The sequence below is a fragment of the Asterias amurensis genome, chromosome 20 (genome assembly GCF_032118995.1).
Source record: "Asterias amurensis chromosome 20, ASM3211899v1".
NCBI classification, from domain to species: Eukaryota; Metazoa; Echinodermata; class Asteroidea; order Forcipulatida; family Asteriidae; genus Asterias; species Asterias amurensis.
In genome coordinates, this window is record NC_092667.1 from 10,012,305 (window position 1) to 10,147,212 (window position 134,908).

A 134,908-nucleotide genomic window follows, 5' to 3' on the forward strand; every position below is an offset into this window, starting at 1 on the left:
TAGTAAGTTTTTATGCTAACAATTATTCCGAGTAATTACCAATAGTGTTTAAATCCTGTAAGGAATTCCTGAGATTCCGAAGAACACAATGGAGACACAGTAAGAGGTGCACCAAATTATGAGCTTTTGACCCCCCCCTCTCTCCCTCTCTCAGCTGTTCATTACCAATGCTATAAATTACTGCAAACACACAAAGATCACAAACACAAAGACTCTAGGGTCGGAGGTTGCTATTTCAACTCTCACTTTTCCCTCAGTCCGCAATTTTTTTGTCCACAAACGTGCACGTTTCAGTCAGGCTCTGCAAAGGCATGCGTTGTAGTATACGACTTGACTCCGTGCTCTACTCTGTACACACACACTGCACACAGTAGAGAGAGTTCGCGGTTGTTTGGGGTCGGGTGCAGTACTGTGTGCTTCCTCATCCCTTCTTGCTCTATGGTCATTCTATGTCCTCTCTTCTGTCTCCATACAAAGAAGATGAAAACAGGATGCAGCATCAGCTATCCATCGCTGCACATAAGGATAAGCAATACTTACTACTACTAGACAACAAGGGATAAACCAGGGAACTTGAATTGTCCACACAACACACGTCTACATGTCGTCCCTGTGCTGTTTAATTTTATCATCGCTACTACTACTACTACTAGCTCGGCCGTGACAATAAATATCGTACAGCGGGGGAGAGTGATTTCGTCTGGTCGGGAATAATTATCAACGTGACAGAAACGTCACCCGTTGCAAATACCTCGGTGGATTGTTTTAGGACTATGTGAGGCCCGACTCATTGCTTAACATGTAGGCAATCTATTATCTGGAGGCATCGGGGAGAGAAGCTCATGTTTTCCTTTCGCTGATCGTGACTGAAAAACAAAAACAAAATACATGGAGGATTCTTCGTGTGACTACGAGTACGAGACGCAGTGATATCCCTTTATTCGTTTTGTTAGACTCCCACCCGTTCGAGACATCGTGTGGAGTGAGTTGAATTATAATTTTTCTTTGCCAAGATCCTGGGATTTTTATCTAGCGCGAAACCATTTTCTTAAGTGGAGCGTGTACGGACTTTGCAGGCTGACTCGTCTTCAATCACAAGGGGGTAAGTTCCCACCACTAATCTATCAATTATAGCATTTTGCTTGTTATGATTTCGTGATAATAGAAAACATGATTAAAAACACGTGTATGGTTGAGCAAGTGGTGTACCCGGCCGTGCTAAAATCAACATATTTGTTTTACAATGTAGGATAGTCGTAGATATTCATACATATTTAACTACATGCATGTACAATGTTCAGAAATGATGTCACATCAATTATTATTGCTGCTACACGCAGAGAGAGAGTGCCACGTAGAACAGCTGTTAACTAATGTATTAATACAATTTGAAAAATGTCAGTATCCTGTCACAACTTTTTCATTCATAACGGCCTGTAATGACTAAAAATATTTCTCTAGTGAGATATTCCTTTTTGGTAAACAACTGGAGTGAAAAGTGGTGGCAGGATACGGAAATCGTTCACATTTTTTTTTTAATTATGGAATCATCCGGTTATATAAGTTGCATCCCTTCTTTGATCAAACGAAGTGGATCTGCAAAAATATTCGTTATAGGCCATGGGCCCAAGCCATTTATTCTGTCAAAATGCTGCAGGGTCAGGGGTGAAGAAGGTTTGAGGTCATAATAACATAGAGAAGGTATTCATAATGAATAATTTACAATGTTCAAGTTCAAAGTTTGGTTTGGCTCCTCAAAAAAAGCGATTTTCTAAGCCCCTTTTTTAGGCAAATTATTGGAGTTACAACCTTGTTCCCAAATATCACGAAAATGGTGCTATGGGACTTTAGTACACATAAACTCACTACCCATGGGAACGAGTGTGAGATTGTTTGTTTGTTTGTGGAACAACACAGATGTCAGACAGTGCATGCACTGGAGGGGTTACAGTGGGTGTTTATCGTGTAACAAAAGACGAATTTGAACCTGTTATTGCATTTAAAGAGTCTTCTTGGGATAAAGTTATTGAATGTGTAAGTACATGGAAAGAGTTAGATGGTTTAGAGAAGAAAGCTGCCATGGAATTTGACCTAGAAAAGAAACATTTGTACGGGTATGATACAACATCATGTATGTATTAGTTACATAGTACTACATGTACCAACGTTTTACTGGAGGCGTATTGGATATGGGTTTCAGTTGAAGGAAGATGTTATATCTATCCTCTCCAGAAACATTTATATCCAAAACCAATGAGAGAATGGAGAGGTTATATCTTCTTGGATATTCTTAAGCAAAAAGCAAAACAAATCAGCAATTTGTAAAAAAAATCTGTCAGACACACATTTTACAGATATTGAGCTAATCGTATTTTTGCGTAGTTTGAACTTCATCCCCAAATGGTCTATACCATCCTACGCCATTTGAAACTGCTTTTCAGAAAAATGAGACTAAGCGTTTTAATGGCGGGGAAACAAAGGCGGAGCCTATATAAACCCCTTCCGAATGCCATCAATACGGAATCATCAAATCACCTTTAACACATACCTAGAATCGTACATTGAAGGGAAAAGTTTCCGTATGGCGCCACCACTTTTTCATTCGAAATAAAACAATATAGTACCAAATTTACCTGATTTGATATATCCCTTTTTGTAAAAATGAGTGAAAAAGTGGTGGCGCCATACGGAAAGTTATCCCATTGAAGGTACACTGGAGGAGTTGTCCAAAACAAAAATTAAAAATGTGCGACAAATTGACTAAAGCAGACGTCAAAGTCTAACAAAACAAAAATTGCCATAAAATCATTTGACAAAGCCAGGGGTGTTTGCGTTCTCAATAAATCAGACTATATACACGAGGGGACTAGGCAACTGTCTGGGCCGCACTATAAGTTGGTTGACGAGGATTTAACAAGTGAAATCACAGCTGCGGTCTACCAGGCCGTAACTAATCTGTTCAAAGAATGGATAATATCCAAGGAAATATTCAAGTTTCTCGACCCCGGCCCCACAACCACCAGATGATTAAAACACCTCGCCTATACCTACTGCTGAAGATCCATCAGGGGTTGCGGGGCCCCAACTCAACAAATTTCAAAATACATGGATTTTTCCTTGCTTCCAATTGTCAAGCAACAAAGCACATACACACGAGACTCTTCACAGGTTCTCCAAAAACTTGACACTTTGACATTGGACAAAGACTATCTCCTAATCAACTTGGATATTGTTTCAATGTTTACAAACTGTCCACAAAAAGAGGCTACTCAGTTTGTGATGCTTTAGACGAGGAAACCCAGGGCTATACGCTATACAAAAAAAAACAAAAAAAACAAAAACAGGCACGTTGTCTTTTGGAACTAATCAATGGCGCAAATGTCTTTGAGTTTAATAACAGATTCTATAAACAAACAATAGGTGTGGTAATGGGTAGCGAATGCAGTCCAGAAATGTGTGATATCACTCTGTTCAAATACGAAAAAGAAACAATTCTCCCGAACAACCCCGAAATAGTGTCCTACATGAGATATAGAGATGATGTTCTAATCATTACAATGGCAACTGAAGCAGGGCGGAGGATTTCATTTGGACGCTAAACAACTTGCATCCAACATCTATTCATCTCAGAGATATCTGAAAAACAAGTTACCTTTTTAGACCTCGTCCTTTACAAAGGAGAACGTTTTCAAAAAGAAGGGAAACTGGATACTCGAGTAGCTACACAAGAAGCAGACACATTCCAATATCTTGCTCGAGATTCAGCACACCCTAAATCAGTATTTGGCAGCGTTATTAAGGGTGAAACAACAAGATACAAACGTTATATGTACACACTCAAAAGACTTTGAGGAGAAGGTTAATTTCTTCAAGACTAAACTGTCAGAACTGGCTACAACACGGAGAATTAACCCGCTTCACACTTAAAGTAAACGAAGACCACCGGAACTCAATGTTGGCTGCCTCACCTAATTTAAAACAACAGAATATATCTAATTCCCACCCGTCTTCATCCTGCCATACTTTGCACAGATCCATCATTCCACCCCATGGGCTCTCCTTAAACACTGGCACCTCTTGGAAGGGAATGCTTATAAATCTCAAAAAACTCTTCCCAGCCCCACCACTGCTGGCCTACCATTTACATAAAACAAAAATACGATCTAGATTGCCAGACCCTACAGAAAAAGACTGGCTCAAGAAGTTAGCAATACTTGGCTGAATAAACACATAGAGAAACAAGACTCAAGTGAAAGGGGTTTCCCCCCCCCCAACCCCTACCCCCTCCTTTAAACTCAACCATCTGACCTCCCAAGTCATATAAATGAAGCGTTGTGTAAGAACTAATGCCTTGCACTCATCAAACATATAACGTGCCGGCATTAAATTTTACGTAATAATAATTATTATTTAATACAGATATGACATTTCACACGTTATGAGAAACTACAACATCTTACTTGGAATGCTTCTAGGCAAACCATACATATGGGAAACTTCATGGAAGATGCATGCTGTTCCTCACCACACCTTTCTCCCCCCCCCCCCCACATTTTATCCAATGTCCTTCCCTCTCTCCAGTCCAAATGTTTGTTTAGAACAAAAACAAGCCTCCAATAGTTTCAGAATAGCCTGTCCCATAAAAGTGCTCATCATTTTACAATGATTGCGCCTTAACTATTACAGATATCTGAAAGTATGCGAGTATGTACCGGTTTTACTTTTTATGTTTGTCCTAAGGCTTTTACATACACTAACAAAGTTGTTTGACGCACCTGTGTCTTGTGAAAATTACAAATAGAACTGTCTATGTGGCTTCACTGTCTTCCCTATAATTCACAGTATGATTTCACTCTTCTTTTCCAAACATAGTAGGTGGCTTAGAGAAAAAACTTGCCCTTTAAAATTGTGCTGGGCTAGTCAGGGCGCTAGTTCAGGTTTTCTTTCTTGTCAGCCATGACTTCTATGTGACCTTCCCTTTAATAGCTAAATCATTAAAGTGAGAAACGTCACTTTATTCCAATATTCCATATTGATGCCAGCGGTTCCTTCTAAAAAGTCTCCGTCAGGGAGGGGGGGGGGGACACAGACACTGGAGCCACTTCCATGATCTACATTTACCTGTACATACTGTAAAAATTATGCAATTCACAAAATATTTACCCCCTCATAATATTGCAGGACACTTGTACTTTTGTAATTGTGATGTTTGAAATTTTGGAGATTTTTTGTGGGCGTGGCTAACCAGGGCTAAATGGGGGCACATTATCCCCCCCCAGTTTCTGGTTTTCTGGCTTTTCAAAGCATATAAAACTAGTTCATGTATGCCAGTTAGGGAAAACTAACGACTTTATACTCGGTCAACAAAATTTCATCACTGCATGCAAAAGTTGTGCATGTAATGACTGTATTTATAGTAAATTGTTGACTTTTTGCTAAAAATGAGCTATTTAACTAAGAAATGGCAGCCATTTTGTAAACGGGCACTTTCCATGTTTTGTGAAATCCTTCCAGATCATTATTTTTATGCAACAGGACAAATTTTTTGTATAATAGCTGTTCATTTTGGGTGTTTCTTAGACATTTCTACAAATAAATAGCCGCCATCTTGAATTTTAGCCGCCATCTTGGATTTCTCGCTTGCGAACCAATATTTTTATGAGAACATTGTTTTTTCTTGGAGAGGGCACCATTCCCTACATTTTGATGTATAGATCTCCCCTTCACCCCTGGGGCTGCAGCATTCTTCTATTTCTAGAGGACTTTTTGCCCTTCGGCCCATGGCCTATTATTATTATTCTTTTGAAACGTGATGTGTCTGAGGAAAGAAGATCAGTAATTAATTGTTCTAAAATCTCACGTGTTTGGTATTTTCTGTGTAAATGTTGTTAATAAACTTGCAAAATCAAATTTGACCGCAAGTTTTCTGTATACGTTTGGATGACTCTGACGATTTGTGGCAACACAAACTTACTTGGTAAGAAGTACAGCAGCTTTGGACAGTATAATGCGAAGTTTCTGTTAAAGGTAGTGGACACTTTCGGAACAGAAAAAAAAAGTTCACAGATTTACAAATAACTTACAGGGTTTACAGAAGGTAATGGTGAAAGAGTTCTCTTGAAATATTATTCCATGAAATGCTTTACTTTTTGAGAAAACATTAAAACAATTATCAATTCTCGACATCGAGAATTACGGATTTATTTTAAACACATGTCATGACACGGCGAAACGTGCGGAAACAAGGGTGGGTTTCACCCGTTATTTTCTCCCGACTTCGATGACCGATTGAGCCTAAATTTCCACAGGTTTGTTATTACACGAAGTGTGGGCCGTTGGAAAATACTGTTTACCGAAAGTGTCCAATGACTTTAAAGGCAGTGGACACTATTGGTAATTACCTTTCTAAAAAACCTTTCTTGATTAAGAGTAATGGGGAGAGGTTGATAGTATAAAATATTATGAGAAACGGCTCCCTCTGAAGTAATGTAGTTCTTGAGAAATTTTTTTCCACGGATTTGATTTCGAGACCTCAGATTTAGACTTTGAATGAGACCTCAAAATCTATTTCTGAGGTCTTGAAATCAAATTCGTGGAAAATTACTTCTTTCTCGAGAACTACGTTACTTTAGAGGGGGCCGTTTCTCACAATGTTTTATACTATCAACCCCCTTACTTGTTACCACAAGTAAGGTTTTATGCTATTAGTTATTTTGAGTAATTACCAAGTGTCGTATGCCTTTAAAAGGTTCCGCATTGTAACAGTCGAGGTGTTTTTAGTGACCTGCTTGATTACCATGGGTACTGCTTATGCATGTACATGTACAATGGCAGCATCGCTCTATAGTGTATGCCTGCGTTACCATAGTAACCCGTTCATATTCTTCTCATATTATTCAACTCTGAGATCAAATCTTTACGAAACACAAAAAGGGGAATTGTTTGTTATTGTCTGTAATTATTTTCTTCCCCTTTTGATTTTGAATCAGTGACCGCTTATAAGGTCACAAAGTCCCCGTGAATGATTGTTATCAATTATTTATAAACGGTTGGGGTGTTCTGTGAGCGGTCGTTTAATTATTCATAGCTTCCCGCCTCATTCCTTTATGACCGTGACCCTGCCTGTTTCTCCCCATCCATGAAAACCATCAAGCCGTGTAAATTTTGCTCTCTGCATCAGCTAAATCTTTGATAAATTTATGGTCCTTTCATTTTCTTTTACATTAAAGGCACTATTGGTAATGGTTAGCAAACTTACTTGGTAACAAGCAATAGAGAGCTGTTGATAGTATAACACATTGCACAAAATAGCCATTTGCCTGACGTTTCGACCCTAGCAGAGTCGTTCTCGAAGGCAAAATGATAACACAACAAACATGAACAGGTAAATAAGTGTAACATAAAACTATAGTATTTTACATTGTGAGAAGCGGTTCCAACTGAAGTAACGTAGTTTTTTAGAAAGAGGTAATTTTATCACTCAAATAATTAAAAAATACTTCAGCTGAAGTAATGCAACTAAGGTGTTTGTTCTTTCATTATTTTCGTCGAAATTGAGCCCAAATTTTCACAGATTTGTTGTTTTATGCATATGTCTGGATACACCAAATGATAATACTGGTCATTGAACTACCAAAGGGGTCCAGTGCTTTTAATCGAATCATCAGTGGTGTCTGGGGGCCTTCATTATTTTTATTTTTTTATTTTGTTCACCTACCCAATCGACATTGAACATGACTTTCATTGTGCGTGGACTGTCTCCAAGGTTTTACAACCTGAAACACAGAGACTTCCGCAACTTAATTTGCATATCACTGTTTAATTGCGTAAAATCAGCTGCAGATGAAATTGTAAGACAATACTCAACTTAAAGGTGTATCGTTGTTTGTAAAAGTCTGAGTAAAATTACAAAGATTTCGACCAAACAGACAAACAGAGAGAAGACATTATGGACAATCAAAACAATAGCATGAAATGTACACGTGACTGGTACCATAACAAATTCCATGTACCAAAATATACTGCTGAGCCTAAGTGGTTTACCAGCCAAAAAAATGCAATGTAATGGTTTTACATCGGGGCCTACAAATATTACAGGGGTGGATTTCACAAAGATAGTCCTATTTTATGACTGGTTCTAGGCAATGCTAAGAGATAGGACTGGTCCTAAGTTAGGACCAGTAACTCATCCTAACTTAGGACTGGTCCTATCTCTTAGCATTGCCTAGGACTAGTCCTAAATTAGGACTACCTTTGTGAAATCCACCCCATGTAACATAACTAACATAATATTTCAATAAATGCTTTCTTGCTTGGTAGCTTTAACCCCCCCCCCCCGGTTGCACAATGAGACATGTTTATGGGGGGGGGGGGGCAAAAGATATTATGATTTGGGACTAGCCATAATGTACGGTATACGGTCATTCATTTGTGCACTTTCTTCAGTCTCATCTGGAGTGGAGAGGAAAAGGGGAGGTTCAAGTGGTTAACTGGAGATCCCGCCCTCGCCCCGCACCCCCTAGTTACCCTGCTCCAACCTCACCCAAACCTGGTGCTTTAACCCGGGTTCGCGCCCATAAGCTTGTTGCCAATGCATCATAAGGTTCACAACTGACATTGTTTTTTTTTGAGAGCTTTAAAGGCAGTGGACACTTTTGGTAATTACTAAAAATAATGATTATCATAAAACCATACTTGATAACGAGTAATGTGGAGAGGTTGATACTATAAAACATTGTGAGAAACGGCTCCCTCTGAAGTGACGTAGTTTTCGAGAAAGAAGTAATTTTCCACGAATTTGATTTCGAGACCTCAGATTAATAGAATTTGAGGTCTCGAAATTAACCATCTAAACGCACACAACTTCGTGCGACATGGGCGTTTTTCTTTCATTATTATCTCACAACTTCGACGATCGATTGAGCTCAAATTTTCACATATTTGTTATTGTATGCATATGTTGAGATACACCAAGTGAGAAGACTAGTCTTTGACAATTACCAATAGTGTCCAGTGTCTTTAAGTACGTTATTTCCACAGTGGAGTTTGCTGAGAAATGAAATCTCATTATGTTTATTAATTATTGATCTCACGCGATTTGCATTCTTCTTCCTCTTTTCTCGTTCAGGTTTGCAATATTGTAAGTGGGCAAATTTGCACGAAGACCAAAATGAAGTCTATTTAGTGATATATAATGAAACTCATCTCGTCACATTTAAATTATTACGATTGATAGCTTTACATATAAAGGGAATGTATACCTTTAGTTTTTGCGGTTTTTTTTTCAGTTCGATTGTTTTAATTCTAAGATAAATGCAGATATATTCTGTGAAACTATACCTGTGGAATTTTCTTTTCAAAAGGATGTAGCATTTTTGATATATAATGCAGAAAAACTGGAGTGGTTATGTGATGTCCATGCAGGAAGAATAATCCACAATCAATTGGAAGACACTTTCTGTAAAACGTTACTGACAGAAACACTTCTCAGATTCAGTTATTTTATTTTGATCAAAACTAAGACCTTTCCGTAACTACATTACTCCGAAGTGAAATGCTTTATACATTAATTTGAAAATCACTGTGTTCGAAAATTTCCTTTTGAATACAAAATAACCAGTTGGCATAATATAATTGTAACAGAATAATTTGTTTAAGAAGTGAAATCCATTTCGGTTTATTAATTTCCCACGGTTCATTTTTGCTGCCTAAACAGAAAAATAAAAATAAAAATAGAATCCTGCTTTCGGTATACTGGTGATCAAATATTCGAGCAGATGTCTTTCTCGATGAAACAGAGCTCGGCAAACTATTTCTATAACATGTTGAGCAGATGGGCCTCTATAAACAGCAACCATCCTTAAAGACGCTGAATTGATTGTAGATCAAAATAATTAGGGGAGCACGACATCTTACTTGGTAACGAGAAATGGAGAGCTGTTGATAGTATAAAACTTTGTGAGAAACGGCTCCCCCTGAAGTAACGTAGTTTTGGGGAAAGAGGTAATTTCCCACTTAAATAATAACATACTTGAGGCATGAGACCTTTTTAGGCATATAAAAGCACACAATGTGTGCAACAATTATTTTTCTTTTCTAGCGGAGTCTTTCTCGAAGGCTTAACTCTACATGTAATGCAGACATGTTGACACTATTGCCAACATTATGTTATGCAAACATGCGGTTGTATGTTGTCAGTTGTCCAAATAATGTAAATGATTTGGATCCGAATGGCTTTGCTTAAACTTCGATGAACGAACTTTATGGATGATAATTAGAGCATAATGCGAAGCTTCGAGTTGTTAAACCATCAGCTCTTGTTACAAACAACAAACAACAAACAACACATTTCCATAGATTATTTACATGTAAATGTTACCGTACACTTCAGTGTCGAGTTTGTTATCTACCATGGAAGTATCAAATTATACTCAATAATTAGCATGGGGCATTTCTTTATGATATGTTATGCATACTACTGTAACCAAAGAACTTGAGATGACAGACGCCTGGTTGATAGACCTTCATGTAAGATTCGATTACAGTTTTTCTTGTTCACTTTTGAGAAGTCTTTTTGCCTTAGAAAACTTAGAGTTTTTGCAAGGCTCACCGAGCAGTTGACACAAATTTGCATAACGAAGATTCACTTAGAAAAGACAGGTAACAGCCCAAAAATACCTTGAAGTGAGCACTCCCTGTGAATGATTCCCTGCCCAATTCATGGTGCTGAGCATTAAAACACAAGTTGTTCAGCAATGTTTCATCATGTTTCAAATGCTTCGTGCCGGGCCTGAAACTCTTATACGATGACAATAGGAGACTTTCCAACGCTAGGTGGCAGCAGACTTACCGGGTAAATTTCCATTGTTTACTTAGTTCTGAACATGCGCCTTATTTAGAGAACAATGGATTTACCCGGTAAGTCTGCTGACCTCTATCGTCCCAGAAAGTCTACCATTGTTTCATTATGGAGAAATTAGTCCATGCACTCTCAACAAAACCTGGGTAAACATTGACCCGGTTCCAGATCCAATGATGTCTGACCCATTAATGGGCAAGGCTTCCGAAGAACACGGAATCCGGGTCAATTCTGACCCCGACGTTCCGGGTCAGGGAGCTTTTAGAGTGTGTTTTCATGCAGCCAATTCTGATCCGGAAGTTCCTGACGTTAGGATATCGATCAGTGTTTCTGAATTTGTGACGAGATTTGACTCTTAAAGACCCTGGACACTTTTGGTAATTGTCAAAGACCAGTCTTCTCATTTGGTGTATCTCAACTCAACATATGCATAAAATAACCAACCTGTGAAAATTTGAGCTCAATTGGTCGTCGAAGTTGCGAGATAATAATGAAAGGAAAAAAAACACCTTGCACACGAAGTTGTGTGATTTCAGATGCTTGATTTCGAGACCTTAAATTCTAAATCTGAGGTCTCCAAGTCAAACTCGTGGAAAATTACTTCTTTCTCGAAAACTACGTCACTTCAGAGGGAGCCGTTTCTCACAATGTTTTATACTATCCACCTTTCCCCATTACTCGTTACCAAGAAAGTTTGTATGCTAATAATTATTTTGAGTAATTACCAAAAGTGTCCACTGCCATTAAAGAGGTTTTATTTACGTTTGGAAATTGGAACCCACTGTTTGTTTCAACCTTATAATAGTAATTTGTAGATATACACCATGCAACTGATCTTGTACTTCAACAAGGATGCAACCTACACAAAAATAATTATTCCAATTCCTGTACTAGCTGTTTTGTTGTAAGTTGTAATTAGGAAAGGGCTTGATGAGATTGTACGAAAAACAGGTGATTGTATAGAGGAAAGCCGACACCATCAAACAATGGGGACATGAAAGATAAATTAAATTAGTAGTGAAGACAAAGCGTCTATATTCATTACCACAGGCTGGACTGAAGTGATTATTTCACTGTTTAGTCCAGCTGCGTCCCTGTAATAACATTCATTTCATTGTGTACGTCTTAAGATTCACTGACAAGTTATTGCTATTGACGATCCAAATATGAAATTTAGTACACAGTCGGGATATTTATGTCCTTTGGGATAATGGTAAAATATCAAGCAATTTTCCAATTTGTCAAAATGGAAACCATTGTATTTTACTCTACATATTAATCTATACCTGTAAGTTAATCTGATACTGCGAGGACCTTTAATTAACGCAATATCCTTTGACTAATTTGACATACTTTGACTAAAATGTCCCAAATTCCCATGATTGTATTATCGAAAGTACATACCCACCATCTTATACATTCTGTTGTACTAAATAATATATCCAGAGTGTGAAATAAGAATGCTCAGAAACTTATAAACTTATAGACTGGGGGGGTATATATCTTTGCCCATCCCAAGCTTCATTCGAGAATCTCAATGTTTTTTGACATCAAATATTCATCCTTGATATTTACCTGGATATTCCCGTTGGAGGGTAAAGATAAAAATGAAGGAATTACACATCTGCGTCATGAAAAAAAAAAAAAAAAAAAAAAAACATCAGACAGGGTCCGCACACCCTCGTAGATAGATAGAGTGATTTTAGGATGAAGGATAAAGCTGCAGTGGGGAAGATGAAATAAGGTGAGATAAATGATGAACGTCAAGGTCGCGGATTGTTTGAGGTGTTCCAATCTGCACCGGGGTTGTTTGTGTTATCTTGCTCGATGTATAGACAGCCGGCTATGGCACATAATGCAAATTATAGCCAGTGAATGGCTACCGTGCGGATTCCTTAGAGGGACACTTAAAAATATTGAAAAGGTGTAACACAATATTTGAAATTACTTCGTTCCCTCGAAGTAATATTTTGTTATATCGAATGGTTTATTATATAGTTCTCGTTGAAATACACTTTCGTTTCCTCGCAATACTTTTTGGGGCCCTCAAAATTGTTTTTTTTCCCCTCGAAATACCCCTCGAAATATTATTTCGTTCACTCGAAATAATTTCTTATCTCGAAATATTATTTCGTTACATCAAAATATAAGTTGTTACCTCAAAAATAGTATTTCGTTCCCTCAAGTTATGTTTTTTCGAACGAAATAAGTTAGTTCGTGGGAACGAAATATTTATTTGAGGAAATGAAGTTACACTTCGAATAATAATAATTTCAGTATTGTTTTTGTTGTCCTTTCAATATTTTGTTGACATGTACATGTACTGCCGTACTACACAAACAAAAACATCTCTGGAATCGGTTTATCCTGCTAGCTGCCAAATGAAGCAGGTTTGTTTTTCTCTCCACCCGGATCCTTAATCTTATCGGCTCATTTAGTTAAGCCGACCTGATAGACAACAGTTTTCTAGTTCTCTTACAATTCGCCCCCTCAGTTCTTCACCTTGACATTTTGGAAAAAATATAAAAATAAGAGGTAAAAAAAATTAGAAAACCCAACCAAACAAAAATAATTTGAGCGGAAGCAGAGCTGTTGAGTGTGTTCGATCTGCAGTAATTGACAGTGCAGATGGATGGAGTTGTTTTTATACAATTATTACGCCATATTTCCTGTGCGTAAGTTGATTCATCTAATTATACCCAGTAATTCATATCACCTTTCCCCCTTTCTTTACGCTCAGTGTGAATTCATGGCTAAGACAAAAATTGACAAGGAGTTGAATAATATAAAGGAATACGTTGCCTTGGATCGGTCGAGTTGGTCTTTGAAAAGCGTTTGAAACCGTTTGTTTAAAAATGCATATGATTAGAAAGATATTTTTAAAAATAGAATATAATGATCGAAGTATCACTCGAAATTGCGTGGTTTTCCTTTTACCTCGTCGACTGACACGGTCGGCCATTTATGGGAGTCAAATTTTTGACTCGTGAAAGGACAATTGCGCAATTTCGAGGAAAATTGTTATGGATCATTGTATTCTACTTTTAAATCATCTTTCAAACCATATGCATTTGATAACAAACGGTTACAAACGCTTTTCAAAGATCAACTCGACCGATCCAAGGCAACGTCAGAAGGGTCTTAATTGTTCTCTCTCTCTAAAGGCCGAATTGGCGGCCAAGCCTATGGCTCCGGCTGTTGCTAAGGGTGTTAGTAAGGACGCGGATACTGGCACTTGACCATGTGAGCAAGATGTAAATTTCAAGTAAATCCAGGCTCGAGTCCCAGCCAGGGCCCGATAAGCCATTAGCGAGTTAGATTTGCATAATGTCTGGTATAATGACTTGCTTAGGTACAAGTTACCGCTTACATTTGAATTCCTCAGACTACAGAGCCAGTTGCTATGTCACATGATTCGGGGCAAGCGTTTGTATAGCAACCTCCAGATGAGCAGACCCTGGTGCCATTGTGGCATATACCTCCATTAGGAACTGTGTATGGGTGTTCAACGTCTCTTACGTAACTACACAAAAGCTTGCCCCGAATCCTGTGACATATAGGGTGCGTTCGTTTAGCTTCCCTGGGTCGACTCCGGTGTGTGGCGTTTTCTTTTTCCAGGACGAACGTGTGCAGATAATTACCCACCATAGTCCTGGAAAAAAAAACCGCCACACACCGGGGTCGACCCAGGGAAGCTAAACGAACGCACCCATAAAAATTGTCTAAATAGTCTGAGGAATTCAAATTCAAGTGGTGACTCGTGATCAAGCACGTCATTGTACCTGAAAACATTTAAATCTAACACGCAAATGGCTTATTCTATAAAGCTGTTTAGCGATACTTTTTATTGCTTACAGCAAGTTTTTGTGCTTACAGGCTTTGTACAATTGGGCCCTGGCAAGTAGTGAGTTATGTATATACTGCTGAGAGCAGTCAGTCGCTTGACACTACATTCCACACCATCTACTGATTAACAGTCCAAATCATTAGAATGCCTCGTTAAAGCTACATCTGTGTGTGATTGCTCATTCTTCCTTCATCGCAACAATTCCCGTTACCATGGTTTTTGGCGGGAAAGAATTGATCGTATTTGTATAGGGAGAAAGAGAGGTCGTCTAGCAGACGAGATTATACTTTTATAATTCCTTTGTGCAAATATTGTTGTGCAAGCCTCAAGACGTACTTTCTGATAAACCTATGATCATGGTTATGTTTGGGTGTTGTGTGTAAGGGAGGGGGGACACTTATCAAACCCCGCCCCACCCCTCATCTAACCGAGTGCCCTCCAAGTGTATGTAGTTTCGTCTTGCTTTAATGCTAAAAATTATATCAACCCAACGCAGTTGACTTTACGTACGAAAAGAACCTAAATTAGTCACGAAACAGGTTGCTCTGTGTAGACATATCCAAACAGGCGATTATATTTAACGTTGATTAAAGCCATGGACACTTTCGGTACAGAAACAAAAATTAAAAGTTCACAGATTTACAAATAACTTACAGGGTTTACAGAAGGTAATGGTGAAAGACTTCTCTTGAAATATTGTTCCATGAAATGCTTTACTTTTTGAGAAAACATTAAACAATATCAATTCTCGATATCGAAAATTACGGATTTCTTTTAAACATATGTCATGACATGGCGAAACATGCGGAAACAAGGGTGGGTTTTCCCGTTATTTTCTCCCGACTCCGATGACCGATTGAGCCTAAATTTTCACAGGTTTGTTATTTTATATAGAAGTTGTGATACACGAAGTGTGGGCCTTGTACAATACTGTTTACCAAAAGTGTCCAACGGCTTTAAGTGTTATAACATCATCAACGACGTCATCATCCCGATCTACTTGTTTAGTTTGTTTGTTATGATATATATATGAAGTTTTTAATTATGAAAATTCAAATTAATGATTCCAGCGGAAGTGAAGGGCCACATAGAGCATCACATGCTTTATTTATTGTACAACAATTCATGAGTTAGGCCCTACATTAACAAAAGGTTTTTCGGCTGTTGGCCGAACACCTTTATTTGGCACCTTGTGAAAAAGACGCCATCTCACGGATTACAAGTCACTCGATATCACTATATATACCGATCCTTCAGAAAGACTTTCCGGCTTGGCAAAGGTTTGGACAATTGCATTTTCAGAACCCCCGGTGATCGGAATAAATCTTTACTTGAAATAAAATGACTGTTTTTTCCTTCAAATTGTTATGAATCAAGCTTTGCAAAGACTCATCGGAAATAATGACGGTTGTTCCCGACTTAAAAGCAACAACGACAGAACCGTCTCCCGTTGATATTGTCGCTGATTAAATAAGCCATCAGAATAATGTAGCTACACACTCTCAGCTGGACACGCTTCGAAAGCAATTTCGCTCTTCACGCTGACATTTTCAAATTACAATTTTAAAGCATAAGAATTTCTGCTGAAAGATAGAGTTTTCCACTTGCGCTACCTTGAAGATAAAATACTCCCTAATGTGCCAACAGTGGCCGATCATAAAACACACTCAAAAAGCCCATTTAGATAGACGCATAATAAAACTCATACAGAATTATGACGACGCGTCTGGTGCCTGCCTCTTTACTTGATGAGCTCTTGTAGAAAAAGAGGAAACCAGATTACAGTTAACTTGACATCTTCAGATTTATCTTCAAGTGTGGTTCCATAAATTTCTGGCCCAGAGTTCAAGCGAACTGGAGTGGTTTACTGTGACGTTAGTCTTTCATAGAGTCATCAGATCAGAATTTTAAAAGCGGTCGTGATGAGGTCAACCTAGAGAGTGGTGATAAAAAAAACGAATTGAGTGGAGTCTAGTTTATTGATTAGTTGAGGGATGGAGGGAGGAAATATCCCTCCTGTATATGGCGGATGCTAGATCAAGAAAAGCAAATTATATTAATTAATAATCAAATCCACAATGCTCCTTGGCCATTTTTGTCTCCTGGAGAGAGCTTCATTCTTTGTAACTTTTTTGTTATATTCTTTAATTTGCTTCTAGCATTAATTTAATATTGTTGGCCTTGACAGCAAGAGGTTCCGTGTTTCCGATGATAAATTAACAAAACGTGTTCTTACAAAGCGCTTTGTCAAGCCCAAACGGGCGTCGTTTGTAAGTGACACATAGGACCTGGGCTCGATTTCACAAAGCAATAAAATCCATCGTGATACAACTTTGTCAGAATCACCATAGTGATTTTCATTGTGACATCACACTTTACTAAAGCAACGAAGAACATTGGGAAAACATTCTAAGTTTAGTTCCAAGTACAGGTTATAATATCTGCATCAAACCTCCGTTGAAATAGCCCTGCCCAAAATGCTGTTAAAATGGCAAGAAATTAGCATTTGAAAACCCCTCAAAACCGCAGTTGTTTATTTCGAAAACGGCAATCGAATTAAAGCAAGTGAACATGCAAAATTCACCAACAAACACATAGACTTAGTTTAGTTATCTCTCATTACAAAATGAGCAACGAAATTATGATGATTTCCACAGAGGTTACAAGCGCGCATGCTCCATTCTAAATTATTGTGTGTTTGAGGAAGCAAGTAACGGAATTATTTTTACCTTTTCAGACACACTCCCCCATTATCATATTATATTAATCTATAATCTTACAGGATCTGAAATCTTATTCAGGTAGTTTTAAATATATATATATATATATATATATAACTGCTGATTCACTGCACATGTGACTTTCGTTTGATTGTCTAGTAAACACACAAACTGCACACCCAGCAATAGCAGTGTCATCGAACTTATATTATTAGCGTTCGTCGTCGCCCCAACATGTAAACGTCCTTCGTACGTTCATGACATGCAGCTGCGATCATGTGCTTTTGTTTTACTGTGGAGATTTAGTTTTAATTGAATCAAAAGCTATCAATGCGAATACGTTCAGAAAGTCTTAATGTATTTCGGATGCAGAGCTAACCTTTATTTTAGAATACTCCACATCCCAAATATGATAAAATAAGGCTATGTATCTTGTATATAAAGGAGAAGTTCATTACAGGCTGTGGACACTATTGGTTATTACTCAAAATAACTCGTAAAAACTGTAAGCATAAAAACTTACTTGGTAACAAGCAATGATAAAACATTGTGAAAACAATGTAACGTATTTTTCGAGAAAGAAGTAGTTTTCCACCAATTTTATTTCGAGACCTCAGAATTAGATTTTGAGGTCCCGAAATCAAGCATCTGAAAGCACACAAATTCGTGTGACAAGAATGTTTTTTTCTTCCATTATAATCTCACAACTTCGACGACCAATTGAGTTCAATATTTCACAAGTTTGTTATTTTGTGCATATGTTCAGAGGTGTCCAGTGTCTTATAATATTAATTATAGTTTCCAAAACAAGCCAATTCGGACAGGGCCTGAGCACATGTCGTGCGCATCGAATACCAGACAAAACAGGCATAGGCCACATTGATTCCCATTTGGTCAGGATACCCAGTTGGTCAAACCTTATTTGTTTAGCATTGGAGTACTTTCTGGTTAATACTATATCACATGGTCGTCCGACCGAATTAAAGGAACACGTTGCCTTGGATCGGACGAGTTGGTCTATAAAAAGCGTTTGAAACCGTTTGTTATGAAATGTATATGGTTAGAAAGATGTTTTAAAAGTAGAATATAATGATCCACACAAGTATCACTCAAAATTGCACGGTTTTCTTTTTACGTCGCGAACTATCACGGCCGGCCCTTTATGGGAGTCAACATTTTGACTCCCATAAATGGCTGACCGTGTTAGTGGACGAGAAAAAAAGAAAACCGTGCAATTTTCGAGGCATATTTGTGTAGATTATTGTATTCTACTTTTACAACATCTTTCTAACCATATGCATTTGATAACAAACGGTCACAAAACGCTTTTCAAAGACCAACTCGACCGATCCAAGGCAACGTGTTCCTTAAGTACATAGTGAGAAACGCCTATCATATCCACTTGAACGGTTTTAATCAAACATGCTCTCGGTCAAAAATTAAAATAAATAAATTATATTAACTGGATTTATTAAAGCGTCAAATCGCTGGAGGATAGGCTACACGGTGAAGATACAGCTATTAAATTAAACTGGACAGCATTTAAATTACTTCATTTACCGGTAGTTAAAGGCATGGACACTTTCGATTATTACTCAGCATAATTGTACAAGCAAAAAACGTACTTGGTAAAAACCAATGGAGAGCTGTTAATAGTATAAAACATTGTGGGAAACGGCTCCCTCTGAAGAAGCATTGTTTTTGAGAAAGAAAAAAAAAATCATTCAAATATTTGAATTTAATTCGAGACCTCAGCTGAGGTCTCCAATTCAAGCATCTGAAAGCACAAAACTTGTGCGACAAAGGTGTGTTTTTCCCACTATTCTCTCGCAACTTCGACGGCAATTTGAGTTCAACTTTTCGCAGGTTTGTTATTCATGCATATATTGAGAAACACAAAGTGAGAAGACTGGTCTTTGACAATTACCAAAGATGTCCAGGGGGTGCCTTTAAAAACAAGCCACAACTTTAAGTTTGCACACTTCTCGAGAAGTTTTTTTTTCATGCCAATTTCAAAATTTTCCTGTTTTGTGTCCGAACATAAATTCTTAATCATACATGATCTAAAACCTTTGACGTAAACATTGTGATCAAGCAATGATTTAATTTAAAGCATTCCTTAATAATAGTTTTGGTTTTACACTAACCCTTCATTTGTTGTTACTGTTATAATTTGATAACATCAATTCCTTTAAAAACACAATTGAATTTACTTGATTACAAGATCCTCAGGCGTTATCCCAAAATGTATTTAATTGAATCAATAAATTAAACAATGTGAAGCAATTAACTAAAATCCAGTATTTAATTTATTGTTTTTGTTAGTGTTAATGATAACAACAATCCCTTTAAAAAATGCAAATTGAATATTTACTTGCCGGCATCTGTTACAGCGTTCCTGTTTGTTCACAGTAAACCCAACCTTATACACTTTGGCACATCTTCCATGAGTAGACCGACGGAATTAAAAGCTCTCCATCAAATTAGCGAAGCCACGCTGAGATACAGATGACTTCTGTGCCAGAAAAGCCATGATAAAAATGCAATAATAGAAGTGCAGTGAGGACTACCCAGTCATACCTAAACGTGGCTGGACTGATGATTAGATGGTCATTAAACTGAAGAAATATAACCTCGACTGTAAATGAAGACAACAGACTGAAGAAGTCGTTTAGGTTGTAAGAAGCAGAGTTTGTTAATATCAGTAAGTAGAAGAAATGTCTTGAATTGAAACAAAAGGCAAACATTGATAATCAGACCGAAGGAACAACATGAAGACGCCAACAAACAAAATGAACAGAAGGATGAAAAACCAAACAGAATGAACTAAGATAATAGATTGATAAAGCAGACCGAAAGAACAGTAAGAAGATTTGGATTAAAACACGAACAGAACTGTGATGAGATTAAAATGTAATTACAGAATGAATTCAAATTTGGATTGATAATCAGACTGAACGAACAAAATGGAAAAGCCAAAAACAAAATGAAGAAGTGAAAAAGCAGACAGAATGAACTAAGATTTAGATTGATAAAGCAGACTGGAATAACAGTTATGAACACAATTTTTTTTATAGATTACCCTACGAACAGAATGGTGATGAGATTAAAAGGTAAAAGAATTAATTCAAATTAAGATTGAAAAGCAGACTGAAGGAACAAAATGAAGAAGCAAAAAAAACAAAATGAAGAAGTGAAAAAGCAGACAGAATTAATTCAAATCTAGCTTGATAAAGCAGACCGAAAGAACAGATAAGAAGAAAGGACTTAGATTAACACACGAACATAATGGTAATGAGATTAAAAGGACAACATAATGAATTCAAATTTAGATTGATAATCAGAATGAAGGAACAAAATGAAGAAGCAAAAAAAAAAAAAATTAAGAGATGAAAAAGCAGACAGAATGAACTAAGATTTAGATTGATAAAGCAGACCGAAAGAACAGTTATGAACACAATAAAGATTTAGATTAACACACGAACAGAATGGTGATGAGATTAAAATGTAACTACAGAATGAATTCAAATTTGGATTGATAATCAGACTGAACGAACAAAATGGAGAAGCCAAAAACAAAATGAAGAAGTGAAAAAGCAGACAGAATGAACTCAGATTTAGATGGATAAAGCAGACTGAAATAACAGTTATGGACACAATTTTTTTTTTATAGATTAACCTACGAACAGAATGGTGATGAGATTAAAAGGTAACATAATTAATTCAAATTAAGATTGAAAAGCAGACTGAAGGAACAAAATAAAGAAGCAAAAAAAAAAAACGAATGAAGAAGTGAAAAAGCAGACAGAATTAATTCAAATTTAGCTTGATATAGCAGACCGAAAGAACAGATATGAAGAAAGGACTTAGATTAACACACGAACAGAATAGTAATGAGATTAAAAGGACAACATAATGAATTCAAATTTAGATTGATAATCAGAATGAAGGAACAAAATAAAGAAGCAAAAAAAAAAAAAAAACAGACAGAATGAATTCAGATTTAGACTGATAAACAGACTGAAGGAACATAATTAAGGAAGGGATAAGATTAACAAGCAAGCAGAATGGCGTTGATATTAGAGGCAAAACCAAAACAGAATGAATTCAGATCTTGATTGATAAACAGCCGACTGAGGGAAGAGAATGAAGAAAGTGTTTAGATTAAAAAAGGAACATAATGGCGATGGGATTAGAGGCAAAACAGTATGAATTCAGATTTAGATTGATAAAAAGCCGACTGAGGGAAGAGGATGAAGAAAGTGTTTAGATTAACAAAGGAACAGAATGGCGATGGGATTAGAGGCAAAACAGAATGAATTCAGATTTAGATTGATAAAAAGCCGACTGAGGGAAGAGAATGAAAAAAGTGTTTATATTAAAAAGGAACAGAATGGCGATGGGATTAGACGCAAAACAGAATGAATTCAGATCTTGATTGATAAACAGCCGACTGAGGGAAGAGAATGAAGAAAGAGTTTATATTAACAAAGGAACAGAATGGCGATGGCATTAGAGGCAAAACAGGATTAATTCAGATCTTGATTGATAAAAAGCCGACTGAGGGAAGAGAATAAAGAAAGTGTTTAGATGAACAAAGGAACAGAGTGGGATGAGATAAAAGGGCAGACAGAATAATAAGCGAAGATTGGGAAGCAACAATACTGAGATTTTGAAGCGAAGAGCTGACACACGACTTAGATTTAAAAAAAAAAAAAAAGAATAAATATTTATTTTTTTATGATTTGTAATAGGCGAACTGATAAGAAATTATCAAACCTAAAAAGCAAAACAGAATCAGAGCTGTAGAATGGTGAATCAGGTCAGAGAGAATCAATACCATGACATTTTACATTCTGGGGTTGAGTAAAGTTCAATGATTCAATTTAAAGTGTACACACGCAGTTGAGAGATTCCCAGATACTTAATCTCCTTATTAAAATGTACGTTTCCTGTAAAATAAGTGCTTGACATCTGAGAATGTTCGGAATGCACTTCGTTCGGTTGGTTGTGTATGAGTCACAAGAATATCTTCCAAACGTTTTCTAAGGTTCACTTTCACAGAGTCAAGCAGAGATGCAGTATTGGTGGTTAGACTTGTTCTTCCAGGTTAAACAGCCAATAAAGAATGATCTCAAATATACAGATATTACAGTTTTCTAATAGCTGCAGTTCAAACATACAAAAACATAACGAGTCTCTTACCTCACATTAAAACATGGTAAAATAGTGTTTTTCTCCAGAACGCTCTAAGCCAAATTTCTGGGTCAAACAAACCCGCGCGACAATGGAATCGTGATGTCAGTGGCGGCTATTTGATGTGGAAAATAGCGCCCTCAGATTGCCAAAGCTGGAGAACTGTGTTCAAACCCAATTAGGGGAAAATCGTCACTGGCGTCAAGGGGTCATTATAATAGATAAGCCGTTTTGACTCTCAGTTAAAAAAGCCGCGCGGCTGGGTGCATTTTTGACTCGAGTTATTTATTATTAAATGCAATTTTTGAGAGTAAAATGGTTATTAACCGGTATCTACGATGTCTATTTGGCCATAAAAATGTAATAGTTGAATTATTGAGATCATCCTTTATTGGCTGTTTAATGTCTCAATTTTCTTCACAGCTTTAGTGACATATTGTATTTACTTGTGCTCGCATTCACAATGGTACTCGTTCGAGTACAATATTCCTTTACCCGTACTCGTTTACTCGTATCCGTACTTGCCACCGTTTCTCGCACCCTTTCACGCTCATGCCAGCGTCCCTAATACATGTACCCGTATATTTGGCCTACTCGTACTCAGAAACGTACTCGAACCCATGCTACTGCTAGTACTCGTACTGTACTCGTATACTCATACCAGTGTTATATATGCACCTTACCCCTAGGCCTACTCATACCCATACTCCTATTGGTACTCGCACTAGTCCTCGTATCCATACTCTTGCCAGTATCCCCATACCTTTGCCAGTGCACTTACTCATACTCGTACTCGTATCCATACACGTACTCGTACCCGTAGTCGTACAGTACTCGTACCACCATATTATGTACCAGTACCATATACTCACAATCGTATCCATACTCGTTCGTGTACTTCAATCTTTCTCGTACTCGTAGTCAGACCCGTTCTTATACCATACTCGTTATCGCCGAGTAAAAAAAAAACGTGTTTCACGTCCGGGTTTTTCAAAAAAAGGAGGAAGAGGGGCTTTTTATTTTATTTTTTTTTTCAAGATGGCCGCCATTCTTTGTTAAAATGTCAAATATCTATTGTTTTTCTTCTACTGCTGAAATACACAAAACATAAATGAAACAATTTAGTCGAGGCATTCAGACAAGACATTCAGATTGTTTTTGCTGAGATCATTTAAAATAACCCTATTTGAAAAAAAAGGAGGCGGCCTGTGAAAAGGAAGCGGGCGGGGACGCTAAACATGTTTCTTTTTTTTACTTGGCCTAACTTGTTATTGTGCCCATTCTCGGCCTTGTACCCGTACCCGTACTCGTTCTCAAACCCGCTCTCATATTACCAATACTCGTTCTCTAAATCATTATGTTACGTAGGCCTACGTCGTCCTCGTACCATGTACCAGTCCTCGTCTACTCAGACCCGTTCTCATATATAGTCGTTCTCTATACCTGTACTCTTACTTGTACGTGTGTCTTTTTCGAGACCGTCCCCGTACTAAAACTCGTACTCAAACCGGTTTTCACATTACCACACTCGTTGCCTGACTCGTTCTCCATTCGTATTTATTATGTCATGTACTCGTATTCATACCCATGGAAAGGTACTCGACTACAATTCTAAAACCAATCCTATCTTGACTCCAATTTATAGATGATCTGATGAACAAGCCTGCCTTCTAAACAAATTTACCAGCAAAACAAAACAACAAGTCTATCATTGCCTCGTCATAAGCCAGGCGTGTGTCGGGGAGCAAGCGACGCCGTGCTGGGTTATATGATGTACGTCATGCGGTTGCAACCCCACTGATCTATTTTTATCGCACTTTGGTCAAACGTCCTGGCCAATATTTGAAGTCCTCTATTTTACTCCCTGCCACCGTATCATGGTTCATCCATCAGTGAGCCATGCTTATAGAAACGACCACAAACCACATAGAATACAGAATTCGTGGAATGGCTACCTTTTCTCCGACCGCTCCATCTTCTCCACTTCTGAGTTGGCCATTTCCTTTTTCCACTTATAGTTCTACCATTTTATATCTTGGGGCATTTTCATTTATTTGAACATTTAAATTTAATATTCCAATCTAAAGTAAGTAGTTGTCATTTTATATTGTGGGCCATTTTGCTTCATTTGGGCATTTTCTTTCTCCAATTATACAGTCTGGCATTTTTTTATTTGGGCCATTTTCCTTGAATGCGAACGTTTTCGATTGACACAGATTACGGAAGTCGTGGAAAGACTTTCTCATTTCCTCTGACCGCTCCTCCTCCATTTTTATATCTTTGGGCATTTTCTTTGAATACGAAGGTTTTCGATCGACACTAGAATGTGATAGCATGCGATGATGATATCTCTCATGGCCGGTGGTGATTCTGAAAGGATACCATGATGGAATAGTCCGATGTTTCGTTCAGTATGCTCTGATCGATCTTCAGAAGAAAGGCTGGAAAAGTTTTGTAAAAGCATGCACTATCAGGAGTGAAACCTCCTGGTATAGTTGGCCTAGCCGTTATTTAATTACCAACTTACTCGTCTATGTTTTCTAATTTGTATTATTGGATAATTGATGTCCCTTTGTTTACTTCGCATACATGCTCTGCTTCAGAGTTATACATATCTTGTCTAACCATGGTTAGACCTTTATGTAGTTATCTACCGCGGCAGTTAGTATTTATTTATTCGTCTTTTTAGTGCTGTTTTTCTTTTTTGGTCTGTAATCTTGTAACGGGCACATCCGCCACAAGCACCAGCTTTTAGGAAGATGCATCCATGTGATGTGAATGTGGAAATAAATGTTATATTGATTAATTGATTGATTGAAACCTTTTCATTGACTTGTTTTCTTCTTTTTTTAATTAACGAAAACAACTGCATAATGCACCTCTTCACTTTCAACTCAAACAAATTAAACGGAACTTTCTAACCAACTTTTGAAATGGAAATTTCCACAGGGTATTTTTATGATATATGCTTATATTTATATTTGAATGAAACAGTCGAATAGTTACCCAAAACAAGGGTATAATTCGCCTTTAGATAGTTCACTTTTAAACAAAGGATCTTTTCGAAACTGTTATTTTTTTCTCGAAACTTTGATGACCAATTCAGCCCATATTTATTTGGGATACACCAAACTGAGGATAGGCTCTACTTGTCTTCGACAATTGCATATGTTGTTACTGGTTTCAAACATTAGGTTTTGTGCTGCAACACTAATTGTTTTAATAATACCAAAAAAAAAGGGTACATTTGAGGAAAAATATTGCAAGTGATGTTTGACCACTATGATTATCTTTTCACCATTATGTAACTTGTGTGTAAATCTGTGAATGTATGTTTTCACTCTTACCTTTGTTATACACAAGAATACGTTTTCGCATTGTTAAAGGAACACGTTGCCTTGGATCGGACGAGTTGGTCTATAAAAAGCATTTGTTACCGTTTGTTATAAAATGCATATGGTTAGACAGATGTTTTAAAAGTAGAGTACAATGATTCACACAAATTTGCTTTGAAATTGCGTGGTTTTCCTTTTACTTTGAGAACTAACACGGTCGGCCATTTATGGGAGTCAACAATTTGACTCCCATAAATGGCCGACCGTGTTATCCGACGATGTAAATGGAAAACCGTGCAATTTTGAGGCATGTTTGTGTGGATCATTGTATTCTACTTTTACAACATCTTTCTAACCATATGCATTTGATAACAAACGGTTACAAACGCTTTTTCAAAGACCAACTCGACCGATCCGAGGCAACGTGTTCCTTTAAGTAGCCTTTACAAGTAACACCATTGCGCTCAAAATAGCACAGAATAGTAATCTAGTCCACTTCTGCATAGAATCCATAGCCTTGCACGCGAGCTTATTTGTTCACCTTGTGAAAGAAAAAACCCCGTCGCCACATTTATCTCGAGTTTAGGATTCGAGTCATCTAGATCCATGGTTCGCATATGCATAGTGAAAGTTCACAAGATGCCCGGGGCCAAAGACTGTCTTAGACATACGGGATTACCACACCAGAGGGGAGAGTAATGAAAAGCTTGTATGTGCCGTGTGCCGTCTTTTTTAAAGGGAAGGTATACGTTTGGTCATCACTCGTACAATTATTGGCAATACAAAACTATTGGTTTAGAATTGCTTGCAGCAGCTTTCGATAGTTAAAGCCATTATACACTTTCGGTACAGAAAAAAAAGTTCACAGATTTACAAATAATTTACAGGGTTTACAGAAGGTTATGGTGAAAGACATCTCTTGAAATATTGTTCCATGAAACGCTTTACTTTTCGAGAAAACATTAAAACAATATCAATTCTCGATAGCGAAAATTACGGATTTATTTAAAACACATGTCATGACACGGCGAAACGTGCGAAAACAAGAGTGGGTTTTCCCGTTATTTTCTCCCGACTCCGATGACCGATTGAGCCTAAATTTTCACAGGTTTGTTATTTTATATATAAGTTGTGAAACACAATACTGTTAACCGAAAGTGTATAATGGCTTTAAGCACTTTGAGGAATGTTCACTTCAAAGTGATGTTGTTATGTATCACCCAAAATTTGAGTCTGCAGAGCGTTACTTCAGTAACGGTTTTCGTGTAGTGTATTCCTAAGGAATATTCTTCCTGCGTGGACATAGCCGCCCTGGATTGTCGGCGATGTCTCAAAAAACGCGTTATTATTTAAAGACAGTGGATACTATTGGTAATTGTCAAAGATTAGTCTTCACAGTTGGTGTATGTCACCATATGCATAAAATAACAAACCTGTGAAAATTTGAGCTCAATCGGTCGTCGAAGTTGCGAGATAATAATGAAAGATAAAAACACCATTGTCACACGAAGTTGTGTGCTTTCTGATGCTTGATTTCGAGACCTCAAATTCAAACTTGAGGTCTCGAAATCAAATTCGTGGAAAATTACTTCTTTCTCAAAAACTACGTCACTTCATACATAAAACTACGTAACTACGTTACTCATAATCAAGAAAGGTTTTGTGATGATAATTAGTTTGAGTAATTACCAATAGTGTCCACTGCGTTAAAAGCATTTTGAGAAACATTCACTTCTAAGTGATGTTGTTATGTATCACTATACATGCTCCAAAATTTAAGTCTGCAGAGCGTTACTGCAGTAACGGTTTCCGTATAGTGTATTCCAAAGGAAAATTCTTCCTGCGTGGACATAGCCGCTCTGGATTGTCGGCGATGTCTCATAAACGCGTTATTATTAATTTCACTTCGAAGAAATATCGTTACGGAAAAATATGTCAGTTTTTTTATCCACCAAAATGTGAACATGAGAAACGTTACTGCAGTGACGCTTGCCTTTTGCTTTTAGAGATTCTTTTCATGCGTGACGGAAATATGCGTGACGGAAATATTTGCTCCGAATTTTCGGCGATACCTCGAAAACGTAGCCACCTTGCGAAATGAAAATTCGCAGGTTAATTTTATACTGGATAAATATACACATTTTATATAAACCAATAAGAATAACATGAATATTTATAATGAATACGCTGGTGTCCATCAGACAAGATGCTCATGGCGCAAAACCGGGAAAGAAAAAATGTATTGAATGAAATCAAAGTAAATTTAAAATTAAAAGAATATAACGGTTCCAAACACCAAAGTTGTGCTTTCTATTTAAAATTTAAAGGCAGTCTGCAAGGATGCACCTCATCATGTATTATAAATGACCAATTACCGAGTTGGTGTGGATAGCGGGCATGGGAACAATCACTGATAATCATATAAATATTGCGCGGTTCTTCTGAAGTCCATCCTAGATTAGTAGCTAGATCAACGCGGTTTACATCATCATTATTATCCCCGTTCATCGTGCATACATGGAGTGCGTTTTGGCGACCCCACTGTATCTGACGTCATAACCAAAACGGTAACCGAGCTAACAACTAGGTTATCGTTCAGTATGAACAGCAGAACCAAAGACCAACAACCGAAACAGTTTTTGGTTGGGGTCGCCAAAACGCACTCCTGGATCACTCTACAAACTTTCGCAGCTCCCTGCAGAGCATAGGCCTACAACCTTAAGCTGCTTCTTTTAGCAGCTAAGGGGTTAAACTAACACTACAACATCTTATCCCTTCCCAGGTTGCCATTTGTACACCTGGGATAAGAGAAGCTATTATGGTTGAATGAACACATTCCCTTGGATCGGACGAGTTGATCTATAAAAAAGCGTTTGTAACCGTTTGTTATAAAATGCATATGGTGGGAAAGATGTTTTACAAGTATAATACAATGATCCACACAAATTTGTCTCGAAATTGCGAGCTTTTCCTTATACTTTGCGAACTAACACGGTCGACCATTTATAGGAGTCAATAATTTGACTCCCATAAATGGCCGACCGTGTTAGTCGACGAGGTAAAAGGAAAACCACGCAATTTCGAGGCATGTTTGTGTGGATCATTGTGTTCTACTTTTAAACATCTTTCCAATCATATGCATTTTATACCAAACGGTTTTAAACTCTTTTCAAAGACCAACTCGACCGATCCTAGGCAACATGTTCCTTTAAGTGCCTTGCTCAAAAGCTCAGAGTGTCTAGACTGGGATTGGAACCCTACTAAACTCCGATAAATAGGCCATAATCTAATTTCCATTTATGCTTTATGATCTTGACGAAATCTAAGTGCCTTCTAAAATTTCAATTGTTATGTTATGTTATGTTAATACAGAATTAACGGGCAGTCTTTTTGTCATTATTAATGCAAATGAAATTATTAAACAATTAGACAAGTGACCTGCAACTACACGGCTCCCTGTTTACACTTGCCAACTTTAAAGTATGTATCCACCTTCTCAAATCCTCGGGCCGATTTCGTTTGAGAAAGTAAAAATAAAAAATAGAAATAAAAAAACTAACAAAAATCGGGAGCTTAACCAATATCAAAAGGAACACTTGCCACGTGATAGTGTAATTCAGATGATAAATTTGTTTTCTTAAAGGCATTGGACACTATTGGTATTTACTCAAAATGATTGTTATAATGAAATTTACTTGGTAAGCAATGGAGAGCTGTTTATAGTAGAACACTTAAGAAACGGCTCCCTCATAAAGTAGTTTTTGAGAAAGAGGTAGTTTCTCACTCAAAAAATAAAAGATTTCAGCTGAAGCCTTTTATTGTGCATCTGAAAGCACACAAAGTAATGCAATAAGGGTCTTTTTTTTCTTCATTATTCTCTTGCAAATTCGATGACTAATCTGTTTTCACAGATTTGATATTTTATGCATATGTTGGGATACACCAAGTGACAATTACCAAACGTGTCCAGTGCCTTTATTAAAGGAACACGTTGCCTTGGATCGGTCGAGTTGGTCTTTGAAAAGCGTTCTGTAACCGTTTGTTGTAAAATGTATATGGTTAGAAAGATATTGTAGAAGTAGAATACAATGATCTACACAAATATGCCTCGAAATTGCGTGGTTTTCTTTTTACCCTGTCGACTAACACGGTCGGCCATTTATGGGAGTCAAAATTCTAACTCCCATAAATGGCCGACCGTGATATTTCGCAACGTAAACGGAAAACCGTGCAGTTTCGAGTGATACTTGTGTGGATCATTATATTCTACTTTTAAAACATCTTTCTAACCATATGCATTTCATAACAAACGGTTTCAAACGCTTTTAATAGACCAACTCGTCCGATCCAAGGCAATGTGTTCCTTTAAAGCAATGTATTGTTTTGGCGCGCATTATGCACGTCCTTGTGAAATGTTCCCTTTGCGAGATACAGGATGACCGTTATCTATTTGACCCCTTTAAATAGTTCAAGAATGAGGATAGGGAGGTTCGCTTGTCTGCCCTTATCGTGAACGTTGCAGTTTTTAAGGTCGAAAGTTTGTTCAAGGAAGAGGGGGGGGGGGCATTCATGAGGTTTATGACGCACGCGGGATTGAGTATCAATCCCAAAGGTTTCTTAAGAGATAGAGAAAAAAAATGATCCGCGTTCAGTGGCTCGCGGAATTGTAAGTATAGAGATGGAAAAGTAGCCACTCATAAAAGGGGAAAAAGTGCACCAAAGTACATGGACGTCATTTCCACAAGCATTGCGTTTCATTCCTAAGGGTGCACCCTACGAAATAATCTCCCATAACTAACAGTGCGCAAACAAAATGCTAAACACTCAACAAATACACAACCAGTACTTAGGAAGTATCGAAGCTTTTTTTATAGTGAATGGAAAGTTATCCATTGACTTGTATTATTTGCTCAAGTTGATATGGAGAGTCCAAGTGCCTGTAGATTTATTCCCCCTCCGAACAAAAACACCCATACACTTGTGTAATTTTTCACAACGTTCGACAGGGCATCAATCTTGAAAAATTTCCCCATTTTTTCAGGACTATTTAAAGGCAGTGGACACTATTGGTAATTGCTCAAAATAATTATTATCACAAAACCTTATTTGGTAACGAGTAATGGGGAGCTTTTGATAGTATAAAACATTGTGAGAAACGGCTCCCTCTGAAGTTACGTAGTTTTCAAAGAGAAGTAATTTTCCACGAACTTTCGAGACCTCAGATTTAGAACTTGTGGTCTCGAAATCAAGCATCTGAAAGCACACAACTTCGTGTGACAAGGGTGTTTTTCTGTCATTATTATCTCGCAACTTCGACCACCGATCGAGTTCAAATTTTCACAGGTTTGTTATTTTATGCATATGTTGAGATACACCAAGTGAAAAGACTGGTCTTTGACAATTACCAGTAGTGTCCAGGGTATTTAAAAATGCCGCAAGTTTGAAGTCAACTATTCAAATGTCCAAATAACTGGGCAAATATTTCACACTGTACCCTATTATTTGGCTCTAAAGTGTGTCTCAATACTGAATTACGTGTAGGGTCTGTAAAATAGTAATGAGGACGACGCTCCCTTTACTCCCTGTTTAGTGGGATGCACTCTGAATGGGCCCTAAAACTGTGTAGAAATATTTACGCTCAAATTAGCATTTAACTCCCCTGTGGATTAACTCATTCGGGAAGATTTCTGGGTAGTCCTAGCTTTTGTGATGAAAACTTTAACCGTATCAGTATAAACCACAAGGGAAACTGACTGGGTAACTTTTGACATGATTTTTGGGGTTGAACACAGAATTGGCTAGATTGGGATTCGAACCAACGACCTCCGGATTGACGTGCCGGCGCTCTACCAACTGAGCTACCTAGCCATAATGTTGGCAGTGTCCCTATTTTGTCAATATATTTGTTCGGGGTGCCAGTCAGAAGCCATTCCGAAAACTTTAACCATAAAATTAGAGTTACTGGGTATCTCGCGTGAGGTATAAGACGTGTTTTTTGTATGTGTTCCATTTGGATACGGAGTGTCACAATGATGTATCGGCCACGGTCGGTACAGACAATACGGCAGTCGCCACTGGACATATCCTTTCATCAAGACGTTTACTTGTGGGTTTGTCACCATTTGGCAAATCACAACTCAAGGGTTAGCAAAACAAACCAAAGTAGCGTCTTGAATTAAGACTACTGTGTTTTTCCCAATCGGTATGTACAATAGTAACACACCCGTCGTGGTCTGCCTGTTTCTAGAGGCTGGCACACATGGACAGGCGAGACGGGGCTGCTTCGTCACTGTCAAATCAGTCAACAAGACTATTGCTTCATTTATTATGCGTGCAAACCCTAAACGTATTTTGTTACTCATTCATTTTCATTCTGTGTAGAGATAGTTTTTTTAAAGAAGGCGCCAGGCGTGTCGTTTGTACCAATGAGTCTGTGTCATACATTGTGTTGAGTAATGGAAGCCTTATTCGTCTACAAGGTATATAACACGTAACATTACTGAGTTGTTAGTGAAAACGTTGCAGCATATTTGAAACATGTAACATTGCTGAAATGTAACCAAAACGGTGCTGTATGATTATAACATGAAACGTTGCTGAAATTTACCACAGTCGGAGTTGCATCGCTGAAATTTTACCAAAAGGGTGTAGCATATAATAGGCAACATTGCTGAAACGTATATAACCACAAACGGTGCTGCGTAATTACATTACACAATATTTAATTGCTGAAATGATACCACAAACGGTGCTGCATTATACTATTCAAGATTGCTGAATGTTGCTACAAACGGTGCTACACCAAAAGTCTCATCTTTTGTAATAATGTCACTTGATAATGCTATTTGGTTTACTTTAGATGCTGTGTTTACTCCAATGATAGCAATCTTTTTGATTAGCCAAAACTGAAAAATTGTACCAACAAAAGGGAAGTTTTTCAGTCAGACTAATGGCATTTTAGTGTATGATTAATATAGAGATTGACGATGACCATTTTGCTGATGTGTTTTTGTTGCTGTGCTACTCGCCGCTACCGTTTCGAATGATGAGTTATTCTGTCGTCAAACACAGCGTAGCTTGTCGCCATATTGTTGATATTCACGTCCAGACCATTCTCGGCTGACATTATCTCAAAGATCTTTGGATGAATGTGAAGGACTCTTGAGACATTTTATCATTTTGAGGAGGAAGGTTTGAAACCCCCCTGCGGTGGCGGGAGAAGAAGACAAAATTATGTATAAATCACCCATTGGGAAGTGTTCTGAGATCGATTGTGAATCCTCCATCCCATTGCAAGGGTTTTATGATGCTTAGGCCTCAGTGGGAGGGAGTGAAATTTAGTACAAATAGTGGATAGGTTTATAATATGTAAGAACAGAAGTTGGTTTGATATTGAACATTCAAGTAGGTTTGTACGGTGAATGTATATTATACATCGTACATCGATATTGAACATTGGACATTCAAATAGGTACGTACAGTGAATGTATATTATACCTTGTACATCGATATTGAACATTGGACATTCAAATATTTTGTACTGGGTGAATGTATATTATACCTTGTACATCGATGTTGAACATTGGACATTCAAATAGATATGTACAGTGAATGTATATTATACATTGTACATCGATATTGGACATTGGACATTCAAATGTTGTGTACAGTGAATGTATATTATACCTTGTACATCGACATTGAACATTCAAATAGGTTTGTATTATAAATTACTAAACCATGTACCTCGATATTGGACATTGGACATTCAGATAATGATATTCGATAAAGACACTGTGAATGTCCACTGAGGTCTTGAATTCAAGGCATCTGAAAGGACAAAACTTGTGTGACAAGGTGGTGTTTTTTCTTCCATTTTTTTCGCATCAAAGACCAAATTGAGTCAAGATTTTTCACAGGTTTGTTTTTGTGTGCATATGTTGGGATACACCAAGTTATAATACTGGTCTTTGACAATTACCAATGTTGTCCAGTGCCTTTAAATGTTTGATATTTGAAACCCTGGAGATTTCATATCCTCTTAAAGAAACCCCTGATTTTTAAAACCCTGTGTCTTAGGCTCTTTTCGAAACCACGGTTTCGGCTGTGGATTCGGCTTCAGGCTCTGTTCTCTCGTCTGAAGCCCTAAGCGCGAACGCAAAGCACGCGCAATTGTCAAAACAACCGCGGGGCAAAGCTAGCCAGAGCCAAATCTGGAGCTGAAGCCGTTGATTCGAAAAAGGGCCTTAGTGTCGAATGGCTATAACTTGGATTTTCAAAACCCTGGATTTTCGATACCCTGGATTTTTGATACTCTGGATTTTTGACAATCTGGGTTTTCGATACCCTAGATTTTCGATACCCTGGATTTTTGACAGTCTGTATTTTCGATACCCTGGATTTTTGACAGTCTGGGTTTTCAATACCCTGGATTTTCGATACCCTGGATTTTGGACACCCTGGATTTTTGACACTCTGGATTTTTTAAACCCTGGATTTGTGATACCCTGGATTTTCGATACCCTTGATTTTCGATACCCTGGATTTGTGATACCCTGGATTTTTGACACCCTGGAATTTTGATACTCTGGATTTTTTAAACCCTGGATTTGTGATACCCTAAATTTTCGATACCCTGGACTTGTGATACCCTGGGTATTCGATTTGGATGTTTTTTAACATGTTGATATTCGAGACTCTTGATTTTTTATATCCTTGTAGAAACCCATCAAATTTAAAATCCAGGAATTGTTGATACCCTGGATTTTCAATATCTTGGATATTTATTTATTTACTTAATTTTTATTGAATATAACCTTGTTCAGATACCCCGACTTGTTAAAAACCACATATTTATAAAAACTCTGGATTGTCGATACCCTGCGTTTTCCGTCCACCGAAAACCCGATGCGTTTAGCAAAATGTCTAATTCCAAAATACAATATCCTTATGAAAAGAATCTACTGACGGACCCTATTCAGAGCCCTCTATGGACAAACAAACACATTTATTCTTTGGCCTAATTGGAAAAAATGGAGTGTAAATAATGCAATTACTTCATCCCTTGACGATTATTCCGTCAGGAAAGCTTAGTAGTTTTCGCCTCAGCACCAGCGATTTCAACGACGATTCCGATGTGTTTACATAACCGACTTATTGGGATGGATTGAAAAACACGGGAGTCGATCATCATGTTTTTGGCCGATTTGACCCGACACTGAATTTAAATTTGTAATATTTTTGTAGCTTCGAGGAAGGTTTATAAGGCAAAGGACACCTTTTGGTTTTTTAGGAACCCTTCGATTGTTTAATACCTTTTTTAATGCAGATATAAAAACACAAGGCGGTAGCATTGTTGTCCACTGTGCAGAAAGAATAATCCGTAATTGCAATACACTGTCTGGGAAGCTTTTCTCCATAAAACCATTTACATAAAAAAATTGACCATTGATTAAAAAAGACCGCCCTCTCCGGCTTGATCTATAACCGGAACTGAAAGAACTGAAAGAAGATACACACATATCGAATCATTCCAATTGACCCATTCACGTATACAATGATGACAACTGTACCTTTCCGTTATCATTGATTGCATCTAACTGTGCCGTGCGGGGATGCCATGAATTAGTTAACCTACAAAAAAACGACTACCACTCTCAAATTGTTCTCCAATTATTGCAAACCCGTATACCCACTGAAAGTTAAATTCCGTGTCTTCTTTCCCCGAGATTGGGCAGTGCATAAATTGGGCCAGCGATCAATTAAAATGAGACTCAAATTTCTGGTCCGTTGGCGGGGGGGGGGGGGGGGGAGAGAAAGGGAAGTGCACTGATCTTTATGAAGGAAAGGGACTTAATTGGAATAAAACTTAGATGAACTTTTGACATTTGAGAAGATGTGGAAGGAACATCGTGACGACACTTTGGGTTGTTATTGTTTATTGTGTGCAGGTATTAAAACTTCAAGCAGTCTATTTCTTGCATTCCTGCGAAGACAGCTTTTAATTTGTTTTTTCCTTTGTCCCTCTAATAAGAACCTCACATAGCCCTCGCATGAGAACAAAACTCATTAGGGGCACCTCAGTCGTACACATTCCCCTATAGGGACCCTTCATTTTTCCTTTTCTGTTTTGCTCTCCGTCTACATAATGGGTACGTTCGTTTAGGTACCCTGGGTCGACCCCGGTCTGCCCCCGGTGTGTTCGATTAGCTTCGACGTCATTCCAGGGGCTCTCCCGGGACAGTGCCCTGCTTGTGGAGTGGGGTTGACCCGAGTTGCATGACGTTACCACGAGAGGGCGAGTGTGATCATTCGATTGGCTCTTGTCAGAGGCTCACCCGAGTGAGCACCGCGGGGTCGACCCAGGGAAGCTAATCGAACGCACCCAATGTAGTGATTATGAAGTTATGCACTCGCTGGGCATACCTTCCTTTTGGTTACATCGCGGCTTTGGGTCCAAGCGGGGTCCTAGAGATGGAAGGCGAAAAAAGATACCACTACGCCAACCCGTTCTTTCCTGTTTCATTTTACGCTCAACTATCCATGATATAGTACGCACCTAATTAGTGTACGGAGTAGAAATACATCAATGATAATTGTGTAACACTTTAATATGATAACGAGTTCATCAATTGTGTATGTGCGCCATTGCATGACGGCTCGTGAAGCGTGCAGGCTGTGTTGTAGTGAAAAGTACAGACTCACTTCGATTACAGCTTTGAATACAAAGACAAATAGACACCAAAGACGAACAGAAAACTACAAACACATTTGGACCAAAGAGCTATCATCCGCATGTATTTACAGAAGCTACAGTATTCAGGCATATCAGCTTAACACAGTCCAGCGAGAAATAGTTCAAATCAATTTCAGTCAATATGAAGAAACTTGAACCCGGTACAAGACTTATGGATTGTTTGGTCAACTTGGACTAGAGTCACGATACCTCTTCTAATGGACTCTATACAAGAAGCTGCCAAACACCCAGCCGCTGTAGCCCGTGGATTAATTTGTATTGCCAAGTCGAACAATTTCATGGAAAAAGTCGACATGTCTTGATAATTCATTTATCATGCCAAGTCGAACAATTTAATGGAATAAGTCGACATGTCTTGATAATTCATATATCATGACAAGTTAACCCTTTTAATGGAATAAGTCGACATGTCTTGATAATTTATATATCATGACAAGTTAACCCATTTAATGGAATAAGTCGACATGTCTTAATAATTTATATATCATGACAAGTTAACCCATTTAATGGAATAAGTCGACATGTCTTGATAATTCATATATCATGCCAAGTCGACCCATTCAATGGATTAAGTCGTAACAAGTTGTTTATCTTGCCAAGTCGTCCCGTATAATGAAATAAGTCGACATAATGAGATTTATTATATCTTGCCAAGTCGACCCTTTCAATGGAATAAGTCGACATGTTGTGATAAGTCCTTTATCATGCCAAGTCGACACATTAAATTTAATTGAGTCGACATATAGTGATAATTAATGTACCTATCTAATAGATCAAGAACTGATTATGCAGTAATTTAGATCAAGAACTGATTATGCAGTAATAACTGGTTTAACTCGACAAGTCGACTTCTTCAAATTAATCGACAAATCTTAGTTTGAGTAAAGTCGTCATAACAAGACCTCTCTAACTCTCTCTTTTGGCGACCAAGGTTGAAATCATGTTGAGATTTGCCCAAGCTTGTATATCCCCCATTACGTTAAAGGCAGTGGACACTATTGGTATTTACTCAAAATAATTATTAGCATAAAACCTTTCTTGGTGACGAGTAATGGGGAGAAACATTGTGAGAAACGGCTCCCTCTGAAGTGCCATAGTTTTCGAGAAAGAAGTAATTTTCCATGAATTTGATTTCGAGACCACAGATTTAGAACTTGAGGTCTATAAATCAATCATCTAAACGCCAGAACTTTGTGTGACAAGGGTGTTTTTTCCTTTCATTATTATCTCGCAAGTTCGATGGCTGATTGAGCTCAAATTTTCACAGGGTTGTTATTTTACGCATATGTTGAGATACACCAACTGTGAAGGCTAGTCTTTGACAATTTACCAAAAGTGTCCACTACCTTTAAGAGATCAGCTGGAAGCACCCCGATATCCCTGGCAACATAATGTAAGATGAGTGTCTTCCTCTATTTCTCCTTCCATGATTTTATAGTGACCATCAGGTGATATTGCTGAGAGACAGGTTCTTTACGCTACTGTATGTGTGCCCTGCCAGTATATTGCGTTTAAGTTGATAGTGTTGGTTCATTGCCATACAGTCCAGTAACTGTCATAGACAGATCGTCTCGTTATCTGGTTTAATGGTATGACACTTCCGGAACTCCGTACATATTTTATGTCACACACTTGCATGGATATTATTAATATTGCATGGATTACGACTGTTCGGTTACATCCTGGTTATTGTTAATCAAGCCAAACGAGCGTAACCAATTAGGTTGAGTGTGGGTGATGAAGGATGAGCAAATGCAGAAAGATAAATTTATTATTGAGTATTTCTTGGAAAGATGATGGCCTAGATAATATTTACGTTAAAGGAACACGTTGCCTTGGATCGGTCGAGTTGGTCTTTGAAAAGCGTTTTTTAAGCGTTTGTTATAAAATGCATATGGGTAGAAAGGTGTTGTAAAAGTAGAATACAATGATCCACACAAACATGCCTCGATAATGCACGATTTTCCTTTTACCTCGTCGACTAACACGGTCGGCCATTTATGGGAGTCAAATTTTTGACTCCCATAAATGGCCGACCGTGTTAGTTCGCAAAGTAAAAAGAAAACCACGCAATTTCGAGGCAAATTTGTGTAGATCATTGTATGCTACTTTTAAAAGATGTTTCTATCCATATGCATTTTATAACAAACGGTTACAAACGCTTTTTGTAGACCAACTCGTCCGATCCAAGGCAACGTGTTCCTTTAAAGGATTTGGGTTATGGTAACACAAAACACAATGAACACAGATTTACATTAAACTTACACCGTTTGAAGATAATGATAGTAGAAAGCGTACCTTAAAATAGAAGTTGCTGAGGTGCTGCAGGTTTTGAGAAATGAGTAAAACAATGTCATGAAAATACGTTTTTACATGCTAAAAATAATTTTTGTCTCATGATCACTGAGACGAAAATTATTTTCATGACATTGTTTTACTCATTTCTTAAAAACTACAGCACCTCAGCAACTAATATTTTCAGGGAAGCTTTCTACCACCATTATCTTCAAACGGTGTAAGTTTAGTGTAAATCTGTAGACATTAGGTTTTTTTGTCCTACTGAGTACATAGACCCTTTAAAGGGTGGACACTATTGGTAATTGTCAAAGACTAGCCTTCACAGTTGGTGTATCTCAACATATGCATAAAATAACTAACTGTGAAAATTTGAGCTCAATCGGTCATCAAAGTTGCGAGATAATAATGAAAGAAAAAATTACACTTGTCACTCGAAGTTGTGTGCGTTTAGATGGTTGATATCGAGACCTCAAGTTCTAAACTTGAGGTCTCGAAATCAAATTCGTGGAAAATTGCTTCTTTCTCGAAAACTATGGCACTTCAGAGGGAGCCGTTTCTCACATTGTTTTATACCATCAACGTTTCCCCATTACTCGTCACCAATATAGGTTTTATGCTCATAATTATTTTTGAGTAATTACCAATCGGTAACTAAGTTAGAATTGTATAGTGGATTCAGTGAGTTGCCATTTTAGACCCACAAAAACCAAGTCCAAGAAGCGTAACCGATTTGGTTAGGTTGCCTGATACGATCGTTTACAAGAAGATAAATTGTTTATTGAGCATTTTTTGACAAGAAGATGGCCTAGTTAATATGTACGTTTTACGGCCAATGGGTAACTAAAGTTATTATTCACAGTAGATTTAGCGGGAGACCATTTTAGACCAACAAAAACCAAGTCCAACGAGTTAAACCAATTAGGTTGACTTATGATAAAGGCTGACTATTTAGAGGAAGATGTAGTGAGCATTTATTGACAAGAAGAAGATGGCCTAGTTAGTATGTATGTTATACGGCCAATCGGTAACTTAGTTAGCATGTATGTTATTAGGCCAATAGGTAACTAAATTATAATTTAATGCTATGAGGTCAATCGGTAACTAAGTTATAATTCATTGGAGTAGGTTCAGCGGGTGACCAGTTAAGACTCCTAAATGATTTTGGGTACGGTAGGGTAACCAATCGCACGTCTCATAGTGGTTTAATCTAGTTAAATGGTTGGACCCATCTCGGGTTTAATTCGTATCGTATTCGTGACAACCATGCTATGTTCACCAAGACACAAACTCCACACATCGGCCGACTTTATATGCAATTGATCTGAAGGCTCTCTTCAGATGCAATGTATAGTAGTATAATAATATAAGTTCTCATATAGCGCACTTTATAATCACGTTTCAAGACGCTTTATGTTTAGTGACCAGCCGTCGATTTTACCAAACTCTTCCTAACTTAGGATTAATCTTGGGACTTAGGACGAGTCAAATTCCGTATCAACAGACCTTAGGACGCATTGAACCCGCTCTAAGTTAGGACGGGTTACTCGTCCTAACTCGAGATAGGATTAATCCTAGCGTTTCTTGAAATCGGCTGCAGGGGGTGGATTTCTCAAAGATAGTCCTAACTTAGGACAATGCTAAAGATAGGACCAGTCCTAAGTTATGATGAGTTACTGGTCCTAACTTAGGACCATTTCTATCTCTTAGCATTGCCTAGGACTAGTCCTAAGTTAGGACTAACTTTGTGAAATCCACCCCAGGTCATTGGGCCAACACGACCTGAATCTTTCTCAGCTTCCTGTGAGGAGTTTACAAACCCGGGTTGCTGAGCCCCAAAGGCTTTTTCAAACACACTATCAACCTCTAGCTGTACCCACCCTCACACCCCTGTTGTGAAGAACTTGAATAATGATGCTTTAAACCACTCGGCCACGACACCCTCTTTACACAAATAGCTTTCGGAAAGTAGGCTATCAGCATGGTGTCGCCATCTTGTATCCCCCCGTTCAACCCAATGTAACCAAAGTGAGACTGGATGGAAACACTTAGTCTGGTCCCTGTATGTGAAACAAAAATGAGAAGTATCATGTTCAATGTGTATACAGGGAACCCAACGATCGTGGCCACACCTTTGTGCGTTTGTAACTCCTTGAATAATAATGCATCGTTTCTTTATTCCCGCAGCATCGTGTAATCAATCATGGGGAATATTTCAAACCATGAACCGATCTGTTAGCGTGTTATTTTGAAATATATTAGTTTTAATTTAGTGATGAATTTAGCATACTGTTTTTTTTCTGCTTCCAGGTTCGCACGTGGCTGAAAGCAGGTGCTGTGCCTATGTAAACAAGGGGTGCACCACGAGCACGCGAACAAGGTGTAATTACAGCGCGCCAAAACAATCTCAGCAGGAATTCCCAGCGGGCAAATTAATGTTAAATTCTGCTTGTCGTCTGCAAGCTCTCGAGCGAGCCGGTCCAAAAAAACACGCGTCGATGGGGGATGGGAAAAAACGATCGCTCGTGGCAAGCAAAACCAAACCTTCGCAATTCATTCGCCTGGATGGAAATTGGATTTATGTTGTAAATATCAAAACCATTTCTCGGTACCCTCACAAACAAATATAATTCGATTGTTTAAACTCGAATTCGCTTGACCAGAAAAGACGCCCAGGGGCGAGACCTAGTTTCGAGAATACTGACGTCATCTTGTCGAGTCTTATTATTGGGACAGAGAGAGAGGGACACTGTGTGTGAAGACGGGTTTCTAACTTTATACACTACCTTTTTTTTGTCTCGCGTCTCGGAAATGTTTGTTGTTGTCGAAGCTGTATGTCATTGGTATTCAGATGCATGAGGGATTGATCATGGGTTCGCTGAATCGGGTAGTGCGTCGTGGGTCACTGAGACCTCAAGGAGCATCTGGGTTTTTATTCTTTCGCCTGCTGGGGGGTTATGTTTATTTAGTAATGGCAGGCGATCCACCGTGGGGGATATATCTCAGGTTACTGTGTCCCGTGGCTGTACGACGTAGGGGGTTGTGCATTATTGAATCATTGGAGTATGTGAACAGCTCCACTGCGCGTACTTTCAAGAAGTGATCCATTAAAGCTTTCATTGTATGATATGGTGATATCCGAGTTTATAAATGGCTTCGGCTGGCAATGGATACGGCTGACAGGCTGGAAATCCTTGCTCTTCAGCGTTGTCGTTGTCGTTGCAGCCATTGGTCAGAGCCTTAGCAAAATAGGATTCGAACAAGGCCTACGAAAAGTAAACTAGTCAAAGGCGAGTTTTGAGGCTATGAGGAGGTCAAGATGGAGGTCATAGTGGAGGTCAAAGTTTAGGGTATGTATTGAATGCCTTCACTACAAGGGACGTGAGGAGGGTGTAATGGAGGGCTAAGTGACGGTCAAAGTAGAAGGTAAATATGGAGGGTGAAGTTGAGATCACTGCATGAGAAGGGCAAGTGGAGGCTATGTGAGTTTTTTACCGTGTGTGCTGAAGTGGAGACCACTGAATGGAGAGGGTCAGTTGAGGCTATAGTGGAATTTACATCGGAGGCTGAGTTGGGGTTATCTGAGTGTCATCAGTGGAGGCTGTTTGAGTGTTTTGTCGTGTACGCTGAAGTTGAGATCACTGAATGAGGAGGTTTAGCTGAGGCTTAAGTGCAATTAACATTTGTGGGTGAAGTTGGGGTCACTGAGAGGGTAATTGTAGGTCTAAAGTGGTGTGTTTTACAGTGGGTGCTGAAGTAAAGGTCACTGCATGAGGAGGGCAAGTGGAGGCTAGTTGAATGTTTTGCCGTTTGTGCTGAAGTTGAGATCACTGAATGAGGAGGTTAGTTGAGGCTATAGTGGAATTTACATTCGAGGGTGAAGTTGAGGTCACTTAGTGGGTAAGTGGAGGCTTTAGTGGAGTGTTTTACAGTGGGTGCTGAAGTTGAGGTCAACGCATGAGGAGGGAGTGGAGGCTGTGTGAGTGTTTTACCGTGTTGAGGTTGAGTCATCCTGAATGTTTTTCACGATTCGTGAACCTGGAAAAAAAGGTTACAACAATCTACCCACGTCAAGGACACATATCATGTAAGGTTCCAGGTCACTGTTTTGACAAAATGGTGATAAGGTCTATTTTAGTTGCAGAAGTGGGCTTCGTAAATTAAATTCACAAATTACACTACAGATTAAATGTAACGTCTGTCGCCTGGTCTTGTATTAATAAAATGATTCCTCTTTTTGTTTGAGGGCATTAGCTGCGGTATTGAACATAGACAGAGTAGACTCAGACGTTAAGTTCTCGTATAGGCCAACGTCGGATAGACGTAGTTTCTGAGCTGTCTTTGGAATATTTTGATCTTTATACTTTTTCCCTTTTCACAATGGTCTCTCTGTGTTACACGCTTCATCAGACACCGGCCTAAATATCACACCAAAATGCGGTGTGTGGTTTAATAACGCACGCAGACGGATTCTTGGCATTGATAGAAAAGCAATCTATTTCAATTGCTGAAAGTACGTTTGAGGGCGATTGATAAAGTGGCTTAACTTAATTAATTAGGGGCTCTGACGTAAATTTGGTTTATTGGTTTTATTCGCTAAGCCACTCCGATCCTGGCAAGCCTACCGACAAAGGGTTGGAAAGATGACAGCACGTAGATATTTAAAGTCACCTGGAAATATAATTGTTTTTATTTCAAACATAAGAGTATATGCTAACGAACAATAAAACAATTGTTTTAGTAATTGTTTGTCACGATTTATATGTTTAAAAAATATATAAAGTTGTTTGGGGGCTGACTCCGCCTACCCCTTTTGTGACGTCAATCGAGGCAGTGCGTATAGTAAACACACGTGCAAAGTACATGTACGTCCAAGTCGTGAGTTGCTACATTTCAAAAAGTGTTTTTCTGCATTCAGCAGCAATACACCTGGTCGGCATTGCCGGAAAAAACAAAAAATGTTTTGAAACGTTCAAACTCACGACTTGGTCCGTACATGTATTTTGCAATTGTGTTTACTCTTCGCATTACAGGCAAAGTCTGCCTCGATTGACGTCACGAACAGCGCCCTCTCGGGTCGGGGTCTACTCTTAAGTTTGTAAATAACATAAGAACTGATTTTTTAAAACCTTAGTTAACTGTTTATTCACATTCCACTCATCAAAACACATATATTAGTGACAAAAGCTTTACACGCTCACAAATTAGATTTTTGGGTTCAAAGGGGTTCAAAAGATGACAGCGTGTATCACATAAAAAAACTACAATTGAAATTATGAACTGTTTGGTCCCCTGAAGCGTGTAGTACATAAACAACTACAATTGAAATTATAAATTGTTTGGTCCCCTGATGAGGACCAAGCCTACAATTTAGATTGTTAGATTCAGAGAGATAAAAAATATGATAGCACGTAGATATTTGTGGTATAATGTGACGTACTCAATATGCAAAACAAAAGCGCAGAAGATATTTTAAAAGTCAAGTAGAAATTGTATATCTTTTTAATCCATATCAATATAAACCACAAGAGAAACTGACTGTGGAAATTTTCAAATGATTAATCCGGAGGTCGTTAATTCGGCACGTTAATCCGGAGGTCGTTGGTTCGAATCCCACTCTAGTCAATTCTTTGTTTAACCCCAAAAATCATTTCAAAATTTATCCAGTCAGTTTCCCTTGTGTGGTTTATATTGATATCTGAAACAAAAAGTCGCATCCCCTTAAGGTGATCCCCTGGCTGCCGCCTCCTAGGTTGTATCGTAATTTGGGTGTGATCCCTGGCTACACGGCAGTTAACGGTTGTATGGCTTCTGACTGGCACCCCCGAACAAAGATATTGACAATATAGGGATACCGCCAATATAGGGCTTGATAGCTCAGTTGGTAGAGCGCCGGCACATTAATCCGGAGGTCGTTGGTTCGAATCCCACTCTAGTCAGTTCTTTGATCAACCAAAAAAAATCTTTTTTATCCATTGACTGGTGAGAAACACGATCACAAATTCTTGGAAGTGATCGAAATCTAGTTGAGGTTGTATATTCTGGATCCTGTGGTGAGAAATGCACAAACAGATGAACTTCTTTCAAAATATCAAGATATAAAACTTCCAATTGTTGGTTTCTGTGTGAAAAGTACCAACATCCATTTGAAGTGTTATAAATTCTGAGTTCACTGGTGACAATTACAATAACAATTTAATTTATAAGAAATGTGGTACACTCTTATGGCACTTATAACGAAATGTACAACAAGAAAAATCTTATAGAAGAGCCTGATATTGACACAGAGTTACTAGCTCCGATTTTTGGAGGAGAGTTTATTATGAAACATTTCAAGATAAAGATACGTGGTCTACGCGGATAAAAATATTCCTAATGTAACTGATGTAGTTATAAAACTGATATGTCACCGAGTTCCATACGAACTACTTCCCCCGTCGAGACCAGGTATCAAGGGAGTTCTAGAGCGCCATGCTTTAAACCGGCCTTGGACTGAACAAAAGGCGCCATTTAGGTGTGATCAAAATAGACTTCAATCCATCGTGGCATTCTCTTTTTTAGCTTCTCTTCTAAATTGATAAGTCAGGGTTGTCGACATCTTCATTGAAAAAGGCAAAACCGAATGAGAACACTCCGCGAAGTCCCGCCATTTTTGTTGTTGAAATTTTTTTTTTGTCTCTCGGCTGCTTCACTTCACTTCACTGCAGGAGGAAAGCATCTTCTCCCATTTCACTCTGTTCTGCGCTGTCTGTTGCCAAGTATTGTCCCTTTAAAGGAACACGTTGCCTTGGATCGGTCGAGTTGGTCTATAAAAAGCGTTTGAAACCGTTTGTTATAAAATACATATGGTTGGAAAGATGTTGTAAAAGTAGAATACAATGATCCACACAAGTTTGCCTCGAAATTGCGTGGTTTTCCTTTTACTGTGCGAACTAACACGGTCGGCCATTTATGGGAGTCAAAAATTTGACTCCCATAAATGGCCGACCGTGTTAGTCGACGAGGTAAAAGGAAAACCGTGCAATTTCGAGGCATGTTTGTGTGGATCATTGTATTCTACTTTTACAACATCTTTCTATATACCCATATGCATTTTATAACAAACGGTTACTAACGTTTTTTATTGACCAACTCGACCGATCCAAGGCAACGTGTTCTTTTAAGATGTTAAGTTCATCTCTCCATCTTATCTTCTTTTTTGTCTCCCTCCTTGTCCTGTTCGATTTCTTGAAGTCCAGTTGGTTGTTTTGCATGCCCACATGTTTCCTTGCCTCCTTGCTAGGTGGCCGGCCCATCTCCACTTCTTCGATCCAATGGTCTTAATTAATATCCCGCACTCTTGATTTCTTTCTGAGGTCGTTATTTTATGTCTTTTGTACTCTTTCGTCACCCTAGCCTTCTTTGTTACTGACATTTTTGTTTCTTCATAGCCTTCACTGTCAGGACGCAAGGGTGCCGGAACATAGGGGTATAACCCCCTGTTGGTGTAACCCCTGTTGGTGTCACCCTCCCCCCCCCCCCCCCCCCCTGTGGGTGAACCCTTTGCAACCCTTAGTTTTCTCTTCAGTCGTGTGATGGTCGGCCTAGTCCACAGGCACCATCGTCATACCTGTCCTACAGTTTATGATATTGGACAGCCGTGATTTACTAATCGAATACATGTCTTTTCATGAATAAAGGGTGTGGTCTCGAAAGATGTTGCAGAGCTTGCCAAACTTCACCCAACCTAAACTGCATGGATTCGTCTCTTTATTTCCGCCGCAATTTCCTTCTCGAAGTTGATCTTCTTTCCCAGAAAGATGTAGTGGTTAATTCTCTCCGAACACTCTCTCCCTGAACTTCTATTTGTGAAAATAAATAAGAGACTACAGCAAAGCACGTATACATTTCATAATTTGACATGACTCAAAGATTGGTAAAATGAATGTTGTATAAACATGACACAGTGTGGTGTGTGTGTGTAAAGCTACGCATTATACCACATATAGACTGCAGCAATTAGATTTATGGCTCCCAAACTCACCCACTTATACATGATTACCAAATTGATGTAACTGTAGTAGAGTTGTGTTGTCAGGATGACGTCATAACATTTAGTGTATTATAAAGACGCCTCGGTGGGGAGATTGCTAAGGACCTTGAATCGCTTACGTAGGCTGAGTCTGTGCTCGCATACGTTTTCTGTCTTCATTGATATTGCTCAGAGCATGTAAGACCGGAGCTCGTAAAGTACTACTGATATTTATTCTCACCTGTCAAGTACAGAACCTTTCCATTTATCATAACTCTTAAAGGGTTAGTGTATGATAGTACATGGGGTCAAAATTGACCCCATAACACTGTACATCCAACCTGTCATGTTTGATGTTCGTCAACTTAGTAGGTGGTCAACTTCAATGACAACAGCAAAAATTGGTATAGACCTTTTTATATCACCCCTTACAAATATTCTGCCTTTTCATTGGTTTAGACCGCGTCATATGATATGTCTTAGTTTTACTAGACGTCGGCCGTGTGATAGTGCATCGTTTGCCGTGCGATAGTGCGTCGTTGGCCATGTGATTGTCCGACGACTATCACACGGCGTGCAGTACCCAGACGTCTTTTTACCCACCTCGAACCCAATCAGTTGTGCATCTGTGTATTTGAAACGCGCTTACGAACGTTCCGTGTACGAAGATGATATAAAACAAATATTGACTGCTTCGAGTGCTATGGTTAAAACTACGACTCCCTCGGGGATCCCCGGACCGTTCCATTTTCCCTCGGCTGCGCCTCAGGAAAATAGAACGCTCCGGGGATCACCTCAGGAGTCGTAGTTTTAACCATAGCACTCGAAGCAGTCAATATTTGTATACTATTGCAATGTCAAATCCCGAGTTTTTACCAACCAAGGTTGGATGCCTATGGAAAAACAGACAGGTACAGTTTGTATACAATGTTTAAAGACATTGGACACTATTGGTAATTGTCAAAGACTAGAAAATTTGAGCTCAATCGGTCGTCGAAGTTGGGAGATATTAATGAAAGAAAAAATCGCCCTTGTCGCACCATGGTCACTCGAAGTTGTGTCTTTTCAGATGCTTGATTTTGAGACCTCAAATTCTAAATCTGAGGTCTCGAAATCAAATTCAACGAAACAACGTCACTTCAGAGGGAGATGTTTCTCACAATGTTTTATACTATCAACCTCTCCGCATTACTCGTAACCATGAAAGGTTTTATGACAATAATTATTTTAAGTAATTACCAATAGTGTCCACTGCCTTTAATTCAAGAACTGACTCCGCGGTAGTGCAGTTAATTATACGATCGTATAGGCTAAAGTAGTAGTCCAAGCCAATTCTTTATACCTTCCTCCCGGGGGTAAATAAAAAGCAGGACAGTTCTTTTTAGAAGTGAGAAGTCTCCCGAACATCCGATAAATCTACTTCGTGGTAGTAGAATAAAGAAAGACAGTTCTCTAACAATAAACTCTACATGGCAAGTAGATCACACATGATGTTACCGCAAACTAATGTTTAAAACGCAAACATATTTTGTTGTTGAACTGCCCTGGATCGTCCCCGCTTCGCCTGACCCATTTCTGGGTCAATGTGACCCGGAATCTGTGTCAAGATATCTAAGAAATGGGTCAAAATGCTGCAAAATCCGAGTTCAAATCCCATTGTTTAGCCACTTTCAAGGTAACCCTGACCCAGAAATGGATGAAGTTGACATTGAACAGAATCAGGGTAAATTCTAACTTGGATTTTTTTTTTCTTTGTGAGGGCTGATATTCCATCAATTCGATTTAGAGAGTAGCTTTCCAAGATCGAGACAAGGATTGCACTCCGTTGACTTCCAGAGAGAGGACGGAAGGAATGCCTAATCGGAAAGCCTGACATTTTGATGAACTATCGATTTCGATTCAGCGTAAAGTGTGAGTGTCCTTTCCGGTTTTTTCTTCTTTCGTCTGAATCCCATCGATCGCTAGCGTGTACCAAGGTAAAAGATTTGCAATGTTGTTATGCAGACGTAGCGCCACACACCTCAAGGGAGTGTTTTCATTAATTACTCATTTTCATCGGAGCTCAGCCAATCTTGGGTTCTTTATGATGTCATAATCATAAATGTATCTAGGGTATTACGTCATAATCTTAAAAGGCAACATGATCTACGTGGTAATGGACAGCAGCCGGTCGGGCGAGGGATGTTGATTTTTGCAGCTGAACGTCTGTCTCTTTCGTGCTACCTTGTCGGTATCGCATTCAAGCCGCACATTTAATGTCCCGATGAGTTTTCGCGCGCTGTTGGTTTTGAGCGCCAAAATGTGTTGACACTTTCCCTCTCTTCTTCTTCCCGCCACTTCTGCGTGTGTGGTGAAGCAATGTGTTTCTCATCAACAATCTGTGTGAATGTCGGCCATCAATAATTTAAAGGAACATGAGTTGCTTTGATTGAGACGAAGCGGAAAGTAAGCAGAGGTGGTTAATGATTTTTATCCGGTATGCCACGTGCAACTGTGATTATCTTCTGAAATTGTTTTCCCCTCCAGTGAGCAACACAACGATCAAAGACTGCAATGTATGTCTTGTCAAACTCAAATGGAAGTCAACTGACTTCTTTTCAAAATGAAATAATGTTCATATTTTAAAAACATTTGTTTTGTTGAATATGCCGGTTGGTAATTCATAGGTAAAAATCTAACCAGAATATTGACGAAAAAACATGATAGGCTTACACAATTGTTGTTGGTCTTATATGCTGGTGATCTTGTAGTAGGTCGAGTGTGCCGAAATGTAGACTGGGTTCCTGTCTTTATCCGCAAGGATAAAGACAGGTCCCTGCTACTCAGATCCAGTGATTCCATTGGATGCAATGACATCATTGGATACGTGCAGTGACATGAGCATTTGACTGCGTATCTCAACGTGGAATGAATGTAGGTCAAAGGTGAAAGTACACGCCGGTCTGGAGGCAGGTCTCTGACGTTGTTCACGATCCTCGAAGTGTGACGTCAGATATTCACGAAATGGAGATATTTATGACGTCATTTCAAGAGGTTGGAGCTATTTATAGTTGCAAGAGTGGTTTAAATGTCAAGTGAATACCTGCAATCGCATCAAGATTCCATAATCATATACCATCCTACTATAACGATGGGAAAGAATACAAATTTAATGAGATACCTTCCATTCGACCTTTGTTGTAAAAATCAACTTGCGAAAACAACAATTTCGTTGACAATGTCAAAAGGCTTCAAGAACGTCACAACAACAACATGGACATGAAATTCTATGTTTGATATTATATTCAGGAGCAACATGTACCAAAGTCAATAACACCGTGTCGTTTTAGACAAAAGGGAGCTAGGTTGCTTAGGGAGCTTTCACCTCTGTTTATACCTGTCTATCACCTCCTTTCACCTCCTTTCACCCATGGGTCCCTGGTTCGAATCCCACCTCAGACCGAAGCCGTGCAAGTGGGCTGTGTTTTTTTTTTCATTTCCGAAATCAGATTACGACGGGATTTTCCCGAGTGGGATTTTCCTCCCACATCTAAAATCTGAACACAGTTTCATCGTCTGCAATTACAATCGATAATTGCGCTGTGTGATGAAACAAACAGAAAAGGGTTATTTGTGCCTCATTAGTAGATATATTTTACCGCCTTTCCTAAAACAAAGATTGTTGTTCGTGGTCATATAAGACGTATGAAGTGAGGTTAATTGATTTAAAAAGTCACATTATTGTTTTCTTCCAAGGATGCTTTTCCATATAAATCAGGCTATTTGTGAGTTTCAGTAAAAATATTTGTAAATTGTAAAAATGCCAGAATACACGTTGAATCCTCGTAGAATGTCTTGTAAATATTAAAGATTTGTTGGGGTTGAACAAAGAATTGACTAGAGTGGGATTCAAACCAACGACCTCCGGATTAACGTGCCGGAGGCTCTACCAACTGTGGTATCTAGCCATATTTTGGCGGTGTCCCTATTTTGTCAATATCTTTGTTCGGGGGTGCCAGTCAGAAGCCATACAACCGTTAACTGCCGTGTAGCCAGGGATCACACCCAAATTACGATACAACCTGGGAAGCGGCAGCCAGGGGATCACCTTAAGGGGATGCGACTTTTCGTTCAACCCCAAAAATCATTTCAAAAATTTACCCAGTCAGTTTCCCTTGTGGTTTACGTAAATATTAAAGAATAGAAGAATGGACGTTTTATTTTCAACCTTATGAAGAATGGTTGGATTAAACATTTGCATAGTCCTACAAAGTTAAAATTGCAAAACAAACAAATGCTTAAGAGTCAGTTCAGGTAAATAGTTGACATACTTGCTCACGGTCAAAAAATGAATTTTTTTTATACTTTGTGGGTGGAAGGGCCTTGGGATGCAAGTAAACAAAATTGCATTTTCAATTCCATATATAGCCCGTTGCCATGGTTACGGCTCATTTTGTTTTTTGGCCATTTCAGGCCGATTTTGGGGTCTGAAAAACTGGTTTTTAGCTCATATTTACAACTCCACCCCACCAAAATGCAACATTATTTCAAAAAACCTTTTATATCACTACAAAGTATCATCCTTGGCCTTCCTTGAGAAAAAAAATTATTGCTTTAAATATCACCCTTGTGCTATTTTTGCATCATGCATTACAGTATGTTTTTAGAACTTGCAAAATCGACATTTTTACCCTATTTTTGGACCCCAAAATGTCAACTTGCCAGGGGTCTCAGAAAATTTTCCTTTCGGCTGTGATTAGGGCCAACATTGGTCTTTCCATATCTGGTGTCAAAAACTTGGGCAATTGTATCCTGTTGTGACAGTACTGCCTCAAAACTAGACTTTTTTCCCAAAAACGTGAAAAATGCCTTTTTAAGGGTCTTTTCACATAATATCGACATACGTGTCCACGGTAAAAAAAAGGAATATTTTTCTTATACTTTGTGGATGGTAGGGACTTGGGGTCCAAATAAACAAAATATACATTTCAAATCATAATACAACATGTTGCCATGGTAACAGTTCATTTGTGTTTAGGCCACTTTAGGCCGATCTTGGGGTATGAAAAACTGTTTTTTAGTTAATATTTACAACTCCACCCCACCAAAAAAACAAAAATATTTCATAAAACCTTTTACATCACTACAAAGTATCATCCTTGGCTTTACTTGAGACAAAAAAATATTGCTATAAATTTCACCCCTGTGCTATTTTTAGAACGTGCATTAGAGTATGTTTTTAGAACTTGCAAAATCAACATTTTTACCATATTTTTTGCCCTCAAAATTTCATTTTTTTCAGGGGTCTCAGAATATTTTCCTTTCGGTTTTGATCAGGGCCAAAATTTGTCTATTTATTTCTGGTAAGAAAAACTCGGGCAATTGTATCCTGACGTAACAGAACTGTCTCAAAAATATACCCTTTTCCCCGAAAACATAGAGAAATGCATTTTGAAATATTTGCTTCATTTTGAATTTATAACATTAAGAAGTTAGTAATAATTCCATCAATATGGCAGCTTTTCATAAGCACTCTGTAGGCTTAGTGCATTACCAAACATTGATCAGGACTTGTTGATGACCTAAATCTTATAATTTTCCCCGCCCCGGCCCCACCCCGGCCCCGGCCCAATCATATTTCTTGACATTGCATAAAATAAAAAAAAGTTTTGTGAACAGCGCCTCTTTTTTGAAAGGCACATTTTTTAACTCCCCTTGCACACCAAGAAAGTTTGTACTGTCCTAATGTTTTATTGGTTCTCAGAATATTTCCCCTTTTTGTTGTGATTGGGCTATCATTATGGTTTGCATGTCTGCTGGGGAGAAACACTTTGGTTTATTGTATCCTGTTGTGACACTTCTGCCTCAAACATGGTAATTTTTCCAAAAACAATAAAAATGCATTTTGAAGTTATCCCTTAGTTTGAATTGATAAAAAACAAAAACGAGCATGCTTGTTAAATAAGTATGGCACTGTTTCCATGCTCTTTAAGTAACAAATAAAAAGTTTATAACCATGCTTTACCACTGAGAGTTCTTGTTTTGTCATGACTACTTTACTTAGTTGTACAGGTATGATTCACATTGCAAGAAGAGAAGTAGTGCGATGAGCATTCTTTACTATTCTTGTCTATACATGGCCTTATAACAGTCTTCTTGGTCCCCTGCCCGCTACCAAACTAAACATTTTCATCCCTATCAGAACAAAGAGGCTCTAAAAGTGAGCAAGTACTGTATCCAAAGTATCTAAATGGCCATTCACCTGCTTTGGCCTTCTGTAAGCAGTTCCCCCATCTATGGTGGGGTTCCTTTCAATTGTACTGTTGCAAACAATAAAAGAGTTGGTTTATTTAACGTAATAAACAATTCAGCAGGTAATGTTTGACAATGTTTTTTGTTGATCGTTCTCAGAGACATATATAATAATTATGAATTAGTAAGATAGTGAATGGAAAAAGTAATCAAACTAGCCTGAATAGACTTTTGTCTCTGCAAATGCATCTTACTTATTTATGTTGAGCAGGTGCAAGTATTTACAACTTCTTTCAATGTTGTTTCATTAAAGGAACACGTTGCCTTGGATCGGTCGAGTTGGTCTTTGAAAAGCGTTTGTAAACGTTTATTACAAAATGCATATGATTAGAAAGATATTTTAAAAGTAGAATATAATGATCAACACAAGTATCACTCAAAAACATCTTTCTAACCATGCATTTTATAACAAACGGTTACAAACGCATTTCAAAGACCAACTTGACCGATCCCAGGCAACGTGTTCCTTTTAAATGATCTCTTACGCTCATCTTGCAAATCGTTAGTATCATTGTTTTTAATGAGATCTTGGCAAACTTTTCCAACACTTTTAAGCGGGCTTTTTAATTTCCCACATTTGTGTTGGACATGATTGGATGCTCCAAACCATCTGCCTCAAGCACAGAAACTACATTGTTTATGATCTCTATCTCTATGAAAAGTTTTACATTTGGTAGCAGGCAGGGACCAAGGAGAGTAGGCCCTGTTTTAAAGACAACTTGTAAAGAATGCTCATCGCACTATACTTGCAATGGGAATCATACCTGTACAATAGGTAAAGTAGCCAAATCAAGAACTCTCAGTGGCAAAGCATTGGTTATGGTTTGGTTGGATACCATTATGTTTAAATAAAAACTTTGTATTCATTACTCAAAGGGCATGGAGACAGTGCCAGATTTTTAGCAAGCATGCATTGTTTTTGGAAAAATTACTATACTTAAGGCATGATCAGTCACAACAGGATACAATAAACACACTGTTTCTACCCAGAAGACATGAAAACACCAATAACAACCGAAAGGGAACACTTTCAAAAAAAGAGGCGCTATTCACAAAACATTGTTTTATGCAATGTCAAGAAATATGATTGGGGCTGGGCCGGGCAAATTGTAAAATTAAGGTCATCAACAGTTCCTGATCAATGTTGGATAATCCACTAGTGCTTAGGAAAAGCTGCAAGATTGAAAGAATTATTACTTTTTAATGTTAGAAATTCAAAATGAAGAAAAAAAAATTCAAAATGCATTTTTCTGTTTGGGGAAAAAAGTATATTTTTGAGACAGTACTTAACATCAGGATACACTTGCCCAAATTTTTCTTACCAGAAATAAAAAAGACAAATTCTGGCCCTGATCAAAACCGAAAGGAAAATATTCTGAGACCCCTGAAAAAAATGAAATTTTGAGGGCAAAAAATATGGTAAAAATGTTGATTTTGCAAGTTCTAAAAACATACTCTAATGCACGTTCTAAAAATAGCACAAGGGTGAAATTTATAGCAATATTTTTTTGTCTCAAGTAAAGCCAAGGATGATACTTTGTAGTGATGTAAAAGGTTTTATGAAATATTTTTGTTTTTTGGTGGGGTGGAGTTGTAAATATTAAATAAAAAAACAGTTTTTCATACCCCAAGATCGGCCTAAAGTGGCCTAAACACAAATGAACTGTTACCATGGCAACGTGTTATATTATGATTTGAAATGTAAATGTTGTTTATTTGGACCCCAAGTCCCTACCGTCCACAAAGTTTAAGAAAAATATTCCCTTTTTTTTTTACCGTGGACACGTATTTCGATATTATGTGAAAAGACCCTTAAAAAGGCATTTTTTCACGTTTTGGGGAAAAAAGTCTAGTTTTGAGGCAGTACTGTCACAACAGGATACAATTGCCCAAGTTTTTGACATCAGATATTGAAAGACCAATGTTGGCCCTAATCACAGCCGAAAGGAAAATTTTCTGAGACCCCTGGCAAGTTGACATTTTGGGGTCCAAAAATAGGGTAAAAATGTCGATTTTGCAAGTTCTAAAAACATACTGTAATGCATGATGCAAAAATAGCACAAGGGTGATATTTAAAGCAATAATTTGTTTTCTCAAGGAAGGCCAAGGATGATACTTTGTATTGATATAAAAGGTTTTTTGAAATAATGTTGCATTTTGGTGGGGTGGAGTTGTAAATATGAGCTAAAAACCAGTTTTTCAGACCCCAAAATCGGCCTAAAATGGCCAAAAAACAAAATGAGCCGTAACCATGGCAACGGGCTATATATAGAATTGAAAATGCAATTTTGTTTACTTGCACCCCAAGGCCCTTCCACCCACAAAGTATAAAAAAAATTCATTTTTTGACCGTGAGCAACTATGTCAATTATTTACCTGAACTGACTCTTAAAAACTACAATTCAAAAATATTTAGCTGAACAAATTTTAAACATTGATAGACAAATTTTCGTACAAAACAGTGTTCAAGCGACTAAAAGCACTATGGACCTGGAATGTACACCAAGCAATTGAAATGAAGAGAAAATGGTACAACGAAAACTAAAACTAGCAACAATAAAAAATTCGTACATTACAACAGAGTCAGCAACTAAGAATAGAGTAAAAACTAAAACTGTGCTAATTGATGTCGATGACATTTAGGAGTGATCAAGGTCTGTTTAATTTGTATATTAAGAAGCTTAAAAGACAATGTAGTCTTGGTTTAATGAACTAAATTGTCCAGACAGATGATTTAATTAAAATGTCATTAAGTTCCAATCGTATGTTGCCGCGGGGTAGAATTTAACTAGTCGCGGTGTAACACACGAATTAGTTGTCTTTTCATTACGTCGGCTGTTAGCCATGATTAAAGGCAGTGGACACTATTGGTAATTACTCAAAATAATTATTAGCATAAAACCTTACTTGGTATGGTAACGACTAATGGGGAGAGGTTGATAGTATAAAACATTGTGAGAAACGGATCCCTCTGAAATAATGTAGTTTTCGAGAAAGAAGTAATTTTCCATGAATTTGATTTCGATACCTCAGATTTAGATTTTGAGGTCTCGAAATCAAGCATCTGAAAGCACACAACTTCGTGTGACAAGGGTATTTTTCTTTCATTACTATCTTGCAACTTCGACGACCAATTGAGCTCAAATTTTCACAGGTTTGTTATTTTATGCATATGTTGAGATACACCAAGTATATAAGAAGACTGGTCTTTGACAATTACCAATAGTGCCCATCAATGTCTGGACGTATAAAGTACAGTTTGGAATGGGAAGCTACGAAACGTTTTAAAGGCAGTGGACACTATTGGTAATTACTCAAAATAATTATCATCATTAAACCTTTCTTGATTACAAGTAATGGGGAGAGGTTGACAGTATAAAACATTGTGAGAAACAGCTCCCTCTGAAGTGACGTAGTTTTCGAGAAATCAGTAATTTTACACGAATTTGATTTTGAGGTCTCGAAATCAAGCATCAGAAAGCACACAACTTCGTGTGACAGGGGTGTTTTTTCGTTCAATATTGTCTCGCAACTCCGACGACCGATTGAGCTCAAGTTTTCACAGGTTTTTAATTTTATGCATATGTTGAGATACACCAACTGTGAAGACTAGTCTTTAACAATTACCAATAGTGTCCACTGTCTTTAAGGTGGACCGCATAAGTTCGCGACGGCGCGCCCAAAACAAAAAGCCGGTTAAACCACGACAATACTCTCCAGATCATTAGTTCAAATCCCGTTGTATTAAATGTTCTTTTGCATTAATTTCAGGCCTACTCAAAATTCTGAGCCTTGAACACCCAGCAAAGTGGATACGTGTGCATTACAAGTCTTCTTTTTATTACTATTTAAAATTAATTGATTTAAGACTTTGGAACGCTAGGTGGCAGCAGATTTTGTTTATGTTGTTCTGAGCACGCGCACATTACCTGGTAATTATTCTGCTGTCTCCCAGTGTCGAAAAAGTCCACATTGACTGTAACAACGATCATAGGTTGGCCGCTGACTCTTAGCCTGAGCATCTGACGTCACACTTTACAACAATGTACATTTGACCTTGCATTAATTTCAAACGGATATTCGCAGCCAATTCCCACGTATACATGATACACTAAATTATTTTACATAGTGAAGACAACCACTTGACATCTTAACATTATGCACACGTATCTGCATGCAGACGGTCGAATGTGCAAGCTGTGACACCACATCACCTTGGACCAATCAAAACACAGATAAGAAAACCTGATGGCACACGTTTATCCAATGAAATGATTGGGCCTTTAACACCAGTGCCTGTAAGACAGGGGACCAGTCTCGTTTACTCTTTGATATGACGGCCTGAGACAGTAGCCCTGCCGTCTGAATTGTAATCGTGCTTATCGGGCTTATATCTGACGGAGGAACACTCGGCCATGAACCCCAAGAAATAGCCTAAACTCGCCTTGCAAAGCCTCGATTGCAAAATGGCTCTAAATTAGTTTTTGAAGCCAAGCTGCAATCGACTTCCAACGGTTCAGTTTAGGGTTTTGAGAAATGATCTATTCCCCCTTATTGTTCATATCAGTCTAAGCAATTCATGTCTCTTGTCTCTTGCCAATCAAATGTCATCCCGGAGGAGGTGGGGGGGGGGGGGGGGGTAGGTACAAATAGAAGAGCGAAGTCAGGTTTAATCACAGACCCCTGCAAGGCATCCCTCGGAACAGCAAAACAAAACCGCGATTGAGAAATTGCTCTAAATTAGTTTTTGAAGCGGGGACCTTTTACCTGGGGCCAATAGAGCTTAAGCAAACAATTTGCTAAAGCATGAAAATAGCTCGCTTATTTTACACATGTTACTGGCCAACATTTCGGGCCATATACATTGCTTGTGACTGGTATTAAGCTGTTGTTTGCAACACTTGAGTGGAGTCTTGGCCAGTAATCTGATTTTACTAAGCAAGGATTTTTTTGCTTAAGCAACACTTTTTTGCTTAAGCAGCTCTATGAAATTGGGCCCTGCGCTCGACATCCAACGGTTCAGTTTGGGGCTTGCTTGCTTTTTTAAGCCTCTACCGCCACCAACTTTGCTATCCTCTCTGGCCCATCATCCATCGCTCGCTAAAATAGCATTATCCCAACCTCGGCTATTCGACCGTGTTAGTTCGCAAACTAAAAGGTAAACCACAAACTATACAGATGTACACACATCGGTGTATGTTGGTAAAAAAAAAAAAAAAAAATAATGTAGTTTTCGTGTTGTTCTTCTGTACTCGTTTAGAGATTTTCTTCGGAATTGGCGCAGTACAAATACAGATTTTACTAAGAAGTTATTTATGATGTGTACAATAGTTGAGGCGACGCGATAATGGTCATGGTTCAACACTTTAAACAGGTGCTACAGGATAATCTCAACGTTTTAACTTTTACCGTTTTTGGCCAAAAATGTAAAAACTATAATAATAGCATCCTGTAGCCCCTTTTTTTAAATGGGCGTAAATGACGCATTACGAGCTGTTGTATCATTATTATCAAACAATCGAAATGCGTGCGCGGTACATTTCTATGAGAAACGGCTAATACTGCCGTTGCATTCACAATTTTGTTTTATATAAATACGGTTGTGATTATGGAGTTACTTAGTGTGTATACAATAGTTTAGTTGAGGCGTTAATGGTCATGGTGCAACACTCTAATGATAGGCGTAAATGACGCGTTGCAAACTATAGTATCATATTCCATCAATCAAAATACGTGCACGGCACCTCTCTGCGACATACGCCATTCAAAGACAGCTAATAATACTCCCGTTTCATTCACAACTTTATTATCCGATTCAGCAAGGTCGCACGTCTTCATTAAGAATCAGAGATTCAATTTCCAGTCAATTTTATTTATCACAGATTTGCCAAGGGGAAGAGACGACAAAAAGTCGATCTTGATTTCTAGCGGTGTGAATGTGACATTACTACGTATTTTTCTTCACTCTTCTTAAAATAGCATTCTGAACAACCTTATTATAAACCGCTATCCTTTTACATCAAGGAGACGCTATTATTTGTTATTGCTGTTCTAACCTTTACCGTAAATCTCTACCCGCGCCCCTTCATAAGGACAATAGCCTCGTATTACTTTCTCATTTCCTGTTTTTTTTTTTTTTTTTTTTTTCTTTTAAACATAATACACTCTACCGTCGCTCCTTCATTTATTTTCGAAAGGGCAAAGTTGGCTCAACTTTCCACATTGAAATTAAGAAATTTCTGCGTAAGTGCTGCGTACTATACGCGGCTGTGTACTAATATATAATGCTCCAAACGGTTACACACCTATGTTCCGACTTCCCTATTTTCCAAAACAGTCGGTGTATTTTCATATTCCTACGCCTTAAAGACACTGGAACTTTTGGTAATTTTCAGTAACCAGTCTTCTCACTCGGTGTATTTCAACATAAAAAATATGCATAAAATAACAAACCTGTGAAAATTTGAGCTCAATTGGTCATCGAAGTTGCGAGATAACTATGAAAGAAAAAACACACTTGTCACACAAAGTTGTGTGCTTTCAGATGCTTGATTTCGTGGTCTCGAAATCAATTTCGTTTAAATTTACTTCTTTCTCAAAAACTACGTTACTTCAGAGGGGTCTGTTTCTCACAATGTTTTGTACTATCAACATCTCCCCATTACTCTTTACCAAGAAAGGTTTTATGCTAATACTTATTTCGAGCAATAATCATTAGTGTCCACTGCCTTTAAACCCTTAATGACGTCACTAAACTTTCCACCACTCACGTGATCACAAACCGCAGTCAAACAGAGCACGAAAGGAAAACACAAACTTGTATTTCCCAAAAATGCATCAGTGGAGCATTCTTTTCTTCACTTCCTCTTGTTGTGTTCCTGCACGTCACAGTTTTCCGCAGACTTTGTACTCACTGTGGGAGTTTGCCGAGTCCCCTTGTTGACGGTAAGATTATTAAGACACATTTGTTTAGTAGAGTGACATTGTTGGCTGTGAAACATTTTCTTTAATATTTCTAGTGAAAAATACTTTCAAAACATTATCAATCTCAAAACACCACACAAGTAAAGTTTCTACCTACAAATCACCCCACAAACTTGTAAACACAGACAGACAGACAGACAGACAGACAGACAGACAGACAGACAGACAGACAGACAGACAGACAGACAGACAGACAGACAGACAGACAGACAGCAAACAGACAGACAGACAGACAATTAGACAGACAGACAGACAGACAAACAGACAAACAGACAGGCACACTGTGAATCGACCTTAGCTTTAGAGCAGTGGAGGTCATCAACCACCCGTCTGCTTAGATGACCTAAAACTCACAGCAAACAATTATTTTCTTGGTGAGCGCCAACCACAATCTTCCTGTTATTTCAAGGTTTGTGAGATTGCGATCAGAAATCTTTCCTGTTAAAACGTTGTCATGTCAGAACAAGTACAATTTCGACTACAAATCACCCTACAATGTCTATCTTGAAGCACAGACAGACAAACAGACAGGCACACTGTGAATGGACCTTAGCTTCAGAGCAGTGGAGGTCATCAACCACCCGTCTGCAAAGATGACCTAAAACTCACAGCAAACAATTATTTTATTGGTGAGCGCCAACCACAATCTTCCTGCTATTTCAAGGTTTGTAAGATTGCGATCAGAAGTTTGTCCCCTTCACCATCTCGACAATTATTGCACGATTCTCACGTTTCCCATTTACTAATCATTGTGGAGGAGCAACTAGATGGTAGTGATTACTGCACCCAAGGTAGTTCATTTATCAATACCAATCACAAGTTTATTGATCGACGACTCTTCCATGTCTCATTTCTATGAGAAGAATGTTGAACAGTAAAAATAAAGGAGGACCCTTGTTGCCTTAATATGAATGACTGCCTTCGTGATGAAAAATATTCCCCTAGACTCACAGATGTTGTCAAAATAAAATAAGCTTAACATAAAATGCTTGGCACAGCATGGAAAATTGTCTCGGTAATTTAACCACACATGGTCCCATTCTAGTTTATAAATATTTGTATTGCATGGTGTGTTGACATATAAAACCAGCGAATTGGAGCGATTGGACGAAAATAATATTTAGTTTAGCTTGAGGCAACAATTAATTGTTCTTCTTGTTTTATTCAATATAAAGAACATACCCGCCACAAAATCAATATTTTGAATAATACAAACAAAGTTTACGCCACGACAGAGGTGTTGGCTTAGAGCAATAAGTGTAAGTTATACGGTTTTAATTTCCGTTAAAGGTATACGTTTGGTAAACGCTTCTCAAATCAATGGCATAAAAACTACTTGGGTTGAAGACTACAACAGCATTTCGTAAAGCATTTTGATAATCATTTCACTTTGAAGTATTGATGTGGTTATGTAATATTCCCACCAGGGAGCTGAGATGGTTTAAGGAAAGTTTTAAGGCCCAGTGACCAGGGGTAATAATGTTGGAAGCGCTTTGAGACGCTCTCCGGGGGTGAAAAGCGCTATATAAAACTGGTTATTATTATTATTATTTTTAAGGAAAATAATATATCAGCTTTTATCCCCATAATTTAAATCTGAGAAGCGTTACTGCCAGATACGTTTTTCAGTATGTGCGGATTATTCTACCTACGTGTACATAACCGCTTCCGTTTTCGGCGATATCTCAACATTTTTTAGAGGCAATTTGTTATTACAAATATCTAGGATTAAAACATATAGGATTAAAACAATGGAAAGGTTGAACAACGTAAAAAGAGATGAAACTGTCGTCTGGTTTTAGAACGACGGGATGAAGAGATGAAACTATCGTCTGGTTTTATAATGACGAAGCACCTGCCCTATTGCTAAGTTTCATCAAAACGGAATATAAACGGAGGTTGGTTGTTATTTCTATGGGATAAACAAAGCACGGGTTATATTTAAAATAAGTACATGGTGCCAGACTATAAATTTGAGGGTTTCATTTCGTCAACAAGAATGTGCGGGATCGTGAAGTTGGGGGGGGGGGGGGGGCATTGTCATACTCATTAGGTGAGGTTTGCACCATGTGTTGGCTTGTGCGTAAAGCGCTCGCCTCTCACCAAGGTGACCCCGGTTCGATTCCCGGCCAGGGCTATGTATGTGAGTTGAGTTGTGCGTTGGTTTTCTGCTGTGCCACGAGGATTTTCCAGACTATCCGGCTTTCCTCCCTCGGCTCGGGAAAAATCATACACTTTCGATCTTAATGGATTGATGTGGCTGGTGGCTAAAGGCGCCCTTGCAAGCCTTCTTCTCGAACACGTTGTAGCCGCGAGTAAGGATGCTTAGCCCCCCCCCCCCCCCCCACCACCCCCAATTATATGGTTTTGATGCTCTGGTTGTCTTCGGGAGGAAGCTTGACTCTAGGCTGCTTTAGTGGTAGTTGGGCTTGGCTTAGTGGTGTGCGAAAGTGGAAACAGGAACGGGATAAGCTGAGCTTAGCTCAGTGAAGCGAGTAGGCCGGAGCTGGGACGAAACCTAAACTGAAACCTACTGGGAGTGTGTGCTTCAGGTTACTATTTTTGTCTGAAAGATTTTCAAAGTCGATGAAAATTGCTCAAAAGACTCCAGTCTGGATTGTTTTGATTCCCGTATAATCAAAATAAGAACACTAAGCTAAGATGGTAGTTGTAATGTATAAACAGCTACAAGACATTCGACCCAGACCCGAGAGTCTGATCGGAATTAATTAACAAGAAATATTTACTCTGTACAGACGACTCACTGGCAGAACAAGTTTATAACATGTCATTCCTACAGCTGTTTTATTAATGAAAAGGAAGGATCAATTAACATCCGGAGATATTTTATTCAACTCTTTCAAGAACGGGAGATACAGCGACGAAGTAGACTTGATTCAAGTCCCGTTCACGTGCGAGAGGTCCCTAAGCATACCATTACGATTATAGCAAACAAAATGTACTGTGGTCCAGGTTGGGGGATGCCGACGTTTAGGCGATGGGACTGAAAAGAAAAGGACTCCCACGGGATTGGGACTTGAGTCAAGTCTAGCAACGAAGATATTCCACTCTTCAGGTTTCACTTCCAATATGCCTTCTCTCTCTCTCGGGTTCAATGACCATTAGAGACGGTGAGCAATCCGAGCTCGACCTTCAGAAAGAGCCAACAGCGTGTGTCAGCAAAATATAACCAGAGAAGTGGAAACGCAAAGAAAAACGTCAACTTTATTGATCCAAGCCAGTTAAAGGTTTCTGTCCTCCCACCACACACAGGAAATAAATCATATAAAGAGACAAGAAATGCAGAGGGCAAGTTGATCCTGATAACAACACATTGGCTTCATGTGTTTGTCAACACTGTGATATGCAGTGCAAATAAACCAGTGGGTTTTTATTCAATTTTTCACGTCAAATTTGAGACGGGAGAAATGTCCTCTTCTTCTCTTTTTTTTCCTTCTTATATACTTCAAGGTAGAATTTCTGGTGAGATGATTCGTCAGATAATGTAATAGAGAAGTTTGCATCATTCTAGACGTTGCATATAAAATATCCAATTGAAGAGAGAATTCGTAATGGAAAGTTACATTTTTTTTTTTTGTCTGGTTTAATGAAACGAGAAGTCATGTTAAACTTAGATTATGGGTGAAACTCAATAGGGTTGCCGCAGACTGGCTTCGGTAATAATTTTGTCTCTTAGTTAGAGACTATGTAACTTGTAACGTCACAGTCATATTTACAAAAAGAGCCGCACATAGCATGGGCACAATTTCATAGCGCTGCTTAAAGGCAGTAATAATTTTATGCATTAAAACTTCTATGGTACAAGTAATGAAGAGCTGTTGTTAGTATAAAACATTGTGAGAAATTGCTCCCTCTGAAGTAATGTAGTTTTCTAGAAAGAAGTACTTTTCCACGAATTTGATTTCGAGACCTCAGTCTAGAAATCAAGCATCTGAAAGCACACAACTTCGTGTGACAAGGGAGTTTTTTCTTTCATTATTATCTGACTCGTAACTTCGGCGACGGTTTGTTTTTTGTGCGTATATGTTGAGATACACCAAGTGAGAAGACTGGCCATTGACAATTACCAAAGGTGTACAGTGCTTAACAATGACCAAAGTAAGAGCACCACACGAGAGTGTGTGCCTAATGGGTTTGATACGGGGAAAAGTATTCAATATCTCATAATAAAACGTTCCAACTGTAACTGTGGAGATTCGGTATTCATCAATTAATTAGTTAACATGAGAGATCATGAACAAATTTGACACATTGTAAAACTGGTATTTCTACGGCACTTAAATCTGTGTTGAACGCACAATTTGAGATCATAAAACATCCTGTGACATCATTGCAGCGTTCATCCATGCATCTCGGGTGTCAGGAAATGCACTGGAAGGCTCAAAGTCATTTTCGGTGACAATCGGAAGTGACATAATCTTTAACGTGGTATTTGGTACCTAATTGATGATACAGCTCAGTGCCATAGTTGTTAACTACAGCAGACTAACCTCACAAACAAAAGGGGACTTTCGGGACGCTTGGTGGCAGCAGACTGACCCTGGGTTGATTTCACAAAGATTTAGGACTCGTCGTACCTAAGATTAGTCTTAAGTTAGGAAGAGTTTTGTGAAATCGACGGCAGGTAAATTACATTGTTCCCGGTAATGTGCGCGTGCTCAGAACTACGTAAACAATGGACTTTTACCTGGTAATTCTGCTGCCACCTAGCGTTTTAAAATCTCATATTAAGTTTGTTTTCGATCACGCAGTTTCATCTATCTGATTAACAAAATACAGATTTACTAACCGCTTACCCTGCTGAAATGCCATTTAGTTTACAATGTTTCGACTGGTACCCTGCTCAAATTTGTGCATGGCGAAGCAATTGAAATATTTCTCGGCGAAATTAGCTCAAACAAATATCAAGAAAACATTTTTTTATTATAAGCAGATCTTATGATATAGAGCACTTACGACGAGGCATGACTCATAAGAGCGAAGGAATCAGAAATATTTGTTTTCATGTACGTTGATTCTCAGTGTACATGCCATTCAGAGTATGTGCTCTGTGTTTCATTCTGAATTGATTAAAGACAAGTCGATCAATTTAAGGCGCCCCCCCCCCCCCCCCAATGTTAATCTTTTTTAAAGGCAAACTACACCGTCCTTTGGGTGTTTTTATCCATCTATTGCTCTTATCCTATAGAAATGTATCTTATTGGCAGGTGTACTGTCATTCTAAAGCCAGACGACAGTTTCAACTATTTCACTAATTTATATTTCTTGCGACGTGCATTGATATTGTCGTCTATCATTAAAGGGAAAGGATACCTTTGGTTTTTGGATCCAATATAATTGCAGATAGGCCTACAATCAAACTAACTTGTGAAAATTGCATTTTCCTGAAAGAGCCAACCCAATCTGAGAAGCGTGACTGCAGTAGTGCTTACGCTTCTCGGATTCAAATGTTTGGGCGTAGCCTACAAACTGATCACATAATGTGTACATAACCACATTACTTTGAAGTAAAATTGTTTACCCAATGCTTTCTACTACCATCGCCAGCTGCTGTGTGCCCCCGGAACCAATAATTGTTATTGCCATTAATTTAAGTGAGTGATTGACTATCCAACATTTTATATCTTCCCTTTAAAGGAACACGTTGCCTTGGATCGGTCGAGTTGGTCTTTGAAAAGCGTTTTTAACCGTTTGTTATAAAATGCATATGGTTAGAAAGATGTTTTAAAAGTAGAATACAATGATCCACACAAGTTTGCCTCGAAATTGAGTGGTTTTCATTTTACCTCGTCGACTAACACGGTTGGCCATTTATGGATGGCCGACCGTGTTAGTTCGGAATCTCCTTAGTTCGCGACGTAAAAGGAAAACCACGCAGTTTCGAGTGATACCTGTGTGGATCATTGTATTCTACTTTTTAAACATCTTTCTTACCATATGCATTTTATAACAAACGGATAAAAACTCTTTTCAAAGACTAACTCGTCCGATCCAAGGCAACGTGTTCCTTTAAAAATAATTACACCAGACATGATTGACTCTGTGCACTGATTTTGCCCTTCACATTTGTGTTTTTCTAAACATTATTCACGGTTGTTTCAATTGAAGCAGGGAAACAGAATCACCTGTTTTTCCCCCTGTATGTGTTAATTTCCCGGTGGATTACCATACGAGTATTACAGGCTTATTTAAAAAGAAAAACAAAAAAACAAAAAATAACAACACACACCGTTTTGAAGAGTAATGCCATGTGCGTCAAATGCCATAATGCCTGAATGGGTACTTATCAAGGCGTTACTATGGTGAACACCCTAGGGTCCCGGATGTTGACCTTTTCGTTCGGTTATAGAAACCATCGGATAGCAGGAGTAATATAACCGATGTGTACACTTCACAGATAGAAAAAGTGTGTAGTCCTACTCTATACAGAGCGAGATGGATGATGCTATTTTCATTAAATCCTCGGTGTTTTGTCTCTCTCTCTTTCAGGGAATTCGGAAACATTGTTGGGATAATCAAGTTTGGAGGTCACAGGGAGCCGTCATGTCAACCTAGAAACTTGCATCTATTGCTGGGTCCGAAACATCTACTCAAGGTCAGTGGTATTATGACACAGTTGATTGATGTTGGTGATTTGTTTTGATTTAAAGGGGAGGTAAACGACTGGTTATCACTCTTAAAGACACTGGACACTACTGGTAATTGTCAAAGACCAGTCTTCTCCCTTGGTGTATCTCATCATATACATAAAATAACAAACCTGTGAAAATTTGAGCTCAATTGGTCAAATTCTAAATCTGAGGTCTCGAAATCAAATCCGTGGAAAATTACTTCTCTCTCAAAAACTATGTCACTTCAGAGGGAGCCGTTTCTCACAATGTTTTATACTATCAAACTCTCCCCATTACTCGTCACCAAGTAAGGTTTTATGCCAATAATTATTTTGAGTAATTACCAATAGTGTCCACTGCCTTTAAAGGCACTGTTGGTAATTATTCAAATTATTATTAGCATTAAAACCTTGCTTGGTAACGAGTAATGGAGAACTGTAGCCTTGCTCAAGGCAGTCGAATTATTCACTCCGAAAAAAGACCGCCGCTGTATAAAAACCTACCCGTATTCACTGTGCGTAAAACCCACCCGTATTCACTGTGCGTAACATCGCACGACACGATGCCCCCGTACACTATCCGCATGCGGTTAGTGGTGTACGAGTGCGATGACTTGTGTGAACAGTATTCGTGCGATGTGACAGTGTGTATACGGGTGGGTCATTCGGTGTGATCGCACACACCATGCACAGGGTATACGGCGGGTGGATTTACAGCTGCGTCTTTTCGGAGCGAATAATGCGACTGCCTTGAGCAAGGCTAGGAGAACTGTTGATGGTATAAACCATTGTGAGAAACGGCTGCCTCTGAAGAAACGTAATTTTCGAGAAAGAAATAATTTTCCACTAAAATATTTGAATTTGATTTCGAGACCTCAGAATTAGATTTTGAGGTCCCGAAATCAAGCTTCTTAAGAAAACACTCAACTTCGTGTGACAATGGTTTATTTTCTTCCATTCTCGATTTTTCGACGATCAATTGAGTTCAAATTTTCACAGGCTTGTTATATTGTGCATTATGTTGAGATACACCAAGTGAAAAGACTGGTCTATGACAATTACCAAAGGTGTTCAGTGTCTTTAAAGGGAAGGTAAACGACTGGTAATCAATCTTAAAATGTATGGCACTAAACAGCTATTTGGTTAGAAGTACAGTTGCAGCTTTAGAAATAAAGCATTTTGAGAAGCCCTTTAACTTGAAGTGATGTGGTTTTGTAAAAAGACATAGAATGCCCAAACTTTGTTTGAGAAGCGTTATTGTACACAGTTTCTTGCTATTTTTGAGAATAATTATTATGATTTATAGGTAGACGATTGGTAATCATTCTTAACATTAATAACAACAACAAATTTATTTGGTAAGACAGTTTCAGCAGCTTTCGATAGAATTTAGCTTTCTGAGTATGTGAAGATATCAGCTACGCCCCAAATTTGAATTCGAGAAGCGTTACTGTTACATATAGTTTGTTCTTATTGTTGTAATGTTTATTATGATGTAAAGGGATTGTAACCGACTGATAAGCACTCTTAAAATTAATGACAATAAACAAGTTACTTTGTTAGAAGTACAGTAGCTTTTGATAGTATAGAGCATTTTGAGTATGCAAAAATATACCAGCTTTTATGCCCCAAATTTATTTTCGAGAAGCGCTATTGTTACACAGTTTGTTGTAGTGGGAGACTTTGAGGCGCTAGGTGGCAGCAGACTTACCAGGTACATTTCCATTGTTAACGTAGTTCTGATGAGCATGCGCACATTATCGAGAACAATGGATATTACCTGGTAAGTCTGCTTCCACCAAGCGTCCTGAAAGTCTCCCATTGTTGTAATATTTATTACGATTTTAAGGGAAGGTAAACTATTGGTAATCCCTCTCGAAAGTAATGTCAATAAAAATTACTCGGTTAGAAGTAGCTTTCGATTGTATATATTTTTGTGCACCAACATTTGAGGAGAAGCGTAACACACTTGCAACTTGTTGGGATAAGGGATACCAAGAACGATAAGACACTTTTCTGTGAACGGTTTACATTTTTCTTAGTTTTTGTACAATATATAGTAGAAAATAGACAAACCCGGGAAGGTATAATTGAAATCGAAAAACGAAAAAATAACTCCAGACGAAACTATAAAGAACAATGAACTATTATACGTCTATTCCCCCGAGGGACTTTGAGTGACCAGAAGAGGGACCTATTTCCCGAGGCCGAAGGCTAGTGCCCGCTCGGGTACTAGTTCCCGCAAAACACGCGCGCGCGATCACTAGACTATATTAGTTCATCCCACGTGACCGTGTTTCAGCCAACCACAATACAGAACAAGCAAGAGGTGTGTTGGAAAATGTGATATCACAAAATAGATTCTTGAATATTTTGTTTGAACTAAATGATGTTACTGTAATGTGTAATGAAAGTTAATGATGCAGGTTACTAATACCTTAGTTTGGGAGAAATGTTATGTTACTGTATGTAAGGGGGTTGTCTATAGCCTTACCTACAAATGGGTCTGGCTGGATATTACAAAGGATTTGACGAGTTAGTCGTCCTAACTTAGGACAAGCCATTTGTAATAACTCATTGGACTAGTCCTAAGTGAAGACTATTTTCGAGAAATCGACCCCTGCCCCCCTATGTAGCAACCGGAGTACGGGCCAATTGCCCCATCAGTTTTGGGTGTGTATGGGCTGAAAAAAATGCACACACAAACAAGTGTATACGCCTGCAACTGCAGACTTCCTAATGTCCCTCTTTTTGCAACGGCTCCCAATGGTTTTGTACACGTTTTCCCAACTGTGGACCTTTCCCGAACCGTTGACTCTGTTGTCCTCTTTCGTTATAGGTCCCCGGTTTGAATGTGTATGTATACCTACTCAACCACTCCCAGGCCATATGCTGAAAATTAAGAACACGGTTGTCAAACGGGATGGGGTTCTCGCACCCCCCCCCCCCACCCCGTACCCCCTTCCGCCACCGGCCGGAATAAAATTACGGAGTTACTGCTTGAATGTATTCCATGCACACTTATCATCATTTCTTCGTGACAAATTATAACTTTACTTAAAAATCTATCAATTAAGTGCGCTCTACCCTTTCCATGCGATAGGGGAATAATTTAAGCCCGTACTCTGTGAGGCTTTATTAGTGTACGGGTAAATCAGGCGACGACCGGCTTAAGCCTCTTGAACTTCAAGCCACGCTACACTTGATAATAAAAGGCTGTTCAAAAGAAATATGTACTGTGCAGTCTGCACTTTTTTGGAGTATAAACTCCATCAGTCCGTATTTCATGGAGTGCCCACACGTTGTTTCGATGGAGACTTCAGGGACATGACTCGAGACACAATTAAAGGAACATTACAGAATTGGTTTTTGCTAACAAAACAGATGCTGGCAGTGTAAGCACTTTATGTAATCCATCATTTACATAAACTGTCAAACCTGTAGAAGTTTGAGATCGATCGGCCATCTGGCTCGCGAGAGAACACAGTGACAAAAAAAAAACGATTACAAATTTTGCATTGCATCGATGCCAAAACAAACACGAATAAAACGCTCACTGAGCGGTAAACTCGAAAATTAGATTATTTATTTCTTATCAAATATGACATTTCAGACAGATATATTCCAAGGGATGTTCTCTGCTGTCATCATCATTAGACCGTGTAAGTTGTATGTAAATCTGTAATCTTCACGATTTTTGTTTCTTACCAATTCTGTAATGTTCATTTAAAGCCATTATACACTTTCGGTAAACAGTATTGTCCAAGTCCCACACTTCGTGTATCACAACTTATATATAAAATAACAATCCTGTGGAAATTTAGGCTCAATCGGACATCGGAGTCGGGAGAAAATAACGGGAAAACCCACTCCTGTTTTCGCGCGTTTCGCCGTGTCATGACATGTGTTTATAACAAATCCGTAATTCTCGTTAACGAGAATTTATATTGTTTTACCGTTTTCTCAAAAAGTAAAGCATTTCATGGACTAATATTTCAAGAGAAGTCTTTCACCATTACCTTCTGTTAACCCTGTAAATTATTTGTAAATCTGTGAACTTTTTTCTTTTTTTTCTGTACCGAAAGGGTCCAATGGCTTTAAAGCCATTATACACTTTCGGTACAGAAACAAAAATAAAAGTTCACAGATTTACAAATAACTTACAGGGTTTACAGAAGGTAATGGTGAAAGAGTTCTCTTGAAATATTATTCCATGAAATGCTTTACTTTTTGAGAAAACATTAAAACAATTATCAATTCTCGATAGCGAGAATTACGGATTTATTTTAAACACATGTCATGACACGGCGAAACGTGCGGAAACAAGGGTGGGCTTTCCCGTTATTTTCTCCCGACTCCGATGACCGATTGAGCCTAAATTTTCGTTTGTTATTTTATATAGAAGTTGTGATACACGAAGTGTGGGCCCTTGGACAATACTGTTTACAGAAAGTGTCCAATGGCTTTAAGTGTGAATATTTTTTATTTTATTTATTTATTTATTTTTTTTTGCGATGAAGGTTTGCTTGTCTCTCGTTTGCTTATAATGATACCTTCCTTTTCGATGTCGACAGCTCGCTCGGTCGTAACTTAATAAAGCCACTTGAAACAATAATATTAGAATTTTTATTAATGAGAAATTGCATTAGTCTGGTGAGAACACGCAAACCAGCTGTCCATGTGTATTATATCCCGTCCCCGGTGAGAAATTGATGAGGCGGATTTTAATGCGTAAACTTGATAATATGGACTCAAGGTTGCATCGCTATCATGTAGATAGACAGGGAAGTTGTTGATGTCCGATTTTACCAGGGGCGTAACAAATCTGCGTCGGGAACTGATGGGCACACCAGTTTTTCCTTAGGTTTTGAAGTGATGCAAAATCAAAAATAGCGCAGTCTTATAAAGGAGCATAATGCCTTTAAATCTGTCAAAAAAGTGTTGTTTTTTGGTTGCACTTCATCCTTGTTAACAGTTGCTTGTGCACTCAGCGCATATTGTAATTAGTGAGTAGGCCTAAATAGTGATAAAAAAAACTGTACTTTTTGAAATGCAACCTGGAGAACCTAGCGCACAATTTTGTGGAGTCAAACCTTTGGTTTTTAAAAGAAAAATAGGGGACTTTTGTGAATCTCAAGATGTTCTATTTTAAAAAATCTTTTTCCAACAATATTCATTTCATCGCACATTGGTTATTATAGAGGGTGTTTCTAAGCTATGGCGCGTGCAGTAGTGTTGGCTCTGTGTCATATCACGGTGTTTCCCAGCTGCTGGGGCGGGGGTGATCGAAACAAAATGAGACCATGTTACCATTGGCATAATTTACATTATGTGTTGTTTGGATTGATGTGTTATTCTGCTATAAATTGTATGCGTGGGCGATTGAAAAACTCATTCGTTGTGCAAACTCTTGAAAATAACAGATCCAGAAATCCGTGAATGTAGGCTAAGCCAGTTATTTGATACAATGTCCTTGCGTGGGAATCATTCACATTGTTTCCATTCATTTATGACTTAGTGTTTACTTCACAATCATTTCAAATAAACATCGTGTTATGTACCACATTGTATAACTTGAAAAGGAAAAAACATGTTCCATAATGTAGCCCATAACCTTTCAGGTTTTTGAAGCTAAAATGAGGAAGCGACACCCTCTATATCGCTGTCTGATGAAAACAGTGCCCAATATTTTAAAGCGTCATTGGTTTAGGGAACTGTTAGCCGATTGGTCCCCTTGCTTGTGACGGCGTGACGTCATAATCCCAAACAGCGCCATTGTAATGGATATAGTCGTGTGAATTGACTGCGTATCTCCGTGTGAAATGAACACGAGGCGAAAAGTACATCTGGCAACATCCGGTCAGGCTGGTGTCTTGCATTATACACTAGTCTCAAAGTGTGACGTTAGATGGTCAGGCTGTAAGGAATCCATATCATTGGCTGAGAGTTGTGCGTGGCCTCAGCGTCGTGACCAATGACAAGAGGTCTCAGCCTCGATACAGTTCGATCGATCACCCCTGGGAACAAGGTTGAAAAGGGTTTATTTACTATTAAAACAGACCCGTTTTTAGATGCTGGTTTTTTTCCTTTTGAAAAATGCCTGCAGAAACAAATGGCAGAGAGCGCTGTTTGTTTCCCACGTTATAAACAAAAATTTGCTCCGTGACATTGCATACACTCCGTGTTGCATACACTCTGTGGACAATCCTTTGTACCTTCTGTGTTAAAAAGAACCCCATATTCTTCAACGTTGTAACTGTGACCATAGAGATGTTGTTAGAAGTCACTGTTAAATAAGGCACGGGAAACTGGATTTGCAGATCTCTTGAATTTGGTTTATTGTTGGATCGAATCTGTAAATTGGATGAACAGAGATGTTGATGATAGTTCGGCCAATTTAAGAATCTTTCATTAAGCAAAATAGTTAAACAATAACAGTTAAACAATAATAGTTAAACAATAATAGTTAAACAATAATAGTTAAACAATAATTACGAATAGATTAAATGGAAAATAAATAAAGCTAAATCCCGGTCGCCATCTTGGCGAACCACATATCTCATGTTTACCAATAGAACATTGATTAAAAATACACTAAATAGCACAAATATATGTTGATTTAAAGAAACGATCAATTCTCATGCATTCTATTGATAAATAGGTAAGACTTGAAAGTTTAAGAAATAATGCATAAAGATATAATAAAATAAATAAGAATCATACATGTACCTGTAAATTGGATGAACAGAGATGTTGATGATAGTTCAGCCAATTTAAGAATGACGCTAACGGCGGGAAATACAAATGAGATCGTAGGGGGCGCTACGCAAAGCAGGAATTAACCAAAATTAAACGGGGGTGTTATTTTATGAACACCTGGCCGTGACATCACAAAACAAAGTACGGAGTTGTGCAAGTCCACATTGTGTTTCAAAAGTCCACACACTATGTGGACCTCTTTAGATCTCAGGTCCACACGTTGTAAAAGTATGCTTTACACACGTTACAGTAGACATACGCCGTTGTATAGCATGCGAGGTCAGGGGTGCATCTGGCAGCCAGAAGGCCAGCAACCTCTTTTTAATAGTTCCCAGGTCCACACTTTGTTAACACACAGTTATACCTATCCACATAATATTCGTATGTAAGGTCAAAGGTGCATCTGGCATCCAGGTAAAAGCCGGTATCTGGCGTTATTCACGATAGGGTCAAACTGAATGAATGTAAGTTTCTGAATACCTAGGTCCTTGGGCCGGGCATATTGGTGCATTGTCGTGAGATACTCGTGTGCTTGGAATAGTGATGCACTCAATGCATATGGTGCATCCTAGAAGGTTCAGAACTGTAAATGTCAGTAGCCTACTTTGAATGATGATGGTAGTAAGTTAGCAAGAGCTTTAGATTTAAATTAATAGTTGTTAACCGGTGTTTGCCAATCAATGTTTCGTCTTCACTCGTTTTGCAATTACAACTTGACAACACAACGTAATACAACTAGCTATGAATCGCTCGGTGACGGGCCAGCGAAATCTCCAAACCAAACGCTAGTCTATTTTAATTCATGTGATAAAGGAATCCATTTATTTATATCTCAGCAGTGAGCCCTGGTTTATTGGATTAAAGAGCGTGAAATTGGTCTATAAGTAAACCCATACATGACTGCGTTGTGTGTTATCTAATAAGCTAATTAAAGGAGAAGTTTGCTGTTGGTTAATTGCACAGCAGAGGACATGTAAACCCGTTCTGCATTACACACGACTTATTGCATTTTCAGTACTGGATCAAATCTGTTGGTTAAATTGCACAGCAAAGGACATGTAAACCCGTTTTGCATAAGTACTGGATCAAATCTGTTTTAGTGTGGGCATGTCTGAAGTAATTGACGTCATTTTTACTAAAAAACAAACATACTTTTACGTAGGTCTGCGCATGCGCACATTGCCGAGATCAATGAATTTTACCTGGTCTACTGCCACCAAGCGTCCAAAAATGTCGCTTTATCAATGGGGTGCGTCCGTTTAGCTTTCCTGTGTAGACCCCGGTCTGCCCCCGGTACGTTCGAATAGCTTTGACGTCATTCCAGGGGCTCACCCGGGTCAGCCCCTAATGCTCTGCTTGTGGAGTGGGTCACTTGGGGCTGGCCCGAGGTGCATGACTTCACCACGAGAGGGCGAGTGTGATCGTTCGATTAGCTCTCGTCAGGGGCTCACCCGAATGAGCACCGCGGGGTAGACTCAGGGAAGATAATCGAACGCACCCAATGTCACGATCCCTAACTATAGTGAGCCTTGGGCCACTGATCTCTTGTATGAGCTGATTGGCCTCTTGGACCCGCGCAGGCTGCTCTTAGTGTACTATTATTTTACCCTAATCCCCAACTCCATGGATTGGGTTCGGGACTTTATACACTGCTATTCGTTTATCTGTTGCAGGGTAATTGATAATACTGTGGCCTGCATTTTGAGTATGCCTACGAGTGTGGAGTCCTTTTTGTCCATGGGCACAAGCACAAACACCACCCCATTACTGATAAACCTGGCCAAAGCAGGAGTAGACCAATATTGGAAAATGGTCCCTGGAGTTCTTTGAAAGTGTTCCCGGTGTAACCCTGCAGCTGTCTTACACGTTCCCCCCCCCCCCAAGATCAGTATACACTCAACCTTTCTCCCATGCCTTATAGCTACGCAGTCTTGTTGACTCGCCCCTGTGTTCCTCATTCTCGCTCCCCCTCCATTTCAGTTTATAACTGGGTGCATTCGTTTAGCTTCCCTGGGTCATCCCCGGTGCGTTCGAATAGCTTTTGATGTCATTCCAGGGGGGCTCACCCAGGTCAGTCCCCAGTGCCCTGCTTGTGGAGTGGGGCACTTGGAGGCTGGCCCCAGGTAAACGACGGCACTACAAGGGAGCGGTGAGTGGTCGTTCGTTTAGCTCTTGTCAGGGGCTCACCCGAGTGAGCACCGCGGGGTAGACCTAGAGAAGCTAAACGAACGAACCCTCAGACACACTCTTAGTACAGTCTCATCAACAGCCCAGGGCCCAATAATCAAAAAGCCTGTTAGTACAGAAATAAGTTACCAGCCAAACTTACATTAAGTTTGCATAATTGCTGTGGCTGGTACCCACTAAATTTTTGCCAAGCAAAGAAATTTGTTGCTTATTAAATTCCTTACCAGAAATAAGTTACCAGCCAAATTTACACTAAGTTTGCATAATTGTTGTGGCTGGTGCCCACTAATTTTTTGCTAAGCAAAGAAATTTGTCAAGCAGTATTTCCTGCCTTTATAGACAGCTTTGTAGAACTATGGGCCCCTTTCCAGAAATAAGTTACCAGACAAAATTACATTATTTTGGTTTGCATTGTCGTGGCTGGTGTCCCACTAAAATTTTGCTTCGGAAAGTCAATTAATTGTCAAACAGTATTTTCTGCCTTTTTGTATAACTTTATATACTTTCTGGCTGCATCTTACCCCCACAAAAAAAAATCGAGCATAAGTTCACGATAGGAATGGAGAACTTAAGACGGGAGTGTCTGGGGATATTTATCCAGAGTTATCGTGCTCTTCGTCTTTATCCACTCCCTTCCCTCCTTCTTACCTTTTAATTCTCTACTGATAAGACATTGAAGCTACGAGACCCATTCCACCGACTCGGTTTTGTAAGTTGACAGAGAGCATGCCACTTAGGGATAGTATTGCCTCGGGTTAAAGAACGATGTGATTGTTATCTTAGTGTAAGGGCAGGAAGGAGCAATTTACGGGCTTTTGATCCTTTTATTTTGAGATCGTATAAAACTGATAAATGAATTATTAAAATTCGTCAATTACAAATTGTCATTTTAAAGGTGTAACACAATGTAGTTATTTTGGTTGACAATGACAAGCTAAACAAAAGAACATAGGAGAAGATCGAGGATGAATACAAAGAAGTAGTCCGAACAGAAAACAAAAAGGTATGGCAGTGTGTTCGATCAAAGTTCATGGAAAGCTTGTATAAATTTGCTTCCTGTACAAATTTTCCAGGGAATGTTTTTACAATCAACTATCTTGTTCATAAGAGTCACCTAATTCCGACATAAGCCACGCCCACTTCACGCAAACGATTACAAACCAATGAGAATGGGAGACTTTGGCACGCTAGGTGGCAGCAGACTGACTAGCAGAACCCATCGTTTTCGGTAATGTGCGCTTGCTCAGTAGGCCTACTTGGTACAATGGAAATTTACCTGAATGAATAAGTTTGCTTGTGACACCAGCCTTTTCTCTCATTGCATTGAGCTAGTCTTTCCGCATGAGGATTTATCTTGATTATATTTTTGTAAAGCTGTTATTTGCCTTTTGTGTTTTTTTCATGCCACATAAAACAAAAGTTATAATTACTTATAAATATCTGGCTCTAAAGGCTGCGATCCCAAACGACCGGGACCCAATTTCATGGCTCTGCTTACCGACGAATTCTGCGCTTACAATCACGATTCCCCGCTTACGTGCAAGCGCCGAATTTCTGCTCTGCGCTAGCCTTGTAAGCGTAGAATGCCTAGTAACGCGAAGTACGCACGCGCAGAAGCCAAAATTCGCCGCTAACCCGTGAAATACGCTTGCCGTAATTACAGAATTTCCTGCTTCCGGAAGCGCCGATTCTGTGCTTACGGTAAGCAGAGCCATGAAATTGGGCCCTGATGGGGAGCAGACCATTGCGCTAGTCAAGTGGCAATCAATGCAGCTGTCCAAGCCACCAAGGCCTTGACAAAAGGCTATTTTCACTATGGTCGTACTTCTCTTTGCAAGATTACCTCTTAACAAAATTAGCTCTAATCTGTTTCAGATCAGCATACCTTGGATTTCAACTCATTGATTTCAAAGCTTTGAGGTATTGTTTGGGAGCCACTGTTGGTCAAAGGAGATTATACCAAAGAGCTTTTGAGGGTACGATGTCTTTATATTGTTACGTGACCTTCTGGAGTCTTCGTGCAGTACCCAACTCAACTCACCGTGTGGTCGTGTTGTTTGTTTATACATAGTAGACTGGTCCACTGTCTTTTTATGTAGGGATAACGTGAGGCACTGGTGTTACAGGCCCAACGATTTCATTGGACAATTAATTCATTTGATAAACGTGCAGTGGCAAAAGCTTTTCATAGCTGTATTTTGATTGGTCTGAGGAGGTCTTTCAGTCGTCTGTTTTACATGTACTAAATGTACATGCATGTAATGTTGTTTGAAATGTATGCATGTTCATGTGAAATGAATCTGAGGTCAAAGGTACTTTTGTACGGATCCTGATGTACGCTCACGGCTGGTGTCTGCTGGCGTACTTCACGAGCCTCGAAGTGTGACGTCAGATGTTCAGGCTATTTTATAACTCCTAGCATAGAAATCGAGTGGCAGATGTTGTGGCAGAGTGCTCACTTTAAGAAAACCACTTTGGTGAACTAATATTTGTAGAAGAGACCTCCTTGATAAAGGGAATTCAATTTGGATGAGCTCGGGGCTGACTTGAACACAAAGTGAAGAAAGGTTTTGCTATGGAAAGAAGACGAGGTAAGTTAGCGAGTAAGTACAGTCAGTAACAAATATTCCCAATGGTCTCAGGTGCACTGGGATGGGCGGCCGTCTGAGAGTGGCTAGCTATAGGGAGATGACCTCTTACTTGAGGCAGCACTCGTTTATACACTGTATGGTTCACCATACTCTACTGAGACTTGGCCTACTTTGAAAACTTGACTGTAGAGTAGAGGAATCAACTAGATGGTTCAAAGGGAACGGGAAAACTTTGCGGCATTCTTCTTTTTCTTCTTCTTTTATGAGTGCAGTCCTCAAATTATGATTGAGGATAACCGCACTGCCAGACAAGCCGTGCGAACCCCCTTCTCTTAGCGACAAGTGTGTTTGAGAGGAGTGGTTAAAAAAAACATTTTTTATAGCGAATAATATGTGCATGCAGAAAAGAGCGAATATGATGTCCATGCAGAAAAGATAATCCCGAGTAGGAGTACACAATCTAAGGAAGTGTTACCATAGTAACGCTTCTCAGATTCAAATGTCGTGGGATAAAAACTAAATTCTTTTTTTACAAAACCATTACTTTCGAAATGAAATGTTTTCTCAACATGCTTTATACCATCGGAAGCTGCAATTGCCATTAACTTTTAAAGTGATTACCAAACGTATACATTCTCCGTTAAAGGCTGGACACTATTGGTAATTGTCAAAGACTAGCCTTCACAGTGGTGTATCTCAACATATGCATAACATAACAAACCTGTGAAAATTTGAACTCAATCGGTCATCGAATGTGCGAGATAATAATTAAAGAAAAAAACACCCCTGTCACACGAAGTTGTGTGCGTTTAGATGGTCGATTTCGAGACCTCAAGTTCTAAATCTGAGGTCTCGAAATCAAATTCGTGGAAAATTACTTCTTCCTCGAAAACTATGGCACTTCAGAGGGAGCCGTTTCTCACAATGTTTTATACCATCAACCTCTCCCCATTACTCGTCACCAAGAAAGGTTTTATGCTAATAATTATTTTGAGTAATTACCAATAGTGTCCACTGCCTTTAACCTTTAGAGTGATTATCAAACGTATACCTTCCCCGTTAACATTACAATCAACCAGTAGTTTCAAAAACATCTGCAAAACAGGTTTTCATTTCATCTTGAAACGACCATCCATAGACTTATTCAGGTCATAATGGAGAGAGATGTAGATAATTATACAACCTTTCTATAAAGAATGTACTCCTATATACACATGATTTCTTAGTTTATCTCGTCTTTCCGTGGCCTATAAAATACTGTCGGCTTAGCGGTGTAATTGCACTGCTATGACGTCATTACAAGGAAGCGATGACAAGTATAGAGGGTACCGAATAATGCGTGTACACGATCCGGCTATATTATGTCTACACATGAAGGATCTATGATCTAATCCAGCCACAGTCGACTCTCGGTTTGAGAGGATCGCTCGGACTGGCCAAATCACCTCTTTATAAACAGGAACACTGTTTTAAAAGGGCATACGGATAAGATAAGTCTTGTTTAGCGCACGTTACTACTGATAGGGGCTGAAGGCGCTTGGACAGACACAGAGCAAGGAACAGATAAAACAATCTGCACATGTTTACGCACTGTTTAATTATAAATGAGACTATATTTTATGTAAACCACAATAAGGTTTACAGGTACTGGTGTTGTGGCGCAGCAGCCATTGCCAGACACCGGGGGCAAACCCTTTATCTGGTGATAAGTTAGTGTAACTGGGTTCTTTTACTTGCATTACACAAAACACGGCACCTACGACTTTACGTCCCATCCGAACAAATATACACACTTATTTAGACAAGCTTTAAAGTTGTTATGAATTACGCGACCGATATCATCTTATGAGGGTTTACACGGTACTACTGTGGCGCACTCGGCAGGCACTGCCAGAAACAACGTGGTCAACCCCCTTTTCTTAATAATAGCGATAGTGCATTTGGTTCTTTTACGTGCAAAACACAAAGGAAATAGATAACGTATAGTCCCACGATGGTGGTGCGGCCATCTTGATTTCTTCCCATTCAAATCGATGTAACCAAATCGAGGCTTGAAGGGCAACTAGTCTGGTGCATATTTGCACAATGAATACTGGCATCCATTACCGCTGTTTGATACAGGGAACACGATCAATATGGTTGGCATCGTTATCAAAAGGGTTTTAGGGGGAAAGTATAATGCAATACTCTGATTACGGTTATTCCCTGAAATAAATTTCTATATATAGTGCTATAGTACCTCTCCCTAGAGGGAAGGAATCAAAGCTTTCCACGTCAGAACTATCGATCTGATAAGAGATGCGACTTAGCCGAGCGGTGTGGTAATGAGGATGAGCCACAACAGCTCGATAAATTCTACACCCCCCCCCCCCCCCAGGCTGAGAATCCGAGGTAGGGTGGGGGTGAGCATGATGGAGGGGTGAGGGGGGGGGGGGGGTATATATGAGCGAGTTTGAAAGTATCCGTCTTACACTCTAAAGAAAGAGTTGTCCGGCCGTCATATGGCTCTTTGCACGAGTGGTTTGGCGGACAAAATGGTTCCCCGACTCTTTTACATTAAGAGAGTAATGTGCCCATGTTCAGTACCTTTATATGGAGACCGAAGACAACATTTAAAAAAGGGGAAAGCAAAAAGAACTTGAGAGGTGAATTCTAAAGACTGTGGTGCTCCACAAGGACATTTATGTACAACGTCTATATGAAACTGTTAAGTAGAGGGGAAAAGGAAAGATCAAACGAAAGCTCAGCAAGTATATGCAGACTTCAGAATGTGTGTGTTGAGATGACTGCATGCACAAAAAGATGCAATGTTTGCAGATGTAAGGTTGTGTGTTCGAATCCTACCCGAGTAATATGCCTGTGATTTTTTTTTTGCACAGAACTCGGGGAAAGTACTGAGTATACAGTGCTAACACACATCTGTGTTTATGGGTCAAATCCAGAAAGGTACTATAAACTTTGATCATTAAAGGCAGTGGACACTATTGGTAATTACTCAAAATAAACATTAGCATAAAACCGTACTTGGTAACGAATAAGGGCGATCTGTTGATAGTATAACAAATTGTGGGAAACGGCTCCCTCTGAAGTAACGTAGCTTTCGAGAAGGAAGTATTTTTTTCACTAATTTGATTTTGAAACCTCAAAATTTAGAATTTGAGGTCTCGAAATCAAGCATCTGTGAGCAAACAACTTCGTGTGACAAGGGTGTTTTTTCTCTTTCATTATTATCTCGCAACTTCGATGACCGATTGAGCTCAAATTTTCACAGGTTTGTTATTTTATGCGCATGTTGAGATACAGCAAGTGAGAAGACTGGTCTTTGACAATTACCAATGGTGTCCAGTGTCTTTAAGATCCAAGCGATTATTTGTTTCAACCCAAGAGATGACTTGCTACTATCGGAGGTTTTTCGTCTGTGCCATTTAACCTTGTATCGCAGCAGTCCATTGATGCAATCAAGTTGGTATCAAATCTAGACTGCCCTTGCTCTGTTGGTATACCACGTGTTCCATATTCATTTAATTATTAACAGAAATAATTATCTTGAAGGTTGATGAAGCGCTCAATATGTGGCATGGCTGTCTGTCTGTGTCTGTCAGATGGCGAACGAGAGCTACAGTGAATGCGTTCGTTTAGCTTCCTTGGGTCGACCCCAGTGTGGAGTTTTCTTTTTCCAGGACGAACGTGTGCAGATAATTACCCACGTTTGTCCTGGAAAAAAAAAACCGCCACACACCAGGGTCGACCCAGGGAAGCTAAACGAACGCACCCATTATGTGGAGGTTTATTTGATGAAAAAAAACATAAGAAATATTATGATTGTGGGGTGCACCCCACAATGTTTCAACAGGAAAGTTTGAAGAAAAGGGACCATAGACAACACATGGGGAAAACCCACAGTGTCGGTCCACTCCGGTTAAAGGAACACGTTGCCTTGGATGGGTCGAGTTGGTCTTTGAAAAGCGGTCTGTAACCGTTTGTTATAAAATGCATATGGGTAGAAAGATGTTGTAAAAGTAGAATACAATGATCTTACACAGATATGCCTCGAAATTGCATGGTTTTCTTTTTACCTCGTCGACTAACACGGCCGGCCATTTAAGGGAGTCAAATTTTTTACTCCCATAAATGGCCGACCGTGTTAGTTCGTGACGTAAAAGGAAAACCGTGCTATTTTGAGTGATACTTGTGTGGATCATTATATTCTACTTTTAAAATATCTTTCTAACCATTTGCATTTCATAACAAACGGTGAAACCCCCTATGGCAGGGAGTTAATTAGCCTGACGTCACACTTCGATTGGACCAAGACAGGGGACCTTGTTTTAGGTGACCGTGAAACTGTGGGAATAGGCAAGAACAATCCCGAAACCACTATCTACAGTATTGATTTGTATTTTTATTCCTTTGTTTTTGGTTTTGGTTTCTCTCCAGAAAATGCTTCCACCCGTGTAGAGTTTATCCGTCGTCGTGATCACCACGGCCCGCTCGGACCGAGTCGACCAGGAACAGTTAAACAGGGCTTCAAACGATGGACGACCCACGAGGAATCCTGCCAACAGGCCCCGTGGTAGGGGGTGACGCGACTCCAAAATCCCCGCATGGGTCGGTGGCAAGTCGACACTCGTCGACCTCCAGGGCGAGTAGACTATCCAACCACTCGTCCCCAAAGTCTGGTGGCGTCAAGCAAAAGCAGCAGAGGACTGTTTTCTGCCAGAAGCACTGCTGCAACACCGTGACGAGTTGTCTCTTCGTCGGTGTGATGATCTCCCTAGGTAGTATAGCCATGACGGTGTGCGGATACTTCGCCATGAACATCGCTAGTCAGACTGTAGTGAACGCCAACGTCACCGAAGTAGTCGTTAACGAACAGTTACACGAAAACCTATACAAGTTTCGGACTTTCGGTCCGGTCATGATCGGCTTTGGTGGGTTCCTCATCATGTGCGCATGCGTGTTGCTATGCGAGGCGAAAGATAAGAAGAACAAGAGACGGAACAATGCGAATGAGAATCTTCTGAGTGAACATGAGCGGATTATGGAGGAAGCTAGGGAGAGATTCTACAACGAAAACAGAACTGCACTCATGCTTCATTCACATACCGCTGTCGACTATCGGACGCCTAAATCAGCTGCGAACGAGTCGACAACATGCTTAGATCAGGAATTGGTAAGCAACAACATTAAAACACCAAGAGTAAAACCTTTAGCTATTGTGGCCCCGGACCATGACAATGTTAGCATCGCTCCGGGGTCGCCCGTTGTACTCGTACACGGACCGACTAGTGTCGAACCAGCGGAATTCATATCCGAAGGCGACCTTCAAAAAAGCATCGAAAAAGAGACAGCAGCGAAAAATGACTTGTCTTCGAATTCAAAAAATAACAGCCCGGAACGTAAATCCGGGAGTCCGTCGCGGAATTCAAAAAAGCACAACAACACAGTGACCCCTACAAGTTGTGTTGAGCACAGCACTGACGTTTTTCCGGTACCGATTTTCTCGGTGTTGCCGAAGATAGACTCTCCGCGGAGTGCAGGGAGCAACGGGAGTTTACGCGCTGGGGGCGCTATACCCAAATCTATTCTTGTACAGCCGATGAAGCTATCGCCGATTCGCAGCGTGAACGGACCGATTCGAGTCCGTCTCGACGACTCTCCGACGGAGCTCTCCCCGAGCATCTCGCCGTCCACTCTGTCCAAGTCCAACGAGTGCATACCCCTTCCTCGGAGTCCAGGCTCCACACCGGCAAGGTTAAAACGGGGCAAGAAGAAGAAAGTGACGGCGGTGGGATTGGATGCTAGCAGCGGTGGTCTCGGTCAATGCCGTTGTCGCTCCGATCCCTCCATGACGTCAATGTGGTATCCTGACAGACAAGGAGACGCCTGTTGCTGTCTCCAGTCTGATTGCTGCTGGGGGGAGAACTGCCAGTTGGAGAATAAATCAATGCAAGCTCCACCGTCATCATCATCAACAAGTGCAAATCAAAACAAAGACGATCCTCTGGTAACGATAGTAGCGACTGGGGACAAGACTAACTCATTGCCCCCACAACAACCCCTGCAACATGAGGGGAGCATGAATGTAAACGCACAACATATTGATTTGAAACCAAATACTTCTGAACAAGTCGGCGGTATGGATTCGGTCGACCGGGGATTAGAGAAGTTCACGACTCACCAAGACGACAATCTCAGCTCGCTAAACACAGACACTGCACCAAACGATGATGAGGATGCTTCGAGAACATCGCCCTCTAGAAAGCCGAACAACACCAACGAGTGTCCAGCCGAGGACGAGGATAACACTGCAGGGTCCAATACTGACACACTCGTCGTCAGAGACAGAAACTCCAATATTACGGTGTCTTCCATGAGGCAGGAAACCCCAGGGAAGGGCGCCCCTTACGGACAATCCCAAGGCGGTGTCATGGTTTGAACATGGCAGGGAATTAATTAGCCCGACGTCACACTTCGATTGGATCAAGACAGGGGACCAGATTAAAAGGGGATTTGATGTAATGAAAACCAGTATTTGATTTCATGAATAAGCACACGAAAAGTAGCACGAAAAGTAGCACAAAACAATTTTGCTTACCAGAATAATGTCACAAGCCAAAATTACCATGTAAAAAGTACCATTCTGTGACCGGCTCCTTTGACTGAGTAGAAATGTGTTAAGCAATGTTGTCAGCTTAATCTTTTAAACTAGGCGTGGCCCGATATAATGGAGCTGATAAAAGTGATAGAATCGAAAGTAGCTAGACCCGGACTGTCTTGGCAAGGGACAGTGTACCAGTCAAAATACCATGTAAATTAATTGCATTACGTGTGACCAGTGTCCTGCAAAATGTCAGGTAAGCAAACGTTATATCGTTATAAAAGCAAGAATTTCTGTTTGAAAGCTTTAACAGTCAGCATTTAATTTAAGGTTTAATACCCTTATCAAAATTTGTGCCAACGTCGACTGAAGAGTACACAAGATGGAATCTTGAATTTCTGGCATTTTACCGGAGCTTTAAATTTTCACTTTTTCTATTAATTTGAGTTAAACCTTTTCAAATATCACTTGAAAAAAATAACTGAACATGAAACTAGTTATTTGCCATTTTGAAGACAATTTCTGAAAGATATTTCGAGTACGATGTGTTGACCCCATGCAATGTTATTTTCTGAATGGGGCAGGTTCTAAAGCCCCCATTCCCTTTGTACGCCACTCCCCCTCTCCCTTGTATCCCATTGGAGTAAAGTCTAGTTGTGCTTGATAGAAACAGGTCATGTGACCCCTTTGAACAATGGACATTATACTGAATGTGGTTTACAAAACCCATGGTGATCGTATATTAAGAATAACATGTTGATTCGAATGTAACTGCACCGACATGATTGATAATTAGCACTTTTCAATGGGAGACCTTTCGTGACAATAGGTGGCAGCAGACTTACTATTGTTCTCGGAATTGCGCGCATGCTCAGTGCTGTGTAAACAATGAAAATTTACCCGTCTGCTGCCACCAAGCGTTCCAAAGTCTCCAAATGCCGGAAAATTGAATCATTTCACTTTGATGTTAATATACAGGCCTGCAGCCGATTTCACGAAACGCTTGGATCAATTTTAACTCTAGTTAGGACGAGTAACCCGTTCTAACTTAGGATGAGTTCAATGCGTCCTACGTATTTTAATACGGAACTGAACCCGTCCTAAGTCCTAAGATTAATCATAAGTTAGGAAGAGTTTGGTGAAATCGACGGCTGGTTCTTCACGGAGGTAATTGACTCCGTTGCCCCTGGTCGTTGCCTTGGAGCCCCTTGATATGTTCCAAAAATTTCCTCATTATAGAGATGAGTTCGAGGCAATCTCAAACAAGAGAGCCCATTTACCTTTGAATGTTAACATATTATATTATATTATATTATGTTATATTGACATAACATTTAATATTCTTGGGATCGTAAGACATTGTTTGAACTGACCCAGGTGCTAGTGGTCCTGTAGCATGCACTGCAGTTTAAAGGAACACGTTTGCCTTGGATCGGTCAAGTTGGTCTTTGAAAAGCGTTTGTAACCGTTTGTTATAAAATGCATATGGTTAGAAAGGCGATTCAAAAGTAGAATACAATGATCCACACAAATATGCCTCGAAATTGCGTGGTTTTCCTTTTACTTTACGAACCAACACGGTCGGCCATTTATGGGAGTCAAAAATTTGACTCCCATAAATGGCCGACTGTGTCAGTCGACGAGGTAAACCCTAAACCACGCAATTTTGAGTGATACTTGGGTGGACTTTTAAAATATCTTTCTAACCATATGCATTTTATAACAAACGGTTTCAAACACTTTTCAAAGACCAACTCGACCGATCCAAGGCAACGTGTTCCTTTAATTGCCTATAGAGGTTTACTCGTGACAAGCCTCTTATGCTACCAATCTAAATAGTGAATACTATTTTGTGGCAGACATGTTAATTATTATCTAAGAATAATTTATGCTGGTGTTCAATAAGTTTATCTTTTTAACACGTTTAATGCTGCAGTTTGTTATACGGCAAGCTTTGTGCTTTAGTCATCTGACGGCTGTTTCGTGTATCACTTTGTAGACCAAGGATCGCCACGGCAGCTGGAGTGTGTTAAAATAATAATAAAATAAATCAATTAATATTCCATGGAATTGCCGGCCTACGCACAATTTATATGCAACTTGTATAGTTATAAAGGAGTAAATATTGTTGGAATTATTGTTGGAATTATGTTGCTTTGTTCACATGTCTAACAATGTGTAGTAACAAATTTGTAGTAATTCATTTGCATAAATTTACATAAATATTTTATAGCAAGATATATTATATATAAATATAACAATAAAGAGTGTTTGGCGGATTGATACTATGTTGTGTGAATTTTTTTCGAAGTAATACTGTACACAAATGTAGGGACCAATTTAGTCATGTCATCATATTTTGGATGTTGACAAATTTTGCGCTGGAGGGATATTGACTAGAATGACAATTTACAATTAACACCATTTTAATGTGAGAATAGAGACTTTCCTCGTTGTTTCCCCATCAACACGAGAACTCTATATCCATTTGCAATGAGTGCATCACAGAATTAAAAATCCCCTTCCCCTTTAAAGGAACACGTTGCCTTGGACCGGTCGAGTTGGTCTTTGACAAGCGTTTGTAACCGTTTGCTATAAAATGCATAATGGTTGGAAAGATGGTTTAGAAGTAGAATACAATGATCCACACAAATATGCCTCAAAATTGAGTGAATTTCATTTTTACCTCGTCGACTAACACGGTCGGCCATTTCAAATGTTTGCCCCATTAATGGCCGACCGTGTAAGTTCGCAAAGCAAAAGGAAAACCAAGCAATTTCGAGGCAAGTTTGTGTGGATCATTGTATTCTACTTTTAAAGACGAAGTGAAGAACTAAGCATGCAAGACGTCACCAACGGAGGGCATTTAGAATCACAACATCCGGTATATATCGCCATGTACATCGGTAAGGTAAGATGACAGGTCCGTGAATCGCTTGGGCTGTGTCTGATCTTCACCCGCAATGACATTACCCCCCCCCCCCCCCAAACCCGCTACAGAGAGATAGATAAATCCGCGAGGATAAATAAACGAAACAATTGTGTAAATGATTCCGTCTTGAGTGGCGTGTTAGTTTTGGGTTTTGGCAACATTGTGTTTTATTATGACTATTCTTTTAGAAGAGTCATATAGCGCCATAGCTAGACGACTTAGTCGTTGGGCTGGGCACCACGAGACCCGGGTTCAATTCCCGTTGGAGACTTTTCTTTTCTCTTTTGCTCGGACGCAGTGAATCATTTAAGTAGTGTTTAAAATCACCTCCAAACACCAACGGGCACTGTGGCGACACGGTGCACTGGATCGTTCAATTGCGTGCGTTCCAGAGCTGGTACACCCGGTTCGAATCCCGCCCCGTACCAAAGGGACATGACTTTTACTGCTAGCACCAGTAATGGATTGGGGTCCGTCATGTCTCTCCCCAAATTAGGGCAGGGTGATTATTCCGGGTGGGAAAGTAAAGGAGGGGCCGGGACTAGCCATCCCATAAGGGTACTAATGGGTGATCACCACGCTGGTTTCGACTAGACTTTGAGTCCCCTGAATGCCTGGTCTTCACTCTCACTAACTTTCTGCACAAATTTGCTTTAATTTTAAATAATTTTAACAGCCCATTACTTCTCAAGGGGGTAAGAATTGATTTGGTTGCTATTTATTTTTTACAAATATATATAAATACATCCACGACAGGGTAAGCCTTCCAATTTTATCCGTTCTCGACCGTAGGGGTAAGTCTTAAAAATATGTCAATTCTAGACCGCGATTTAATCAAAAAGATAAATGTTATTAAAGATTTAATTGTGATTTAATTAAAGATAAATTCACAAGAGGTAAGATCTATTTAATCCATTTTCAACCGCCATATGTTTTAATAACAAAGGTTTAAGTTTTGCAATAGATTTTTGTACCTGTTGTGATTAAATCGATAGAGTGTCAATCTTGCAAACGTTTTAAATATTTTTTTTTATTAAACTGCATGTTTATGTTCAACATTTTCCTGTTCACAAGGATAGCCTTGTGAACTTATCAAATTTTTCCAGAAAATGTTCACAAGTGAACTTATCAAATTTTTCCAGAAAATGTTCACAAGGATAGCCTTGTGAACTTATCAAGTTTTTACAAAAAAAGGTTCACAAGACTATAGCCTTGTGAACTTATCAAATTTTTTCCAGAAAATGTTCACAAGGATATAGCCTTGTGAACTTATCAAGTTTTTCCAGAAAATTTTCACAAGTGAACTTATCAAATTTTTTTCAGAAAATGTTCACAAGACTATAGCCTTGTGGATTTAAAAAAAAAAAGGCTATAGCCTTGTGAACTTATCAAATTTTTCCAGAAAATGTTCACAAGTGAACTTATCAAATCTTTCCAGAAAATGTTCACAAGGATAGCCTCGTGAACTTATCACATTTTCCCAGAAAATTTTCACAAGGCCTTGTGAACTAATCAATTTTTTCCAGAAAATGTTCATAAGTGAACTTATCAAATTTTTCCAGAAAATGTTCACAAGCCTTGTGAACTTATCAAATTTTTCCAGAAAATGTTCACAAGTGAACTTATCAAATTTTTCCAGAAAATGTTCACAAGGATAGCCTTGTGAATTTATCAAATTTTTGCAGAAAATGTTCACAAGGCTATAGCCTTGTGGATTTAAAAAAAAATTCCGAAAAATTTTTCACAAGGCTATAGCCTTGTGAACTTATCAAATTTTTCCAGAAAATGTTCTCAAGGATAGCCTTGTGAACTTATCAAATTTTTCCAGATAATGTTCACAAGTGAACTTATTAAATTTTTCAAGACAATGTTCACAAGGATAGCCTTGTGAACCTATCAAGTTTTTACAGAAAATGTTCACAAGACTATTGTGAACTTATCAAATTTTTCCAGAAAATGTTCACAAGTGAACTTATCAAATTTTTCCAGAAAATGTTCACAAGACTATAGATTGTGGATTTTTAAAAATTTTTCCAGAAAAATGTTCACAAGGATAGCCTTGTGAACTTATCAAATTTTTCCAGAAATTGTTCACAAGACTATAGCCTTGTGGATTTTAAAAAAAATTCCAGAAAATTTTCACAAGGCTATAGCCTTGTGAACTTATCAAATTTTTCCAGAAAATGTTCACAAGTGAACTTATCAAATTTTTCCAGAAAATGTTCACAAGGATAGCCTTGTGAACTTTTCAAGTTTTTCCAGAAAATGTATCAAATTTTTCCAGAAAATGTTCACAAGTGAACTTATCAAAATTTTTTCAGAAAATGTTCACAAGACTATAGCCTTGTGGATTTAAAAAAAAAAAATTCCAGAAAATCTTCACAAGGCTATAGCCTTGTGAACTTATCAAATTTTTCCAGATAATGTTCACAAGTGAACTTATTAATTTTTTGTCAGAAAATGTTCACAAGGATAGCCTTGTGAACTTATCAAATTTTTCCAGAAAATGTTCACAAGTGAACTTATCAAATTTTTCCAGAAAATGTTCACAAGGATAGCCTTGTGAACTTATCAAATTTTTCCAGAAAATGTTCACAAGGCTATAGCCTTGTGAACTTATCAAATTTTTCCAGAAAATGTTCACAAGACTATAGCCTTGTGGATTTTAAAAAAAATTCCAGAAAATTTTCACAAGGCCTTGTGAACTTATTAAATTTTTCCAGAAAATGTTCACAAGTGAACTTATCAAATTTTCCCAGAAAATTTTCACAAGGCCTTGTGAACTAATCAATTTTTTCCAGAAAATGTTCACAAGTGAACTTATCAAATTTTTCCAGAAAATGTTCACAAGACTATAGCCTTGTGAACTAACAAATTTTTCCAGAAAATGTTCACAAGACTATAGCCTTGTGGATTTTAAAAAAAAATTCCAGAAAATTTTCACAAGGCCTTGTGAACTTATTAAATTTTTCCAGAAAATGTTCACAAGTGAACTTATCAAATTTTCCCAGAAAATTTTCACAAGGCCTTGTGAACTAATCAATTTTTTCCAGAAAATGTTCACAAGTGAACTTATTAAATTTTTCCAGAAAATGTTCACAAGGCTATAGCCTTGTGAACTTATCAAATTTTTCCAGAAAATGTTCTCAAGGATAGCCTTGTGAACTTATCAAATTTTTCCAGAAAATGTTCACAACTGAACTTATCAAATTTTTCCAGAAAATGTTCACAAGGATAGCCTTGTGAACTTTTCAAGTTTTTCCAGAAAATGTATCAAATTTTTCCAGAAAATGTTCACAAGGATATAGCCTTGTGAACTTATAAAATTTTTCCAGAAAATTTTCACAAGTGAACTTATCAAAATTTTTTCAGAAAATGTTCACAAGACTATAGCCTTGTGGATTTAAAAAAAAAAAAATTCCAGAAAATCTTCACAAGGCTATAGCCTTGTGAACTTATCAAATTTTTCCAGATAATGTTCACAAGTGAACTTATTAATTTGTCCAGAAAATGTTCACAAGGATAGCCTTGTGAACTTATCAAATTTTTCCAGAAAATGTTCACAAGTGAACTTATCAAATTTTTCCAGAAAATGTTCACAAGGATAGCCTTGTGAACTTATCAAATTTTTCCAGAAAATGTTCTCAAGGATAGCCTTGTGAACTTATCAAATTTTTCCAGATAATGTTCACAAGTGAACTTATTAAATTTTTCAAGACAATGTTCACAAGGATAGCCTTGTGAACCTATCAAGTTTTTACAGAAAATGTTCACAAGACTATTGTGAACTTATCAAATTTTTCCAGAAAATGTTCACAAGTGAACTTATCAAATTTTTCCAGAAAATGTTCACAAGACTATAGATTGTGGATTTTTAAAAATTTTTCCAGAAAATGTTCACAAGGATAGCCTTGTGAACTTATCAAATTTTTCCAGAAAATGTTCACAAGACTATAGCCTTGTGGATTTTAAAAAAAATTCCAGAAAATTTTCACAAGGCTATAGCCTTGTGAACTTATCAAATTTTTCCAGAAAATGTTCACAAGTGAACTTATCAAATTTTTCCAGAAAATGTTCACAAGGATAGCCTTGTGAACTTTTCAAGTTTTTCCAGAAAATGTATCAAATTTTTCCAGAAAATGTTCACAAGGATATAGCCTTGTGAACTTATAAAATTTTTCCAGAAAATTTTCACAAGTGAACTTATCAAAATTTTTTCAGAAAATGTTCACAAGACTATAGCCTTGTGGATTTAAAAAAAAAAAATTCCAGAAAATCTTCACAAGGCTATAGCCTTGTGAACTTATCAAATTTTTCCAGATAATGTTCACAAGTGAACTTATTAATTTGTCCAGAAAATGTTCACAAGGATAGCCTTGTGAACTTATCAATTTTTTCCAGAAAATGTTCACAAGTGAACTTATTAAATTTTTCCAGAAAATGTTCACAAGGCTATAGCCTTGTGAACTTATCAAATTTTTCCAGAAAATGTTCTCAAGGATAGCCTTGTGAACTTATCAAATTTTTCCAGATAATGTTCACAAGTGAACTTATTAAATTTTTCAAGACAATGTTCACAAGGATAGCCTTGTGAACCTATCAAGTTTTTACAGAAAATGTTCACAAGACTATTGTGAACTTATCAAATTTTTCCAGAAAATGTTCACAAGTGAACTTATCAAATTTTTCCAGAAAATGTTCACAAGACTATAGATTGTGGATTTTTAAAAAATTTTCCAGAAAAATGTTCACAAGGATAGCCTTGTGAACTTATCAAATTTTTCCAGAAAATGTTCACAAGACTATAGCCTTGTGGATTTTAAAAAAAATTCCAGAAAATTTTCACAAGGCTATAGCCTTGTGAACTTATCAAATTTTTCCAGAAAATGTTCACAAGTGAACTTATCAAATTTTTCCAGAAAATGTTCACAAGGATAGCCTTGTGAACTTTTCAAGTTTTTCCAGAAAATGTATCAAATTTTTCCAGAAAATGTTCACAAGGATATAGCCTTGTGAACTTATAAAATTTTTCCAGAAAATTTTCACAAGTGAACTTATCAAAATTTTTTCAGAAAATGTTCACAAGACTATAGCCTTGTGGATTTAAAAAAAAAAAAATTCCAGAAAATCTTCACAAGGCTATAGCCTTGTGAACTTATCAAATTTTTCCAGATAATGTTCACAAGTGAACTTATTAATTTTTCCAGAAAATGTTCTCAAGGATAGCCTTGTGAACTTATCAAATTTTTCCAGATAATGTTCACAAGTGAACTTATTAAATTTTTCAAGACAATGTTCACAAGGATAGCCTTGTGAACCTATCAAGTTTTTACAGAAAATGTTCACAAGACTATTGTGAACTTATCAAATTTTTCCAGAAAATGTTCACAAGTGAACTTATCAAATTTTTCCAGAAAATGTTCACAAGACTATAGATTGTGGATTTTTAAAAATTTTTCCAGAAAAATGTTCACAAGGATAGCCTTGTGAACTTATCAAATTTTTCCAGAAAATGTTCACAAGACTATAGCCTTGTGGATTTTAAAAAAAATTCCAGAAAATTTTCACAAGGCTATAGCCTTGTGAACTTATCAAATTTTTCCAGAAAATGTTTACAAGTGAACTTATCAAATTTTTCCAGAAAATGTTCACAAGGATAGCCTTGTGAACTTTTCAAGTTTTTCCAGAAAATGTATCAAATTTTTCCAGAAAATGTTCACAAGGATATAGCCTTGTGAACTTATAAAATTTTTCCAGAAAATTTTCACAAGTGAACTTATCAAAATTTTTTCAGAAAATGTTCACAAGACTATAGCCTTGTGGATTTAAAAAAAAAAAATTCCAGAAAATCTTCACAAGGCTATAGCCTTGTGAACTTATCAAATTTTTCCAGATAATGTTCACAAGTGAACTTATTAATTTGTCCAGAAAATGTTCACAAGGATAGCCTTGTGAACTTATCAAATTTTTCCAGAAAATGTTCACAAGTGAACTTATCAAATTTTTCCAGAAAATGTTCACAAGGATAGCCTTGTGAACTTATCAAATTTTTCCAGAAAATGTTCACAAGGCTATAGCCTTGTGAACTTATCAAATTTTTCCAGAAAATGTTCACAAGACTATAGCCTTGTGGATTTTAAAAATAATTCCAGAAAATTTTCACAAGGCCTTGTGAACTTATTAAATTTTTCCAGAAAATGTTCACAAGTGAACTTATCAAATTTTCCCAGAAAATTTTCACAAGGCCTTGTGAACTAATCAATTTTTTCCAGAAAATGTTCACAAGTGAACTTATCAAATTTTTCCAGAAAATTTTCACAAGACTATAGCCTTGTGGATTTTTAAAAATTTTTCCAGAAAATGTTCACAAGGATAGCCTTGTGAACTTATCAAATTTTTCCAGAAAATGTTCACAAGGCTATAGCCTTGTGAACTTATCAAATTTTTCCAGAAAATGTTCACAAGTGAACTTATCAAATTTTCCCAGAAAATTTTCACAAGGCCTTGTGAACTAATCAATTTTTTCCAGAAAATGTTCACAAGTGAACTTATCAAATCTTTCCAGAAAATGTTCATAAGGATAGCCTTGTGAACTTATCAGATTTTTCCAGATAATGTTCACAAGTGAACTTATTAATTTTTTCCAGAAAATGTTCACAAGGATAGCCTTGTGAACCTATCAAGTTTTTACAGAAAATGTTCACAAGACTATTGTGAACTTATCAATTTTTTCCAGAAAATGTTCACAAGACTATAGCCTTGTGGATTTTTTTAAATTTTTCCAGAAAATGTTCACAAGGATAGCCTTGTGAACTTATCAAATTTTTACAGAAAATGTTCACAAGGCTATAGCCTTGTGAACTTATCAAATTTTTCCAGAAAATGTTCACAAGGATAGCCTTGTGAACTTATCAAATTTTTGCAGAAAATGTTCACAAGGCTATAGCCTTGTGAACTTATCAAATTTTTTCAGAAAATGTTTTTAAAAAAATTCCAGAAAATTTTCACAAGGGTATAGCCTTGTGAACTTATCAAATTTTTCCAGAAAATGTTCTCAAGGATAGCCTTGTGAATTTATCAAATTTTTCCAGAAAATTTTCACAAGACTATAGCCTTGTGGATTTTAAAAAAAATTCCAGAAAATTTTCACAACGCTATAGCCTTGTGAACTTATCAAATTTTTCCAGATAATGTTCACAAGTGAACTTATTAATTTTTTCCAGAAAATGTTCACAAGGATAGCCTTGTGAACCTATCAAGTTTTTACAGAAAATGTTCACAAGACTATTGTGAACTTATCAAATTTTTCCAGAAAATGTTCACAAGTGAACTTATCAATTTTTTCCAGAAAATGTTCACAAGACTAGCCTTGTGGATTTTTTTTAATTTTTCCAGAAAATGTTCACAAGGATAGCCTTGTGAACTTATCAAATTTTTCCAGAAAATGTTCACAAGGATAGCCTTGTGAACTTATCAAATTTTTCCAGAAAATGTTCACAAGGCTATAGCCTTGTGAACTTATCAAATTTTTCCAGAAAATGTTCACAAGACTATAGCCTTGTGGATTTTAAAAATAATTCCAGAAAATTTTCACAAGGCCTTGTGAACTTATTAAATTTTTCCAGAAAATGTTCACAAGTGAACTTATCAAATTTTCCCAGAAAATTTTCACAAGGCCTTGTGAACTAATCAATTTTTTCCAGAAAATGTTCACAAGTGAACTTATCAAATTTTTCCAGAAAATTTTCACAAGACTATAGCCTTGTGGATTTTTAAAAATTTTTCCAGAAAATGTTCACAAGGATAGCCTTGTGAACTTATCAAATTTTTCCAGAAAATGTTCACAAGTGAACTTATCAAATTTTTCCAGAAAATGTTCACAAGGATAGCCTTGTGAACTTATCAAATTTTTCCAGAAAATGTTCACAAGGCTATAGCCTTGTGAACTTATCAAATTTTTCCAGAAAATGTTCACAAGACTATAGCCTTGTGGATTTTAAAAATAATTCCAGAAAATTTTCACAAGGCCTTGTGAACTTATTAAATTTTTCCAGAAAATGTTCACAAGTGAACTTATCAAATTTTCCCAGAAAATTTTCACAAGGCCTTGTGAACTAATCAATTTTTTCCAGAAAATGTTCACAAGTGAACTTATCAAATTTTTCCAGAAAATTTTCACAAGACTATAGCCTTGTGGATTTTTAAAAATTTTTCCAGAAAATGTTCACAAGGATAGCCTTGTGAACTTATCAAATTTTTCCAGAAAATGTTCACAAGGCTATAGCCTTGTGAACTTATCAAATTTTTCCAGAAAATGTTCACAAGTGAACTTATCAAATTTTCCCAGAAAATTTTCACAAGGCCTTGTGAACTAATCAATTTTTTCCAGAAAATGTTCACAAGTGAACTTATCAAATCTTTCCAGAAAATGTTCATAAGGATAGCCTTGTGAACTTATCAGATTTTTCCAGATAATGTTCACAAGTGAACTTATTAATTTTTTCCAGAAAATGTTCACAAGGATAGCCTTGTGAACCTATCAAGTTTTTACAGAAAATGTTCACAAGACTATTGTGAACTTATCAATTTTTTCCAGAAAATGTTCACAAGACTATAGCCTTGTGGATTTTTTTAAATTTTTCCAGAAAATGTTCACAAGGATAGCCTTGTGAACTTATCAAATTTTTACAGAAAATGTTCACAAGGCTATAGCCTTGTGAACTTATCAAATTTTTCCAGAAAATGTTCACAAGGATAGCCTTGTGAACTTATCAAATTTTTGCAGAAAATGTTCACAAGGCTATAGCCTTGTGAACTTATCAAATTTTTTCAGAAAATGTTTTTAAAAAAATTCCAGAAAATTTTCACAAGGGTATAGCCTTGTGAACTTATCAAATTTTTCCAGAAAATGTTCTCAAGGATAGCCTTGTGAATTTATCAAATTTTTCCAGAAAATTTTCACAAGACTATAGCCTTGTGGATTTTAAAAAAAATTCCAGAAAATTTTCACAACGCTATAGCCTTGTGAACTTATCAAATTTTTCCAGATAATGTTCACAAGTGAACTTATTAATTTTTTCCAGAAAATGTTCACAAGGATAGCCTTGTGAACCTATCAAGTTTTTACAGAAAATGTTCACAAGACTATTGTGAACTTATCAAATTTTTCCAGAAAATGTTCACAAGTGAACTTATCAATTTTTTCCAGAAAATGTTCACAAGACTAGCCTTGTGGATTTTTTTTAATTTTTCCAGAAAATGTTCACAAGGATAGCCTCGTGAACTTATCAAATTTTTCCAGAAAATGTTCACAAGGATAGCCTTGTGAACTTATCAAATTTTTCCAGAAAATGTTCACAAGGCTATAGCCTTGTGAACTTATCAAATTTTTCCAGAAAATGTTCACAAGACTATAGCCTTGTGGATTTTAAAAATAATTCCAGAAAATTTTCACAAGGCCTTGTGAACTTATTAAATTTTTCCAGAAAATGTTCACAAGTGAACTTATCAAATTTTCCCAGAAAATTTTCACAAGGCCTTGTGAACTAATCAATTTTTTCCAGAAAATGTTCACAAGTGAACTTATCAAATTTTTCCAGAAAATTTTCACAAGACTATAGCCTTGTGGATTTTTAAAAATTTTTCCAGAAAATGTTCACAAGGATAGCCTTGTGAACTTATCAAATTTTTCCAGAAAATGTTCACAAGGCTATAGCCTTGTGAACTTATCAAATTTTTCCAGAAAATGTTCACAAGACTATAGCCTTGTGGATTTTTAAAAAAATTCCAGAAAATTTTCACAACGCTATAGCCTTGTGAACTTATCAAATTTTTCCAGATAATGTTCACAAGTGAACTTATTAATTTTTTCCAGAAAATGTTCACAAGGATAGCCTTGTGAACTTATCAAATTTTTCCAGAAAATGTTCACAAGGCTATAGCCTTGTGAACTTATCAAATTTTTCCAGAACATGTTCACAAGGATAGCCTTGTGAACTTATCAAATTTTTCCAGAAAATGTTCACAAGACTATAGCCTTGTGTATTTTAAAAAAAAATTCCAGAAAATTTTCACAAGGCTATAGCCTTGTGAACTTATCAAATTTTTCCAGAAAATGTTCACAAGTGAACTTATCAAATTTTCCCAGAAAATTTTCACAAGGCCTTGTGAACTAATCAATTTTTTCCAGAAAATGTTCACAAGTGAACTTATCAAATCTTTCCAGAAAATGTTCATAAGGATAGCCTTGTGAACTTATCAGATTTTTCCAGATAATGTTCACAAGTGAACTTATTAATTTTTTCCAGAAAATGTTCACAAGGATAGCCTTGTGAACCTATCAAGTTTTTACAGAAAATGTTCACAAGACTATTGTGAACTTATCAATTTTTTCCAGAAAATGTTCACAAGACTATAGCCTTGTGGATTTTTTTAAATTTTTCCAGAAAATGTTCACAAGGATAGCCTTGTGAACTTATCAAATTTTTACAGAAAATGTTCACAAGGCTATAGCCTTGTGAACTTATCAAATTTTTCCAGAAAATGTTCACAAGGATAGCCTTGTGAACTTATCAAATTTTTGCAGAAAATGTTCACAAGGCTATAGCCTTGTGAACTTATCAAATTTTTCCAGAAAATGTTCACAAGTGAACTTATCAAATCTTTCCAGAAAATGTTTACAAGGATAGCCTCGTGAACTTATCAAATTTTTCCAGAAAATGTTCACAAGGATAGCCTTGTGAACTTATCAAATTTTTCCAGAAAATGTTCACAAAGCCTTGTGAACTTATCAAATTTTTCCAGAAAATGTTCACAAGGATAGCCTTGTGAACCTATCAAGTTTTTACAGAAAATGTTCACAAGACTATTGTGAACTTATCAAATTTTTCCAGAAAATGTTCACAAGTGAACTTATCAAATTTTTCCAGAAAATGTTCACAAGACTATAGATTGTGGATTTTTTAAAATTTTTCCAGAAAATGTTCACAAGGATAGCCTTGTGAACTTATCAAATTTTTCCAGAAAAATTTCACAAGGCTATAGCCTTGTGAACTAATCAAATTTTTCCAGAAAATGTTCACAAGTGAACTTATCAAATTTTTCCAGAAAATTTTCACAAGACTATAGCCTTGTGGATTTTTTAAAATTTTTCCAGAAAATGTTCACAAGGATAGCCTTGTGAACTTATCAAATTTTTCCAGAAAATGTTCACAAGGCTATAGCCTTGTGAACTTATCAAATTTTTCCAGAAAATGTTTTAAAAAAAAGTCCAGAAAATTTTCACAAGGCTATAGCCTTGTGAACTTATCAAATTTTTCCAGATAATGTTCACAAGTGAACTTATTAATTTTTTCCAGAAAATGTTCACAAGGATAGCCTTGTGAACCTATCAAGTTTTTACAGAAAATGTTCACAAGACTATTGTGAACTTATCAAATTTTTCCAGAAAATGTTCACAAGTGAACTTATCAATTTTTTGAAGAAAATGTTCACAAGGATAGATTTTTTTAAATTTTTCCAGAAAATGTTCACAAGGATAGCCTTGTGAACTTATCAAATTTTTCCAGAAAAATTTCACAAGGCTATAGCCTTGTGAACTTATCAATTTTTTCCAGAATATGTTCTCAAGGATAGCCTTGTGAACTTATCAAATTTTTCCAGAAAATGTTCACAAGTGAACTTATCAAATTTTTCCAGAAAATTTTCACAAGACTATAGCCTTGTGGATTTTTTAAAATTTTTCCAGAAAATGTTCACAAGGATAGCCTTGTGAACTTATCAAATTTTTCCAGAAAATGTTCACAAGGCTATAGCCTTGTGAACTTATCAAATTTTTCCAGAAAATGTTCACAAGACTATAGCCTTGTGGATTTTAAAAAAAATTCCAGAAAATTTTCACAACGCTATAGCCTTGTGAACTTATCAAATTTTTCCAGATAATGTTCACAAGTGAACTTATTAATTTTTTCCAGAAAATGTTCACAAGGATAGCCTTGTGAACCTATCAAGTTTTTACAGAAAATGTTCACAAGACTATTGTGAACTTATCAAATTTTTCCAGAAAATGCTCACAAGTGAACTTATCAATTTTTTCCAGAAAATGTTCACAAGACTAGCCTTGTGGATTTTTTTTAATTTTTCCAGAAAATGTTCACAAGGATAGCCTTGTGAACTTATCAAATTTTTCCAGAAAATGTTCACAAGGAATATAGCCTTATGAACTTATCAAATTTTTCCAGAAAATGTTCACAAGTGAACTTATCAAATCTTTCCAGAAAATGTTCACAAGGATAGCCTCGTGAACTTATCAAATTTTTCCAGAAAATGTTCACAAGGATAGCCTTGTGAACTTATCAAATTTTTCCAGAAAATGTTCACAAGGCTATGTGAACTTATCAAATTTTTCCAGAAAGTGTTCACAAGACTATAGCCTTGTGGATTTTAAAAAAATTCCAGAAAAATTTCACAAGGCCTTGTGAACTTATCAAATTTTTCCAGAAAATGTTCTTAAGGATAGCCTTGTGAACTTATCAAATTTTTCCAGATTATGTTCACAAGTGAACTTATTAAATTTTCCAAGAAAATGTTCACAAGGATAGCCTTGTGAACCTATCAAGTTTTTACAGAAAATGTTCACAAGACTATTGTGAACTTATCAAATTTTTCCAGAAAATGTTCACAAGTGAACTTATCAAATTTTTCCAGAAAATGTTCAAAAGACTATAGATTGTGGATTTTTTAAAATTTTTCCAGAAAATGTTCACAAGGATAGCCTTGTGAACTTATCAAATTTTTCCAGAAAAAATTCACAAGGCTATAGCCTTGTGAACTTATCAAATTTTTCCAGAAAATGTTCTCAAGGATAGCCTTGTGAACTTATCAAATTTTTTCAGAAAATGTTTTTAAAAAAATTCCAGAAAATTTTCACAAGGGTATAGCCTTGTGAACTTATCAAATTTTTCCAGAAAATGTTCTCAAGGATAGCCTTGTGAATTTATCAAATTTTTTCAGAAAATGTTTTTAAAAAAATTCCAGAAAATTTTCACAAGGCTATAGCCTTGTGAACTTATCAAATTTTTCCAGATAATGTTCACAAGTGAACTTATTAATTTTTTCCAGAATATGTTCACAAGGATAGCCTTGTGAACCTATCAAGTTTTTACAGAAAATGTTCACAAGACTATTGTGAACTTATCAAATTTTTCCAGAAAATGTTCACAAGTGAACTTATCAATTTTTTCCAGAAAATGTTCACAAGACTATAGCCTTGTGGATTTTTTTAAATTTTTCCAGAAAATGTTCACAAGGATAGCCTTGTGAACTTATCAAATTTTTCCAGAAAATGTTCACAAGGCTATAGCCTTGTGAACTTATCAAATTTTTCCAGAAAATGTTCACAAGGATAGCCTTGTGAACTTATCAAATTTTTCCAGAAAATGTTCACAAGGCTATAGCCTTGTGAACTTATCAAATTTTTCCAGAAAATGTTCACAAGTGAACTTATCAAATCTTTCCAGAAAATGTTTACAAGGATAGCCTCGTGAACTTATCAAATTTTTCCAGAAAATGTTCACAAGGATAGCCTTGTGAACTTATCAAATTTTTCCAGAAAATGTTCACAAAGCCTTGTGAACTTATCAAATTTTTCCAGAAAATGTTCTTAAGGATAGCCTTGTGAACTTATCAAATTTTTCCAGATAATGTTCACAAGTGAACTTATTAAATTTTTCAAGAAAATGTTCACAAGGATAGCCTTGTGAACCTATCAAGTTTTTACAGAAAATGTTCACAAGACTATTGTGAACTTATCAAATTTTTCCAGAAAATGTTCACAAGTGAACTTATCAAATTTTTCCAGAAAATGTTCACAAGACTATAGATTGTGGATTTTTTAAAATTTTTCCAGAAAATGTTCACAAGGATAACCTTGTGAACTTATCAAATTTTTCCAGAAAAATTTCACAAGGCTATAGCCTTGTGAACTAATCAAATTTTTCCAGAAAATGTTCACAAGTGAACTTATCAAATTTTTCCAGAAAATTTTCACAAGACTATAGCCTTGTGGATTTTTTTAAATTTTTCCAGAAAATGTTCACAAGGATAGCCTTGTGAACTTATCAAATTTTTCCAGAAAATGTTTACAAGGCTATAGCCTTGTGAACTTATAAAATTTTTCCAGAAAATTTTCACAAGTGAACTTATCAAAATTTTTTCAGAAAATGTTCACAAGACTATAGCCTTGTGGATTTAAAAAAAAAAAATTCCAGAAAATCTTCACAAGGCTATAGCCTTGTGAACTTATCAAATTTTTCCAGATAATGTTCACAAGTGAACTTATTAATTTGTCCAGAAAATGTTCACAAGGATAGCCTTGTGAACTTATCAATTTTTTCCAGAAAATGTTCACAAGTGAACTTATTAAATTTTTCCAGAAAATGTTCACAAGGCTATAGCCTTGTGAACTTATCAAATTTTTCCAGAAAATGTTCTCAAGGATAGCCTTGTGAACTTATCAAATTTTTCCAGATAATGTTCACAAGTGAACTTATTAAATTTTTCAAGACAATGTTCACAAGGATAGCCTTGTGAACCTATCAAGTTTTTACAGAAAATGTTCACAAGACTATTGTGAACTTATCAAATTTTTCCAGAAAATGTTCACAAGTGAACTTATCAAATTTTTCCAGAAAATGTTCACAAGACTATAGATTGTGGATTTTTAAAAATTTTTCCAGAAAAATGTTCACAAGGATAGCCTTGTGAACTTATCAAATTTTTCCAGAAAATGTTCACAAGACTATAGCCTTGTGGATTTTAAAAAAAATTCCAGAAAATTTTCACAAGGCTAGCCTTGTGAACTTATCAAATTTTTCCAGAAAATGTTCACAAGTGAACTTATCAAATTTTTCCAGAAAATGTTCACAAGGATAGCCTTGTGAACTTTTCAAGTTTTTCCAGAAAATGTATCAAATTTTTCCAGAAAATGTTCACAAGGATATAGCCTTGTGAACTTATAAAATTTTTCCAGAAAATTTTCACAAGTGAACTTATCAAAATTTTTTCAGAAAATGTTCACAAGACTATAGCCTTGTGGATTTAAAAAAAAAAAAATTCCAGAAAATCTTCACAAGGCTATAGCCTTGTGAACTTATCAAATTTTTCCAGATAATGTTCACAAGTGAACTTATTAATTTGTCCAGAAAATGTTCACAAGGATAGCCTTGTGAACTTATCAAATTTTTCCAGAAAATGTTCACAAGTGAACTTATCAAATTTTTCCAGAAAATGTTCACAAGGCTATAGCCTTGTGAACTTATCAAATTTTTCCAGAAAATGTTCTCAAGGATAGCCTTGTGAACTTATCAAATTTTTCCAGATAATGTTCACAAGTGAACTTATTAAATTTTTCAAGACAATGTTCACAAGGATAGCCTTGTGAACCTATCAAGTTTTTACAGAAAATGTTCACAAGACTATTGTGAACTTATCAAATTTTTCCAGAAAATGTTCACAAGTGAACTTATCAAATTTTTCCAGAAAATGTTCACAAGACTATAGATTGTGGATTTTTAAAAATTTTTCCAGAAAAATGTTCACAAGGATAGCCTTGTGAACTTATCAAATTTTTCCAGAAAATGTTCACAAGACTATAGCCTTGTGGATTTTAAAAAAAATTCCAGAAAATTTTCACAAGGCTATAGCCTTGTGAACTTATCAAATTTTTCCAGAAAATGTTCACAAGTGAACTTATCAAATTTTTCCAGAAAATGTTCACAAGGATAGCCTTGTGAACTTTTCAAGTTTTTCCAGAAAATGTATCAAATTTTTCCAGAAAATGTTCACAAGGATATAGCCTTGTGAACTTATAAAATTTTTCCAGAAAATTTTCACAAGTGAACTTATCAAAATTTTTTCAGAAAATGTTCACAAGACTATAGCCTTGTGGATTTAAAAAAAAAAAATTCCAGAAAATCTTCACAAGGCTATAGCCTTGTGAACTTATCAAATTTTTCCAGATAATGTTCACAAGTGAACTTATTAATTTGTCCAGAAAATGTTCACAAGGATAGCCTTGTGAACTTATCAAATTTTTCCAGAAAATGTTCACAAGTGAACTTATCAAATTTTTCCAGAAAATGTTCACAAGGATAGCCTTGTGAACTTATCAAATTTTTCCAGAAAATGTTCACAAGGCTATAGCCTTGTGAACTTATCAAATTTTTCCAGAAAATGTTCACAAGACTATAGCCTTGTGGATTTTAAAAATAATTCCAGAAAATTTTCACAAGGCCTTGTGAACTTATTAAATTTTTCCAGAAAATGTTCACAAGTGAACTTATCAAATTTTCCCAGAAAATTTTCACAAGGCCTTGTGAACTAATCAATTTTTTCCAGAAAATGTTCACAAGTGAACTTATCAAATTTTTCCAGAAAATTTTCACAAGACTATAGCCTTGTGGATTTTTAAAAATTTTTCCAGAAAATGTTCACAAGGATAGCCTTGTGAACTTATCAAATTTTTCCAGAAAATGTTCACAAGGCTATAGCCTTGTGAACTTATCAAATTTTTCCAGAAAATGTTCACAAGTGAACTTATCAAATTTTCCCAGAAAATTTTCACAAGGCCTTGTGAACTAATCAATTTTTTCCAGAAAATGTTCACAAGTGAACTTATCAAATCTTTCCAGAAAATGTTCATAAGGATAGCCTTGTGAACTTATCAGATTTTTCCAGATAATGTTCACAAGTGAACTTATTAATTTTTTCCAGAAAATGTTCACAAGGATAGCCTTGTGAACCTATCAAGTTTTTACAGAAAATGTTCACAAGACTATTGTGAACTTATCAATTTTTTCCAGAAAATGTTCACAAGACTATAGCCTTGTGGATTTTTTTAAATTTTTCCAGAAAATGTTCACAAGGATAGCCTTGTGAACTTATCAAATTTTTACAGAAAATGTTCACAAGGCTATAGCCTTGTGAACTTATCAAATTTTTCCAGAAAATGTTCACAAGGATAGCCTTGTGAACTTATCAAATTTTTGCAGAAAATGTTCACAAGGCTATAGCCTTGTGAACTTATCAAATTTTTTCAGAAAATGTTTTTAAAAAAATTCCAGAAAATTTTCACAAGGGTATAGCCTTGTGAACTTATCAAATTTTTCCAGAAAATGTTCTCAAGGATAGCCTTGTGAATTTATCAAATTTTTCCAGAAAATTTTCACAAGACTATAGCCTTGTGGATTTTAAAAAAAATTCCAGAAAATTTTCACAACGCTATAGCCTTGTGAACTTATCAAATTTTTCCAGATAATGTTCACAAGTGAACTTATTAATTTTTTCCAGAAAATGTTCACAAGGATAGCCTTGTGAACCTATCAAGTTTTTACAGAAAATGTTCACAAGACTATTGTGAACTTATCAAATTTTTCCAGAAAATGTTCACAAGTGAACTTATCAATTTTTTCCAGAAAATGTTCACAAGTGAACTTATCAATTTTTTCCAGAAAATGTTCACAAGACTAGCCTTGTGGATTTTTTTTAATTTTTCCAGAAAATGTTCACAAGGATAGCCTTGTGAACTTATCAAATTTTTCCAGAAAATGTTCACAAGGATAGCCTTGTGAACTTATCAAATTTTTCCAGAAAATGTTCACAAGGCTATAGCCTTGTGAACTTATCAAATTTTTCCAGAAAATGTTCACAAGACTATAGCCTTGTGGATTTTAAAAATAATTCCAGAAAATTTTCACAAGGCCTTGTGAACTTATTAAATTTTTCCAGAAAATGTTCACAAGTGAACTTATCAAATTTTCCCAGAAAATTTTCACAAGGCCTTGTGAACTAATCAATTTTTTCCAGAAAATGTTCACAAGTGAACTTATCAAATTTTTCCAGAAAATTTTCACAAGACTATAGCCTTGTGGATTTTTAAAAATTTTTCCAGAAAATGTTCACAAGGATAGCCTTGTGAACTTATCAAATTTTTCCAGAAAATGTTCACAAGGCTATAGCCTTGTGAACTTATCAAATTTTTCCAGAAAATGTTCACAAGACTATAGCCTTGTGGATTTTTAAAAAAATTCCAGAAAATTTTCACAACGCTATAGCCTTGTGAACTTATCAAATTTTTCCAGATAATGTTCACAAGTGAACTTATTAATTTTTTCCAGAAAATGTTCACAAGGATAGCCTTGTGAACTTATCAAATTTTTCCAGAAAATGTTCACAAGGCTATAGCCTTGTGAACTTATCAAATTTTTCCAGAACATGTTCACAAGGATAGCCTTGTGAACTTATCAAATTTTTCCAGAAAATGTTCACAAGACTATAGCCTTGTGTATTTTAAAAAAAAATTCCAGAAAATTTTCACAAGGCTATAGCCTTGTGAACTTATCAAATTTTTCCAGAAAATGTTCACAAGTGAACTTATCAAATTTTCCCAGAAAATTTTCACAAGGCCTTGTGAACTAATCAATTTTTTCCAGAAAATGTTCACAAGTGAACTTATCAAATCTTTCCAGAAAATGTTCATAAGGATAGCCTTGTGAACTTATCAGATTTTTCCAGATAATGTTCACAAGTGAACTTATTAATTTTTTCCAGAAAATGTTCACAAGGATAGCCTTGTGAACCTATCAAGTTTTTACAGAAAATGTTCACAAGACTATTGTGAACTTATCAATTTTTTCCAGAAAATGTTCACAAGACTATAGCCTTGTGGATTTTTTTAAATTTTTCCAGAAAATGTTCACAAGGATAGCCTTGTGAACTTATCAAATTTTTACAGAAAATGTTCACAAGGCTATAGCCTTGTGAACTTATCAAATTTTTCCAGAAAATGTTCACAAGGATAGCCTTGTGAACTTATCAAATTTTTGCAGAAAATGTTCACAAGGCTATAGCCTTGTGAACTTATCAAATTTTTCCAGAAAATGTTCACAAGTGAACTTATCAAATCTTTCCAGAAAATGTTTACAAGGATAGCCTCGTGAACTTATCAAATTTTTCCAGAAAATGTTCACAAGGATAGCCTTGTGAACTTATCAAATTTTTCCAGAAAATGTTCACAAAGCCTTGTGAACTTATCAAATTTTTCAAGAAAATGTTCACAAGGATAGCCTTGTGAACCTATCAAGTTTTTACAGAAAATGTTCACAAGACTATTGTGAACTTATCAAATTTTTCCAGAAAATGTTCACAAGTGAACTTATCAAATTTTTCCAGAAAATGTTCACAAGACTATAGATTGTGGATTTTTTAAAATTTTTCCAGAAAATGTTCACAAGGATAGCCTTGTGAACTTATCAAATTTTTCCAGAAAAATTTCACAAGGCTATAGCCTTGTGAACTAATCAAATTTTTCCAGAAAATGTTCACAAGTGAACTTATCAAATTTTTCCAGAAAATTTTCACAAGACTATAGCCTTGTGGATTTTTTAAAATTTTTCCAGAAAATGTTCACAAGGATAGCCTTGTGAACTTATCAAATTTTTCCAGAAAATGTTTTAAAAAAAAGTCCAGAAAATTTTCACAAGGCTATAGCCTTGTGAACTTATCAAATTTTTCCAGATAATGTTCACAAGTGAACTTATTAATTTTTTCCAGAAAATGTTCACAAGGATAGCCTTGTGAACCTATCAAGTTTTTACAGAAAATGTTCACAAGACTATTGTGAACTTATCAAATTTTTCCAGAAAATGTTCACAAGTGAACTTATCAATTTTTTGAAGAAAATGTTCACAAGGATAGATTTTTTTAAATTTTTCCAGAAAATGTTCACAAGGATAGCCTTGTGAACTTATCAAATTTTTCCAGAAACATTTCACAAGGCTATAGCCTTGTGAACTTATCAATTTTTTCCAGAATATGTTCTCAAGGATAGCCTTGTGAACTTATCAAATTTTTCCAGAAAATGTTCACAAGTGAACTTATCAAATTTTTCCAGAAAATTTTCACAAGACTATAGCCTTGTGGATTTTTTAAAATTTTTCCAGAAAATGTTCACAAGGATAGCCTTGTGAACTTATCAAATTTTTCCAGAAAATGTTCACAAGGCTATAGCCTTGTGAACTTATCAAATTTTTCCAGAAAATGTTCACAAGACTATAGCCTTGTGGATTTTAAAAAAAATTCCAGAAAATTTTCACAACGCTATAGCCTTGTGAACTTATCAAATTTTTCCAGATAATGTTCACAAGTGAACTTATGAATTTTTTCCAGAAAATGTTCACAAGGATAGCCTTGTGAACCTATCAAGTTTTTACAGAAAATGTTCACAAGACTATTGTGAACTTATCAAATTTTTCCAGAAAATGTTCACAAGTGAACTTATCAATTTTTTCCAGAAAATGTTCACAAGACTAGCCTTGTGGATTTTTTTTAATTTTTCCAGAAAATGTTCACAAGGATAGCCTTGTGAACTTATCAAATTTTTCCAGAAAATGTTCACAAGGAATATAGCCTTATGAACTTATCAAATTTTTCCAGAAAATGTTCACAAGTGAACTTATCAAATCTTTCCAGAAAATGTTCACAAGGATAGCCTCGTGAACTTATCAAATTTTTCCAGAAAATGTTCACAAGGATAGCCTTGTGAACTTATCAAATTTTTCCAGAAAATGTTCACAAGGCTATGTGAACTTATCAAATTTTTCCAGAAAGTGTTCACAAGACTATAGCCTTGTGGATTTTAAAAAAATTCCAGAAAAATTTCACAAGGCCTTGTGAACTTATCAAATTTTTCCAGAAAATGTTCTTAAGGATAGCCTTGTGAACTTATCAAATTTTTCCAGATTATGTTCACAAGTGAACTTATTAAATTTTCCAAGAAAATGTTCACAAGGATAGCCTTGTGAACCTATCAAGTTTTTACAGAAAATGTTCACAAGACTATTGTGAACTTATCAAATTTTTCCAGAAAATGTTCACAAGTGAACTTATCAAATTTTTCCAGAAAATGTTCAAAAGACTATAGATTGTGGATTTTTAAAAATTTTTCCAGAAAATGTTCACAAGGATAGCCTTGTGAACTTATCAAATTTTTCCAGAAAAATTTCACAAGGCTATAGCCTTGTGAACTTATCAAATTTTTCCAGAAAATGTTCTCAAGGATAGCCTTGTGAACTTATCAAATTTTTCCAGAAAATGTTCTCAAGGATAGCCTTGTGAATTTATCAAATTTTTTCAGAAAATGTTTTTAAAAAAATTCCAGAAAATTTTCACAAGGCTATAGCCTTGTGAACTTATCAAATTTTTCCAGATAATGTTCACAAGTGAACTTATTAATTTTTTCCAGAAAATGTTCACAAGGATAGCCTTGTGAACCTATCAAGTTTTTACAGAAAATGTTCACAAGACTATTGTGAACTTATCAAATTTTTCCAGAAAATGTTCACAAGTGAACTTATCAATTTTTTCCAGAAAATGTTCACAAGACTATAGCCTTGTGGATTTTTTTAAATTTTTCCAGAAAATGTTCACAAGGATAGCCTTGTGAACTTATCAAATTTTTACAGAAAATGTTCACAAGGCTATAGCCTTGTGAACTTATCAAATTTTTCCAGAAAATGTTCACAAGGATAGCCTTGTGAACTTATCAAATTTTTCCAGAAAATGTTCACAAGGCTATAGCCTTGTGAACTTATCAAATTTTTCCAGAAAATGTTCACAAGTGAACTTATCAAATCTTTCCAGAAAATGTTTACAAGGATAGCCTCGTGAACTTATCAAATTTTTCCAGAAAATGTTCACAAGGATAGCCTTGTGAACTTATCAAATTTTTCCAGAAAATGTTCACAAAGCCTTGTGAACTTATCAAATTTTTCCAGAAAATGTTCTTAAGGATAGCCTTGTGAACTTATCAAATTTTTCCAGATAATGTTCACAAGTGAACTTATTAAATTTTTCAAGAAAATGTTCACAAGGATAGCCTTGTGAACCTATCAAGTTTTTACAGAAAATGTTCACAAGACTATTGTGAACTTATCAAATTTTTCCAGAAAATGTTCACAAGTGAACTTATCAAATTTTTCCAGAAAATGTTCACAAGACTATAGATTGTGGATTTTTTAAAATTTTTCCAGAAAATGTTCACAAGGATAGCCTTGTGAACTTATCAAATTTTTCCAGAAAAATTTCACAAGGCTATAGCCTTGTGAACTAATCAAATTTTTCCAGAAAATGTTCACAAGTGAACTTATCAAATTTTTCCAGAAAATTTTCACAAGACTATAGCCTTGTGGATTTTTTAAAATTTTTCCAGAAAATGTTCACAAGGATAGCCTTGTGAACTTATCAAATTTTTCCAGAAAATGTTTACAAGGCTATAGCCTTGTGAACTTATCAAATTTTTCCAGAAAATGTTTTAAAAAAAAGTCCAGAAAATTTTCACAAGGCTATAGCCTTGTGAACTTATCAAATTTTTCCAGATAATGTTCACAAGTGAACTTATTAATTTTTTCCAGAAAATGTTCACAAGGATAGCCTTGTGAACCTATCAAGTTTTTACAGAAAATGTTCACAAGACTATTGTGAACTTATCAAATTTTTCCAGAAAATGTTCACAAGTGAACTTATCAATTTTTTCCAGAAAATGTTCACAAGACTATAGCCTTGTGGATTTTTTTTAATTTTTCCAGAAAATGTTCACAAGGATAGCCTTGTGAACTTATCAAATTTTTCCAGAAAATGTTCACAAGGCTATGTGAACTTATCAAATTTTTCCAGAAAGTGTTCACAAGACTATAGCCTTGTGGATTTTAAAAAAATTCCAGAAAAATTTCACAAGGCCTTGTGAACTTATCAAATTTTTCCAGAAAATGTTCTTAAGGATAGCCTTGTGAACTTATCAAATTTTTCCAGATTATGTTCACAAGTGAACTTATTAAATTTTCCAAGAAAATGTTCACAAGGATAGCCTTGTGAACCTATCAAGTTTTTACAGAAAATGTTCACAAGACTATTGTGAACTTATCAAATTTTTCCAGAAAATGTTCACAAGTGAACTTATCAAATTTTTCCAGAAAATGTTCAAAAGACTATAGATTGTGGATTTTTTAAAATTTTTCCAGAAAATGTTCACAAGGATAGCCTTGTGAACTTATCAAATTTTTCCAGAAAAATTTCACAAGGCTATAGCCTTGTGAACTTATCAAATTTTTCCAGAAAATGTTCTCAAGGATAGCCTTGTGAACTTATCAAATTTTTTCAGAAAATGTTTTTAAAAAAATTCCAGAAAATTTTCACAAGGGTATAGCCTTGTGAACTTATCAAATTTTTCCAGAAAATGTTCTCAAGGATAGCCTTGTGAATTTATCAAATTTTTTCAGAAAATGTTTTTAAAAAAATTCCAGAAAATTTTCACAAGGCTATAGCCTTGTGAACTTATCAAATTTTTCCAGATAATGTTCACAAGTGAACTTATTAATTTTTTCCAGAAAATGTTCACAAGGATAGCCTTGTGAACCTATCAAGTTTTTACAGAAAATGTTCACAAGACTATTGTGAACTTATCAAATTTTTCCAGAAAATGTTCACAAGTGAACTTATCAATTTTTTCCAGAAAATGTTCACAAGACTATAGCCTTGTGGATTTTTTTAAATTTTTCCAGAAAATGTTCACAAGGATAGCCTTGTGAACTTATCAAATTTTTACAGAAAATGTTCACAAGGCTATAGCCTTGTGAACTTATCAAATTTTTCCAGAAAATGTTCACAAGGATAGCCTTGTGAACTTATCAAATTTTTCCAGAAAATGTTCACAAGGCTATAGCCTTGTGAACTTATCAAATTTTTCCAGAAAATGTTCACAAGTGAACTTATCAAATCTTTCCAGAAAATGTTTACAAGGATAGCCTCGTGAACTTATCAAATTTTTCCAGAAAATGTTCACAAGGATAGCCTTGTGAACTTATCAAATTTTTCCAGAAAATGTTCACAAAGCCTTGTGAACTTATCAAATTTTTCCAGAAAATGTTCTAAAGGATAGCCTTGTGAACTTATCAAATTTTTCCAGATAATGTTCACAAGTGAACTTATTAAATTTTTCAAGAAAATGTTCACAAGGATAGCCTTGTGAACCTATCAAGTTTTTACAGAAAATGTTCACAAGACTATTGTGAACTTATCAAATTTTTCCAGAAAATGTTCACAAGTGAACTTATCAAATTTTTCCAGAAAATGTTCACAAGACTATAGATTGTGGATTTTTTAAAATTTTTCCAGAAAATGTTCACAAGGATAGCCTTGTGAACTTATCAAATTTTTCCAGAAAAATTTCACAAGGCTATAGCCTTGTGAACTAATCAAATTTTTCCAGAAAATGTTCACAAGTGAACTTATCAAATTTTTCCAGAAAATTTTCACAAGACTATAGCCTTGTGGATTTTTTAAAATTTTTCCAGAAAATGTTCACAAGGATAGCCTTGTGAACTTATCAAATTTTTCCAGAAAATGTTTACAAGGCTATAGCCTTGTGAACTTATCAAATTTTTCCAGAAAATGTTTTAAAAAAAAGTCCAGAAAATTTTCACAAGGCTATAGCCTTGTGAACTTATCAAATTTTTCCAGATAATGTTCACAAGTGAACTTATTAATTTTTTCCAGAAAATGTTCACAAGGATAGCCTTGTGAACCTATCAAGTTTTTACAGAAAATGTTCACAAGACTATTGTGAACTTATCAAATTTTTCCAGAAAATGTTCACAAGTGAACTTATCAATTTTTTGAAGAAAATGTTCACAAGGATAGATTTTTTTAAATTTTTCCAGAAAATGTTCACAAGGATAGCCTTGTGAACTTATCAAATTTTTCCAGAAAAATTTCACAAGGCTATAGCCTTGTGAACTTATCAATTTTTTCCAGAATATGTTCTCAAGGATAGCCTTGTGAACTTATCAAATTTTTCCAGAAAATGTTCACAAGTGAACTTATCAAATTTTTCCAGAAAATTTTCACAAGACTATAGCCTTGTGGATTTTTTAAAATTTTTCCAGAAAATGTTCACAAGGATAGCCTTGTGAACTTATCAAATTTTTCCAGAAAATGTTCACAAGGCTATAGCCTTGTGAACTTATCAAATTTTTCCAGAAAATGTTCACAAGACTATAGCCTTGTGGATTTTAAAAAAAATTCCAGAAAATTTTCACAACGCTATAGCCTTGTGAACTTATCAAATTTTTCCAGATAATGTTCACAAGTGAACTTATTAATTTTTTCCAGAAAATGTTCACAAGGATAGCCTTGTGAACCTATCAAGTTTTTACAGAAAATGTTCACAAGACTATTGTGAACTTATCAAATTTTTCCAGAAAATGCTCACAAGTGAACTTATCAATTTTTTCCAGAAAATGTTCACAAGACTAGCCTTGTGGATTTTTTTTAATTTTTCCAGAAAATGTTCACAAGGATAGCCTTGTGAACTTATCAAATTTTTCCAGAAAATGTTCACAAGGAATATAGCCTTATGAACTTATCAAATTTTTCCAGAAAATGTTCACAAGTGAACTTATCAAATCTTTCCAGAAAATGTTCACAAGGATAGCCTCGTGAACTTATCAAATTTTTCCAGAAAATGTTCACAAGGATAGCCTTGTGAACTTATCAAATTTTTCCAGAAAATGTTCACAAGGCTATGTGAACTTATCAAATTTTTCCAGAAAGTGTTCACAAGACTATAGCCTTGTGGATTTTAAAAAAATTCCAGAAAAATTTCACAAGGCCTTGTGAACTTATCAAATTTTTCCAGAAAATGTTCTTAAGGATAGCCTTGTGAACTTATCAAATTTTTCCAGATTATGTTCACAAGTGAACTTATTAAATTTTCCAAGAAAATGTTCACAAGGATAGCCTTGTGAACCTATCAAGTTTTTACAGAAAATGTTCACAAGACTATTGTGAACTTATCAAATTTTTCCAGAAAATGTTCACAAGTGAACTTATCAAATTTTTCCAGAAAATGTTCAAAAGACTATAGATTGTGGATTTTTTAAAATTTTTCCAGAAAATGTTCACAAGGATAGCCTTGTGAACTTATCAAATTTTTCCAGAAAAAATTCACAAGGCTATAGCCTTGTGAACTTATCAAATTTTTCCAGAAAATGTTCTCAAGGATAGCCTTGTGAACTTATCAAATTTTTTCAGAAAATGTTTTTAAAAAAATTCCAGAAAATTTTCACAAGGGTATAGCCTTGTGAACTTATCAAATTTTTCCAGAAAATGTTCTCAAGGATAGCCTTGTGAATTTATCAAATTTTTTCAGAAAATGTTTTTAAAAAAATTCCAGAAAATTTTCACAAGGCTATAGCCTTGTGAACTTATCAAATTTTTCCAGATAATGTTCACAAGTGAACTTATTAATTTTTTCCAGAATATGTTCACAAGGATAGCCTTGTGAACCTATCAAGTTTTTACAGAAAATGTTCACAAGACTATTGTGAACTTATCAAATTTTTCCAGAAAATGTTCACAAGTGAACTTATCAATTTTTTCCAGAAAATGTTCACAAGACTATAGCCTTGTGGATTTTTTTAAATTTTTCCAGAAAATGTTCACAAGGATAGCCTTGTGAACTTATCAAATTTTTCCAGAAAATGTTCACAAGGCTATAGCCTTGTGAACTTATCAAATTTTTCCAGAAAATGTTCACAAGGATAGCCTTGTGAACTTATCAAATTTTTCCAGAAAATGTTCACAAGGCTATAGCCTTGTGAACTTATCAAATTTTTCCAGAAAATGTTCACAAGTGAACTTATCAAATCTTTCCAGAAAATGTTTACAAGGATAGCCTCGTGAACTTATCAAATTTTTCCAGAAAATGTTCACAAGGATAGCCTTGTGAACTTATCAAATTTTTCCAGAAAATGTTCACAAAGCCTTGTGAACTTATCAAATTTTTCCAGAAAATGTTCTTAAGGATAGCCTTGTGAACTTATCAAATTTTTCCAGATAATGTTCACAAGTGAACTTATTAAATTTTTCAAGAAAATGTTCACAAGGATAGCCTTGTGAACCTATCAAGTTTTTACAGAAAATGTTCACAAGACTATTGTGAACTTATCAAATTTTTCCAGAAAATGTTCACAAGTGAACTTATCAAATTTTTCCAGAAAATGTTCACAAGACTATAGATTGTGGATTTTTTAAAATTTTTCCAGAAAATGTTCACAAGGATAACCTTGTGAACTTATCAAATTTTTCCAGAAAAATTTCACAAGGCTATAGCCTTGTGAACTAATCAAATTTTTCCAGAAAATGTTCACAAGTGAACTTATCAAATTTTTCCAGAAAATTTTCACAAGACTATAGCCTTGTGGATTTTTTTAAATTTTTCCAGAAAATGTTCACAAGGATAGCCTTGTGAACTTATCAAATTTTTCCAGAAAATGTTTACAAGGCTATAGCCTTGTGAACTTATAAAATTTTTCCAGAAAATTTTCACAAGTGAACTTATCAAAATTTTTTCAGAAAATGTTCACAAGACTATAGCCTTGTGGATTTAAAAAAAAAAAATTCCAGAAAATCTTCACAAGGCTATAGCCTTGTGAACTTATCAAATTTTTCCAGATAATGTTCACAAGTGAACTTATTAATTTGTCCAGAAAATGTTCACAAGGATAGCCTTGTGAACTTATCAATTTTTTCCAGAAAATGTTCACAAGTGAACTTATTAAATTTTTCCAGAAAATGTTCACAAGGCTATAGCCTTGTGAACTTATCAAATTTTTCCAGAAAATGTTCTCAAGGATAGCCTTGTGAACTTATCAAATTTTTCCAGATAATGTTCACAAGTGAACTTATTAAATTTTTCAAGACAATGTTCACAAGGATAGCCTTGTGAACCTATCAAGTTTTTACAGAAAATGTTCACAAGACTATTGTGAACTTATCAAATTTTTCCAGAAAATGTTCACAAGTGAACTTATCAAATTTTTCCAGAAAATGTTCACAAGACTATAGATTGTGGATTTTTAAAAATTTTTCCAGAAAAATGTTCACAAGGATAGCCTTGTGAACTTATCAAATTTTTCCAGAAAATGTTCACAAGACTATAGCCTTGTGGATTTTAAAAAAAATTCCAGAAAATTTTCACAAGGCTAGCCTTGTGAACTTATCAAATTTTTCCAGAAAATGTTCACAAGTGAACTTATCAAATTTTTCCAGAAAATGTTCACAAGGATAGCCTTGTGAACTTTTCAAGTTTTTCCAGAAAATGTATCAAATTTTTCCAGAAAATGTTCACAAGGATATAGCCTTGTGAACTTATAAAATTTTTCCAGAAAATTTTCACAAGTGAACTTATCAAAATTTTTTCAGAAAATGTTCACAAGACTATAGCCTTGTGGATTTAAAAAAAAAAAAATTCCAGAAAATCTTCACAAGGCTATAGCCTTGTGAACTTATCAAATTTTTCCAGATAATGTTCACAAGTGAACTTATTAATTTGTCCAGAAAATGTTCACAAGGATAGCCTTGTGAACTTATCAAATTTTTCCAGAAAATGTTCACAAGTGAACTTATCAAATTTTTCCAGAAAATGTTCACAAGGCTATAGCCTTGTGAACTTATCAAATTTTTCCAGAAAATGTTCTCAAGGATAGCCTTGTGAACTTATCAAATTTTTCCAGATAATGTTCACAAGTGAACTTATTAAATTTTTCAAGACAATGTTCACAAGGATAGCCTTGTGAACCTATCAAGTTTTTACAGAAAATGTTCACAAGACTATTGTGAACTTATCAAATTTTTCCAGAAAATGTTCACAAGTGAACTTATCAAATTTTTCCAGAAAATGTTCACAAGACTATAGATTGTGGATTTTTAAAAATTTTTCCAGAAAAATGTTCACAAGGATAGCCTTGTGAACTTATCAAATTTTTCCAGAAAATGTTCACAAGACTATAGCCTTGTGGATTTTAAAAAAAATTCCAGAAAATTTTCACAAGGCTATAGCCTTGTGAACTTATCAAATTTTTCCAGAAAATGTTCACAAGTGAACTTATCAAATTTTTCCAGAAAATGTTCACAAGGATAGCCTTGTGAACTTTTCAAGTTTTTCCAGAAAATGTATCAAATTTTTCCAGAAAATGTTCACAAGGATATAGCCTTGTGAACTTATAAAATTTTTCCAGAAAATTTTCACAAGTGAACTTATCAAAATTTTTTCAGAAAATGTTCACAAGACTATAGCCTTGTGGATTTAAAAAAAAAAAATTCCAGAAAATCTTCACAAGGCTATAGCCTTGTGAACTTATCAAATTTTTCCAGATAATGTTCACAAGTGAACTTATTAATTTGTCCAGAAAATGTTCACAAGGATAGCCTTGTGAACTTATCAAATTTTTCCAGAAAATGTTCACAAGTGAACTTATCAAATTTTTCCAGAAAATGTTCACAAGGATAGCCTTGTGAACTTATCAAATTTTTCCAGAAAATGTTCACAAGGCTATAGCCTTGTGAACTTATCAAATTTTTCCAGAAAATGTTCACAAGACTATAGCCTTGTGGATTTTAAAAATAATTCCAGAAAATTTTCACAAGGCCTTGTGAACTTATTAAATTTTTCCAGAAAATGTTCACAAGTGAACTTATCAAATTTTCCCAGAAAATTTTCACAAGGCCTTGTGAACTAATCAATTTTTTCCAGAAAATGTTCACAAGTGAACTTATCAAATTTTTCCAGAAAATTTTCACAAGACTATAGCCTTGTGGATTTTTAAAAATTTTTCCAGAAAATGTTCACAAGGATAGCCTTGTGAACTTATCAAATTTTTCCAGAAAATGTTCACAAGGCTATAGCCTTGTGAACTTATCAAATTTTTCCAGAAAATGTTCACAAGTGAACTTATCAAATTTTCCCAGAAAATTTTCACAAGGCCTTGTGAACTAATCAATTTTTTCCAGAAAATGTTCACAAGTGAACTTATCAAATCTTTCCAGAAAATGTTCATAAGGATAGCCTTGTGAACTTATCAGATTTTTCCAGATAATGTTCACAAGTGAACTTATTAATTTTTTCCAGAAAATGTTCACAAGGATAGCCTTGTGAACCTATCAAGTTTTTACAGAAAATGTTCACAAGACTATTGTGAACTTATCAATTTTTTCCAGAAAATGTTCACAAGACTATAGCCTTGTGGATTTTTTTAAATTTTTCCAGAAAATGTTCACAAGGATAGCCTTGTGAACTTATCAAATTTTTACAGAAAATGTTCACAAGGCTATAGCCTTGTGAACTTATCAAATTTTTCCAGAAAATGTTCACAAGGATAGCCTTGTGAACTTATCAAATTTTTGCAGAAAATGTTCACAAGGCTATAGCCTTGTGAACTTATCAAATTTTTTCAGAAAATGTTTTTAAAAAAATTCCAGAAAATTTTCACAAGGGTATAGCCTTGTGAACTTATCAAATTTTTCCAGAAAATGTTCTCAAGGATAGCCTTGTGAATTTATCAAATTTTTCCAGAAAATTTTCACAAGACTATAGCCTTGTGGATTTTAAAAAAAATTCCAGAAAATTTTCACAACGCTATAGCCTTGTGAACTTATCAAATTTTTCCAGATAATGTTCACAAGTGAACTTATTAATTTTTTCCAGAAAATGTTCACAAGGATAGCCTTGTGAACCTATCAAGTTTTTACAGAAAATGTTCACAAGACTATTGTGAACTTATCAAATTTTTCCAGAAAATGTTCACAAGTGAACTTATCAATTTTTTCCAGAAAATGTTCACAAGTGAACTTATCAATTTTTTCCAGAAAATGTTCACAAGACTAGCCTTGTGGATTTTTTTTAATTTTTCCAGAAAATGTTCACAAGGATAGCCTTGTGAACTTATCAAATTTTTCCAGAAAATGTTCACAAGGATAGCCTTGTGAACTTATCAAATTTTTCCAGAAAATGTTCACAAGGCTATAGCCTTGTGAACTTATCAAATTTTTCCAGAAAATGTTCACAAGACTATAGCCTTGTGGATTTTAAAAATAATTCCAGAAAATTTTCACAAGGCCTTGTGAACTTATTAAATTTTTCCAGAAAATGTTCACAAGTGAACTTATCAAATTTTCCCAGAAAATTTTCACAAGGCCTTGTGAACTAATCAATTTTTTCCAGAAAATGTTCACAAGTGAACTTATCAAATTTTTCCAGAAAATTTTCACAAGACTATAGCCTTGTGGATTTTTAAAAATTTTTCCAGAAAATGTTCACAAGGATAGCCTTGTGAACTTATCAAATTTTTCCAGAAAATGTTCACAAGGCTATAGCCTTGTGAACTTATCAAATTTTTCCAGAAAATGTTCACAAGACTATAGCCTTGTGGATTTTTAAAAAAATTCCAGAAAATTTTCACAACGCTATAGCCTTGTGAACTTATCAAATTTTTCCAGATAATGTTCACAAGTGAACTTATTAATTTTTTCCAGAAAATGTTCACAAGGATAGCCTTGTGAACTTATCAAATTTTTCCAGAAAATGTTCACAAGGCTATAGCCTTGTGAACTTATCAAATTTTTCCAGAACATGTTCACAAGGATAGCCTTGTGAACTTATCAAATTTTTCCAGAAAATGTTCACAAGACTATAGCCTTGTGTATTTTAAAAAAAAATTCCAGAAAATTTTCACAAGGCTATAGCCTTGTGAACTTATCAAATTTTTCCAGAAAATGTTCACAAGTGAACTTATCAAATTTTCCCAGAAAATTTTCACAAGGCCTTGTGAACTAATCAATTTTTTCCAGAAAATGTTCACAAGTGAACTTATCAAATCTTTCCAGAAAATGTTCATAAGGATAGCCTTGTGAACTTATCAGATTTTTCCAGATAATGTTCACAAGTGAACTTATTAATTTTTTCCAGAAAATGTTCACAAGGATAGCCTTGTGAACCTATCAAGTTTTTACAGAAAATGTTCACAAGACTATTGTGAACTTATCAATTTTTTCCAGAAAATGTTCACAAGACTATAGCCTTGTGGATTTTTTTAAATTTTTCCAGAAAATGTTCACAAGGATAGCCTTGTGAACTTATCAAATTTTTACAGAAAATGTTCACAAGGCTATAGCCTTGTGAACTTATCAAATTTTTCCAGAAAATGTTCACAAGGATAGCCTTGTGAACTTATCAAATTTTTGCAGAAAATGTTCACAAGGCTATAGCCTTGTGAACTTATCAAATTTTTCCAGAAAATGTTCACAAGTGAACTTATCAAATCTTTCCAGAAAATGTTTACAAGGATAGCCTCGTGAACTTATCAAATTTTTCCAGAAAATGTTCACAAGGATAGCCTTGTGAACTTATCAAATTTTTCCAGAAAATGTTCACAAAGCCTTGTGAACTTATCAAATTTTTCAAGAAAATGTTCACAAGGATAGCCTTGTGAACCTATCAAGTTTTTACAGAAAATGTTCACAAGACTATTGTGAACTTATCAAATTTTTCCAGAAAATGTTCACAAGTGAACTTATCAAATTTTTCCAGAAAATGTTCACAAGACTATAGATTGTGGATTTTTTAAAATTTTTCCAGAAAATGTTCACAAGGATAGCCTTGTGAACTTATCAAATTTTTCCAGAAAAATTTCACAAGGCTATAGCCTTGTGAACTAATCAAATTTTTCCAGAAAATGTTCACAAGTGAACTTATCAAATTTTTCCAGAAAATTTTCACAAGACTATAGCCTTGTGGATTTTTTAAAATTTTTCCAGAAAATGTTCACAAGGATAGCCTTGTGAACTTATCAAATTTTTCCAGAAAATGTTTTAAAAAAAAGTCCAGAAAATTTTCACAAGGCTATAGCCTTGTGAACTTATCAAATTTTTCCAGATAATGTTCACAAGTGAACTTATTAATTTTTTCCAGAAAATGTTCACAAGGATAGCCTTGTGAACCTATCAAGTTTTTACAGAAAATGTTCACAAGACTATTGTGAACTTATCAAATTTTTCCAGAAAATGTTCACAAGTGAACTTATCAATTTTTTGAAGAAAATGTTCACAAGGATAGATTTTTTTAAATTTTTCCAGAAAATGTTCACAAGGATAGCCTTGTGAACTTATCAAATTTTTCCAGAAACATTTCACAAGGCTATAGCCTTGTGAACTTATCAATTTTTTCCAGAATATGTTCTCAAGGATAGCCTTGTGAACTTATCAAATTTTTCCAGAAAATGTTCACAAGTGAACTTATCAAATTTTTCCAGAAAATTTTCACAAGACTATAGCCTTGTGGATTTTTTAAAATTTTTCCAGAAAATGTTCACAAGGATAGCCTTGTGAACTTATCAAATTTTTCCAGAAAATGTTCACAAGGCTATAGCCTTGTGAACTTATCAAATTTTTCCAGAAAATGTTCACAAGACTATAGCCTTGTGGATTTTAAAAAAAATTCCAGAAAATTTTCACAACGCTATAGCCTTGTGAACTTATCAAATTTTTCCAGATAATGTTCACAAGTGAACTTATGAATTTTTTCCAGAAAATGTTCACAAGGATAGCCTTGTGAACCTATCAAGTTTTTACAGAAAATGTTCACAAGACTATTGTGAACTTATCAAATTTTTCCAGAAAATGTTCACAAGTGAACTTATCAATTTTTTCCAGAAAATGTTCACAAGACTAGCCTTGTGGATTTTTTTTAATTTTTCCAGAAAATGTTCACAAGGATAGCCTTGTGAACTTATCAAATTTTTCCAGAAAATGTTCACAAGGAATATAGCCTTATGAACTTATCAAATTTTTCCAGAAAATGTTCACAAGTGAACTTATCAAATCTTTCCAGAAAATGTTCACAAGGATAGCCTCGTGAACTTATCAAATTTTTCCAGAAAATGTTCACAAGGATAGCCTTGTGAACTTATCAAATTTTTCCAGAAAATGTTCACAAGGCTATGTGAACTTATCAAATTTTTCCAGAAAGTGTTCACAAGACTATAGCCTTGTGGATTTTAAAAAAATTCCAGAAAAATTTCACAAGGCCTTGTGAACTTATCAAATTTTTCCAGAAAATGTTCTTAAGGATAGCCTTGTGAACTTATCAAATTTTTCCAGATTATGTTCACAAGTGAACTTATTAAATTTTCCAAGAAAATGTTCACAAGGATAGCCTTGTGAACCTATCAAGTTTTTACAGAAAATGTTCACAAGACTATTGTGAACTTATCAAATTTTTCCAGAAAATGTTCACAAGTGAACTTATCAAATTTTTCCAGAAAATGTTCAAAAGACTATAGATTGTGGATTTTTAAAAATTTTTCCAGAAAATGTTCACAAGGATAGCCTTGTGAACTTATCAAATTTTTCCAGAAAAATTTCACAAGGCTATAGCCTTGTGAACTTATCAAATTTTTCCAGAAAATGTTCTCAAGGATAGCCTTGTGAACTTATCAAATTTTTCCAGAAAATGTTCTCAAGGATAGCCTTGTGAATTTATCAAATTTTTTCAGAAAATGTTTTTAAAAAAATTCCAGAAAATTTTCACAAGGCTATAGCCTTGTGAACTTATCAAATTTTTCCAGATAATGTTCACAAGTGAACTTATTAATTTTTTCCAGAAAATGTTCACAAGGATAGCCTTGTGAACCTATCAAGTTTTTACAGAAAATGTTCACAAGACTATTGTGAACTTATCAAATTTTTCCAGAAAATGTTCACAAGTGAACTTATCAATTTTTTCCAGAAAATGTTCACAAGACTATAGCCTTGTGGATTTTTTTAAATTTTTCCAGAAAATGTTCACAAGGATAGCCTTGTGAACTTATCAAATTTTTACAGAAAATGTTCACAAGGCTATAGCCTTGTGAACTTATCAAATTTTTCCAGAAAATGTTCACAAGGATAGCCTTGTGAACTTATCAAATTTTTCCAGAAAATGTTCACAAGGCTATAGCCTTGTGAACTTATCAAATTTTTCCAGAAAATGTTCACAAGTGAACTTATCAAATCTTTCCAGAAAATGTTTACAAGGATAGCCTCGTGAACTTATCAAATTTTTCCAGAAAATGTTCACAAGGATAGCCTTGTGAACTTATCAAATTTTTCCAGAAAATGTTCACAAAGCCTTGTGAACTTATCAAATTTTTCCAGAAAATGTTCTTAAGGATAGCCTTGTGAACTTATCAAATTTTTCCAGATAATGTTCACAAGTGAACTTATTAAATTTTTCAAGAAAATGTTCACAAGGATAGCCTTGTGAACCTATCAAGTTTTTACAGAAAATGTTCACAAGACTATTGTGAACTTATCAAATTTTTCCAGAAAATGTTCACAAGTGAACTTATCAAATTTTTCCAGAAAATGTTCACAAGACTATAGATTGTGGATTTTTTAAAATTTTTCCAGAAAATGTTCACAAGGATAGCCTTGTGAACTTATCAAATTTTTCCAGAAAAATTTCACAAGGCTATAGCCTTGTGAACTAATCAAATTTTTCCAGAAAATGTTCACAAGTGAACTTATCAAATTTTTCCAGAAAATTTTCACAAGACTATAGCCTTGTGGATTTTTTAAAATTTTTCCAGAAAATGTTCACAAGGATAGCCTTGTGAACTTATCAAATTTTTCCAGAAAATGTTTACAAGGCTATAGCCTTGTGAACTTATCAAATTTTTCCAGAAAATGTTTTAAAAAAAAGTCCAGAAAATTTTCACAAGGCTATAGCCTTGTGAACTTATCAAATTTTTCCAGATAATGTTCACAAGTGAACTTATTAATTTTTTCCAGAAAATGTTCACAAGGATAGCCTTGTGAACCTATCAAGTTTTTACAGAAAATGTTCACAAGACTATTGTGAACTTATCAAATTTTTCCAGAAAATGTTCACAAGTGAACTTATCAATTTTTTCCAGAAAATGTTCACAAGACTATAGCCTTGTGGATTTTTTTTAATTTTTCCAGAAAATGTTCACAAGGATAGCCTTGTGAACTTATCAAATTTTTCCAGAAAATGTTCACAAGGCTATGTGAACTTATCAAATTTTTCCAGAAAGTGTTCACAAGACTATAGCCTTGTGGATTTTAAAAAAATTCCAGAAAAATTTCACAAGGCCTTGTGAACTTATCAAATTTTTCCAGAAAATGTTCTTAAGGATAGCCTTGTGAACTTATCAAATTTTTCCAGATTATGTTCACAAGTGAACTTATTAAATTTTCCAAGAAAATGTTCACAAGGATAGCCTTGTGAACCTATCAAGTTTTTACAGAAAATGTTCACAAGACTATTGTGAACTTATCAAATTTTTCCAGAAAATGTTCACAAGTGAACTTATCAAATTTTTCCAGAAAATGTTCAAAAGACTATAGATTGTGGATTTTTTAAAATTTTTCCAGAAAATGTTCACAAGGATAGCCTTGTGAACTTATCAAATTTTTCCAGAAAAATTTCACAAGGCTATAGCCTTGTGAACTTATCAAATTTTTCCAGAAAATGTTCTCAAGGATAGCCTTGTGAACTTATCAAATTTTTTCAGAAAATGTTTTTAAAAAAATTCCAGAAAATTTTCACAAGGGTATAGCCTTGTGAACTTATCAAATTTTTCCAGAAAATGTTCTCAAGGATAGCCTTGTGAATTTATCAAATTTTTTCAGAAAATGTTTTTAAAAAAATTCCAGAAAATTTTCACAAGGCTATAGCCTTGTGAACTTATCAAATTTTTCCAGATAATGTTCACAAGTGAACTTATTAATTTTTTCCAGAAAATGTTCACAAGGATAGCCTTGTGAACCTATCAAGTTTTTACAGAAAATGTTCACAAGACTATTGTGAACTTATCAAATTTTTCCAGAAAATGTTCACAAGTGAACTTATCAATTTTTTCCAGAAAATGTTCACAAGACTATAGCCTTGTGGATTTTTTTAAATTTTTCCAGAAAATGTTCACAAGGATAGCCTTGTGAACTTATCAAATTTTTACAGAAAATGTTCACAAGGCTATAGCCTTGTGAACTTATCAAATTTTTCCAGAAAATGTTCACAAGGATAGCCTTGTGAACTTATCAAATTTTTCCAGAAAATGTTCACAAGGCTATAGCCTTGTGAACTTATCAAATTTTTCCAGAAAATGTTCACAAGTGAACTTATCAAATCTTTCCAGAAAATGTTTACAAGGATAGCCTCGTGAACTTATCAAATTTTTCCAGAAAATGTTCACAAGGATAGCCTTGTGAACTTATCAAATTTTTCCAGAAAATGTTCACAAAGCCTTGTGAACTTATCAAATTTTTCCAGAAAATGTTCTAAAGGATAGCCTTGTGAACTTATCAAATTTTTCCAGATAATGTTCACAAGTGAACTTATTAAATTTTTCAAGAAAATGTTCACAAGGATAGCCTTGTGAACCTATCAAGTTTTTACAGAAAATGTTCACAAGACTATTGTGAACTTATCAAATTTTTCCAGAAAATGTTCACAAGTGAACTTATCAAATTTTTCCAGAAAATGTTCACAAGACTATAGATTGTGGATTTTTTAAAATTTTTCCAGAAAATGTTCACAAGGATAGCCTTGTGAACTTATCAAATTTTTCCAGAAAAATTTCACAAGGCTATAGCCTTGTGAACTAATCAAATTTTTCCAGAAAATGTTCACAAGTGAACTTATCAAATTTTTCCAGAAAATTTTCACAAGACTATAGCCTTGTGGATTTTTTAAAATTTTTCCAGAAAATGTTCACAAGGATAGCCTTGTGAACTTATCAAATTTTTCCAGAAAATGTTTACAAGGCTATAGCCTTGTGAACTTATCAAATTTTTCCAGAAAATGTTTTAAAAAAAAGTCCAGAAAATTTTCACAAGGCTATAGCCTTGTGAACTTATCAAATTTTTCCAGATAATGTTCACAAGTGAACTTATTAATTTTTTCCAGAAAATGTTCACAAGGATAGCCTTGTGAACCTATCAAGTTTTTACAGAAAATGTTCACAAGACTATTGTGAACTTATCAAATTTTTCCAGAAAATGTTCACAAGTGAACTTATCAATTTTTTGAAGAAAATGTTCACAAGACTATAGCCTTGTGGATTTTTTTTAATTTTTCCAGAAAATGTTCACAAGGATAGCCTTGTGAACTTATCAAATTTTTCCAGAAAAATTTCACAAGGCTATAGCCTTGTGAACTTATCAATTTTTTCCAGAATATGTTCTCAAGGATAGCCTTGTGAACTTATCAAATTTTTCCAGAAAATGTTCACAAGTGAACTTATCAAATTTTTCCAGAAAATTTTCACAAGACTATAGCCTTGTGGATTTTTAAAAATTTTTCCAGAAAATGTTCACAAGGATAGCCTTGTGAACTTATCAAATTTTTCCAGAAAATGTTCACAAGGCTATAGCCTTGTGAACTTATCAAATTTTTCCAGAAAATGTTCACAAGACTATAGCCTTGTGGATTTTTAAAAAAATTCCAGAAAATTTTCACAACGCTATAGCCTTGTGAACTTATCAAATTTTTCCAGATAATGTTCACAAGTGAACTTATTAATTTTTTCCAGAAAATGTTCACAAGGATAGCCTTGTGAACCTATCAAGTTTTTACAGAAAATGTTCACAAGACTATTGTGAACTTATCAAATTTTTCCAGAAAATGTTCACAAGTGAACTTATCAATTTTTTCCAGAAAATGTTCACAAGACTATAGCCTTGTGGATTTTTTTAAATTTTTCCAGAAAATGTTCACAAGGATAGCCTTGTGAACTTATCAAATTTTTCCAGAAAATGTTCACAAGGCTATAGCCTTATGAACTTATCAAATTTTTCCAGAAAATGTTCACAAGTGAACTTATCAAATCTTTCCAGAAAATGTTCACAAGGATAGCCTCGTGAACTTATCAAATTTTTCCAGAAAATGTTCACAAGGATAGCCTTGTGAACTTATCAAATTTTTCCAGAAAATGTTCACAAGGCTATGTGAACTTATCAAATTTTTCCAGAAAGTGTTCACAAGACTATAGCCTTGTGGATTTTTAAAAAATTCCAGAAAAATTTCACAAGGCCTTGTGAACTTATCAAATTTTTCCAGAAAATGTTCTTAAGTATAGCCTTGTGAACTTATCAAATTTTTCCAGATAATGTTCACAAGTGAACTTATTAAATTTTCCAAGAAAATGTTCACAAGGATAGCCTTGTGAACCTATCAAGTTTTTACAGAAAATGTCCACAAGACTATTGTGAACTTATCAAATTTTTCCAGAAAATGTTCACAAGTGAACTTATCAAATTTTTCCAGAAAATGTTCAAAAGACTATAGATTGTGGATTTTTTAAAATTTTTCCAGAAAATGTTCACAAGGATAGCCTTGTGAACTTATCAAATTTTTCCAGAAAATGTTCTCAAGGATAGCCTTGTGAACTTATCAAATTTTTTCAGAAAATGTTTTTAAAAAAATTCCAGAAAATTTTCACAAGGCTATAGCCTTGTGAACTTATCAAATTTTTCCAGAAAATGTTCTCAAGGATAGCCTTGTGAATTTATTAAATTTTTTCAGAAAATGTTTTTAAAAAAATTCCAGAAAATTTTCACAAGGCTATAGCCTTGTGAACTTATCAAATTTTTCCAGATAATGTTCACAAGTGAACTTATTAATTTTTTCCAGAAAATGTTCACAAGGATAGCCCTTTGAACCTATCAAGTTTTTACAGAAAATGTTCACAAGACTATTGTGAACTTATCAAATTTTTCCAGAAAATGTTCACAAGTGAACTTATCAATTTTTTCCAGAAAATGTTCACAAGACTATAGCCTTGTGGATTTTTTTAAATTTTTCCAGAAAATGTTCACAAGGATAGCCTTGTGAACTTATCAAATTTTTCCAGAAAAATTTCACAAGGCTATAGCCTTGTGAACTTATCAAATTTTTCCAGAAAATGTTCTCAAGGATAGCCTTGTGAACTTATCAAATTTTTCCAGAAAATGTTCACAAGTGAACTTATCAAATTTTTCCATAAAATTTTCACAAGACTATAGCCTTGTGGATTTTTAAAAAATTTTCCAGAAAATGTTCACAAGGCTATAGCCTTGTGAACTTATCAAATTTTTCCAGAAAATGTTCACAAGACTATAGCCTTGTGGATTTTTAAAAAAATTCCAGAAAATTTTCACAAGGCTATAGCCTTGTGAACTTATCAAATTTTTCCAGATAATGTTCATAAGTGAACTTATTAATTTTTTCCAGAAAATGTTCACAAGGATAGCCTTGTGAACCTATCAAGTTTTTACAGAAAATGTTCACAAGACTATTGTGAACTTATCAAATTTTTCCAGAAAATGTTCACAAGTGAACTTATCAATTTTTTCCAGAAAATGTTCACAAGACTATAACCTTGTGGATTTTTTTAAATTTTTCCAGAAAATGTTCACAAGGATAGCCTTGTGAACTTATCAAATTTTTCCAGAAAAATTTCACAAGGCTATAGCCTTGTGAACTTATCAAATTTTTCCAGAAAATGTTCTCAAGGATAGCCTTGTGAACTTATCAAATTTTTCCAGAAAATGTTCACAAGTGAACTTATCAAATTTTTCCAGAAAATTTTCACAAGACTATAGCCTTGTGGATTTTTAAAAATTTTTCCAGAAAATGTTCACAAGGATAGCCTCGTGAACTTATCAAATTTTTCCAGAAAATGTTCACAAGGCTATAGCCTTGTGAACTTATCAAATTTTTCCAGAAAATGTTCACAAGTGAACTTATCAAATCTTTCCAGAAAATGTTCACAAGGATAGCCTTGTGAACCTATCAAATTTTTCCAGAAAATGTTCACAAGACTATAGCCTTGTGGATTTTAAAAAAAATTCCAGAAAAATTTCACAAGGCTATAGCCTTGTGAACTTATCAAATTTTTCCAGAAAATGTTCTTGTGAACTTATCAAATTTTTCCAGATAATGTTCACAAGTGAACTTATTAAATTTTTCAAGAAAATGTTCACAAGGATAGCCTTGTGAACCTATCAAGTTTTTACAGAAAATGTTCACAAGACTATTGTGAACTTATCAAATTTTTCCAGAAAATTTTCACAAGTGAACTTATCAAATTTTTCCAGAAAATGTTCACAAGACTATAGATTGTGGATTTTTTTAAATTTTTCCAGAAAATGTTCACAAGGATAGCCTTGTGAACTTATCAAATTTTTCCAGAAAAATTTCACAAGGCTATAGCCTTGTGAACTTATCAAATTTTTCCAGAAAATGTTCTCAAGGATAGCCTTGTGAACTTATCAAATTTTTCCAGAAAATGTTCACAAGTGAACTTATCAAATTTTTCCAGAAAATGTTCACAAGACTATAGCCTTGTGGATTTTTAAAAATTTTTCCAGAAAATGTTCACAAGGATAGCCTTGTGAACTTATCAAATTTTTCCAGAAAATGTTCACAAGACTATAGCCTTGTGGATTTTAAAAAAAAATTCCAGAAAATTTTCACAAGGCTATAGCCTTGTGAACTTATCAAATTTTTCCAGAAAATGTTCACAAGTGAACTTATCAAATTTTCCCAGAAAATTTTCACAAGGCCTTGTGAACTAATCAATTTTTTCCAGAAAATGTTCACAAGTGAACTTATCAAATTTTTCCAGAAAATGTTCACAAGTGAACTTATCAAATTTTTCCAGAAAATGTTCACAAGACTATAGCCTTGTGGATTTTTTTACATTTTTTCAGAAAATGTTCACAAGGATAGCCTTGTGAACTTATCAAATTTTTCCAGAAAATGTTCACAAGTGAACTTATCAAATTTTCCCAGAAAATTTTCACAAGGCCTTGTGAACTAATCAATTTTTTCCAGAAAATGTTCACAAGTGAACTTATCAAATTTTTCAAGAAAATGTTCACAAGTGAACTTATCAAATTTTTCCAGAAAATGTTCACAAGACTATAGCCTTGTGGATTTTTAAAACTTTTTCCAGAAAATGTTCACAAGGATAGCCTTGTGAACTTATCAAATTTTTCCAGAAAATGTTCACAAGGCTATAGCCTTGTGAACTTATCAAATTTTTCCAGAAAATGTTCACAAGACTATAGCCTTGTGGATTTTTTTACATTTTTTCAGAAAATGTTCACAAGGATAGCCTTGTGAACTTATCAAATTTTTCCAGAAAATGTTCACAAGTGAACTTATCAAATTTTCCCAGAAAATTTTCACAAGGCCTTGTGAACTAATCAATTTTTTCCAGAAAATGTTCACAAGTGAACTTATCAAATTTTTCCAGAAAATGTTCACAAGTGAACTTATCAAATTTTTCCAGAAAATGTTCACAAGACTATAGCCTTGTGGATTTTTAAAACTTTTTCCAGAAAATGTTCACAAGGATAGCCTTGTGAACTTATCAAATTTTTCCAGAAAATGTTCACAAGGCTATAGCCTTGTGAACTTATCAAATTTTTCCAGAAAATGTTCACAAGACTATAGCCTTGTGGATTTAAAAAATAATTCCAGAAAATTTTCACAAGTGAACTTATAAGTTCACTTGTGAACATTTTCTGGAAAAAATTAATCAAATTTTTCCAGAAAATGTTCACAAGTGAACTTATCAAATTTTCCCAGAAAATTTTCACAAGGCCTTGTGAACTAATCAATTTTTTCCAGAAAATGTTCACAAGTGAACTTATCAAATTTTTCCAGAAAATGTTCACAAGGCTATAGCCTTGTGAACTTATCAAATTTTTCCAGAAAATGTTCACAAGTGAACTTATCAAATTTTTCCAGAAAATGTTCACAAGGATAGCCTTGTGAACTTATCAAATTTTTGCAGAAAATGTTCACAAGGCTATAGCCTTGTGGATTTTTTTTAATTTTTCAAGAAAATTTTCACAAGGCTATTGCCTTGTGAACTTATCAAATTTTTCCCGAAAATTTTCACAAGTGAACGTATCAAATCTTTCCAGAAAATGTTCACAAGGCCTTGTGAACTTATCAATTTTTTTCCAAAAATTCCAGTAAATATTTACAAGTGAACAAGAATAGCCTTGTGAACTTATCAATTTTTTTCAGAAAATGTTCACAAGGCTATAATAGCCCTGGTAACTTATCAAACTTTTCCAAAAAATGTTCACAAGGCTTGTGAACTTATCAAATTTTTTTAGAAAACGTTCACAAGGCTATATATATAGCCTTGTGAACTTATCATATTTTTCTTGAAAATGTCATATTATAGCCTGTTAAATTTTTTTTTTCTTGAAAATGTTCGCCTTGTGAACTTGTCATATTTTTCCAGAAAATGTGAACTTATCATATTTTTCCAGAAGATTTTCACAAGGCCTTGTGAACTTGTTAAAATTATTTTAAATTAAAGCAAATTTGTGCAGAAAGTTAGTGAGAGTGAAGACCAGGCATTCAGGGGACTCAAAGTCTAGTCGAAACCAGCGTGGTGATCACCCATTAGTACCCTTATGGGATGGCTAGTCCCGGCCCCTCCTTTACTTTCCCACCCGGAATAATCACCCTGCCCTAATTTGGGGAGAGACATGACAGACCCCAATCCATTACTGGTGCTAGCAGTAAAAGTCATGTCCCTATGGTACGGGGCGGGATTCGAACCGGGTGTACCAGCTCTGGAACGCACGCAATTGAACGATCCAGTGCACCGTGTCGCCACAGTGCCCGTTGGTGTTATAGGTGATTTTAAACACTACTTATATAATTCACTGCGTCCAAATAAAAGAGAAAAAGACAATACACAAGCGGGAATTGAACCTGGGGCTCGTGACTCCCAGTCCAAGTCCTGTATCGTCTAGCTATGGCGAGATCTGTATCCGTTAAGGAATAATCTTAGTCAAATACACTGTAATCAAACCCTAATTTTCCCGCCACTACAGACGGAATGATTTACATATAGTTGTTTCTTTGTTTATCCTCGGAGGTTTATGCAATATTCCATTTTGTTTTGTATTATTTTATTGATAAGATTGGGGTCATAATAATGCTTCTTATTTCCAAATATTCATTTCGGGTGAAGATCAGACAGCCCAAGCGATCCACGGATCCCCATCTTATCTAACCGATGTTCCTGGCGCTATATCCCGGATGTTGTGATTCTAAATGCCCTCCGATGGTGACGTCACCAGAAATTCATTTATTCCTCCTGAGGCCTTAATGTTATATATTTATTCTTCTTCATTTATTTGTTTACTATTTTCTTTATGTAGTCGTCAAGTCCATTTTTGACCGTTTTCTGATAATTCACTAAGGGTTAAGCAGGCAACTTTATTTGTTTAAAACAAAACCGTTTTTAGCATGACAAATTTGACCGTTTTTGTATAAATTCATAAGGGGCAAGTCTTTCGTCAATTTTTCAACCGTTTTATATGAAATCACAAAGTATGGGTCGTTGTCCGATTGGGTTTTGTAGTAATATTATTTAATCGAATTGTTTTAAATTTTGCAGTTTTGAAAATGTTTGACTGGCTCATGGTAAATTCATGCAGTTGTCCATTCCCAGCCTTTTTTTTTTCTTAACAAATCACAACACAACCAGTAACTGTTTTGATACTTTTCACAAGAGATTTATTCCATTCGTACCCTTAAGCTACTATAAGCACAAAGTACTTCTTAAAGGGAAGGTACACTGTTGGTAATTGTCACAGACCAGTATTCTCACTTCGTGTATCCCATCATAAGCATATAATAACAAACCTGTGACAATTTAAACTCAAATGGTCGTCGAAGTTGCGAGAAAATGATGAGAGAAAAAAACACCCTCGTTGGACGAATTTGTGCGCTTTCAGATAGGATTGAAATACTTCTGGCTAGAAGTCTTTTATTATTTAAGTGAGAAATTACCTCTTTCTCAAAAACTACGTTACTTCAGAGGGAGCCGTTCCTCACAATGTTTTATACTATATCAACAGCTCTCCGATGCTCGGTACCAAGTCAGTTTTGAAGTTAATATTTGTTTTGAGTGATTACCAAACTTGTACCTTCCCTTTAAGTCAAATTTTCCTGCTGTTGGACATCCTTGGAAATGATGAAAACAAAGGACAACTAAGTTTATTTCAGGAGTTAAAACTCTGATCATCTACAAACCCCATTCACGTGACGTCATCATGTCACCCAGGATGAATCTATGTAGAGCCATTTTTCGAGCTGGATTCCCAACAGTGTGTTACTGCCAGATTTCCCACTGTTGTATATTGTTTGTTACTGCTATTCAGCTGTTGTTTGCTTATCCTGAAAATCACGTGAAAATTTGGTTGGTAATCTTGTTTTTATCATATTTTATGCTAAGCAAATTGTTGTGCTTAGCAGCTCTATGAAATTGGGCCCAGTTGGGGTCATGCCACATGAGGCAAATTACCGGGAACCAGTTCTAGGCAAAATGAAGAGCATCACCAAGGATCATAATTTGCAAAATTACTCATGCGCTACCAAAATGGTCCTGTAGCATGCCTCTGCAATTGGTTGCCTCCCATAAGTTGCCTTTTAAACTTGCCCTGTGTGTGTGACAAGACCCTTTTCAATTTGTCTCTGAAAATGGCAGACCACTCCAGCTGCATGCGACGCCAGTGAATGGGACTTAGAGAAGTGAAAACCAATGCTGACAAAAAATACCCATGATTGTAGTATACATACATCGCATTCAATGAATAACGATCGTTACGTCACAGTATGTAAGAGTTTAGTTTATTATGACAAAAAATAGATTTAGAAAATAAATTGCATTTTAAGTTTTTAAAGGAGCACCACCCTTAGTTTAATAATGAGTCTAAGCAATATTTCCTTCTTTCCACAAGAAAATCATTTTAGGATAATGTGTATTAATCAGTTCAACTACTTAAATCACTTATAGAAGATTAAATCTTTACAAATTAATGTTGCCATTGTTAAATGAACATTGCCATGGTTCACTACAGTTCATCAAGGTTTACCTTGTTTTCCAATGGTTTAACCAATGGTTAACTATGGTTTACTACAGTTAATCAAAGTTTGCAGTGGTTAACCTTGGTTTGTCATGGTTAACCAAGTTTGCTGAGGTTTAACACGATTAACAATGGTTAACCGTGGTTTATCATGGTTTGCAATTGTTTCCCTTGATTTAACATGGTTTACTGTGGTTTAACCAACAATAACCAACGCTAACCATGTGTTTGCCAATTTTTTAACGTGGGTTGCCACGGTTTACCATTGTGTATCATTGCAGTGGTTTATTATAGCCAAAGTTCAAACGCAGTTTTACAATTGCCTCATACATTGTCATACAGCAAGCGGCCCAACTTCCAATTTCAAAAACACAGTTCATGGCCAGAAAATATGTACACCAAATTTCATGATAACAGTAAACTCTCATAAACCCTTAATTACTGTCACTTTTTCCATTTCACAATCTTGATTGCATATAAATGAACACAGATGGAATGTGATCTGTATCCTTGTTTTATTTAAAGAACCGCACAGAGGTGCATAATATTACTAATATTCATACATAAATGTTGAGCAAAACTAAACTTATTTTCATAAAGTGGCATTAAATGCTCACAATTTGCCTACTTTTTTTTTTTTTTTTTTGGGGGGGGGGGTTCTTTACTGTTTCTCCACTTGTGATATTTCATTACACAAAACAAACAGGCCCGTCCCCAAAAGAGCAGACAATACATAAAATGCTTATACATGTAGCTTGTTATGACATACAATACAACAATAACAACATTACATAAGGCACTCAAATCCATACAGGTAAACATGAATACATCCATCCACAATAACCCTAACTGCAAATTAATTATCAAATCAAAACTTTAAATATCAAGTTAATTTATTACACACCAATCGCTATGGCATGATATCTGATCCTTAGAAACAAGTAGGACCATTTGATTTGGGTACAAGGGCTGGCCTCGTTGTTCATATGGTGTAGGTTTATTAGACATTTCAGGATATTTCATCACATTTTTTTCTGATTTTTCCATGGGCACACATGTACTTAAAGGAACACGTTGCCT

General features: G+C 36.2%; 1 protein-coding gene and 1 non-coding gene across 3 annotated transcripts; both read left to right on the forward strand.

Moving 5' to 3' along the window:
- Positions 1–410: 410 nt before the first annotated feature.
- Positions 411–87,249, forward strand: LOC139952629 (uncharacterized). 2 transcript variants are annotated; one of them, XM_071951830.1, is made up of 3 exons: positions 411–1,102; positions 66,804–66,909; positions 82,899–87,249. In XM_071951830.1, the coding sequence occupies exon 3, from the start codon at positions 82,996–82,998 to the stop codon at positions 84,898–84,900; it is 1,905 nt and encodes a 634-aa protein (XP_071807931.1). In that variant the 5' UTR covers positions 411–1,102; positions 66,804–66,909; positions 82,899–82,995; the 3' UTR covers positions 84,901–87,249. The 2 variants fall into 2 exon arrangements, with proteins under 2 accessions (XP_071807931.1, XP_071807933.1); XM_071951832.1 differs by lacking the exons at positions 411–1,102; positions 66,804–66,909 and adding an exon at positions 78,306–78,461.
- On the forward strand, positions 44,874–44,946 carry Trnan-auu (transfer RNA asparagine (anticodon AUU)). Its single transcript has one exon. It is a non-coding gene; the product is annotated as a tRNA-Asn (tRNA).
- Positions 87,250–134,908: the final 47,659 nt, after the last annotated feature.

Excerpts from the sequence above, each read along its gene's own strand:
- LOC139952629 (XM_071951830.1), top strand. The coding sequence starts at position 82,996 with ATGGACGACCCACGAGGAATCCTGCCAACAGGCCCCGTGGTAGGGGGT.